General features: G+C 26.3%; 1 protein-coding gene and 1 long non-coding RNA gene across 12 annotated transcripts; both read left to right on the top strand.

The window, feature by feature from the left end:
• The first annotated feature begins 8340 nt into the window (after positions 1 to 8340).
• On the top strand, positions 8341 to 119720 carry ClC-a (chloride channel protein 2). 11 transcript variants are annotated; one of them, XM_075289537.1, is made up of 14 exons: positions 8341 to 8505; positions 14329 to 14694; positions 90275 to 90382; positions 95319 to 95484; positions 96143 to 96271; positions 100377 to 100510; positions 100649 to 100805; positions 100908 to 101118; positions 101190 to 101291; positions 105766 to 106000; positions 106064 to 107188; positions 115652 to 115684; positions 115869 to 116102; positions 118781 to 119720. In XM_075289537.1, exons 2-14 carry the CDS (start codon positions 14524 to 14526, stop codon positions 119189 to 119191), a joined length of 3216 nt encoding a protein of 1071 aa, XP_075145652.1. In that variant the 5' UTR covers positions 8341 to 8505; positions 14329 to 14523; the 3' UTR covers positions 119192 to 119720. The 11 variants fall into 11 exon arrangements, with proteins under 11 accessions (XP_075145652.1, XP_075145655.1, XP_075145654.1 ...); XM_075289540.1 differs by lacking the exon at positions 8341 to 8505 and having other exon boundaries at positions 14555 to 14694; positions 95297 to 95484; XM_075289539.1 differs by lacking the exons at positions 8341 to 8505; positions 14329 to 14694 and adding an exon at positions 39395 to 39430.
• On the top strand, positions 84811 to 85563 carry LOC142220416 (uncharacterized). The gene is made up of 2 exons (XR_012717869.1): positions 84811 to 85263; positions 85428 to 85563. It is a non-coding gene; the product is annotated as an uncharacterized LOC142220416 (long non-coding RNA).
• Positions 119721 to 129543: the final 9823 nt, after the last annotated feature.

Below are 129543 nucleotides of genomic sequence, written 5' to 3'. Positions count from 1 at the left end.
GCTCAAAGACGATCCCTATTGATTTTGGAAAAAAATCGGTTCAGATTTAGATATAGCTGCCATATATATTTTTCACCGATCTGGTCATTATTGGCGTGTATATCAACCGATCTTCCTCAAATTCCGTACATCCGAATATTTTATGAGTCTCGAAAAACTTGCAAAATATCAGCCAAATCGGTTCAGATTTAGATATAGCTCCCATATATAGCTTTCGCCCGATTTACACTCATTTGCCCACAGAGGCCAATTTTTTGCTCCGATTTAGTTGAAATTTTGCACAGGGAGTAGAATTAGCATTGTATCTATGCGTGTCAAATTTGGTTGAAATCGGTTCAGATTTAGATATAGCTCCCATATATAGCTTTCGCCCGATTTACACTCAAATGACCACAGAGGCCAATTTTTTGCTCCGATTTAGTTGAAATTTTGCACAGGGAGTATAATTAGCATTGTAGCTATTCGTGCCAAATTTGGTTGAAATCGGTTCAGATTTAGATATATCTCCCATATATAGCTTTCGCCCGATTTACACTCATATGACCACAGAGGCCAATTTTTAACTCCGATTTAGTTGAAATTTTGCACAGGGAGTAGAATTAGCATTGTAGCTATACGTGCTAAATTTGGCTGAAATCGGTTCAGATTTAGATATATCTCCCATATATAGCATTCGCCCGATTTACACTCATATGACCACAGAGGCCAATTTTTAACTCCGATTTAGTTGAAATTTTGCATAGGGAGTAGAATTAGCATTATAGCTATGCGTGCCAAATTTGGTTGACATCGGTTCAGATTTAGATTTAGCTCCCATATATATGTTTTTCTGATTTCGACCAACATTTTCCTTGTAAAATCGCCACTGCTTAGTCGAAAATTTGAAAATATGACTCTAATTTTCCTAAACTTCTAATACATATATATCGAGCGATAAATCATAAATAAACTTTTGCGAAGTTTCCTTAAAATTGCTTCAGATTTAAATGTTTTCCATATTTTTTTACTAAAATTGTGTTCCACCCTAGTGCATTAGCCAACTTAAATTTTGAGTCTATAGATTTTGTAGAAGTCTATCAAATTCTGTCCAGATCGAGTGCTATTTAAATGTATATATTTGGAACAAACCTTTATATATAGCCCCCAACACATTTGACGGATGTGATATGGTATCGAAAATTTAGATCTACAAAGTGGTGTAGGGTATAATATAGTCGGCCCCGCCCGACTTTAGACTTTCCTTACTTGTTTTTTAATTGGATCAATTAATTTCTTAATAGACTTTCAATTAATTTTTTTAATTGATATTATGATTTCTGTGATTGAAGACATTTCAATTAAAAATCAATTGGATCAATTAATTTTGTGATTGAAGACAAAAAATATTTTTTGTGTAGTACACAATTCTTAATGAAAATTTAGCAAAAGTCTACGCGTTTCTTATGGACAGTGGACATTTTCGCTTGAGGTGCATACCGGGATTAAATGCTTAAAGCTCATTAAGGATTTTTTTAAGTGTTTCTTAAGTGGACGAAGAAAATCCTACTTTTGTAGTGCAGAGATAATAAAGAAAACATATACATTTATAAAAAATATATATTCTTAAGTTTTTCCCAATTGCTGATAAGGATGTGGTCTTCTAATATATGGGGTTTATCAACTTATTGATGGAATAAAACACTACTGTTCTATATTTCCCTATGTAATCAGCCGTTGTTATAGTTATTCCATTTTTTATATAAATTAAATGTATATATACAACGATATATGTATGTATACTTTACATTAGTAATAATTTGCATACATAGTACATGTGTTTGTGCAAGTGTACAAGTGTTTATTAACATTTATTTAATTTTAAATGTGTCTACAAATCGTATTATTAATATTTACACATCATTTTTTTCTTGAAAATTTACCTTAAGCTTCATTTCAGTTTGTACATTCAGTGGTTATATTTGTAGGCAAACTGTTACTGTATACTGCTATTGTTGTTGTTGTTTTAAACCCCAGATGCCCAGATTTGTATATGTCTATTGTTGTTGGTTGGTAGTTAGTATATTTTGTTGGGAGAAAATCTATACACTCAATTTGTCTTTGCTGCGATCAGCTGTTTTTGTTATGAAGAAATAATGTTTCTCTTTTTTTTGCATGTGAGTTTAGCTTTTAATTCCACCTGCAGCCCCTCTTCTAGGTTAAACATACACATTCACATCTATTCACCCATCTAGTAAATTCTTTAAGATACTCTCTGCAGAGACAGCTGAAGCATAGTGTTTTGCTTTAAATTGCCAAATGAAAAGAAAGGCCGGTATGCTATGTGACGTAGACATAGTGATGTATATGGCTTTGTATAGTGATGTGTAGACATGTCTTATGAATTTGATATTGTACGTATTAACTTTATGTTTTTGTATGTGTATGCTTTGAATGGCAAATATTCCACAAACAGGTGTATTTTTTCACTTTTAAAGAGAGATGTTAGAGGGCCAAAGTTGATAATTACTTTTGTTTGCAAAGTAAAATCCAATTAAAATTTGATAGATAAAAAAAGGTGTTGTACACTTGGAAAAATGGGGTGTTTGTGTTTGTTCATAATTACCAGAAGTTATTTAATATTGTAGCGAATACTTTCGCTCGATTGAAATGCAAGGATTTTATGAATTCCTAACCTAATTGCCAGTTCTCTCAATTTTGTAAACACAACTATAGCGACTGTCGGCAGGCGAAGTGGTATTTACCTTATAAAAAATCCCACATTTTGAGAAGGTTAATGTATATGTTTATGTAATCGTAACTGTTTTTTATCTCTTCTATGCGAACACAACCGTAGCGATTGTCGATGCAAGACCACTTATTGTATATAAATATATAGAAATATAAAATAAACAACGCTTTAATATGAAAATTCGATTTGTCTATTTTGGTGAAATTAATTAAGGCCCGATTTCTCGTTAAGCTATCATTAAGAAATCGTACGCGTAAATATTTTCTGAGGATTTTCGAAAAATATAGATAACACAGAATAATTTTCTTAAAAACTGTGCAAAAATTTTTTTCTAGTAAAGATTCATTATTATCGACATTTTTCGTGTCTAGCTAACTATAATAAATGTAGGGCCATTTATGCTATTTAAAAATTCCGTGAAAATTTTATTATCGTAATTGGTAATGTATTATATTTTGTAAAAATTTTTACTACAAAAAGTTAATTATTTAATAAATTCATTAATAAATTAAAAATATTATATTGGATTTTTTAGATTAATTCTAAATCGGGTCTTTAAGGTCTCTAAATATGCAAATAAAAATACTTTATTTCATATTTTTTTCCGACGTTTCGTTGGTAATTTCCAACTTCTTCTGGAATGAATTTTTATTGAAATTTGGCAATAATAGAAAAAAAAAAACAAAGGGGGACAAATTACATCTATGTGGAGTAAATCAATCTCTAAACTTACATTTAGTCTTTCTTCATAATTTCGATATTATTAAAAGGTAAAATGCGACGGCACATGAACACCATAACATTAAACACAAATTTAAAATATTTTCAAAAATAAATAAATAACAAACTAAATTAAAATAGCACAGAGCTTTTTTGTTTTTTTGTTTTTAATATTATAAACTATTACATACTCGCCAGAGGTAACCCAGTCTTAGACAAGTTGTTTGAACTTTCATAAATATAATTATTGGAAAATTCAATTAATTTAATAAATTTATTACATTTTATGAACCTTGTTTTCACTTTTTCTTATATGCGAAATAATAAATCACTTGAATTTAATTCATACAATTCTATACAAAATTCAATAATAAAAACATTAACACAACAATATTGTCATAAAAACATTAAAATATAAAACACAAAAAAATATAGACAAAGCCACATTTAATTAACACTAATTATTCATATAACACACAAGGAAAAACAGCGATACGCTTAAATAATAAACTCTTTGATAACAGAAAAATGTGCTAATCCATTCCATATCATTAGCACAATAAAACCATTTGTTTATTTTTGAAAAAAAAATGAAACAAAAAAAATGTATTGTAATTTGTATTTGTTAACAATTTCCCAAACAAATGTACGCCTTACCCATTCCAAAAAAATAAATCCGAACACTTGAGATTGTAATCTATTGAAAAGATAAAATTATTGTTTAAACATCGCTTTTTGAATTTCGAATTTGTTTTTTTTTTTTGTAAAGATAAGAGCTATGGCAAAATTAAATCTCAGTATGCAATTGTCAACGTAATAATTTTTGTCTCCAAGTTTCTATGAAAGTGGGTAATTAGGTCGAAACAATATCTATACGAGTATATACAAGTTGATAGATAGCAGCGTCACTATTATAGTGGAAAAATTCTCAAGTGTTCAATAGATTAAGCTATTTTCCCTAAATATTGTTCAGAGTTTAAAGTGGACTTTTAGAGGGATGGACTGTGGATGGGAGGCATTTAGAAGCGTCAGGGATAAACAAGCACGGTTACCACAGTTGGTAGAATTCTACAAAAAATGGTAGATTTTTTTACTGTTTGGTAGAATTCTCGTTGGTTTGGTAGATTTTGCAAAATATTCCTCTCCAATCAAGAGGCATTTCAATTTTTTAATAGCAATAAAATTTTGACAAAATCTTCTATAGAAATAGAATTTTGACAAAATTTTCTATAGAAATAAAATTGTGATAAAATGTTCTATAGAAATAAAATTTTGACAAAATTTTCTATAGAAATAAAATTTTGACAAAATTTTCTATAGAAATAAAATTTTGACAAAATTTTCTATAGAAATAAAATTTTGACAAAATTTTCTATAGAAATAAAATTGTAATAACATTTTCTATAGAAATAAAATTTTTCCAAATTTTTCTATAGAAATAGAATATTGACAAAATTTTCTATAGAAATAAAATTTTAACAAAATTTTCTATAGAAGATTTTAGAAATAGAATTATGACACAATTTTGTATAGAAATGATATTTTAATTAAATTTTCTATAGAAATAAAATTTTGCAAAAAATTTTCTATAGAATAAAATTTTGCAAAAATTTTCCATAGAAAAAAGATTTTGAAGAAATTTTCTATAGAAATAGAATTTTGATAAAATTTTCTATAGAAATAGAATTTTCACAAAATTTTCTATAGAAATAAAATTTTGACAAAATTTTCTATAGAAATAAAATTTTGACAAAATTTTCTATAGAAATAGAATTTTGACAATAGAAATATTTTAACAAAATATTCTATAGAAATAAAATTTTTCCAAAATTTTCTATAGAAATAAAATTTTGTCAAAATTTTCTATAGAAATAAAATTTTGTCAAAATTTTGTATAAAAATAAAATTTTGCCAAAATTTTCTATAGAAATACAATTTTGACAAACAAAATCTTCTATAGAAATAAAATTTTGACACAATTTTCTATAAAAGATTTTTTTGTTTGATAGGCTTTTGGTAGAATTTTCTCCAAATTTAGAATAGAAATAGAAATAGAATTTTGATAAAATTTTCTATAGAAATAGAATTTTCACAAAATTTTCTATAGTAATAAAATTTTGACAAAATTTTCTATAGAAATAAAATTTTGACAAAATTTTCTATAGAAATAGAATTTTGACAATAGAAATATTTTAACAAAATATTCTATAGAAATAAAATTTTTCCAAAATTTTCTATAGAAATAAAATTTTGTCAAAATTTTGTATAAAAATAAAATTTTGCCAAAATTTTCTATAGAAATACAATTTTGACAAAATCTTCTATAGAAATAAAATTTTGACACAATTTTCTATAAAAAATTTTTTTGTTTGATAGGTTTTTGGTAGAATTTTCTCCAAATGTTTGGCTCTTGTGGCAACCGTGTATACATGTCCATAGAAAAAAAAATTGCAAAAATTGTCGATAGAAATAAAATGTTGAAAAAATTTTCTATGGAAATAGAATTGTGACAAAATTTTCAATTCTCAATATTTTAACAAAATTTTGTATAGAAATAAAATTTTTCCAAAATTTTCTATAGAAATAAAATTTTGCCAAAATTTTTTATAAAAATAAAATTTTGCCAAAATTTTCTATAGAAATAAAATTTTGACAAAATCTTCTATAGAAATAAAATTTTGACAAAATTTTCTATAAAAGTTTTTTTTGTTTGATAGGTTTTTGGTAGAATTTTCTCCAAATTTTTGGTAGATTATTTTTGGCTCTTGTGGCAATGTGTATACATGTCCATAGAAAAAAAAATTGCAAAAATTGTCGATAGAAATAAAATTTTGACAAAATTTTCTATGGAAATAGAATTATGACAAAATTTTCAATATTTATTTTCAATAATTTCAATATTTTAATAAAATTTTCTATAGAAATAAAAAGTGAAAAAAAATTTTCTATAGAAATAAATTTTGGAAAAAATTTTCTATAGAATAAAATTTTGCAAAAATTTTCCATAGAAAAAAGATTTTGACGAAATTTTCTATAGAAATATAATTTTCACAAAATTTTCTATAAAAAAAAATTTTTGACAAAATTTTCTATAGAAATAGAATTTTGACAAAATTTTCTATAGAAATAATATTTTAACAAAATTTTCTATAGAAATAAAATTTTTCCAAAATTTTCTATAGAAATAAAATCTTGACAAAATTTTCTATAGAAATAAAATTTTAACAAAATTTTCTATAGAAGATTTTTATGTTTGATAGGTTTTTGGTAGAATTTTCTCCAAATTTTTGGTAGATTATTTTTGGCTCTTGTGGCAAACGTGTATACATGTCGAAAACGTTTTTTCGACTTTTGGATTAATGTAATTAACGTTCGCCTAACCAACCACAATCTACTCAGGGTTGATAAAGTTGGTAATTTTGGTATATTTTAAGGACGATAGTAGTCGTTGGTGCTTTTTTCAATCTTGGTACTTGTTCTAAAACTACCATGATCATCTGTATGCAATGATTTATAAATACTTTTTTATATTCCATGAGGGTGTGTTTATAGACACAAAAAATCTTGAACTTTTGCCCCTTATGAAATGCCTTTTTAAGGGTTAATTAATAAGATTTATGATACCATATAATTATTTACCTGTTGTTAAGATTTTGCCAACATATTCTGCGATAACAAAAAATCCAAACAATTGTTCCATTCAGAGGAATTATCTAAGATTTGTAAAAATAATCAGGCAATAGATATAAACATATGCAATTATTCTTATCTATCGTGTACATTTGTATATTTACTTTTTTTTACTCGTAAGTGATTAGACTAATCTTTCTGAAAGAAGAAATTCACCTGAAAAAATCTCATCCATCAAATTTGCTGGTAATAATGCTTATAGTCAAAGATTGATAGCCTTACGCCAAGTACCCAATCTTCTTACTACAAGCGGTAGTTATAACCCAGTAAAACTTTTCATAAGGTAATTTGAATTATTATTTGTACGTGAGGTTTTCGTAATACTTATGTGGTTTTAAGATAGATCTATGAAGACCATGATACAATACAATAAAATAGGTAGCGTTATTTCTACAGCAGACAAAATATTTGTACTCCAAACGTCAGCAATTACAGCTTTCGGTTAATTTAAGTGCAAATAATCGATAATAACATCTTACGAAATTGTCTTTATAAATATGGCAATACCGTTCTTAGGGATAGCGGATAGTTTTCGAGCAATTCCTAACTGCTAAAGAAACTCTGCATGATGGCTTTATCATCTGTTTGTTTGCTGGGTAATTATCAACAAACTGTGTGATTACTGTTTAGCCGCCTACCTTGGTAAATTGATTATCTTAAGTGGAATTTTAAAATCTTATCTTTTCGTGTTGTTGTTTCTTTCTTCGATGAAAAAACCAGCAAATACAAAAATTTCATAAATTCACAAGGAAAAAATGATCAAAACCTCAATGTAAACCCATCGCGTCACAACAATTTACATGGAATAATTCAAACTTTAGTATTAGTGCGAAAATTAGTTGTTTACATGGCTGTAATGTAATGAATATAAATTACATTTGATAAAACCAAGAGAACCGAGAGCAAGTGAGAGTGTAGAGTGAGAGATTAACAAGTTCTTGTTATATTTAACATTTTGCAAAATCCCCCATGCTAACTAAAAGACTTTCTCTGTACACATATCTCTCATTCTGCTTTTCTTTACTAAACAATACAATAATAACAACATCAACAACAATGCAGGGCATCAGCTAACAGTAACAGTTGAAGTAGTTTACAATCTTAAGTACTTATCACTCATTTAACAAGTGTGTGGGGGGGGATCTGTGACTTTAGCGACAACAGTGTTTAGTTGGTGCTTAACATTGACAAACTTCAGTCCATCGTCATAACAGTCAGTCTTTACGGAAACCGTGAACAAACAACAACTTCATCGAATCACTATAATACCATAGAGCACACGAAAGCGATCGTTTTTTTGGGAGGATAATATTGCCCAAAATAAGGAAAATTTCTTAAAACCAAAAATATGAGTTGAAGAAGAAAAAGTAATAAAATTAAAAAAAAACAGAAAATATATATTAATTATAATTAAATGACTTAATATTTATATTTGAAGAAATATTCGAAATTCTTTTCAAAGAAATAAAAAGAAGTACAAAAATAACCCAATCGAGGTGCAAAAAATCCCTAAAAAACAGAATGAACGAAGAGCAGAACAGTTTTTTTGTGATTTTAAGTGTTTTTACAAGTATTTAAAATATTTAACATTTTGCAAAAAAAAAAAAAAACGGACACAACTATAATTATGTGTGAATTTCTGGTGAAAATTGAAATCATTTGAATGCAGATAAGACAGTTAACTCCGATATGAACATTTAGCGAAATTTTTGTTACCCATAAGTGATGCGTAATTGCATTACGAGGTTTTCCTTTTATATTTCGGGATTAGAGAACAAAAACAAATATTAAGATCCCATCTAAGAGATTTTGCCTGCGTTTGAAACAATTGTAACTCTGATTGCCATGCATTCTGAACACATCAACCCCTTCCTCAGGTGTCGAAAACGCTGACCTTCCATTTAATTTTTTTACGTACGAGCATAAATAGAAACCATTCGGTGCCAAGTCAGGACTATACGGCGGAATTTTGCCTTGAGTTATAATGGGTGGGAAAATATGGAAGTCAATACACCCTCAAAAAAAATCGCTTCTTTAACATATGTTCCAAACATATTTTGCAGGAAGCACATATATTATTGCATACTGCCGAAACATTAATATGTTTGTTTTATGTGAACATATTATATGTTTGGAAGCATTAATATAATATAATATGTTTGGCTCAACCAAACATATTATATGCTTGGAGGAATTTTTCCCAAACACGATTGTGCTCATTCCCTAACATACTCGTAATTTTCACTTCCACGAAATTTTTTAGTTATTGGAACCTTTCTCTGTAATACAAATAATGTTGAAGAAATTATTCACTTTTATACATTTTTTAAATTTTACCTTTCGCCTGCACGGAGAATCGAACCGAGGACCATACAGTTTGTAAGCCAACACACTATCCACTGGGCTACGTAGCTGTTATAGTCACCAGTAGATAATTATCGTTTTAAGTTACATTTATATAGCATAGTTTGCAGCGCCCACGAGCCCATGCAAACATAACATTATTTAACAGAAGCATACATTTGTTTGCCACGTGGAGCAGTGGTTAGCATGTCTGCCTTGCATGCAAAGGGTCGTGGGTTCAATCCCTGCTCCGACCGAACATTTTTTTTGTTTTTTTTTTAATTTACACATTTATATTTATACTATATTAATTTTTTTTTAAATGAAACTTCGAAATGTGTGTTATTAAAGATTTATAGTCAGTAACAGTGCTTGATATAAACGAAATTGACTGATTTTTGGATAAAATATTATTTTTTATTGCAAAAATAACAATCTTGTAATAAAAAACTGTTTTTGTACAAAACTTTAAAATTTGGAAGGAATTCAATAACTAACAAAAGAAGAACGTGGAGTCGAGTATAAACATACATACATAATTTTATAATATAAACATAAATTTATTTAGGAGTGAACAGTTTTTTACTAGCATTTAACACCATCGCTCTAAAATTCCTTTTATTTTTCTTTAATAATTCATTTTAAAGAAAATAAACTTTTTAAATTGTTTTAGCTGTAAAACTCGAACTTAATGCCCGCTTTTATATTTGATGGTGTCCGTCAACTCCTCGTGGACTACTTTTTAATAAAGAGGAACTAAAGTTTGTTTTTTTACATTTTACTGTGTAATTTTTCACTATTTCCTCCTTATTTCATTTTACTGTCCCAACTCTAAAAAGAGTATAGTGCCCTTTCGTTATTTTTATGAAGACCCCTGATTTCTTTTAACGAACCAAGAAAAAAATTGTGCCCATAATGCCAAAATGATAAACAAAACACATGTCCACACATACATAAAATGCTGCTCTCAAGGCGAAAACATAAGCTGTTTGTTTTTAAAATGTCTATTCTCTTGGTTCAGAATGTATATTCTCTTTATTCAAATTAAATAATATTTAGACTTAAACATATCAAATTTTTGGCCTTATCATAAAACAGTTTTCCGAAACAACATATAAGCGGTTTCACAGAAATTGTTCTCTTTTGACTCTTTTGCTGTGTTATATTGATATCTTTCGTCAACTCTCCCGGTTTCCATCTCTATTTCTCTCTATACTCTCTCTGTCGCTTTGAATAAAATATCACAACATATGTATGTTTAGTCGAAATTTGTAAATTTATATATGTTTGTATTCACACATATAATTTTTATGAAACATTGATGCCCTAAACATAATATATTCTAACATATTAACATAGATGTCCCAAACATTTAGTGTTAGTTTAGGAACATTACATGTTCGCACTTAAATATATTGTGGTTTAAAATCGTGTCCGAAACACATTTTGTTTATATCGGAACATATGAAAAACATATTTTTCTAACAGTGTAACAACGATTATTGATAGCATAAAAAAATTTCCGTAAAAAAATCCGTGTTATTGGCATGCTACACGAGTTTTCATTGAATCACATGAAAAAAGTGCTTATCGTCATGCAGCCAAAATTTTCCCTTGAGTTACATTAAGTTTCGCAATGGGTGGAAAATATGAACAGTTGATAATGACGATTATTGCTAGAATAGACTGACCGTTTTTTTTGGGTGCATAAATATCCACTGAATCGTATGTTAAATGTGTCTAATTTTAAATGTTTTAACGATTTAGCCTGCACTAACAAGGGACTACTTCTTTGAAAGTGAGAACTTATTTACACAATGAACTCTGAGGGTGAATTTATGGAAATTTTGACAAAACTTTATTTTATTTCCTGTGCCGTTACTTTTTACAATTTAAAATCAATTTTAAAAAATATGACAAAAGACTAAATGTAAGTTTAGAGTTTAGCTTATGATACGCTACATAGAAGTAATTGTATGTTATATTTTTTTCTGTTTACAATATGGTTGCCAGATTTCAATAAAAAATGCATCCCAGAAGAAGTTGGAAATCACCAACGAAACGTCGGATGTAAATATGAAATAAAGTCTTTTTATTTGCATATTGAGAGACCTTGAAAGCCCATTTTAGAACAGATCTAAAAATAACCAAAAATAAAGAATAAGAAGGTCGTACCAAAAAAATTAACAAAATACAGGATTTTGTCAAAATTTTATTTCTATAGAAAATTTTGTCAAAATTTTATTTCTATAGAAAATTTTCTCAAAATTTTATTTCTATAGAAAATTTCTTCAAAATTTTATTTCTATAGAAAATTTTTTCAAAATTTTATTTCTATACAAAATTTTGTCAACATTTTATTTCTATAGAAAATTTTGTCAAATTTTTTTTTCCGTAGAAAATTTTCTCAAAATTTTTTTCTATAGAAAATTTTGTGAAACTTTTATTTCTATAGAAAATTTTACAAAAATTTATTTATACAGAACATTTTCTCAAAATTTTTTTCTATAGCAAATTTTGTCAAACTTTTATTTCTATAGAAAATTTTGCCAAAATTTATTTTTATAGAAAATTTTGTCAACATTTTATTTCGATAGAAAATTTTGTCAAACTTTTATTTTTATAGAAAATTTTGTCAAAATTTTATTTCTATAGAAAATTTTATAAAAATTTATTTATATAGAACATATTCTCAAAATTTTATGTCTATAGAGAATTTTGTCAAACTTTCTATAGAAAAGTTTGTCAAACTTTTATTTTTATAGAAAATTTTGTCAAAATTTCATTTTTATCGAAAATTTTGTCAAAATGTTTTTTCTATAGAAAATTTTATTGCTATAGAAAATTTTAATTTTGTAGAAAATTTTGTCAAAATTTTATTTCTATAGAAAATTTTGTCAAAATCTTATTTCTATAGAGAGTTTTATCAAAATTTGATTTCTATAGAAAATTTTGTCAAAATTTTATTTTTATAGAAAATTTTACGAAAATTTTATTTCTATAGAAAATTTTGTCAAAATTTTATTTCTGTAGAAAATTTTCTCAAAATTTTATTTCTTTAGAAAATTTTGTCAAAATTTTATTTCTGTAGAAAATTTTCTCAAAATTTTATTTCTATCGAAAATTTTGTCAAAATCTCTTTCTATAGAAAATTTTGTGAAACTTTTATTTCTATAGAAAATTTTGCCAAATTTATTTCTATCGAAAACTTTGTCAAAATCTTATTTCTATAGAAAATTTTGTCAAAATTTCATTTTTACCGAAAATTTTGTCAAAATGTTTCTATAGAAAATTTTATTAAAATTTTATTTCTATAGAAATTTTTAATTTTATAGAAAATTTTGTCAAGATTTTATTTCTATAGAAAATTTTGTCAAAATCTTATTTCTATACAGAAGTTTGTTAAAATTTTATTTCTATAGAAAATTTTGTCAAAATCTTATTTCTATAGAGAGTTTTATCAAAATTTGATTTCTATAGAAAATTTTGTCAAAATTTTATTTCTGTAGAAAATTTTTTCAAAATTTTATTTCTATAGAAAATTTTGTCAAAATCTTATTTCTATAGAAAATATTTTCAAAATTTTATTTCTATAGAAAATTGTGTCAAAATTTTATTTCTATAGATAATTTTGTCAAACTTTTATTTCTATAGAGAATTTTGTCAAAATTTTATTTCTATAGAAAAGATTATCAAAATTTTATTTTTATAGAAAATTTTCCCAAAATTTTATTTCTATAGAAAATTTTAATTTTATAGAAAATTTTGTCAAAATGTTATTTCTATAGAGAAGTTTGTTAAAATGTTATTTCTATAGAAAATGTTGTCAAACATTTATTTCTATAGATAATTTTGTCAAAATTTTATTTCTATAGGAAAGATTATCAAAATTTTATTTTTATAGAAAATTTTATCAAAATTTTATTTCTATAGAAAATTTTGTCAAAATTTTATTTCTATAGAAAATTTTAATTTTGTCAAAATTTTATTTCTATAGAGAATTTTGTCAAAATCTTATTTCTGTAGGGAATTTTGTCAAAATTTTATTTCTATAGAAAATTTTATATACATTTTATTTCTATAGGAAAAAATTCCCAAAATTCAGTAAAAAATCTAAAATGTTTGGTAAAATTTTGTCATCTGTGGCAAGCGTACATGCAACACGAATTTTCACTCGAGTTGCATATCGGGCTCAAGGAAACACATCTGGAAAAAAATGTTTATCGACAACCAGCCAAAGTTACATATTCTCCCATAAAAAATGTAAAACTGCGATACCGCATACAACACGAATTTTCATTAGAAATGAAAAAAACGGGCTCAAGAAAATACCTGTTTTCCGTTTAGTTACATTAAGTTCCGTAATGGGAGGAAAAGGTGAACATTCGATACACAGAAAAAAATTTCACGAACATTTTTCCAATTAAAATCTTAATAGAGTTTTAAAAAATATTCAATTAAAAATTTAATTGAATCAACAAATTTTTTAATTGAAATAAAAATCAATTACACAAATTAATAGTATCAATTAATTTTTTAATTGATTGTCAATTAATTTTTTAATTGATACTATCATTTCTGTGATTGAAGACATTTCAATTAAAAAATTAATTGGATCAATTAATTTCGTGATTGAATCAGAAAAAAATTTTGTGTGTAATAACGATAACATAAGACGGGCTGCTATTCTATGCTTAAAAAAACAACAATTTTAGTAAAAAAATCGAAAATAAACAAAAAAGGATGATCAAGTGTAAACTCAGTAAAGTCGTGAAATTAATAAAAATATGTTAAAAAAAAAAAGTAAATAAAAACAAATAAATAACGAAAAATCTTTCTTTTTTCAGAAAAAGTCCAAATATAAAAATAAATAAGAACGAAAATAAAGAAAAAACATCCCAAAACCAAGTGCTGTGCTTCTAATTCTAAATCAACTGTATAATATAAATAGAAAAAAGTGCTTAAATCGAAATTAATGTTTTCGAATTTTTCAAAAGTGTAAAAAATTATAAAATTTAACGAACCATATTTTGCCATACAAAATGAAGTCGTTAAATAACAATGTGGACAAAGATTCTGCAGCCAAAGAAAGTCTGTTGGCTGTACCATCATTTCAACTTCAACCAATGCGAATTCATGCAAATGGAACACCAGCTTCCGACAATCTAATTGACGATGATGCCGAGGAGGGTCTGGGCTATACTCATACTTTGGTAAGTGGAATAATTTTTCTTTAGATTTTTATTCTTTAGTTTGTTATTATGGCGTTTAATGACAGAGTATTTGATATATCTGAGGAGTATTTGAATTCAACTTGTTTTCAAAGAATATTATTTGACCAGGTTTATGTGTACTGGGATACGATTTATTGATGAAATTGCATCCAGGACTAATTAAGTGTTTAATTTTTTGAAATATTAAAACCATTGCAGCTACAAAAATATTTTCATTGCCCGGATCTAATTGTATTTTATTTCCGTTTTATCTGCCAAAATTATAAACCAGTTTGATGATTTATTATTTTTAAACATGTCAAAAATTAACAAATTAATATGAATCACAATTTGATGAAGTTTTGTCACATGAATAGAAAGGTGACAAAACAAATCGAAATGCTTTGAGGCAAAATTAGCAACTTATAACCATTTTAGAATATACGAATTCACGTGCCTCCCCATAAAGTGGGGATTATAAAAACAAAATATAATTAAAACTAAGTAAACTAATTAAAACTAAATAATATAATTAGCAATGAAAAGGGAAGAAAATAAATCCAGAAAAGCATACAACTATAGGGATAGTTTAATCAGAAAATAGAGAGAGCATATACCATTCACGTTAAGAATTTCCAAAAATTTTGTATGTACACCCTCAAAAAAATCGCCTCTCTAACATATGTTCCAAACATATTTTGCAGGAAGCACATATATTATTGGATACTGCCGAAACATTAATATGTTTGTTTTATGTGAACATATAATATGTTTGGAAGCATTTTGAGCCCAAAAATATTATATGCTTGGAAGAATTTTCCCCAAAGAAGATTGTGCTCATTCCCTAACATAATTTTCACTTCCACGAAATTTTTTAGTTCTTGGCATCTTTTTCTGTAATACAAATAATGTTGAAGAAATTATTCAATTTTATATTTTTTTTAAATTTTACCTTTCGCCTGGACGGAGAATCGAACCGAGGACCATACAGTTTGTAAGCCAACACCAGTGGTAGCTACGTAGCTGTTATAGTCACCAGTAGACAATTATCGTTATAAGTTACATTTATATAGCATAGTTTGCAGCGCCCACGAGCCCATGCAAACATAACATTATTTAACAGAAACATACATGTGTTGGCAACGTGGAGCAGTGGTTAGCATGTCTGCCGTACATGCAAAGGGTCGTGGGTTCAATCCCTGCTCCGACCAAACACCAATTTTTTTTTTTAATTTACACATTTATATTTATACTATATTAAATTTTTATAATGAAACTTCGAAATGTGGGTTATTAAAGATTTACAGTCAGAAACAGTGCTTGATATAAACGAAATGGACTGAGCTTTTTGCTAAGATATTATTTTTTTATTGCAACAATAACAATTTTATAATAAAAAACTGGTTTTGGTATAAAAGTTTGAAATTTTGGAAGGAATTCAAAAACTCTAACAAAGGAAGAACGTGGGGTCGAGTATAAACATACATAAATAATTTTATAATATACACAAATTAAATAATAATTAGGCTTAAATTAAATGATATTTAGACTTATGCATATACAATTTTTGGACTTATCATAAAGCAGTTTCCGAAACAACATATAAGCGGTTTCACAGAAATTGCTCTCTTTTGATTCTCTCGCTGTGTTAATTTGATATCTTTCGTCGACCCTCCCGATTTTTATCTCTATTTCTTTCTCTATACTCTCTCTCTCTCTCTCTCTCTGTCGCTCTCTGAATAAAATATCACAACATATATATGTTTACTCGAAATTTGTAAATTTATATATGTTTACATTCACACATATAATTTTTATGAAACATGCATGCCCCAAACATAATATATTCTAACATATTAACATATGTGTTCCAAACATTTAGTGTTAGTTTGAGAACATTACATGTTTGCACTTAAATATATTGTGTTTAAAAATTGTGCCCGAAACACATTTTGTTTATATCGAAACATATGAAAAACATATTTTTCTAACAGTGTATCAACAAAATATTGCCAAAAAAAATATTTTCATTTATAAAATCGCTTTCATTGATTTTGTAAAAATGAAATCAAACATTTGTGGCAAATACTAATTAAATGTTTAGTCGAGTCAATAATGTCAAAGGAATTTTCTATCCAAGACTATTTGCAGTCCAGTTGCACAATAAAATTCCAGTCGATAACGCAGTTAATTAATCTCCCATTGAGCTCCTCCAAAATATACATACGTGTCTTTTTCTTGATAAATAATATAACATTTTACACATATTATCTATATTATGCGTTTTGAAATTTTTTTTTTGCCAAATTATTCACAATTATATACAAACAAGTACTTTCATTTATTAAATACACAAAAATGCTCATTTGCCTTTTATGGGGGTACATTTTTAATTACTACGCTAAACAATTTGTCCCTCATTGAAGGTTAACATAAATTTGTCAATATGATGATTATTAACCGCCAACAATACTAACAAGTTCCAATGCTTACACACCTGTCAATAAGGTGAAGAAAATTGACAGATTCCAGTGATTTCACGGTGACGTTGATTATCACCATAAAATCAACAAAACAGTTCATAATACAAAACAACGTACTAATTTGTGTCTAATTTTTCAATGGTTATCTTTATTAATGGATTACATATTTTATGCTATTAACAATATGAGCGGTCATTTTGCTACTACACATAGGAATTAGAGTATTTGGAAGAAGAGAAAACTCAGTGTATACAGACTCAAAAAAAAAAATCTATAGAAAAAAAATTTCTATAAAACAAATCTAACAAAATTTTCAAAAAAAACTAACAAAATTTTCTATAGAAAAAAAATTCTAACAAAATTTTTAAATTTTCTATATACCAAAAAAATTGACAAAAAATTTTTAATAGAAAAAATTTACATAAATTTTTTTTCTATAAAAAAATTACAACATTTTCTATAGAAGAAAAATGTTGACAAAATTTTCTATAGAAAAAAATATTTAAAAAAAATTTCAACAGAAAAAACAAATTTGGCAAGTTTAGGTAGAAAAAAAATTAGAAAAAAAATTTGGCAAACTTTTCTATAGAAAAAAAGCAGACAAAAATTTTATAGAAAAAAATTTTTGACGAAATTTTCTATAGAAAAAAATTTTGACAAAATTTTCTATAGGAAAAAAATTTTACAAAATTTTCTATAGGAAAAAAAATTTTGATAAAATTTTCTATAGAAAAAAATAGAAACAAATTTGAAAATTTTGATATATAGAAAAAAAATTAGAAAAAAAATGTTTATAGAAACAAAAATGTTGACGAAATTTTCTATAGAAACAAAAATGTTGACGAAATTTTCTATAGAAAAAAATTTTGACGAAATTTTCTATAGAAAAAAAATTTTTGACGAAATTTTCTATAGAAAAAGTTTTTGACAAAATTTGCAAAAGAAAAAAATTTCACAAAATTTTTTATAGAAGAAAAATTAACAAAATTTTCTATAAAAAAATTGATAAAATTTTCTATAGAAAAAAAATTTGACAACATTTTCTATAGGACATAACTGTAACAAACACTTTCTATAGAAAAAAATTAGAAAAAAAAGACAAAAATTGACAAAATTGTCTATAGAATAAAATTTTGACAAAATTTTCTAAAGAATAAAATTTTGACAAAAATTTCTATTGAAAAAACTGTTGACAAAATTTTCTATAAAAATTTTTTTGACGAAATTTTCTATAAAAAAAAATTTTGACGAAATTTTTTATAGAAAAAAAATTTGACAAAATTTTCTATAGAAAAAAATTTTGACAAAATTTGCTAAAGAAAAAAATTTCACAAAAATTTTTATAGAAAAAAAATTGACAAAATTTTCTATAAAAAGGTTTTGACCTTTTTTGGTTTAGTTTAAGATTTCTGCTTCCTCAACATATTTATTCCCAAAGTTACCTCCTATTCTTCTTCCTTCCATATTATATAAATGATGCAGATCAATTAGTTCCTTCGGTTGAATTATTATGGTCCTTCGATTTGATAAAAATACTCTTTCGAGTGGATAGAATTTGTTTTTTGTTTAATCGATTTGATTCGACTTGATCGAAATGGTCCTTCGAATTGGACTCATCAATTTTACTTTTTTTTTGATTTTTTAAATACTTCAATGTGGCTATAAAAGTCTCATGGATTCACCAACTAGTTCTTTTGTATCAACAAACATAGTCCTTCCAATTGATAGAAATGGTCCTACGACTTGATCAAAATGGTCCTTCGAATTGATAGAAATGGTCCATCGACTAAATCTATTTATTATTCAATTTTATCTATTTTTTTTAATTTCTAACTGACAGTCAAAAAGGTAAAAAAAAACATTTCTATAGAAAAAAATTAGAAAAATTTTTCTATAGAAAAGAGTAGAAAAAAATTTGACAAAATTTTCTATAGAAAAAAAATTTGGACAAAATTTTCTATTGAAAAAGCTGTTGGCAAAATTTTCTATAGATAAAAATTTTGACAACATTTTCTATAGAAAAAATTTAAAAAATTTTCTATAGAAAACAAATTTTGGGCAAAATTTTCTATAGAAAAAAGCAGAAACAAAATTGTGACAAAATTTTCTATAGAAAAAAAATTTTGACAAAATTTTCTATAAAACAAAATGTACAAAAATTTTCTATGGAAAAAAAATTGGTAAAATTTTTTATAGAAAAAAATTACTAAGTTTTCTATATATATAGAAAAAGTTTGACAAAATTTTCTATAGAAAAAATGTACAAAAAATTTTCTATGAAAAAAAGATAAAATTTTTTATGGAAAAAAATTGATAAAATTTTCTATAGAAAAAAATGATAAAATTTTTTATAGAAAAAAATTTAACAAAATTTTCTATGGAAAAAAATTTAACAAAATTTTCTATAGTAAAAAATTTTGTCATTTGGAGCGATTTTATTTTCAATCTAAAGATTCAATATGTAAGTTAATTTAAAGACAATTGCTTTAAATCAAAAATGCCTTTCTTAACATTAAGGACATTTTGCCTTTTTTTCATAGACATACGATTTTAGAGAAGTCACCTAAATTGCCAATATTTGTGCCTTAAATTTAACGAATTCTCTTCATTTTTTTCAGTGCACTGAAAAGTATTGAACTAATATGAAAGATTATGCAACCAAAATTTTGGAATACGCAATTCACATAATATTAAGAACAAATTTCTTTAATATAAAAAAAGTTTTGGTAAGGCAAAGTTCAAATTTTTTCTTTAATTTTTTTTTTCTCATCAAGACTATGATACGCATTTTCGAAACTTGCGTCCCTCAGTTAATGTCGTATGTCTTTAAAGTAAGGGAAAATTTCCCTCAAGTAAAGAAGAACATTTTTGATTTAAAGAAATAAACTTCAAATTATTTTTTTATATTTTTTATATTTTTATTTTTGTCTTTTATCTTTTTGTTGATCTTCCATTTAAAGCTTCCAATATAGGACTGAGGATTTTGCATCTTTAGTTTAAAGTCTTTTTTTTTAATTAAGATTTTTTTTTTTACTTTAAAGTATCTGCTATAATTTGGAAATATAAAAAAATTAATGGAATCAGTATCCTGAATAATGTTTTTTATAAAAGAAGCTGCATCTTTGGAATCAATTCAAAAATCCTTAAACGAAGGTCAAAATCTTTGGATCCAAGCAAACTCTTTTTTTTTTTGAGTGTAGACATGATAGCGTGTAGACATGATGAAAATTCCACTCGGTCTTGTCTTCTATATATGTTGTCTGAGGTAAAGGTACCAACGGATATCATTACTCTAAATTAAATCACGAATGAAGAGTAAGTAAAACAAAAAACAACAATAAGAAATTAAATAAAGTATAACAAGACGAAAAGCAAAATAAACAATTTCTTCCATTGGGATAAAAAGAAGAGAATTCCCAAGACATGAATGCATTAGGGGAGATATTAATGATCAGACAAGGAAAATTATGGCGGCTTACACAGTGGAATTATATATAACAAAACAAAGTGGTCATTGTAAAAGAAATTATATATTATTATTAAAAAAATTAAACATTATAAGAAATATATTAGCCATATATTAAATTAAATTAAATTAAATTTAAATTAACATAGACAACTTACAAGAAAGGTTATTATCGATGGATAATATTTTCCACTCATATGTAGAGTCAACTTTTCTATAGAAATTGTGTTTCAATGTCGATAATACAGGTGTGTTTACTTTGGAGGAAATTTAAACAATTGATAGGAAGATTCCAGAAATATTCGATAGCAAAAATAGGCTTGTTATGGAAATAAAAGGTCCGATTAAACAAAAAGATATTTTTCCGCCCAAATAAATTCGATGCTACATTTCATTAATAATTTCCTACCGATTTACTGTACCACTAGTTGAAATTGTGTTTGTATGTCGATAATACAGTGAGGTTGAGTTGTTTTTCGGAAGGAAATTTAAAAAATAGTTAGGAAGACTCCAACAATTTTCGAAAATATGTTTGCTTGCTATCTCTAGAAAGGGGTCAGATTAAACAAATATTTTTGATATTTGTTTTAATCAGAAGAAAGTTTCCAATGGAATACTCCGCCTAAATTAATTCAATACTACGTTTCCTTACAAGAAGCATTATTATCGGTTGATAATATTTTTATCCCAAACGTAAAGTATAATCCCCTTGAAGAAATTGTGTTTGTATGTCGATAAGGCAGTGACTTTGGAATGAAATTTAAACAATCGATAGGAATATTCCAGAAAATTTCGATAGAAAACAAGAGACTTGTTATGAATGCAAAAGGTGATGGGTTCAATCCCTTTGCTCAAACTTTTATTTATATAGTACATTTTGTAAAAATTTTATTTTTATAGAAAATTTTGCTAACATTTTACTTTTGCAGAAAATTTTGTCAAAATTTTATTTCTATAGAAAAATTTGCTAATATTTTACTTTTTCATAAAATTTTATCAAAATTTTATTTCTATAGAAAATTTTGTCAAAATTTTTATTCTATAGCAAATTTTGTCAAAATTTTATTCCTATAGAAAATGTTTGCAAAATTTTATTTCTATAGAAAATTTGTCAAAATTTTATTTCTGGAAGAAAATTTGTCAAAATTTTATTTCTATAGAAAATTTTGTCAAAATTGTATATCTATAGAAAATTTTTTCAAAATTTTATATCTAGAGAAAATTTTATCAAAATTTTATTTCTATAGAATATTTTGTCAAAATTTTATTTCTACAGAAAATTTTGTCAAAATTTTATTTCTATAAAAAATTTTGTCAAAATTTTATTTCTATAAAAAAATTTTGTCAAAATTTTATTTCTATAGAATATTTTGTCAAAATTTTATTTCTATAGAATATTTTGTCAAAATTTTATTTCTATAGAAAATTTTGTCAAAATTTTATTTCTATAGCAAATTTTGTCAAAATTTTATTTCTTAAAAATATTTTTGAGTGTTGTTGACCTATTTTATGTTTATTCTGATTATTAATTTTGTTCGGCTTGAGGTCATAGAAACAATCGATTATTGATTTGTTTTAATATTTATTTCCAATATTTCGGTTAGTGCCACTAACCATCTTCTGGGATTTTGTATGTGAGTTCGTGTGATGCTGTTCGTTCTGCAAGCCACCGTATTTCTATTATTTCTAAAATTTTATATCTATAGAAAATTTTGTCAAAATTTGATATCTATAGAAAATTTTGTCAAAATTTTATATCTATAGAAAATTTTGTCAATATTTTATATCTATAGAAAATTTTGTCAAAATTTTATTTTTGTCAAAATTTTATTTCTATAGAAAATTTTGTCAAAATTTTATTTCTATAGAAAATTTTGTCAAAATTTTATTTCTATAGAAAATTTTGTCAAAATTTTATATCTATAGAAAATTTTTTCAAAATTTTATATCTACAGAAAATGTTGTAAAAATTTTATTTCTATAGAAAATTTTGTCAAAATTTTATTTCTATAGAAAATTTTGTCAAAATTTTATATCTATAGAAAATTTTGTCAAGATTTTATATCTGTAGAACATTTTGTCAAAATTTTATGTCTATAGAAAATTTTGTCAAAATTTTATTTTTGTCAAAATTTTATTTCTATAGAAAATTTTGTCAAAATTTTATTTCTATAGAAAATTTTGTCAAAATTTTAATTTTATAGAAAATTTTGTCAAAATTTTATTTCTATAGAATATTTTGTCAAAATTTTATTTCTATAGAAAATTTTGTCGAAATTTTATTTCTATAGAAAATTTTGTCAAAATTTTATTATATCTATAGAAAATTTTGTCAAAATTTTATTTCTATAGAAAAATGTGTCAAAATTTTATTTCTATAGAAAATTTTGTCAACATTTTATTTCTGTAGAAAATGTTCAAAATTTTATATCTATAGAAAATTTTGTCAAGATTTTATATCTATAGAAAATTGTGTCAAAATATTATTTCTATAGAAAATTTTGTCAAAATTTTATTTCTATAGAAAATTTTGTCAAAATATAATTTCTATAGAAAATTGTGTCAAAATTTTATTTCTATAGAAAATGTTATCAAAATTTTATATCTATAGAACATTTTGTCAAAATTTTATATATAGAAAATTTTGTCAAGATTTTATATCTATAGAAAATTTTGTCAAAATTTTATTTCTATAGACAATTTTGTCAAAATTTTGTTTCTATAGAAAATTTTGTCAAAATTTTATATCCATTGAAAGTGTTGTCAAAATTTTATTTCTGGAAGAAAATTTGTCAAGTTTGTCTAAACTTTGTCAAAATTACATAAAAAATGAACCATTTATGGTAAAATTCTACCAACTGTGGCAACCGTGGTATAACCACCTAGTAGAAGTTGTGTTTGTATGTCGATAATACAGTGACGTTGACTGACGTTTTTGGAAAGAAAATTTAAGCAATCGATAGGAAGATTACAGAAATTTTCAATAGCAAAGATAGGCTTGTTATGGATACAAAAGGTGATGGGTTCAATCCCATGACCTTTATAGATTGCTTAATTTTTCATATGGAAAAACTTCACTTCATGGATACGCGAGTCTTTATGACAGAAAATAAAAAAATTCTAATTTATTTTAACTTAATAGAATTTCCCGTCGGGCTGAACTCTAGGAGCCTGTTTTCCTGGAGAACATGTTTTCTATGCATACGCCATTCTGTTAGAGTCACAACGGTGGTCCGATGAGAACTTATCATCACTGTGTGATACAAGAGTATTCTTATAAACGAAATCAGTCTGTCGGAATTAAAACTTCTGCCTGATCGGATTCGAATTTGTGTTTCTCCGCGTGTATCTGGGGATTGTAGAAAAGTCGCCATGTTTTTTGGTTATTCGATTCTTTTGTTTGAAGGAGCAATTTCTAGTTTGAACGCCCTACATTGCTTAGGAAAAATACAAGTATGCCATATATTCTTTATGAGAGCAAAATGTAAACAATCGATATTAGTGCCTCCCTCAATTGTCAATAGCAACAACATCAAGGCATCTCTTAATATTGGCTTGAGGAGAGAAAATATCTTTTTTTTATCAAACTATCCTTGAGTGAAATAATCTCATACTTTCATTTTATTTGTTTTTAATCTATCCGGACCACAGTACATCCCGATTTATTATGATGAACATGAAGAATTTCTTCGTACTTCTACTGATAATTGAAAATAACAACAAAATCACGTAACAATAATGCGATAATGTCATGGAAATGCAAAAGTAAATGCAGATAATGAATGCCGGCTCACAAACGCATTCTGATGTAAATGGCAATTTATGGATGATGACGATGTGATGATCATGGTGGAGATTTGTTTGTTCTTTTATTTGCTTGATTTCTCATAATGTTCACATGAATTCCACGCCATCACAATCATTACACATTGCTCTATGGTTATTGACCTTTGAAGAGTAGACAATTTACTCTAAAAATTGTGCAATAAAAATTTGTTTAGTAAGAGGATGAGGAATTTTTGTTTTGTAGATTAATTACAAATGATATGCTATGGACATGTTAAACAATGTCCAGATTGAGAAACTATGCGACATTGCTATTATCCATTATTACTATGTGAAAAAGAAAATTGACAAAATTTTCTATAGCAATAAAATTTGGACAAAATTTTCGACAGAAAAAAGAAATTGACAAAATTTTCTCTAGCAATAAAATTTGGACAACATTTTCTATAAAAAATGACAAACTTTTGTATAAAATTTTGACAAAATTTTCTATAGAAATAAAATGTTGACAACATCTTCTATAGAAATAAAATGTTGTAAAAATTTTCTATAGAAATAAAATTTTTGCAAAAATTTTATATAGAAATAAAATTTTGTCAAAATGTCCTATAAAAAAATTTTTTGACAAAATTTTTTATAGAAATAAAATTTTGACAAAATTTTATATAGAAATAAATTTTTGGCAATATTTTCTATAGAAATAAAATTTTGAGAAAATTTTTCTACAGAAATAAAATTTTCACAAAATTTTCAATAGAAATAAAATTTTGGCAAAATTTTCTGTAGAAATAAAATTTCGGCAAAATTTTCTATAGAAATAAACTTTTGCAAAAAATTTTCATAGAAATAAAATTTTGCAAAATTTTCTATAGAAATAAAATTTTGACAAAATTTGCTATAGAAATAAAAATTTTGACAAAATTGTCTGTAGGAATATACTTTTGATAACATTTTCTATAGAAATAAAATTTTGACAGAATTTTCTATAGAAAAAATTTTGACAAAATTTTCTACAGAAATAAAATTTTCACAAAATTTTCAATAGAAATAACATTTTGACAAAATTTTCTATACAAATAAAATTTTGACAAAATTAGCAATAAAATTTTGAAAAAATTTTCTATAGAAATAAAATTTTGTCAAAATTTTCTATAGAAATAAAGTTTTGTCAAAATTTTCTATAGAAATAAAATTTTGCCAAAATTTTGTACAGAAATAATATTTTGCCAAAATTTTCTATAGAAATAAAATTTTGTCAAAATTTCTATAGAAATAAAATTTTGTAAAAATTTTATATAGAAATAAAGTTTTGTCAAAATTGTCTATAGAAATAACATTTTGCCAACATTTTCTATAGAAATAAAATTTTGGCAAAATTTTCTATAGAAATAGCATTTCGACAAACTTTTCTATACAAATAAAAATTTGACAAAATTTTCTATAGCAATAAAATTTTGAAAAAATTTTCTATAGAAATAACATTTTGACAAAATTTTTTATAGAAATAAAATTCTGACAAAATGTTCTATAGAATTAAAATTTTGACAAAATTTTCTATAGAACTAAAATTTTGACAAAATTTTCTATAAAACTAAAATTTTGACAAAATTTTCTATAGAACTAAAATTTTGCAAAATTTTCTATAGAAATAAACTTTTGACAAAATTTTCTATATAAATAAAAGTTTGTCAATATTTTCGATAGAAATAAAATTTTGTCAAAATTTTCCATAGAAATAAAATGTTGTCAAAATTTTTTATAGAAATAAAGTTGTGTCAAAATTTTCTATAGAAATAAAATTTTGCCAAAATTTTCTATAGAAATAATATTGTGCCAAATTTTTCTATAGAAATAAAATGTTGAAAAAAAATTTTATAGAAATAAAATGTTGACAAAATTTTCTATAGAAATACAATTTTGGGAAAACTTTTCTATAGAAATAAAATTTTGACAAAATTTTCTATAGAAATAACATGTTGACAAAATTTCCTATAGAAATAAAATTTTGATAAAATTTTCTATAGAAATAAAATTTTGTCAAAATTTTCTATAGAAATAAAATTTTGTCAAAATTTCTATAGCAATACAATTTTGAAAAAATATTCTATAGAAATAAAATTTTGACAAACTTTTCTATACAAATATTGACAAAATTGTCTATAGGAATATACTTTTGACAAAATTTTCTATAGAAATAAATTTTTGTCAAAATTTTCTATAGAAATAAAATTTTGCCAAAATTTTGTACAGAAATAATATTTTGCCAAAATTTTCTATAGAAATAAAATTTTGTCAAAATTTCTATAGAAATAAAATTTTGTAAAAATTTTCTATAGAAATAAAGTTTTGTCAAAATTGTCTATAGAAATAACATTTTGCCAAAATTTTCTATAGAAATAAAATTTTGGCAAAATTTTCTATAGAAATAAAATTTTGACAAACTTTTGTATACAAATAAAAATTTGACAAACTTTTCTATACAAATAAAAATTTGACAAAATTTTCTATAGAACTAAAATTTTGCAAAATTTTCTATAGAAATAAACTTTTGACAAAATTTTCTATATAAATAAACGTTTGTCAATATTTTCGATAGAAATAAAATTTTGTCAAAATTTTCCATAGAAATAAAATGTTGTCAAAATTTTCTATAGAAATAAAGTTGTGTCAAAATTTTCCATAGAAATAAAATTTTGCCAAAATTTTCTATAGAAATAATATTTTGCCAAAATTTTCTATAGAAATAAAATGTTGAAAAAATTTTTTATAGAAATAAAATGTTGACAAAATTGTCTATAGAAATACAATTTTGGGAAAACTTTTCTATAAAAATAAAATTCTGACAAAATTTTCTATAGAAATAAAATGTTGACAAAATTTCCTATAGAAATAAAATTTTGTCAAAATTTTCTATTGAAATAAAATTTTGTCAAAATTTCTATAGCAATACAATTTTGAAAAAATTTTCTATAGAAATAAAATTTTGACAAACTTTTCTATACAAATATTGACAAAATTGTCTGTAGGAATATACTTTTGACAAAATTTTCTATAAAAATAAAATTTTGACAGAATTTTCTATAGAAAAAATTTTGACAACATTGTCTATAGAAATAAAATTTTGGTATAAATTTTCTATAGAAATAAACTTTTGACAAAACTTTCTTTATAAATAAAAGTTTGTCAATATTTTCTACAGAAATAAAATTTTGTCAAAATTTTCCATAGAAATAAAATTTTGTCAAAATTTTCTATAGAAATAAAGTTTTGTCAAAATTTTCTACAGAAATAATATTTTGCCAAAATTTTCTATAGAAAAAAAATTTTGTCAAAATTTCTATAGAAATAAAATTTTGTAAAAATTTTCTATAGAAATAAAGTTTTGTCAAAATTGTCTATAGAAATAAAGTTTTGTCAAAATTTTCTATAGAAGTAACATTTTGCCAAAATTTTCTATAGAAATAAAGTTTTGTCAAAAATTTCTATAGAAATAAAATTTTGCCAAAATTTTCTACAGAAATAATATTTTGCCAAAATGTTCTATAGAAATAAAATTTTGTAAAAATTTTCTATAGAAATAAAATTTTGTCAAAATTTTCTATAGAAATAATATTTTGCCAAAATTTTCTATAGAAATAAAATTTTGCAAAAATTTTCTATAGAAGTAAAATTTTGACAAAATTTTCTATAGAAATAAAATTTTGACAAAATTTTCTATAGAAATATAATTTTGACTAAATTTTCTATAGGAATATAATTTTGACAAAATTTTCTATAGAAATAAAATTTTGACAAAAATCTCTATAGAAATAAAATTTTGACAAAATTTTCTATAGAAACAAAATTTTGTCAAAATTTTCTATAGAAATAACATTTGGACAAAATTTTCTATAGAAACAAAATTTTGTCAAAATTTTCTATAGAAATAAAATTTTGTCAAAATGCCAAAATATTCTATTGAAATAAAATTTTAACAAAATTTTCTATAGAAACAACATTTTGTCAAAATTTTCTATAGAAAAAAAAATTGCCAAAATTTTCTATAGAAATAAAATTTTCTAAAAAATAAAATTTTGACAACATTTTCTATAGAAATAATATTTTGGTAAAAATTTTTTTGAACGTTTTTCTGCTATCCTTGGACGTATATGCTTCTTCTTCTAACATAAAAACAAAAATATGCATCAATCTGGCAGAAATTTCCATCATCTACGAGTATAAGAGATTCAAATATGCAAGGTCTTTGCATTCTTCACTGACCACTAAAAATCTGGATAAACTTTTGTAGAATTCCTCATATTCAATTTCCCATATTAATCGACCTCTAATTCCCACATACTATAACTTTTCATAATACCAACCATAATATTATGTATTTTTTTTAAACCCCCAAACCCCACTATGGCACGTATTCACAACACTCCTTTTGAATTGCACATACTTATGTCAGCAATATTTTGATTTATGGCCATTCTTTAGCTTTGCTTTTTTATGGTCGTACAATTTTAAATGAGTATCAATATCAATATCAAATGCCTAAAGAGAAGCACTAAATGATGGCGCCGCCGGCGGCGTCATCGTCAAACCTAAGAAACCTTAGGCAACGATCATTGAAAATTTACTATTACCGTTGTTGGTGTTGTTGTTCTAATTTGTGTTGCCACACAAATACAACATGAACTCTAGTTCAACACAATAATGGCTATATCCGAGGAATACCATCGTCATCGTCATAGGAAAATAATGATGGATTAATTTATTCCCATCACATTGCCATAAAATCACACAACCTAATCAGAGTTCGTTTTGTTTTCATAGTTGAAGTGTTTTTGTTTTGGAAGTATCGATTTGGGTGGCCGCCGCCGCCGCCGCCGCGACTACTTGTCAACCGTTAGAGAGTGTTTGTGTTTAACATTCTAATCAATTTTTGTTGAAAGATATGGATATTTTTGCGATATTTGGAAATCAATTGAAGTAATGCAAAATGCTAAAGGAGATTATATCAAATTTAAGAAGAAAATATAAGAAAATAAAATCAATGTCTGCTTGCTTTACGGCGCTATTGCTCGGTTGTTATAATCTAATTCTACGGTATATTATCCTTGGCTTAATGGGCACAGTGTTGCCATCTGGGATTTTAATTTTTCTTAACTCACTCACCACTGTTGTTTCGTCAGATGACAATTCCTTCGCTGATAGACGAGGTTATTCTACGTTTCAAATAAAATCTTATGTACACTCAAAACATTTTTTTTCAGATTCAGTCACAAAATTAATTGATCCAATTAATTTTTTAATTGAAATGTCTGCAATCACAAAAATGATTGTATCAATCAAAAAAAAAATACTTGATTAAAAAATTAATTGATTTCATTAGCAAATTTCAATTAATTTCTTATTTGATTCAATTAAATTTTTAATTGATGTTGATTGCAAAATTCAATAATTTTTTTTTAACTGAAACGGGAGCCACCGTGGTGCGATGGTTAGCATGCCCGCCTTGCATACACAAGGTCGTGGGTTCGATTCCTGCTTCGACCGAACACCAAAAAGTTTTTCAGCGGTGGATTATCCCACCTCAGTAAGCGGGCAGCGCTCAGTGATAAGAGAAAAGTTCAACAATGTGGTATCAGAATGGACTGAATAATCTAAGCGAGCCTGATACTTCGGGTTGTCAACTAAATTTTTCTGTGTAGGAGACGCTGCAACAAATTCAAATATGGGAACGATTGTTATGAGAGTACGGACCGATATGGGTGAATTTGTACTCGTATGTTACATTATATAATTATGCACCGGTATGGACCACGTACCAAACTCCAATGGATTCAGGTGAAAATTGGGACCCCAATCAAATCGGGATTACTCTTTACCCAGGATGACCAGGACATTTTTCTGTATATACGAAAAAAAAAATGTTAGGGGTCCCAGGTCTCTGCCTCCCTCAGCGTACGTCCCTCATGGGGATTATACAGTGTGGCTGATATATATTGTAACGAACTTAAGTTTACCAGATTTATACCAATGACACTTCATGTATTTTTTCCCAACACACACCATTTTATTGTTTATAAGCTTCCAAATCATTTTGATCTATTGCAATTCCATAACGAATAAAGTTATCCCAGAATAATAGTGTGGTTGCTTTATATTTGGCTGGAAAACAGCTAGTGGATATTTTTAGAGTCCTCCACCATTTTAATATGAATAATACGAAAAAAATGTTAGGGGCCCCAGGTCTCTGCCTCCCTCAGCGTACGTCCCTCATGGGGATTATACAGTGTGGCCGATATATATTGTAACGAACTTAAGTTTACCAGATTTATACCAATGACACTTCATGTATTATTTTCCAAACACACACCATTTTATTGTTTATAAGCTTTCAAAGCATTTTGATCTATTGCAATTCCATAACGAATAAAGTTATTCCAGAATAGTGGTGTGGTTGCTTTATATTTGGCTGGAAAACAGCTAATGGATATCTTTAGAGTCAAATCTTTAGAGTCAAAAAAGATTTTTCGCTTGCCGAAAAGAAGCCATTTCAATTGAGCAATTTGTGAACAAACAAAATTATAGCGTTCGCTTAAAGAGGTCAGTTGAAAATTTACACCTTCGATTGACCATCTGAACATAAGCGCCACCTATGGTAATGTTGTGGGCCACTGTAACGGCCGATTGTCGTTCAACCATGGGGTCAAAATAAATACCGAATTTTATCGGGAAAATGTTCTAAAGACGGCATTTAAGCCCTGGGCAATCAAACATTTCGGCTGCATGCCAGAGATATTCGAACAGCACTCAGCACCATCCCACTTGTTTGACCAAGAATGGCTTCAGAAAAACCCCCCGGATCTCAATCCGTTAGTCTTCTGCGTCTTGGGGGGCACAATCTCAAGACGGCGCTTTTTTAGGAATGGGCCAAAATACCGTAGAACTACTTTCGTGCAGCGTGTAATGGATTTGTCGGCCGTTTAAGGGTCATAATTCGTCTCAAAGGTAGCCGTCAATTCGAACAAATCTAAGCTGATTCTAAAGTTTGATGTTATTTCCGACAATTTTTGTTTTGAACAAAAATATTAAAAACAGACATCCTGTATACACAATACGTAGTTAAACGAACGCTAAATTTAGCATATTTTTATTGCAAAAAAAAAATATATATGTGTGTAGTTAAATTTTATTATATTTTTCGAAATTTTCCACAGCCCTATGAAATTTTCCTTTTTATACCCACCACCATAGAATGCTGATATAATATATAATAAGTATAATAAGTTTGTTATTCCGTTTGTAACACATCGAAATATCGATTTCCGACTATATAAAGATAAAGCCATGTCCGTCTGTCTGTCTGTCTGCCTGTCTGCCTGTCTGCCTGTTTGTTGTAATCACGCTACAGTCTTCAATAATAAAGCAATCGTGCTGAAATTTCGCACAAACTCGTCTTTTGTCTGCAGGCTGGTCAAGTTCGAAGATGGGCTATATGGGTTCAAGTTTTGATATAGTCCCCATATAAACCGACCTCCCGATTTGGGGTCTTGGGCTTATAAAAACTTTAGTTTCTATCCAATTTGCCTGAAATTGGAAATCTAGAGGTATTTTAGAACAATAAACAGGTGTGCCGAAAATGGTGAGTATCGGTCCATGTTTTGGTATAGCCCCCATATAGACCGATCTCCAGTTTTTACTTCTGGGCGTCTAAAATATGTAGTTTTTATCTAATTTGCCTGAAATTAGAAATCTAGAGGTATTTTAAACCCCTAAAGAGGTGTGCTGAAAATTATGAGTATCGGACCATGTTTTTATATAGCCACCATATAGACCGATCTCCAGATTTTATTCTTGGGCTTATAGAAACCGTAGTTTTTATCCAACTTGCCTCAAATTGGAAATCTAGAGGTATTTTAGGGCCATAAAAAGGTATGCCGAAAATGGTGAGTATAGGACCATGTTTTGATATAGCCATCAGATAGACCGATCTCCCGATATTACTTTTTGGGCTTCTAGAAACCGTAATTGTTGTTCACTTTGCCTGAAATCGAAAATCTGGATGTTTTTAGGAATACAAATAGGTGTGCAAGAAATGATTTTATTTTTTAGGCTTCTAGAATTCGTAGTTTTTATCCAATTTGCCTTAAATGAGAAATCTACAGGTATTTTAGGACCTTAAATATTAGAGCCGAAAATGGCGTGTATTGGTCCATGTTTTGGTTTATCTCCCAAATAGACCGATCTCCCGATTTTATTTCTTGAGCTTTTAGAAACCATAGTTTTTATCAAATTTGCATGAAATTTTAAATCTAGAAGTATTTTAGGAACATAAAGAGGTGTGCCGAAAATGGTGAATATAGGTCCATGTGCACTGATAATGAAAATTGCTTGAAACTGAATTATAGTTTCCAGATTTTACTTCTGGTAATCATTTAAATAATGGGGGTAAAAATCTACAGATGTTAGATTTTAAATCAAGGCGTTATTTCATTTTCATTTCATTTTCTTGCACACGATGTTTATGATTCCTCTAAAACTCAAACAAATATATATGGTTCTTATAAATCCAGAATCTGATCTAGTCTTCATAGGTAAAATCTTTGAATTTATCTTCGGGTAATGTACTGGTTGAACTGATCTGCCTGTCAACAAATCCCCCTGAAATTTTCACAGGAAACTATAATATTTGATTCATGGTGGTGGGTATTTAAGATTCGGCCCGGCCGAACTTACTGCTTTATATACTTGTTTTTAGTTCATTCTGTGTATAACATAATTATAGTTCGATGTGGACCAATTATTGTATGGTAGTTGTATGGCATACATATATAATTTTTTGACATATATAATTTGCTGTCAAATCCGGGAAATGTGGTCCGATATGGCTCATTTGTGCAAAGTTTTAAGCCATTATCTTGTTTCGTTCGAAAGTAAACGGGCTGGCAGGGCCATATCTATGGAAAAAATGGTTATCATAAAACTATTTTCAAGATACATAAATATTAAAATAAAATCAAGATATATAAATAATATTTTACTTAATATATAATATACTTATCATATATGATTACGAATTGACACTTTATTTATACAAAAAAAAATTATGATTGATATTATCAGCTAATATTTTATAATATGAATGGCATTTTGATAACCAGTGATTTAAAAAAATAAGATTAATTTATTAAAACAAAAAACAAAAAACAAAACGTTTGAAATAATCATTAATAATAATTCCCTGTCAGTTGCTACTTCACAGAGTAAATAAAAAAATATAAATTAGTTTGTTTAAATAATACCCAAAATTTATATGAATTTTTCTGCAATATCAAAAAAAAAACTGATTTATTATACAAATAATAACTAAATAAATCGAGTTATTTATAATGGCCAAATATTTGTTTACTACTTACGGAATACAACAAAAATCTCTTAAATTAATATATTTAAAGGCTCTCTTGAATTATGTTATGAGCAAACAACAAAGAGAATTTTATTTTATTAGGGGTTTGTGTCTCTGCTGCTGATTCACCTTAATCTTTGCAGTCTCACTCTCTTAATTTATTTGCTCTCTTAAATAAACAAAATGATCTATTTTCATCTCTGTATGGGTTTTTCTATTTATGATCTCTTCAATGTTCACCACCCCACAAATTAGTGTGGTGAAGAGTACGTATTTTTGGTTTATTTGCTTTGTTTCGCTTTTGATTGTCTTGTTACCGATAATGTCGCCGCTTTTGCTACCATTATTTGCTTGTTGCTGCTGCCACTTGTGATGTTGAGGCTTTCTTGTGTTTACATTAAATGACAATGCTTTTGTTTATTTTGTTTTTTTTGATACGTTTGCTTATGTTTATTGTTTTTGTTTTTATTTTCTTAACATTAGCGCCATTATCAACAAAATTAGTGTTACATTCAATTTTAATAAAAAAAAATGTTTTTATATTTAATTAGATAATTATTGTAAAATTACTTTTTTTTATTTGTTATTTAAGTAAATCAATAGTTTGTTTGTCGCAAATGATAAGACGCGTGTAAAAAATTAATTTATTTTTATTACACAATATGAGGAATTTTATTCTTGTGTTTGCTGAAGTTTTTTTTTTTATCAAGGCAAGGACTATGTTATCTGATTTTTATAAGAAAAAAAAATCGTTAATGTTGAATTTTAGATTTCTATTTATTTAGTTTTTATGGAGCCTATGAGACAGCTGTTTCAAGCACAAAGGGTTAAAAAGTTTATACTGGACTATCTGACAAATGACAGAAATATCATATTTCTTTAATTAACAGATCATTATATTATTTACAATCGACCAAAAGTAGTTTGCGCCTTAGGATGCCAAATACACAGGGTGTCTGATATGTAAAGCAAGAAAGTAAAATGCTATAACTTTTAATTTTTTTCTCAGTTTAGTTTCAGTTTTCATATTCCTCTTTATTTATTTTAGTTAATATTTTCCAATTTTATTTTCCCAAAGCAAAAATTGTTAGAAAAAAAAACACAAAATTTTATTAAAATTTGGTACGAAAGTGGATCAGTGGAATTTTGAGATGTCTCTTGTCTTGAGATGATCGCACTTTGTTATTTTTTAGTGTCAATCTTATTCTCTATACAGCCCAGGTGCAAAAGTGTAACGGATTAAAATCCGTACATTTTATTGAGATGTTGCTGAGTCCTATTGGTCTGTCCAAGGCTTCAAAACTGTCTTTAGGATATTTTCCCGATAATATTCGGCATTAATTTTGGAATACGAGCGAGCAGCATCGGCCGTTACGGCCTCCCACACCATTACCAGCTATAGAAAATTTCGTCAAAATTTTATTTCTATACAAAATTTTGTCAACCTTTTTTCGGAAGGTTCAAGTGTAGTTCACTTTGGGTTGAGTGAATTACCCGATCTGATCATTGGTTGATAGTTTTGCTGCAAGTAGAGGATGCTGATGAGGAATGTGGTAATTCCGAAACAGCTGTACATCCAACCATCTTGCAGTCTATAGGGCTTTGCCCAAATAAATTTGACAAGCATACTTTTCCTCTGTTGGTTAAGCTACACTTGTAGCTTAGTCAATGCATGGCTTTAAGCTGAGATCAAAAAACAACAAATGTTATTTCTATAGAAAATTTTTGCAAAATTTTATTACTATAGAAAATGTTGTCAAAAATTTTATTTCTATAGGAAATTTGGTCAAAATTTAATTTTTTTAGAAAATTTTGTCAAAAATTTTATTTCTATAAAAAATTTTGTCAAAAAAATTATTTCTGTAGAAAATTGTATCAAAAATTTTATTTCTGTAGAAAATTTCTTAAAAATTTTATTTCTATAGAAAATTTTGGCAAAAGTTTATTTCTATAAAAATTTTTATCGCAATTTTTTTTCTATAGAAAATGTTGTCACTTTTTTTCGTTATAGAAAATTTTGGCAAAATTTTATTGCTATAGAAAATTTTGTGAAAATTTTATTTCTATTGAAAATTTTGTCAAAATTTTTTTTCTATAGAAAATGTTGTAAAAAATTTTATTTCTATAGAAAATTTTGTAAACATTTTATTGCTATAGAACATTTTGTCAAAAATTTTATTTCTATAGAAAATGTTTGCAAAATTTTATTTCTATAGAAAATTTTATCAAAAATTTTATTTCTATAGAAAATTTTGTCAAAATTTTATTTTATTATTTTGTAAAACATTTTATTATACCCACCACCATAGAATGGTGACGGGGGTATAATAAGTTTGTCATTCCGTTTGTAACACATCGAAATATCGATTTCCGACTATATAATGTATATATATTCTTGATCAGGGAGAAATTCTAAGACGATATAACGATGTCCGTCTGTCCGTCTGTCTGTCTGTCTGTCTGTTGTAATCACGCTACAGTCTTCAATAATGAAGCAATCGTGCTAAAATTTTTCACAAACTCGTCTTTTGTCTGCAGGCAGGTCAAGTTCGAAGATGGGCTATATCGGTCCAGGTTTTGATATAGTCCCCATATAAACCGACCTCCCGATTTGGGGTCTTGGGCTTATAGAAACCGCAGTTTTTATTCAATTTACCTGAAATTGGAAATCTAGAGCTATTGTAGGACCACAAATACGTGTGCCAAAAATTGTGAGTATCGATCCATATTTTGGTATAGCCCCCATATAAAACGACCTCCCGATTTGGGGTCTTGGGCTTATAGAAACCGTAGTTTTTATCCAATTTGTCTGAAATTGGAAATCTAGAGGTATTTTCGGGTCATAAAGAGGTGTGCCGAAAACGGTGAGTATCGGTCCATATTTTAGTATAGCCCCATAAGAACGATCTCCCGATTTAACTCCTTGGGTTTCTAGAAACCGTAGTTTTTATATGATTTGCCTGAAATTGTAAATATTCTGGTATTTTAGGCTCACAAAAACGTGTATCGGATTAAGTTTTTATCGATCCATTTGGTAATGCCTCCATATAGACCGACTTCACTTCCAGATTTTACTTCTACAGACTTAAGATTTCAAATCAAGACTTTATTTTATAATTTTCTTGCACACTTACAAGAGATGTTAATGATTCCTTTAAAACTCAAACAAAAATGGTTCTTATTAATCCAGAATCTGATATAGTCCTCATAGGTGAAATATTTAAATTTGTCTTCGGGAATATCCTCAAGTCCTTAAGCCCTCCTGAAATTTCAAAGGAAACCCTAATATTTGGTTTATGGTGGTGGGTATTTAAGATTCGGCCCGGCCGAACTTAGTGCTGTATATACTTGTTTTTATAGAAAATTTTGTCAAAAATTTTATTTCTATAGAAAATTGTGTCAAAATGGTATTTTTATAGAAAATTTTGTCAAAATTTTATTTCTATAGAAAAATTTTGTAAAATTTTATTTCTATAGAAAATTTTATCAAAAACTGTATTTCTTTAGAAAATTTTGTCAAAATTTTAATTCTATAGAAAATTTTATCAAAAATTTTATTTCTATAGAAAAATTTGTCAAAATTTTATTTTTATAGAAAATTTTGTAAAACATTTTATTTCTATAGAAAATTTTGTAAAACATTTTATTGCTATAGAAAATTTTGTCAAGAATTTTATTTCTATAGAAAATTTTATCAAAAATTTTATTTCTATAGAAATTTTTTGCAAAATTTGATTTCTATAGAAAATTTTATCAAAAATTTTATTTCTATAGAAAATTTTATCAAAAATTTTATTTCTATAGAAAATTTTGTCAAAATTTTATTTTATTTTATTATTTTGTAAAACAGTTTATTTCTATAGAAAATTTTGTCAAAAATTTTATTTCTATAGACAATTTTGTCAAAATTTTATTTTTATAGAAAATTTTGTCAAAATTTTATTTCTATAGAAAAATTTTGTAAAATTTTATTTCTATAGAAAATTTTATCAAAAATTTTATTTCTTAAGAAAATTTTGTCAAAATTTTATTTTTATAGAAAATTTTTGTAAAATTTTATTCCTATAGAAAATTGTTGTAAAATTTTATTCCTATAGAAAATTTTTGTATAATTTTATTTCTATAGAAAATTTTATCAAAGTTTTTATTTCTATAGAAAATTTTGTCAAAATTTTAATTCTATAGTAAATGTTGGCAAAATTTTATTTCTATAGAAAATGGTGGCAAAATTTTATTTCTATAGAAAATTTTGTCAAAATTGTATTTATATAGAAAATTTTGGCAAGATTTTAGTTCTATAGAAAATTTTGTCAAAATTTTATTTCTATAAAAATTTTTGTCAAAATTGTATTTATATAGAAAATTTTGGCAAAATTTTATTTCTATAGAAATTTTGTTTCATAATAATCTTCCGATATTTCCAAATCTTCCGAATATTTCCAAGCGAACAATGGATCGTAGATCATAGGCCAATATTTATCTAATTAATTTACCATAATTTGAATTTAAATATATTATTTAAAATTTATTTATTTGCACTTTGGAAAAAATACAAAATGTTTTAAATTATTGCTTAAATAAGCATTTCTTAAATATATGAATTTATTAATATTTATCATACACCACCTAGTAAGTCGCATTAATAGTCATCATACGCCACCTAGTTATTCACATTAATATTTATCATACTTTACATAGTAATTGGTGGCTTATATAAAAGTATAGTTATTTTAACAAATATGTTTATTATCTTATTCTATTAATAATGCATATATGCATTATTTGAGTTCAACTGTTCTATTTTAGTAAAATTAAAAAGAAAATGCTAGAAAAAAAACGCATACAATTTTTGTTTACTGTCGTCATTGTTTGGTCCCCTCAGTGGGTTATAAGTTTTTTTTTGATTTCTTCCTCCTTTATTTACTTTTTTGGTTGTGTTTTTTTTTGCAAATATAAACATTATATTGTCATTGTTTACTTTACGTATTAGCAGTATTGAGCAAATGAGTATAAAAACAAAAATCGCGTATACGCACGTGGTGTTGGGACATTTGTGTTCTTTGCCGCCAATGTCGAAAATTTGTCTCATGGTTTTACTTTTAATTAAATTCTCTATATTTTGCTAACATTTGCATATTCGCGCAGTCGATATTAATTTTAATTCCATTCGTCTGTCTGTATGATTTTCCTTGCGTCCGTCCCAATATTTGTTTATTTTGTTGTGATTATTTGGTTATTGTCGTGCTCTTTTTTTCCCAACTGTTATTGGGCCGAAGATGCTACTGCGATATCGCATCGAATTTAGTTTTTTTCTTTTTGGTTTCTTATTGTCTAGGTAGGTGGTTTAGACCATTTATCTTGGGGACACTTTCACAAATAATTTTGGCAAGCAACCGTAAAGTGCTTCTTAACGCATTTTTGTATCATTTTTCTGTGTTGTTGGCTTGCAGAGAAATATTATTATTATTTTTTAAAACGTATATGTATGTTTTTGTTGTGAAAGATTTTATGCGGTCTATTGTGTTTATGTGTGTCTGAGATAATTGCGAATGTTTATAGTAAAATATCTTCCCAAATATCAACATGTTTGCCATCAAGGAGAAAGTAAGTAATTTTTGAAGAAGAAAAGTGTTTGAAAAGGACTCTGAAAAATCTAAAAAAATAAGAAACACAAAGAGAGGAAAAATCCTGAATACATTTCATTGGTGCGTATGAGTGTTAGAATTTGATTGTGCAATGGATCGTATGATGATTTCTAAAAAGAAAATCTGAAACGTATAATGTTCCATACGGGAAGTTGTTCTGTGAAGATTATATTATAAGCAATTTTACTGGATAATGTGGTATCTACAACTGGAAATGCAAGGATTAAAAATTATCTAGTTTCTAATCTGAAGATGTTCTATTTTTCACACCTTTCTAATTTGAATTTTTGGAAGCTATGCTGTGGAAGTTTTTCGTATCGAAGCATTTGAATTTGTCCTTATTTTAGAAACTTATGCTGTGCAGGGAATTTGAAACAAAACAATTTTTCCATAGAAATAAGATTTTGCAAAAAATTTCTATAGAAATAAAATTTTGCAAAAATTTTCTATAGAAACAAAAATTTTGCAAAAAATTTCTATAGAAATAAAATTTTGACAAAATTTTCTATAGTAATAAAATTTTGACAAAATTTTCTATAGAAATAAAATTTTTACAAAATTTTCTGTAGAAATAAAATTTTTACAAAATTTTCTGTAGAAATAAAATTTTGACAAAATTATCTATAGAAATAAAATTTTGACAAAATTTTCTATATACTCGTAGAAATAAAATTTTGGCAAAATTTTCTATGTAGAAATAAAATTTTGCAAAAATTTTCTATAGAAATAACAAAACACAAACACAAAATTTTCGATAGAAACAAAAATTTTGCAAAAATTTTCTATAGAAATAAAATTTTCACAAAATTTTCTACATACTCGTAGAAATAAAATTTTCACAAAATTTTCTATAGAAATAAAATTTTTACAAAATTTCCTATATACTCTAGAAATAAAATTTTGCAAAAATTTTCTATAGAAACAAAAATTTTCACAAAATTTTTGATAGAAATAAAATTTTGACAAAATTTTCCATAGAAATAAAATTTTGCAAACATTTTCTATAAAAATAAAATTTTGACAAAATTTTCTTTAGAAATAAAATTTTGACAAAATTTTCCATAGAAATAAAATTTTTCAAACATTTTCTATAGAAATAAAATTTTGACAAAATTTTCCATAGAAATAAAATTGTGCAAACATTTTCTATAGAAATAAAATTTTGACAAAATTTTCTATAAAAATACAATTTTGACAAAATTTGGCAAAAATTTTCTATAGAAATAAAATTTTGACAAAATTTTCTATAGAAATATAATTTTGACAAAATTGCTATAGAAATAAAATTTTGACAAAATTTTGCTATAGAAATACAATTTTGACTAAATTTTCTATAGAAATAAAATTTTGACTAAATTTTCTACCGAAATAAAATTTTGACTAAATTTTCTACCGAAATAAAATTTTGCAAAAATTTTCTTTAGAAATAAAATTTTCTATAGTAATAACATTTTGACAAAGTTTTCTTTTGAAATAAAATATTGACAAAATTTTTTATAGAAATATATTTTTGGCCATATTGTCTATATAAATAAAATTTTGACAAAATTTTCTACAGAAACAAAAATTTTGCAAAAATTTTCTATAGAAATAAAATTGTGACAATTTCCTATAAAGAAATAAAATTTTGACAACATTTTCTATAGAAATAAAATTGTGACAAAATTGTCTAATAAAAAAATTTTGACAAAATTTTCTGTAGAAATAAAATTTTGGCAAAATTTTCTATAGAAATAAAATTTTGACAAAATTTTCTACCAAAATAAAATTTTGACAACATTTTCTATAGAAATAAAATTTTGACAAATTTTTCTATAGAAATAAATTTTTGACAAAATTTTCCATAGAAATAAAATTGTGACAAAATTTTCTATAGAAATAAAATTTTGACAAAATTTTCTATAGAAATAAAATTTTGAAAAAAAATTCTATAGTATCAATTCATTCATTCACTCGAAAACATTTTTTTATCTAACCACAAAAATTTAATCAAAAACTTAAAAAAAAAAAACAAATTTAAGTTGATAGATTTGTGGTAAAATTTTCTTCAAATTTTGGTCGTAGCAGGGATCCTGCCTTTGCACATCTAAATACAATTTGTAAAATTTTTCTCGTCCTCGTGTATTAAACTTATGTACATAGAATTTTACTAATCACTCCAAAATTTTGTTTCGCAACCATGTTATTTTCTCGGATATCATGTATCTGATTTCGACAAACAGGTTATATTTGACGAGAAAATAACATTTTAGTGACAAACATGTTACATGGTCATCATACAAAAATAACATTTTGCTCTTGAAACATGTTTGAGGTGATCATATTCCTCTGCGTGTACTTTTATCGGTCTTAAAATCATATTTATTGTAGATTTATTTTAGTATGTACGAATTCAAAATAGTGATAATAGAACATGGCTACAAATGACTTAGACCACCTTAGACCGAACAAAGCTTTTTGCCCTTTTTGGATTGGAAAATTTTAAGACTTTAGTCACAGGCTACGTAAAATATTAACCATAACTTTTGATAGAAGTGTCCAATAAATTCGAACATTTGACAGGATGCAATTCACATCAATCCGAATAAAAAACAACGAACTTCATCAAAAAATGCTAAGACGACCTAGCGTACTTTGGAATGAGGACATCGATATGTTTGAACAATACAAACAATATTTTGTTTGGACCAATCCTGAAAATATATACGCTTGAAGCAGAATATATAGAAGCGAGCCATTGATTTTTTCTTTACTTTTAGTTCATTTGTGCTTTTATGATAAAGAAGAATTTCGTAGATAAAAATCAAAACAATGTCAATAAATTGTCGTTATTTTTATTATTTAACAACGAATTATGAATATCTCAAAATATGGAATTTAGTTAAATTTTCTTATATGGTAGTTAAATAGTTTTTTTTTTCTCTCTATAGATTGTTAAAATTGTAGAGGGGGTGTGTAAACTTTCCGGTCATTTTTTGGATAAAAATGTCGCCTATATAATTCGTTAATATACCATACAAAATTCCAATACGTAAAGTGTGCTATAATATATATTTTTTCCTTTTGAAAGCATAAAATCATTCACACCTTTTTTTATTGGCCCATAATGCTTCTTCATCATGACATTAAATTGGGCCATTAAATATTTTTGATTGATCATTTACAAATTTATTATCGAGCAATTTTAAGTCATAAAATTTATTTTTTTATAAGGTGATAATAAAAATTTTATGATAATAATGAAGAGACATATATTTTACGTCTTCTACCAAAAGAAGAGGGAAACTGTTAGCGTTTCTATTCTAGACCCTATATGGAATATATATTTTTGATTGTTCCGAATGGATCCCTGCATTCACGGTTGCCACTTGAGCCCAAAAACTACCAAATTACCAGATTTTTATTTTGCCGTATTTCGTCAAAATTTTGTGGTTATAATAAAAAACATGTTTATTCGAAAGAAATGTTTTGTCAACAATTTTCTCAAAATTTTATTTGTATAGACAATTTTTGCAAAATTTTATTTTTATAGAAAATTTTTTAAAAATTTTATTTCTATAGAAAATTGTGTAACAATTTTTATTTCTAGCTGAAATTTGTCAAATTTTTTTTTCTATAGAAAATTTTGTGAAAATTTTATTTCTATAGAAAATTTTGTGACAATCTTATTTCTATAGAAAATTTTATAAAATTTTTATTTCTATAGAAAATTTTGGAAAAATTTTATTTCTATAGAAAATTTTTGGAAACATTTTATTTCTATAGAAAATTTCCTAATAAAAATTTTTGTCAAAAATTTATTTCTATAAAAAATTTTTGCAAAATTTTTATTTCGGTAGAAAATTTTGTGAAAAATTTATTTCTATAGAACATTTTTGCAAATTTTTTTTTCAATAGAAACTTTTTGCCAAAATTTTTATTTCTATAGAAAATTTTGTCTAATTTTTATTTCCATAGATAATTTGTGCAAAATTTTATTTCTATTGGAAATTTTGTCAAAATTTTATTTCTATAGGAAATTTTGTCAAAATTTTACTTTTTATAGGAAATGTTGTCAAAATTTTTATTTCTATAGAAACTTTTGCCAAAAATTTTATTTCTATAGACAATTTTGTCAAAATTTTATTTCTATGGGAAATTTTGATAAAATTGTATATCTATAGAAAATTTTTGCAAAATTTTATTTTTAAAGGAAATTTTTGCAAAATTTTATTTTTATAGAAAATTTTTGCAAAATTTTATTTCTATAGAAAATTTTTGCAAAATTTTTATTTCTGTAGAAAATTTTGTGAAAAATTTATTTCTATAGAAAATTTTTGCAAATTTTTTTCAATAGAATCTTTTTGTCAAAATTTTTATTTCTATAGAAATTTTTGTCAAAATTTTATTTCCATAGATAATTTTTGCAAAATTTTATTTCTATTGGAAATTTTGTCAAAATTTTATTTCTATAGGAAATTTTGTCAAAATTTTATTTTTATAGGAAATGTTGTCAAAATTTTTATTTCTATAAAAACTTTTGCCAAAAATTTTAATTCTATAGAAAATTTTGTCAAAATTTTATTTCTATGGAAAATTTTGATAAAATTGTATATCTATAGAACATTTTTGCAAAATTTTATTTTTAAAGGAAATTTTTGCAAAATTTTATTTTTATAGAAAATTTTTGCAAAATTTTATTTCTATAGAAAATTTTTGCAAAATTTTATTTCTATAGAAAATTTTTGCAAAATTATTATTTCTATAGAAACTTTTGCCAAAATTTTATTTCTATAGAAAATTTTTGCAAAATTATTATTTTTATAGAAAATTTTGTCAACACTTTATTTCTATAGAAAATTTTGGAAAATTTTTATTTCTATAGAAAATTTTTGCAAAATTATTATTTTTATAGAAAATTTATTTCCATAGAATTTTATTTCTATAGAAAATTTTGTCAAAATTTTATTTCTATGGAAAATTTTGACAAAATTGTATATCTATAGAAAATTTTCGCAAAATTTTATTTTTAAAGGAAATTTTTGCAAAATTTTATTTTTATAGAAAATTTTTGCAAAATTATTATTTCTATAGAAACTTTTGCTAAAATTTTATTTCTATAGAAAATTTTTGCAAAATTATTATTTTTATAGAAAATTTTGTCAACACTTTATTTCTATAGAAAATTTTGGAAATTTTTTATTTCTATAGAAAAATTGTCAAAATTTTTATTTCTATAGAAAATTTTTGCAAAATTCTTATTTTTATAGAAAATTTATTTCTATAGAATTTTATTTCTATAGAAAATTTTGTCAAAATTTTATTTCTATGGAAAATTTTGACAAAATTGTATATCTATAGAAAATTTTTGCAAAATTTTATTTTTAAAGGAAATTTTTGCAAAATTTTATTTTTATAGAAAATTTTTGCAAAATTTTATTTCTGTAGAAAATTTTTGCAAAATTTTATTTCTATAGAAAATTTTTGCAAAATTATTATTTCTATAGAAACTTTTGCCAAAATTTTATTTCTATAGAAAATTTTTGCAAAATTATTATTTTTATAGAAAATTTTGTCAACACTTTATTTCTATAGAAAATTTTGGAAAATTTTTATTTCTATAGAAAATTTTTGCAAAATTATTATTTTTATAGAAAATTTATTTCCATAGAATTTTATTTCTATAGAAAATTTTGTCAAAATTTTATTTCTATGGAAAATTTTGACAAAATTGTATATCTATAGAAAATTTTCGCAAAATTTTATTTTTAAAGGAAATTTTTGCAAAATTTTATTTTTATAGAAAATTTTTGCAAAATTATTATTTCTATAGAAACTTTTGCTAAAATTTTATTTCTATAGAAAATTTTTGCAAAATTATTATTTTTATAGAAAATTTTGTCAACACTTTATTTCTATAGAAAATTTTGGAAATTTTTTATTTCTATAGAAAAATTGTCAAAATTTTTATTTCTATAGAAAATTTTTGCAAAATTCTTATTTTTATAGAAAATTTATTTCTATAGAATTTTATTTCTATAGAAAATTTTGTCAAAATTTTATTTCTATGGAAAATTTTGACAAAATTGTATATCTATAGAAAATTTTTGCAAAATTTTATTTTTATAGGAAATTTTTGCAAAATTTTATTTTTATAGAAAATTTTTGCAAAATTTTATTTCTGTAGAAAATTTTTGCAAAATTTTATTTCTATAGAAAATTTTTGCAAAATTATTATTTCTATAGAAACTTTTGCCAAAATTTTATTTCTATGGAAAATTTTTTCAAAAGTTTTATTTCTATAGAAAAATTTTGCAAAATTATTATTTTTATAGAAAATTTTGTCAAAATTTTATTTCTATGGAAAATTTTGTCAAAATTTTATTTCTATGGAAAATTTTGTAAAAATTTTATTTTTATAGAATATTTTGTCAAAATTTTATTGCCATACAAAATTTTGGCAAAATATTCTATAGAAATAAAATTTTGTTGTTGTTTTTTATTACGGCTTAAAACCATACATTGACTAAACTACAAGTGTAGCTTAACCAACAGAGGAAAATAATGTTTGTCAAATTTATTTGGGCAAAGCCGTATAGACTGCAAGATGGTTGGATGGACGCACGTTTCGGAATTACCACATTCCTCATCAGCATCCTCTACTTGCAGCAAAACTATCAACCAATTATCAGAATAAATTCAGGCAGTTGGGTTTAATGAACTGCCTGAATTTATTCTGATAATTGGTAGTTTACTTGTAGTTTAGTCAATGTATGGTTTTAAGCTGCAATAAAAAACAACAACAATGCTTAAAGAACAAAACCAACAATAACAAAATAAAAAGAAAATTTTGACAAAATTTTGTCAAAATTTTATTTTTATAGAAAATTTTGTCAAAATTTTATTTCTGCAGAAAATTTTGTCAAAATTTTATTTCTATAGAAAATTTTGACAAAATTGTATTTCTATAGAAAATTTTTGCAAAATTTTATTTTTAAAGAAAATGTTTGTAAAATTGTATGTTTATAGAACATTTCTATAGAAAATTTTCGCAAAATTTTATTTCTAAAGGTAATTGTTTCAAAATTTATTTCTATAGAAAATTTTGTCAAAATTGTATTTCTATAGAAACTTTTGCCAAAATTTTATTTCTATAGGAAATTTTTGCGAAATTTTATTTCTATAGAAAATTTTGTCAAGATTTTATTTCTATAGAAAATGTTTGCAAAATTTTATTTCTATAGAAAATTTTCGAAAAATTTTCTTTCTATAGCAAATTTTCGAAAAATTTTCTTTGTATAGAAAATTTTCGAAAAATTTTCTTTTTATAGAAAATATTGTCAAGATTGTTATTTCTATAGAAAATTCTCGAAAAATTTTATTTCTGTAGAAAATTTTGTCAAAATTTTATTAAGCAATATTTTTTATTTAATTTTTCACTTTTTCCTTGGGTGTACGTTTGCAAGCGTTAAATGAATAAGTTAATAACAAATTCAATAAAATTATACTAAATAATATTTATTATCCACTCATAGAATAAGTCAAATGTCTATCAGTCGTTCTGTCTACATTTACACTTAACCAGGCCGCTTTTGAAAGCAGAGGCGCCTTTTGCTAAGAGGGTTGAGTTAAATAATTTGTAAACGGTCGTATGGCATATCGGACTGACAGACATACAATTGCTTGTATGACCATTGATATTTGTAACATGTGGATATCTATCAAAGTAAATTTAATCCCCCGCCCAACAACACCGTCACCGTCATAATGATCATCATCACAATTCAGTTCATTTGTAAGACAGAGACAATGTTACTGATATTCTTGATGTGTTGATACCCCAATTCCTGTCCAAAACGGCTCTCATCGAAACTTATGATGAATGGGCTAGAAATGAGTGGAATTTTGAGTGTTTTTGCTTGTTCAAAAGAATATTTAAACTATCTGTAAATTTTAAGGAAGTTAAAAAGTCGACTACAAATTTTGAAAAAAAAAATATTCACTTCTAGCCGGTTAGACAAAAAAAAACACTTGCTCTATACTATTAGATTGAGTTTCATAAATTATCCATTATTCAATTTCAAATTACATGAAAGAAAAAATGAACTGCAGGTTTAGCCTGAATACATATTCTCTGATAATTTACACTTCAATAATGCCATAACTCAAAATGTACAAATTTAAAGGTCTCTCTAGGAAAATATTAAAATTTTAATAAAAGATTCTTTTGAAATAATTTTGATATATAAATTTCTTTTTAAAGAAAATAATCAAATTACATATAAAAATATTTATTTTTTTTTTTATTTTTTACTATTCGTTCCAGAGTATTTAATATTCTTTTCTATTGTAATGTAGGTAATTTAATTTTTTTAGTTATATCTCTGTAGTAGCATAGCAAGATAATGTTTTTTTTTTGTGTGAAATTGTATCATAAGACCTACAATGATGATGCTTCTCCAAATGATCTGTAGATTTATTAATCGAAAATGGTGTTTTTTTGTCGTTGCATGTGTGTTTTCATTTTTTTGTGAGGGGTTAAAGATCTTTGGGTTATATGCCGGCTATACATAAGCCGGAAAGGAGGGTGATTCTATAAATTTCGTTAAAAAACTTACGTATACAGAAGAAATTTTGTAAAGTTTCCCTGTAATTTACACTGCTGCCAGAAGTAGAGGAAATTTCCTACATGTAGGTTTTTTTCTAATATTTAGCGTAGGTAATTTTTCCCTCAACACAATTTTTAATAATTTTTACATTTTGGTCGCTCAAGAGCAGAAAATAGAAGCCGGCAAGGCTTGATCTTTAACAATATGTTGTAACCAAGAGTGGTAACTTGCCAAAAATATTCTACCTAAATTTTAAGAAAATTTTATCACACATCTACCAAACAAATATTTCTACCAAAAAATTGTCAAAATTTTATTTCTATAGAAAATTGTTTGTCAAAATTTTATTTCTATAGAAAATTGTTTGTAATAATTTTATTTCTATAGAAAATTGTTTGTCAAAATTTTATATAGAAAAATTTCTCAAAGTTTATTTGTAAAGAAAATTTTGTCTAAATTTTATTTCCATAGAAAATTTTGTCAAAATTGTATTTCTGTAGAAAATGGTGTCACCATTTTATTTATACAGAAAATTTTTCAAAATTTTATTTCTATCGACAATTATTTCCATAGAAAATTTTGTCAAAATTGTATTTCTATAGAAAATGGTGTCACCATTTTATTTATACAGAAAATTTTTCAAAATTTTATTTCTATCGACAATTTTGTCAAAATTTTATTTCTATCGACAATTTTGTCAAAATTTTATTTCTATCGAAAATTTTGTCAAAATTTTATTTCCATGAAAAATTTTGTCAAAATTTTATTTCTATGAAAAATTTTGTCAACATTTTATTTGTATAGAAAATTTTCTCAAAATTTTATTTCAATCGAAAATTTTGTCAAAATTGTATTTCTATTGAACATTTTCTGAAAAAATTTTTCCAGTGGTGAAACTGCGGATCCGAAGTTTTCCAAACTTTACTATTAGTTAGTCTACGAGTCTCAATGGGGGAACTGTAGACCCGAAGGTCTCACAAACTTTACTACTAACTAGACCATCGGATTTTTAAACTGTAAATCGGGCTGCCACTTTAACCTAGTGGTGAAACTGTAGGCCCGAAAGTCTCAGTGGTGAAACTTTAGTATCGAAGATCTGAGTGGGAGAAAGGCCCGAAAGGGTCAATGATGGAACTGTAGGCCTGGAGGTCTCAGTGGAAGATCTGTCGATCCGAAGATCTCAGTGATGGAACTGTAGGCCCGAATGTCTCAGTGATAGAACTGAAGGCCCGAAGGTCTCCGTGGGAAAACTGTAGGCCTGTATGCGTCAGTTGTGGAACTGAAGGTCCGAAGGTCCACTGGGGAAACTATAAGCCCGAAGTTCTCAATGATGGAACTGTAGTCCCGAAGGTCACAGTGATGGAACTGAAGGCTTGAAGGTCTCAGTGGGAAAACTGTAGGCCCGAAGGTCCAGTGGTGAAACCATAGGACCGAATGTCTCAGTGGTGGAACTGTAGGCCCGAAGGTCTATGTGGCTGAACTGCAAGCCACAAACTCTCAGTGTTGGAGCTGCAGATCTGAAGGTCTTAGAGGTAGAACAATAGCCCCGAAGGCATCAGTGGAAAAACTGTAGCCCCAAAAGTCTTAGCTGTGAATTTGTAGGCGTGAAGGGCTAAGTGGTCTGGTAAGAAATTCCTTAGCACGTCGCAAAACTGACAACGGAACTACGAGCAGTACGATGTGAAATGAGCTACCCGTAGAACGATTAGCTTCTCTCCGTAAACTGTAAGAATGTCTCAATCTGAACCAATTCTCTTAATTTGGTGTTTGTATGCCATTTTCTAATGGAAATTGTATCAATATTGCTACAGTTGGTAGAAATCTACCAAAAATGGTAGAATTTTTACTGTTTGGTAGATTGGTAGAATTCGTAATATTTTGGTAGATTTGGTACATCATAAATTTTGTCAAAAATTTTATTTCTTTTCTTTCTTTTATAAAAATAAAATTTTGACAAAAATTTTCTATAGAAATAAAATGTTGACTAAATTTTCTATACAAATAAAATTTTGTTAAAATTTTCTGTAGAAATAAAATTTTGCAAAAATTTTCTATAGAAATAAAATTTTGATAAAATTTTCTATAGAAGTAAAATTTTGAAAAAAAATCTATAGAAATAGCATTTTGACAGAATTTCCTAAAGAATTTTTTTTTAGTTTTTGTTTTTTTATTTCTATAGAAAATTTTGACAGTATTTTCTATAGAAATAAAATTTTGCAAAGATTTTCTATAGAAATAAAATTTTGAAAAAAAAAATGTTCTATAGTAATAAAATTTTGAAAAAAAATTTCTATAGAAGTAAAATTTTGACAAAATTTCCTATAGAATTTTATTTTTAGTTTTTTTTTATATTTCTATAGAAAATTCTATCAATATTTTCTATAGAATTAAAATTTTGACAAAATTTTTTTAGAATTAAAATTTTGACAAAATTTCCTATAGAAATAAAATTTTGTTTAAATTTTCTATAGAAATAAAGTTTTTGCAAAAATTTTCTATAGAAAGAAAATTTTGACAAAATATACTAAAAATTTGACAAAACTTTTATATAGAAATAAAATTTTGCAAAAATTTTCTAAGAAATACAATTTTGCAAAAATTTTCTATAGAAATAAAATTTTCCAAAAAATTTCCTATAGAAATAAAATTTTGACAAAATTTTCTACAGAAATAAAGTTTTGATAAAATTTTGAAAAAAATCTTTACAAATAACATTTTGACAAAAATTTCTTTAGAAATAACATTTTGAAAAAATTTCCTATAGAATTTTATTTTTAATTTTTTTTTATTTCTATAGAAAATTTTGTCAATATTTTCTATAGAAAGAAAATTTTGACAAAATATTCTTAAAATTTGACAAAGTTTTCTATAGAAATAAAATTTTGACAAAATTTCCTATAAAAAAAAATAAATTGTAAAAATTTTCTATGGAAATAAGAAAATAGAAATAAAATTTTGACTAAATTTTCTATAGAAATAAAATTTTGACTAAATTTTCTATACAAACAAAATTTTGTTAAAATTTTCTACAGAAATAAAATTTTGCAAAAATTTTCTATAGAAATAAAATTTTAACAAAATTTTCTATAGAAGTAAATTTTTGAAAAAAAAAATCTATAGAAATAACATTTTGACAAAATTTCCTATAGAATTTTATTTTTAGTTTTCGTTTTTTTATTTCTATAGAAAATTCTGTCAGTATTTTCTATAGAATTAAAATTTTGCAAAGATTTTCTATAGAAATAAAATTTTGAAAAAAAATGTTCTATAGTAATAAAATTTTGAAAAAAATTTTCTATAGAAGTAAAATTTTGACAAAATTTACTATAGAATTTTATTTTTAGTTTTTTTTTTATTTCTAAATTTTGACAAAATTTTCTTTAGAATTAAAATTTTTACAAAATTTCCTATAGAAATAAAATTTTGTAAAAATGTTCTATAGAAATAAAATTTTGTTTAAATTTTCTATAGAAATATAATTTTGCAAAAATTTTCTATAGAAAGAAAATTTTGACAAAATCTTCTTAAAATTTGACAGAATTTTCTATTGAAATACAATTTTGACAAAATTTTTATATAGAAATAAAATTTTGCAAAAATTTTCTATAGAAATACAATTTTGCAAAAATTTTCTATAGAAATAAAATTTTGACAAAATTTTCTACAGAAATAAAGTTTTGATAAAATTTTGAAAAAAAATTCTATACAAATAAAATTTTGGCAAAAATTTCTATAGAAATAACATTTTGACAAAATTTCCTATAGAATTTTATTTTTAATTTTTTTTTTTATTTCTATAGAAAATTTTGACAAAATATTCTTAAAATTTGACAAAATTTCCTATAAAAATAAAATGTTGACAAAATTTCCAATAAAAATAAAATTTTGTAAAAATTTTCTATGGAAATAAAATAGAATTTTGACAACATTTTCTCTAGAAATAAAATTTTGACAAAATTTCTATAAAAATGAAATTTTGCAATATAAGTTTTTTTGTTTGGTAATTTTTTCTTAGAATTTTCTCCAAATTTGGGTAGATTATTTTTATTTAAATTAACCCAAAATTATTATACTACCCTCTAAAACACAACACACATCACATACATCCTCATATGTTATATGAAGATGGAAGATTATTTCTTTGAGTTTAAACTCAAATCAAAAGATATCATCTAGAGAGGGGGTCGGGGGCGATATGGCGAAGCAAATACAATTAGGCTTGATTTAGTTAAAAAATGTTTAAGTAACGCCTCAGTTGAATTTAAAACGCTGAGAAGTTTAAAAGATCTTTTGTGATATTAGCGAAAAAGTGAAAAAACCCGACCAAAAATAAAATAAAAAATAATATAATTTTTTTATTAAAAAAAAAATAATAATAATGAAAATTTCCCCACCATGGAAAATGGCCTACCATAGAGAATTGTTCTTATTTCATGATATTGATGATGGTCATTAAATGACGCAAATTTCAATTAATAGCAAATAAAAACGAAAACGACTATATAGAAAAAAAAACGAAAAAACACAACAATCTAAAATATAACCAATAAATGGTGTTTCACTTGTATGAAAAAAAAAAAAACAAACAAAAATATAAACGCGATTGTTTTGCCATTCAATAAGTCTCCTTTTCGATTAAAACTGTCAAAAATTCTCAATTGACATCATTTTTATTCATTCGAAATCATCTAAATGACAAAGCAGGGCCAAGTGTAAACATATTCCATTCAATTGATGAATTTTATGTTAAAATAATAAAATAACGACAACAACAACAAAAAAGCACTCTACAATTTGTTGATAAATCATCAAAAAGTCATTTATTTTAACTAAAAGACAACAGAGACACGCACTAACAGAAGGAGAGAGAATACAGGAATTGAACTTTCCTAAATTCGAAAAAAATTCGAATCGATAATCGAAAACAACCACAATCAAAACAACAACAAATCAATACAATATGGTCTATTTTCGTGAAAGAGATAGAAATCGGGAACGTGACCGCCAGTGTAATCATCACAACGGGGATGATGACAATTATGGTGAACGCATCATACATGATGAGGAATTCGGTGAAGAAAACGTCGAACAGGTCGATTCGGAATGGGCCGATTTTGAAAAATTTATTCGAGAATTACGCCAACGTCGCACCAGTACCATTTCGATGGAGGAAGAGTTGAGACATGTGCCACGACAATCCCGTGTCAAATCGCAGGCATTTTATCCTTGCCCACCGCCCGCTGAACACAGCCGGGATTCGGATTCATCATCATCTGACGATGATGATCCATTTGGATATATCGATACTCTAGTAAGCATAATATAAGAAAAAAAAACTAAACAAAATAAATTAAGTTATATAGTTGTAAATAAATGTTTGAAAAAGGACAAAATGATTAAGGAAGTTATCCTATGAGTTATTATGTGAAATTGAAAGTGTTTACCAGTGAGTGGAATATTCTAAAAAAAAGAATACCGTGAAAGAGAATAGAGAATGACCATTTTTGCCATAATGATATGAAAAAATTTATATATACAATTAATGAATGAAGTAAAAAAAGCTTCCTCGTGCCAAAAATAATCTACCAAAATTTGGAGAAAATTTTACCAAAAACTACCCAAAAATTTTGTCAAAATTTTATTTCTATAGCAATTTTTTTTTCTATAGAAAATTTTGTCCATTTTTTCTATAGAAAAATTTGTCAAAGTTCTATTTGATTTCTATTTCTATTTGATAGAATGTTTTTTAACTATTATTTCTATATAGGAAATTTTGTCAAAATTTTATTTCTATAAAAAATGTTGTCAACGTTTTATTTATATAGAATTTTTGTCAAAATTTTATTTCGATAGACAACTTTTTCAAAATGTTTTTCTATATAGAAAATTTTGTTAAAATTTTATTTCTATATAAAATTTTGTCAAAATTTTATTTCTATAGAAGAGTTTGTCAAAATTTTATTTTTATAGAAAATTTTGTCGAAATTTTATTTCTGTAGAATATTTTGTCGAAATTTTATTTCTATAGAAAATTTTTTCAAAATTTTATTTCTATCAAAAATGTTGTCAATATTTTATTTACATAGAATTTTTGTAAAAATTTTATTTCTATATAGAAAATTTTGTCAAAATTTTATTTCTTTAGAAGATTTTGTCAAAATTTTATTTCTATAGAAAATTTTGTCAAATTATTATTTCTAACATATATAGAAAATTTTGTCAAAATTTGATTTCAATAGAAAATTTTGTCAAAATTTGATTTCAATAGAAAATTTTGTCAAAATGTTATTTCTATGTAGAAAAATTTTTCAAAATTTTATTTCTATAAAAAATGTTGTCAACATTTTATTTATATAGAATTTTTGTCAAAATTGTATTTCTATAGAAAATTTTGTCTAAATTTTATTTCTATAGAAGATTTTGTCAAAATTTTGTTTCTATAGAAAATTTTGTCAAAATTTTATTTCTATAGAAAATTTTGTCAAAATTTGATTTTTATAGAAAATTTTGTAAAAATTTGATTTTTATAGAAAATTTTGTCAAAATGTTAGTTCTATATAGAAAAATTTGTCAAAATTTTATTTCTATAAAAAATGTCAACATTTTGTTTATATAGAATTTTTGTACAAATTTTATTTCTATATAGAAAATTTTGTCAAAATTTTATTTCTTTAGAAGATTTTGTCAAAATTTTATTTCTATAGAAAATTTTGTCAAGTTATTATTTCTAACATATATAGAAAATTTTGTCAAAATTTGATTTCTATAGAAAATTTTGTCAAAATGTTATTACTATATAGAAAAATTTGTCAAAATTTTATTTCTATAAAAAATGTTGTCAACATTTTATTTATATAGAATTTTTGTCAAAATTGTATTTCTATAGAAAATTTTGTCAAAATTTTATTTCTATAGAAGATTTCGTCAAAATTTAGTTTCTGTAGAAAATGTTGTCAAAAATTTTTTTTTCTATAGAAAATTTTGTCGATACTTTATTTCTATATAGAAAATTTTGCCAAAATTTTATTTCTATAGAAAATTTTGTCGATACTTTATTTCTATATAGAAAATTTTTTTCAAAATGTTATTTCTTTATAGAAAAATTTGTCCAAATTTTATTTCTATAAAAAATGTTGTCAAAATTTTATTTCTTTAGAAGATTTTGTCAAAATTTTATTTCTATAGAAAATTTTGTCAAAATGTTATTACTATATAGAAAAATTTGTCAAAATTTTATTTCTATAAAAAATGTTGTCAACATTTTATTTATATAGAATTTTTGTCAAAATTGTATTTCTATAGAAAATTTTGTCAAAATTTTATTTCTATAGAAGATTTCGTCAAAATTTAGTTTCTGTAGAAAATGTTGTCAAAATTTTTTTTTTCTATAGAAAATTTTGTCGATACTTTATTTCTATATAGAAAATTTTGCCAAAATTTTATTTCTATAGAAAATTTTGTCGATACTTTATTTCTATATAGAAAATTTTTTTCAAAATGTTATTTCTTTATAGAAAAATTTGTCCAAATTTTATTTCTATAAAAAATGTTGTCAAAATTTTATTTCTTTAGAAGATTTTGTCAAAATTTTATTTCTATAGAAAATTTTGTCAAGTTATTATTTCTAACATATATAGAAAATTTTGTCAAAATTTGATTTCTATAGAAAATTTTGTCAAAATGTTATTACTATATAGAAAAATTTGTCAAAATTTTATTTCTATAAAAAATGTTGTCAACATTTTATTTATATAGAATTTTTGTCAAAATTGTATTTCTATAGAAAATTTTGTCTAAATCTTATTTCGATAGAAGATTTTGTCAAAATTTTGTTTCTATAGAAAATTTTGTCAAAAATTTATTTCTATAGAAAATTTTGTCAAAATTTGATTTTTATAGAAAATTTTGTCAAAATGTTATTTCTATATAGAAAAATTTGTCAAAATTTTATTTCTATAAAAAATGTTGTCAACATTTTATTTATATAGAATTTTTGTCAAGATTGTATTTCTATAGAAAATTTTGTCAAAATTTTATTTCTATAGAAGATTTCGTCAAAATTTAGTTTCTGTAGAAAATTTTGTCAAAATTTTTTTTTTCTATAGAAAATTTTGTCGATACTTTATTTCTATATAGAAAATTTTGCCAAAATTTTATTTCTATAGAAAATTTTGTCGATACTTTATTTCTATATAGAAAATTTTGCCAAAATTTTATTTCTATAGAAAATTATGTCAAATTGTTATTTCTATATAGAAAATCTTGTCAAAATTTGATTTCTATAGAAAATTTTGTCAAAATGTTATTTCTATATAGAAAAATTTGTGAAAATTTTATTTCTATAAAAAATGTTGTCAATATTTTATTTATATAGAATTTTTGTCAAAATTTTATTTCTGTATAGAAAATTTTGTCAAAATTTTCTTTCTGTATAGAAAATTTTGTCAAAATTTTATTTCTTTAGAAGGTTTTGTCAAAATTTTATTTCTATAGAAAAATTTGTCAAAATTTGATTTCTATAGACAATTTTGTCAAAATGTTATTCCTATATAGAAAAATTTGTCAAAATTTTATTTCTATAAAAAATGTCAACATTTTATTTATATAAAATGTTTGCCAAAATTGTTTTCTAGAGAAAATTTTGTCTAAATTATATTTCTATAGAAGATTTTGTCAAAATTTTATTTCTATATAGAAAATTTTGTCAAAATTTTATTTCTTTATAGATTTCTTTAGAAAATTTGGTCAACATTTTATTTCTATAGAAATTTTTTGCAAAATTTTAATTCTATAGACGATTTTGTCAAAATTTTATTTCTATAGAAAATTTTGTCAAAATTTTATTTCTATAGAAGACTTTGTCAAATTGTAAATTCTATATAGAAAATTTTGCCAAAATTTGATTTCTATAGAAAATTTTTTTCAAAATGTTATTTCTTTATAGAAAAATTTGTCCAAATTTTATTTCTATAACAAATGTTGTCAAAATTTTATTTCTATAGAAGACTTTGTCAAATTTTTATTTCTATAGAAAATTTTGTCAAAATTTTATTTCTATAGAAAATTTTGTCAAATTGTAAATTCTATATAGAAAATTTTGCCAAAATTTGATTTCTATAGAAAATTTTTTTCAAAATGTTATTTCTTTATAGACAAATTTGTCCAAATTTTATTTCTATAAAAAATGTTGTCAAAATTTTATTTCTATAGAAGATTTTGTCAAAATTTTATTTCTATAGAAAATTTTGTCGATACTTTATTTCTATATAGAAAATTTTGTCAAATTGTAAATTCTATATAGAAAATTTTGTGAAAATTTGATTTCTATAGAAAATTTTTTCAAAATGTTATTTCTTTATAGAAAAATTTGTCCAAATTTTATTTCTATAAAAAAAATTTTTTTCGATAGAAAATTTTTTCAAAATTTTATTTCTATAAACAATTTTATTTCGATAGAAAATTTTTTCAAAATGTTATTTCTTTATAGAAAAATTTGTCCAAATTTTATTTCTATAAAAAATGTTGTCAACATTTTATTTATATAAAATTTTTGTCAAAATTTTATTTCGATAGAAAATTTTTTCAAAATTGTATTTCGATAGAAACTGAAACGACGCAAAGTGAATTATGAGTCTCTATGGCAAACTATGCAAAGATTGGAGATAGATAATAACGCAACTTTGAAAATCTAACGACGCAAAGTGAAATCTAGTACTAATGCAACAGCGACGCAACTTCGAAACAACGCAAAACGACGCAAACCGAGGTCTAGGTGTATCTCATATTTTGCAAAATTTACCAAACCATCAAGAATTCTACCAATCTACAGTAAAAAAACTACCATTTTTAATAGAATTCTACCAACTATGGCAACCGTGTGTGAAATGCAACTAAGTAAAGCGCTATATATATATTTTTTTTAAATTTTTTTCTTAATTTTATTATTCATAAGAAGAAACAACATACAATTTTAGAATCAGTCTAGATTTGTGTGAATTGGTTGCCTTTGGGTAACCAATTAGCCCATTCCTGGCAAATCGCAGTCTTGAGATGATCGCCACTTTTGTATTTTCCACAATTCTCAAAAGTCCAACGCTTTGAAATTCACAGATTTTTCATTGTTATTATGCGATAGAAATGAGGCGAGGAACTTCCTTTTTAAGCCATATTTGGATGACGCTTACATAGAAAAATGTCGGTAGTTAATTAAAATTTATCATAGTTTTTAATTATTTTTATTGCGAAAGAAATGATTTGGTTTTAGTTTATTTTAAATATTTTTGTCAAAATTTTCAACAGCCCAATAGATATTTCAACTATGTCTCAAAAATTTTATAAACAAAACGTGGATATAAAATACCATGACCGTGTAAGTTCAGTATAAACTCAAGCAAGCTAAGCAAAATTCGCATTCGAATTTTAAGGACAAGAAATCTTTGGCCTTACGACAGTATTTTTTTCGGTGTTGATTTATTAATATTCGAGTAGAATATGCTTTCAAATCACTGAAGAAATCTCAACAGATCTCATTCCATTGGGTCAATATAAAAAAATATATAGGTTCCTGAGACTAAGTTGTATTTTTTTTTTCATTAAATCCCGATTTTTGTTTTTTTCTCTTACCTCAATCACATATAACTATTTGTATCGGTTCTATACTTTTAGTCTGTTTATTGCAAATGCAAATGTTAAATTCAATTATTTAAAAAAAAATTGTTTATTTGCGGTTCAATTAGCACCATAAAAAGCCAAAAACCATTGCTCACAGTAAAATATTACTGACTTTGCCATCTTGCTAACAAAACCTATTCTCTTTAGGTTTTCGCCACCTATGAAGTGGTGATAATGAGATTAAATTTTCTTATTTATATGAATAATGATAATCTAAACATTTTATTCTACATTCAATAAAGAATAAATGAATTCAATTTGTATTTTAACCATTGAATAGACAATATGATTGACATACAAGTGAACAGAACAATGATGATGAAGGAATGAATTCTTGTTATAGTCATGTTTTTGTTTATTACAAAATTAAAAATTTTTGCTATTTTTGTATTGGGGAAAAATTTTTTTCTATAGGAAATTTTGTCAAAATTTTATTTATATATAGAAAATTTGGTCAAAATTGTATTTCTATATGGAAAATTTTGTCAAACGTTTATTTCTATATAGAAAATTTTGTCAAAATTTTATTTCTATATTGAAATTTTTTTTTAAATTAGTATTTCTATGGAAAATTTTGTTAAAAATTTTATTTCTATGTAGAAAATTTTGTCATAATTTTATTTCTATAGAAAATTATATCAAAATGTTTTTTTTTTTTATTTCTATAGAAAATATAGAAAATTTTGTAAAATTTTTATTTCTATAGAAAATTTTTTCAAAATTTTATTTCTATAGAAAATTTTGTCAAAAATTTTATTTTTATACGAAATTTTGTCAAAACTGTACTTCTATAGAAAATTTTGTCAAAATTTTATTTCTATAGAAATTTTTTTCAAAATTTTACTTCTATAGAAAATTTTGTAAAATTTTTATTTCTATAGAAAATTTTGTAAAATACAATTTTGACAAAATTTTCTATAGAAATACAATTTTGACAAAATTTTCTATAGAAATAAAATTCTCTATACAGAAAATTTTGTCAAAATTTTATTTCTATACAGAAAATTTTGTCAAAATTTTATTTCTATAGAAAATTTTGTCAAAATTTTATTTCTATAGAAAATTTTGTCAAAATTTTATTTCTGTAGAAAATTTTGTCAAAATTGTATTTCTATAGAAAATTTTGTCAAAATTGTATTTCTATAGAAAATTTTGTCAAAATTGTATTTCTATAGAAAATTTTGTCAAAATTGTATTTCTATAGAAAATTTTGTCAAAATTTTATTTCTATAGAAACTTTTGTCAAAATTTTATTTCTGTGGAAAATTGTGTCAAAACTTTTATCTCTATAGAAAGTTTTGTCAAAATGTTATTTCTATAACAAAAATTTTGTCAACATTTTATTTCTATACAGAAAATTTTGTCAAAATTTTATTTCTATATAGAAAAATTTGTCAAAATTTTATTTCTATAGGAAATTTTGTCAAAATTTTATTTCTATAGAAAATTTTGTCAAAATTGTATTTCTATAAAAAAAATGTCAACATTTTATTTCTATAAAAAAATTTGTCAACATTTTATTTCGATAGAAAATTTTGTCAAAATTTTATTTCTATAAAAAATTTTGTCAAAATTTTATTTCTATAGAAAATTTTGTCAAAATTTTATTTCTATAGAAAATTTTGTCAAAATTTTATTTCTATAGAAAATTTTGTCAAAATTTTATTTCTATAGAAAATTGTGTCAAAACTTTTATCTCTATAGAAAATTTTGTCAAAATTTTATTTCCGTGGAAAATTTTGTCAAAATTTAATTTCTATAGAAAATTTTGTCAAAATTTTATTTCTATAGAAAATTTTGTCAAAATTTAATTTCTATAGAAAATTTTGTCAAAATTTAATTTCTATAGAAAATTTTGTCAAAATTTTATTTCTAAAGAAAATTTTGTAAAAATTTTATTTCTATAGAACATTTTGTCAAGATTTTATTGCTATAAAAAATTTTGTCAAAATGTTATTTCTATAACAAAAATTTTGTCAAAATTTTATTTCTATATAGAAAAATTTGTCAAAATTTTATTTCTATAGGAAATTTTGTCAAAATTTTATTTCTATAGAAAATTTTGTCAAAATTGTATTTCTATAAAAAAAATGTCAACATTTTATTTCTATAGAAAATTTTGTCAAAATTTTATTTATGTAGAAAATTTTGTCAAAATTTTATTTATATAGAAAATTTTGTCAAAATTTTATTTCTATAGAAAATTTTGTCAAAATTTTATTTCTATAGAAAATTTTGTCAAAATTTAATTTCTATAGAAAATTTTGTCAAAATTTAATTTCTATAGAAAATTTTGTCAAAATTTAATTTCTATAGAAAATTTTGTCAAAATTTTATTTCTAAAGAAAATTTTGTAAAAATTTTATTTCTATAGAACATTTTGTCAAGATTTTATTGCTATAAAAAATTTTGTCAAAATGTTATTTCTATAACAAAAATTTTGTCAACATGTTATTTCTATACAGAAAATTTTGTCAAAATTTTATTTCTATATAGAAAAATTTGTCAAAATTTTATTTCTATAGAAAATTTTGTCAAAATTTAATTTCTATAGAAAATTTTGTCAAAATTTAATTTCTATAGAAAATTTTGTCAAAATTTAATTTCTATAGAAAATTTTGTCAAAATTTAATTTCTATAGAAAATTTTGTCAAAATTTTATTTCTAAAGAAAATTTTGTAAAAATTTTATTTCTATAGAACATTTTGTCAAGATTTTATTGCTATAAAAAATTTTGTCAAAATGTTATTTCTATAACAAAAATTTTGTCAACATTTTATTTCTATACAGAAAATTTTGTCAAAATTTTATTTCTATATAGAAAAATTTGTCAAAATTTTATTTCTATAGGAAATTTTGTCAAAATTTTATTTCTATAGAAAATTTTGTCAAAATTGTATTTCTATAAAAAAAATGTCAACATTTTATTTCTATAGAAAATTTTGTCAAAATTTTATTTATGTAGAAAATTTTGTCAAAATTTTATTTATATAGAAAATTTTGTCAAAATTTTATTTCTATAGAAAATTTTGTCAAAATTTTATTTCTATAGAAAATTTTGTCAAAATTTAATTTCTATTGAAAATTTTGTCAAAATTTAATTTCTATAGAAAATTTTGTCAAAATTTAATTTCTATAGAAAATTTTGTCAAAATTTTATTTCTAAAGAAAATTTTGTAAAAATTTTATTTCTATAGAACATTTTGTCAAGATTTTATTGCTATAAAAAATTTTGTCAAAATGTTATTTCTATAACAAAAATTTTGTCAACATGTTATTTCTATACAGAAAATTTTGTCAAAATTTTATTTCTATATAGAAAAATTTGTCAAAATTTTATTTCTATAGGAAATTTTGTCAAAATTTTATTTATATATAGAAAATTTGGTCAAAATTGTATTTCTATATGGAAAATTTTGTCAAACGTTTATTTCTATATAGAAAATTTTGTCAAAATTTTATTTCTATATTGAAATTTTTTTTTAAATTAGTATTTCTATGGAAAATTTTGTTAAAAATTTTATTTCTATGTAGAAAATTTTGTCATAATTTTATTTCTATAGAAAATTATATCAAAATGTTTTTTTTTTTTATTTCTATAGAAAATATAGAAAATTTTGTAAAATTTTTATTTCTATAGAAAATTTTTTCAAAATTTTATTTCTATAGAAAATTTTGTCAAAAATTTTATTTTTATACGAAATTTTGTCAAAACTGTACTTCTATAGAAAATTTTGTCAAAATTTTATTTCTATAGAAATTTTTTTCAAAATTTTACTTCTATAGAAAATTTTGTAAAATTTTTATTTCTATAGAAAATTTTGTAAAATACAATTTTGACAAAATTTTCTATAGAAATACAATTTTGACAAAATTTTCTATAGAAATAAAATTCTCTATACAGAAAATTTTGTCAAAATTTTATTTCTATACAGAAAATTTTGTCAAAATTTTATTTCTATAGAAAATTTTGTCAAAATTTTATTTCTATAGAAAATTTTGTCAAAATTTTATTTCTGTAGAAAATTTTGTCAAAATTGTATTTCTATAGAAAATTTTGTCAAAATTGTATTTCTATAGAAAATTTTGTCAAAATTGTATTTCTATAGAAAATTTTGTCAAAATTGTATTTCTATAGAAAATTTTGTCAAAATTTTATTTCTATAGAAACTTTTGTCAAAATTTTATTTCTGTGGAAAATTGTGTCAAAACTTTTATCTCTATAGAAAGTTTTGTCAAAATGTTATTTCTATAACAAAAATTTTGTCAACATTTTATTTCTATACAGAAAATTTTGTCAAAATTTTATTTCTATATAGAAAAATTTGTCAAAATTTTATTTCTATTGGAAATTTTGTCAAAATTTTATTTCTATAGAAAATTTTGTCAAAATTGTATTTCTATAAAAAAAATGTCAACATTTTATTTCTATAAAAAAATTTGTCAACATTTTATTTCGATAGAAAATTTTGTCAAAATTTTATTTCTATAGAAAATTTTGTCAAAATTTTATTTCTATAGAAAATTTTGTCAAAATTTTATTTCTATAGAAAATTTTGTCAAAATTTTATTTCTATAGAAAATTTTGTCAAAATTTTATTTCTATAGAAAATTGTGTCAAAACTTTTATCTCTATAGAAAATTTTGTCAAAATTTTATTTCCGTGGAAAATTTTGTCAAAATTTAATTTCTATAGAAAATTTTGTCAAAATTTTATTTCTATAGAAAATTTTGTCAAAATTTAATTTCTATAGAAAATTTTGTCAAAATTTAATTTCTATAGAAAATTTTGTCAAAATTTTATTTCTAAAGAAAATTTTGTAAAAATTTTATTTCTATAGAACATTTTGTCAAGATTTTATTGCTATAAAAAATTTTGTCAAAATGTTATTTCTATAACAAAAATTTTGTCAACATTTTATTTCTATACAGAAAATTTTGTCAAAATTTTTATTCTATATAGAAAAATTTGTCAAAATTTTATTTCTATAGGAAATTTTGTCAAAATTTTATTTCTATAGAAAATTTTGTCAAAATTGTATTTCTATAAAAAAAATGTCAACATTTTATTTCTATAGAAAATTTTGTCAAAATTTTATTTATGTAGAAAATTTTGTCAAAATTTTATTTATATAGAAAATTTTGTCAAAATTTTATTTCTATAGAAAATTTTGTCAAAATTTTATTTCTATAGAAAATTTTGTCAAAATTTAATTTCTATAGAAAATTTTGTCAAAATTTAATTTCTATAGAAAATTTTGTCAAAATTTAATTTCTATAGAAAATTTTGTCAAAATTTTATTTCTAAAGAAAATTTTGTAAAAATTTTATTTCTATAGAACATTTTGTCAAGATTTTATTGCTATAAAAAATTTTGTCAAAATGTTATTTCTATAACAAAAATTTTGTCAACATGTTATTTCTATACAGAAAATTTTGTCAAAATTTTATTTCTATATAGAAAAATTTGTCAAAATTTTATTTCTATAGAAAATTTTGTCAAAATTTAATTTCTATAGAAAATTTTGTCAAAATTTAATTTCTATAGAAAATTTTGTCAAAATTTAATTTCTATAGAAAATTTTGTCAAAATTTAATTTCTATAGAAAATTTTGTCAAAATTTTATTTCTAAAGAAAATTTTGTAAAAATTTTATTTCTATAGAACATTTTGTCAAGATTTTATTGCTATAAAAAATTTTGTCAAAATGTTATTTCTATAACAAAAATTTTGTCAACATTTTATTTCTATACAGAAAATTTTGTCAAAATTTTATTTCTATATAGAAAAATTTGTCAAAATTTTATTTCTATAGGAAATTTTGTCAAAATTTTATTTCTATAGAAAATTTTGTCAAAATTGTATTTCTATAAAAAAAATGTCAACATTTTATTTCTATAGAAAATTTTGTCAAAATTTTATTTATGTAGAAAATTTTGTCAAAATTTTATTTATATAGAAAATTTTGTCAAAATTTTATTTCTATAGAAAATTTTGTCAAAATTTTATTTCTATAGAAAATTTTGTCAAAATTTAATTTCTATAGAAAATTTTGTCAAAATTTAATTTCTATAGAAAATTTTGTCAAAATTTAATTTCTATAGAAAATTTTGTCAAAATTTTATTTCTAAAGAAAATTTTGTAAAAATTTTATTTCTATAGAACATTTTGTCAAGATTTTATTGCTATAAAAAATTTTGTCAAAATGTTATTTCTATAACAAAAATTTTGTCAACATGTTATTTCTATACAGAAAATTTTGTCAAAATTTTATTTCTATATAGAAAAATTTGTCAAAATTTTATTTCTATAGGAAATTTTGTCAAAATTTTATTTCTATAGAAAATTTTGTCAAAATTGTATTTCTATAAAAAAAATGTCAACATTTTATTTCTATAGAAAATTTTGTCAAAATTTAATTTCTATAGAAAATTTTGTCAAAATTTAATTTCTATAGAAAATTTTGTCAAAATTTAATTTCTATAGAAAATTTTGTCAAAATTTTATTTCTAAAGAAAATTTTGTAAAAATTTTATTTCTAAAGAAAATTTTGTTAAAAATTTATTTCTATAGGAAATTTTGTAAAAATTTTATTTCTATAGAAAATTTTTGTCAACATTTTATTTCTATAGAAAATTTTGTCAAAATTTTATTTCTATAGAAAATTTTGTCCAAATTTTATTTCTATAGAAAATTTGATCAAAATTTTATTTCTATAGAAAATTTTGTCAACATTTTATTTCTAAGATAATTCAAAATAATAGCAGTATATATTTGTGTCTATATCATATCCATGTCACTATCATACATTTGCATACAATGTCTGTCTCCGTTGGGTTTTCTTATTTCTTCTACTAGATTTCTTTATTCTGTGCTTTGTTATTCTTCATCATATTGTGTTAAGGTATTTGAGCTTTGAGTATACCATTTCAACAGCCTATACAATATTTAGAAAAAAAGGAAAATTATACAAAAAAATTGTTTATAATAAACAAAGAAATTGGATGGTTTTGTTTTTTGAATCGTATTTTCTACATTTTATTCTACCATTACCACAAAATCACCTCTTGTCGGCACTTGTCTTTAGCATTCTCAACTCAAACAATAAAAACAAAATCAATTGAAGGTAAAGGGCATTTATGATGTATAATTGTTTGTAAATAGGCTAGGATGATATATGAAATGGTCTTGAAAATTTACATAGGGGATGGATAAAAAATGGTAAACTTAAGTTTCATATATTAATAGATAAAGATAGAAAATATATGAAAAAAAACTTAGTAATATTAACGAAATTAGACATTGTCATTGGACCAATGAAACATGATCATAAATACAATGAAAATGTACATTATTGTGCACAGATTTGGTTTTGATTCAATCAAGGAAATAATTGATCCAATCACGAAATTTATTTCTTCAGTACACAAAAAATTTCCAATTAAAGTCTTAATTGAGCTGCAAAACAAAAATATTCAATTAAAAATTTAATTGATTCAACAAATTTTTTAATTGAAACAAAAATCAATCACAAAAATTAATAGTATCAATTAATATTGTAATTGATGCTATCATTTCTGTGATTGAAGGCAACTAATTTCGAGTTTATATTTTCTTCTCAATTTTTCAAAAATCTTAAATTATTCTGATTAAAATTTTTATCGAATTTTAAAATATATTCAATTAAAATTTCTATTGATTCAACAAATCTTTTAATTAAAACAAAAATCAATCACAAAATTAATTATACCAATAAAGATTTTAGTTGGACCAAATAATTCTTTAATACTATCATTTCTGTGATTAAAGAAATTTCAATTAAAATTAAATTGGATCAATTAATTTCGTGCACAGAAAACAAAATAATTTTTTTCTTCAATTGCGAAATTAATTGAGTCAATTAATTTTTAATTGAAATTTCTTTAATCACAGAAATGATAGTATTAAAGAATTAATTGGTACAACTAAAAACTTTATTGTTATAATTAATTTTGTGATTGATTTTTGTTTTAATTAAAAGATTTGTTGAATCAATAAAAATTTTAATTGAATATATTTTAAAATTCGATAAAAATTTTAATCAGAATAATTTTGGCAATATTTTTTGGGGTGGTGTGTTTTTTTGTGTTCCAAAAAAAATTTTAATTTTTGAATATAATTAAAAATTTAATTGTATGAGTTAATTTTTTTAATGGAATGGGCACGGGAGACACATAAAGCTGTGGGGACCTATACAATGGTCGAAGGGGCAACAAATATACTATGCGGTAACCCAACCCAGAAAAAGACTAGAGAACTACTCAAGGACAGTAGGACGGCAATCATGAGGACCGTGGAAAGAGTGGGAAGCGAATTTAGAGAACGCAAAGTCATATGAGGCTATGCGGGCCGAGTTGGATGAATGGTCACGCAGATGGTTAAAGTGGCAGCCCGATTTATTTTCAGGCTCACGTAGACTATTCAGTCCATTGGGCACGGCAGATACATAATTTAATTTAATTAAAAAAATAATTTTATCAGTTACATTTTTAATTGATTATGGGCCCGGGAGATACAGAAAACTATTTGGAAGGCAATGGTCACAAGGGCGACGAAAAAACTATGGGGTGACCAAGATAAGAAAACGACTGGAGAACTTCTCCAGGAGAATAGGACAACATTCAGGAGGGCCGTGAAAATAATGACCGGGCACTTCTAATTGAGTTAACCATATCGGGTGAACAGGTGATACGGAACCTGGCTCGGTTTTGAAACAGGGATTAGAAACAAATTCTGCAATTCGTTGGGGAACATGTATTCTTTTTTTAATCTAACCTAGGCATAAAATAAACTCACTGGAGTAAATTCTGTCCGCTTTCCGACGAGCAGCTTAGAAATGATAGCAAACTGCAATTTGTTGCAATACATATCAGCTCCTCTGTATAGTACTTTTTTTTTAGATATTAATTGATAATGTACCTTAGATCGTATAATTTATCATACGCCACATAGGACATATCAAATAAAAATACTTAAAAATACTTATGCAAAATTTTATTTTCATAAAAAACAATGTCAAAATTTTTTTCTATAGAAATTTTTTTGCAAAATTTTATTTCTATAGAAAATTTTGTCAAAATTTTAATTCTATCGAAAATTTTGTCAAAATTTTATTTCTATAGAAAATGTTTGCAAAATTTTATTTCTATAGAAAATTTTTGCAAAATTTTATTTCTATAGAAAATTTTTGCAAAATTCTATTTCTATAGAAAAATTTTGGAAAATTTTAGTTCTCTAGAAATTTTTTTGCAAAATTTTATTTTTATAGAAATTTTTTGTTCCTTAGGTCGTATAACTTATCATACGCCACATAGGACATATCAAATAAAGATACTTATACGACACCAGTTACCAAAAAATAATTATGCGATAGAAAATTTTGTCAAAATTTTATTTCTATAGAAAATTTTGTCTATAGAAAATTTTTGCAAAATTTTATTTCTATAGAAAATTTTTGCAAAATTTTATTTCTATTGAAAATTTTTGCAAAATTTTATTTCTATAGAAAATTTTTGCAAAATTTTATTTCTATAGAACATTTTTGCAAAAATTTATTTCTATAGAACATTTTTGCAAAATGTTATTTCTATAGAACATTTTTGCAAAATGTTATTTCTATAGAAAATTTTTCCAATTTTTTTCTATAGATTTTTTTGCAAAATTTTTATTTTTATAGATTTTTTTTTGCAAAATTTTATTTTTATAGAAATTTTTTGTACCTTAGGTCGTATAATTTTTCATACGCCACATAGGACATATCAAATAAAAATACTTATACGACACCAGTTACCAAAAAATAACTATGCGATAGGAAAATTTTGTCAAAATTTTATTTCTATAGAAAATTTTGTCAAAATTTTATTTCTATAGAAAATTTTCTCAAAATTTTATTTCTATAGAAAATATTCTCAAAATTTTATTTCTATAGAAAATTTTTGCAAAATTTTATTTCTATAGAAAATTTTCTCAAAATTTTATTTCTATAGAAAATTTTCTCAAAATTTTATTTCTATAGAAAATTTTCTCAAAATTTTATTTCTATAGAAAATTTTTGCAAAATTTTATTTCTATAGAAAATTTTTGCAAAATTTTATTTCTATAGAAAATTTTTGCAAAATTTTATTTCTATAGAAAATTTTTGCAAAATTTTATTTCTATAGAACATTTTTGCAAAATTTTATTTCTATAGAAAAATTTTGCAAATTTTTTTTCTATAGATTTTTTTTTGCAAAATTTTATTTTTATAGAAATTTTTTGTACCTTAGGTCGTATAATTTATTATACGCCACATAGGACATATCAAATAAAAATACTTATACGACACCAGTTACCAAAAAATAAATATGCGATAGAAAATTTTGTCAAAATTTTATTTCTATAAAAAATTTTTGCAAAATTGTATTTCTATAGAAAATTTTTGCAAAATTTTATTTCTATAGAAAATTTTGTCAAAATTTTATTTCTATAGAATATTTTGTGAAAATTTTATTTCTATAGAAAATTTTCTCAAACTTTTATTTCTATAGATTTTTTTTGCAAAATTTTATTGTTATAGATTTTTTTTTGCAAAATTTTATTTTTCTAGAAATTTTTTGTACCTTAGGTCGTATAATTTATCATACGCCACATAGGACATATCAAATAAAAATACTTATACGACACCAGTTACCAAAAACTAACTATGCGATAGAAAATTTTGTCAAAATTTTATTTCTATAGAAAATTTTGTCTATAGAAAATTTTTGCAAAATTTTTTTTTCTATGGATTTTTTTTGCAAAATTTTATTTCTATAGACATTTTTTTTTGCAAAATTTTATTTTTATAGAAAATTTTTGTACCTTAGGTCGTATAATTTATCATACGCCAGATAGGAAATCACAATGGACTGAATAGTCTAAGTGGACCTGAAATGTCGGACTACCTAACCTAAAGCGATTGAAGTTCCAAAAAGTGCAAGAGTTCACCGATGCACAAAAAAGTCTCAAAGAGCCACCCTTGTGTAAAAAAAGTAAAAAATGTGGCGCTTTACTTTGTTGCATTTCGTAACAGCCAGTCTGCCATGTGCGTCTTCCTTCCTATTTAATTCAACTTTCTGGGACCACCTTGAGCATGAGAATAAATTTAATTCATAAATTCTTTAATAAAAAGTGGTCATAATTAATAGTACTCGCACTGTAGCCTTTGAAAATATATAATAAAATTAATGTTGCAATTCAAGATCATGCTGTTTAAACGAAGGGGATCTGGGAATGAGATACACATTATTTTAATAAAAAGTAATTTGGGGGCAAAGGGAATTCACGTCATAGAGATACAAATATTTATTTTATATATATTTATATTTTTTGTACTTTTGTTTTTGATTGAGTAGGGGCTGTTTAGAGCTTCTTAAACTGGCAGACAAGCCAAACTAACATTTAATGTTTTCTTATTAGTTTTTTTTTGTTGGCTACTTCTGTTTTTCTTTTAATAATATTGTATTATTATTCCACATTGAGGAAAAAAACACAAACACACATGTAGTATAGGCAAACATTAACACAATCACACACGCACACACACCTACGATTCTCATTTGTTCAAAACAGCTGAAAAATATCGCAAAAAAAAATATTTAAAATATTTTTTTTTGCTTAGCCTCTTGCCATGTTGAAGGAGGCAAAGAAAAGCTCTGCAAATCTTTTCAGTTTCATAAAAGTTTTCGCAAATATTAGACAAAATGTTGTAAGAAACCCCAAGTGAAACGGTGTAACACGGATGGCCATTACAAAAATGTCATAGCAATAAAGAGAAATTATAATAATATCATTTGAAAAATTATTTATATTAAGTGCAAAGAAGAAATGAAGTTGGGGAAAAATTAAATAATAAATAAATTTTTACAAAAGTTTTTTAAAAAATAAATTACAAAGTTTTAATAATCAAATATCTAAGAAAACAAAGGTTTATATAATATGTGTCTACAAAAAAAATCGATAATTGAAGGTCTATTAATTAACCAGTGAATGCAAGATATTAAAAAGTTGATAGATTGAAAAATTTAAAAAAATTAAGTAATTGTTTATAAAATGTGAAATAAAAATATATAAATTTTATATATATTATAAATTTTATATATATTATATTCATATTGAAGCATAGATTGAAATTTTTGAAAAAAAAAATTTATAAATATTTTAGTAAAGTGAAATAAAAATATATAAATTTTATATATATTATTCATATTGAAGGTCTATGAATTAATCCGTGAATTTAAGATATAAAAATGAAAAACTATGAAAAATTGAAAAAATTATTTTACAAAAAATGTGAAACAAAAATATATACATAGATTTATCATAAAAGTATTAAATAAGAAAATTAAAACAAAAATACAAAGATTAAAAAAACAAATAAATTCATTTATGTGATTCATTAAAAAATCTGCTCAAAAATATAAAGATTGATAAAAAAATATTAAATTATAAAAATTAAAATAACAATACTATGAGTGTTAAAATAATTGGAATATGGAAAAATAATAAATTGTAAAATGAAAATATAATTTTTTTTATATAAATAAATTATGAAATAACAAAGCAAATTTTGTGATAAGAAAATTAATAATTTGAAAATATTTTTAGAAAAGTGTTAAAAAAAATTATAAATTCTCTATAAGCGTCAATATAAAATTTGGACTCTTCACCGTGGATCAATCATTAGGATTTGCCGTAGAATTTTTGTTAATAATGTGAAACTAAAACAAATTTTAAAATCTAAACATGTTATTACCCAGCAAAAAACCTGCTGAATTTTCAGCAGCTTTGTAAGGGAAGTCAAAGTCAATCAGCGCTTCAGAATCCAGACTTTGATGTGCTTAAATACAAACAATAACTGACAGAGTTATCACGTGTTTATCAGTGATATGAAAAAGGCTGTATCACCTCATCTTATAGGCCAGAAAAATTGAGCTCCGCTTTTATTATAAGTGAATACTCAATTATGGCCTTCGTTTAGAACAACAAATATTGCCCATGGCCAACTCCTAAGGAAATTTTTTTATTATTGGCATTCTACATATAGATAGGGAGCCACCGTGGTGCAATGGTTAGCATGCCCGCTTTGCATACACAAGGTCGTGGGTTCGATTCCTGCTACGACCGAACACCAAAAAGTTTTTCAGCGGTGGATTATCCCACCTCAGTAATGCTGGTGACATTTCTGAGGGTTTCAAAGCTTCTCTAAGTGGTTTCACTGGAATGTGGAACGCCGTTCGGACTCGGCTATAAAAAGGAGGTCCCTTGTCATTGAGCTTAACATGGAATCGGGCAGCACTCAGTGATAAGAGAGAAGTTCACCACTGTGGTATCACAATGGACTGAATAGTCTAAGTGAGCCTGATACATCGGGCTGCCACATAACCTAACCTAACCTACATATAGATAATATTCGTGGTGCAATAACTAATATTTCCGCCTTATGGATTATACCCCTATCATGGTTTCAGTCCCGAATGGAAAACCATCATTAATATCGTTTTTCGTCTATATAAAATATATTCTTGATGAGGTAGAAATTCATAGACGATATAACGATGTCCGTCTGTCTGGCTTCCTGTTGTAATAAAGCCCTCAATAATGAAGCTATCGTTAATTGATGGGCTATGTTATATTGGTCCATGTTTCGATGTAGCCCCCATATAAATCGATTTATGAAATTGGAAATCTGAAGGAAATTTAAGTTCATAAAAAGCTGTGCTAAATTTGGTACACATCGGTCCTCGTTTTATATATATGTCCCCATATAGACCAATCTCCAGATTTGACTTTTTGAGGGCATTTCTATTTCGCTACTTTCATTTGAATTGAAATCTAAAAGCATTTTGGGTTCGTGGAAAGCTGTGTCAAATTGCGTATATATCGCTCCATGTTTTGGTATATTCCCAAAATAGACTCCGCAATTTTTATCCGATATTCCTAAAAATGAAAATTCACACATATGTATGTGGCAAATTTTATTTCGTAGAAAATTTTTGCAAAATTTTATTTCTATAGAAAATTTTGTCAAAATTTTATTTCTATAGAAAATTTTGTCAACATTTTATTTCTATAGAAAATTTTCTCAAAATTTTATTTCTATAGAAAATTTTGTCAAAATTTTATTTCTATAGAAAATTTTTGGAAAATTTTATTTCTATAGAAAATGTTTGCAAAATTGTATTTCTATAGAAAATTTTTGCAAAATTGTATTTCTATAGAAAATTTTTCACAATATTTTATTTCTTTAGAAAATTTTTGCAAAATTTTATTTCTATAAATTTTTGCAAAATTTTATTTCTATAGAAAATTTTGTCAAAATTTTATTTCTATAGAAAATTTTGTCAAAATTTTATTTCTATAGAAAATTTTTATCAAAATTTAATTTTTATAGAAAATTTGTGAAGTACCCTATTGTTGGAGAAGAATATTTTGCAAAATCTACCAAAATATTACGATTTTTACCAAATAGTAAAAAATCTACCAATTTTGGTAGAATTCTACCAACTGTGGCTACCGTGTTCTAATATGGGCCAATTCACCGATTTGATTTCTTCGGCTTCCGACACCGCATTTTTTATCGGGTTTGCTTGAAAATGGAAATCCAGGGGCATTTTAGGTACACAAATAGGTGTGTTGAATTTGGTTTATATGTTTTGGTCCTCCATATGAAATATATTAGTTTTTAAATTTATGAGCAGGCATTTAGACATCGTAACTTGTAATCAATTGTCATGGAGTTAGAAACCAAAAGGTATTTGAAATAATCCTCATACACGGTTGCAAAAATAATCTTCCAAAATTTACAGAAAATTTTACTAAACAACTACCAAACAAACAAAACTTATATTACAAAACTTATATTAAAATTTTTTTTTCAAAATGTTATTTCTATAGAACATTTTGCCAAAATTTAATTTCTATAGAAAATTTTGTTAAAATTTTCTATAGAAAATTTTTGCAAAATTTTATTTCCTTAAAAAAGATTATCAAAATTTTATTTCTATAGAAAATTTTCTCAAAATTTTATATGTATAGAAAATTATTTCAAAATTTTATTTCTATAGAAATTTTTTGCAAAATTTTATTTCTATAGAAAAGTTTGACAACATTTTATTTCTATAGAAAAATTTGACAAAATTTTATTTCTATAACAAAATTTTATTTCTATAGAAAATTTTCTCAAAATTTTATTTCTATAGAAAATTGTGTTTCTATAGAAAAGTTTGTCAAAATTTTATTTCTATACAAAATTTTGTCAAAATTGTATTTCTCTAGAAAATTTTATCAAAATTTTATTTCTATAGAAAATGTTACCAAAATGTTATTTCTATAGAAAATTTTTGGAAAATTTTATCAAAATTTTATTGCTATAGAAAATTTTGTCAAAATTGTATTTCTCTAGAAAATTTTATCAAAATTTTATTTCTATAGAAAATTTTGTCGAAATTTTATTAAACCCAGCAAACTGCACTCAAATCGATGATTTGAAAGTGGCAAAGGAAAAGAGAAATGTTTGTACAAAGATTTATTTCGGCAAAAGCCGACTGTCATAAACCTTTTTTCGGAAGGTTCAAGTGTGGTTCACTATGGGTTTGGTGAACTACCAGAATTTGTTCTGATAATTGGTTGATAGTATTGCTTCAAGTAGAGGATGCTGATAAGGAATGTGGTAATTCCGAAACGTGCGTTCATCCAACCATCTTGCAGTCTATAAGGCTTTGCCCAAATAAATTTGACAAACATTCTTTTCTTCTGTCAAATTTCTTTGTACGACCTTCTTATTCTTTATTTTTTTTTTTTTTGTTATTTTTAGATCTGTTCTAAATTGGTCTCTCAATATGCAAATAAAAAGACTTTATTTCATATTTACATCCGAAGTTTCGTTGGTGATTTCCAACTTCTTGTGGGATGAATTTTTTATTGAAATCTGGCAACTTCTTCTGTTGGTTAAGCTACTTTTGTAGTTTAGTCAACGCAATGGTTTTTAAGCTGAGATCAAAACAACAAATATGATAAAAAATGTCAAAATTTTTTTTCTATAGAATTTTTTTTTCACATTTTGTTAAATTTTTTTCTATAGAAAATTTTTTCAAATTTTGTTAAATTTTTTTCTATAGAAAATTTTGTCAAAATTTTATTTTTATTCAAAATTTTTTTAAAATTTTATTCCAATTTGAGGAAATTTCCCAAATGGTTTCTCCATAAGGAGTTAGCACAAAGGGCCCAAAATTGAGTTATATCTCCCAGCCAGATCTATACTAAAGGCTGTGGAAAGGTTCATTCGCCCGAACCGAAACATGTACAGTCCAGGCGTGTATAGATTTGAATCTGGCGTTTTCTTTTCAATGGCTCTATTAACCATGTTTCTTAATCTATATCTGTCCATAAAGCTCGAAAAATAATTGTATAATTAGATAAAATTTTATTTCTATAGAAAATTTTGTCAAAATTTTATTTCTATAGAAAATTTGGTCAAAATTTTATTTCCAAAAAAAAGTGTCAAAATTTTATTTCTATAGAAAATTTTGTCAAAAATTTATTTCTATAGAAAATTTTGTCAAAAATTTATTTCTATACAAATTTTTTGCAAAATTTTATTTCTATAAAAAATTATGTCAACATTTTATTTCTATAGAAAATTTTATGCAAAATTTTATGTCTATAGAAAATTTTGTCAAAATTTTATTTCTATAGAAAATTTTGTCAAAATTTTATTACTATTTTATTATTTTATTTTTGCAAAATTTTATTTCTATAGAAAATTTTTGCAATTGTTAGAATTTGTTAGTGCAGCATAACTGACCCTACAATTCTTTATAAAGTAATTAAATTAAAGTAACGATCCATTGTGGAGGATGTCCCAAATTTTATTTAAAAAAAAAATCGAACCGTAAATAATAAATAAAAATTTTTGATTTGCAGAATGTGAAAAAAATTACAATGCAATATTACCAATTGATAATAATTCAAAATTTTTAAAATTACAACAATGTAAAAAAACACAAATGGGTAAAAATATGTAATATGTGAAAGCAACAAAAAAATGTTAATATAAAAAAAACAAGTGAAAAAATGCTACGTGGGCTATTAATACCAAGACCAGCTGCAATTGTGCCTACTATGAGGTGTCAATCTAAAATTAAATCTGAATATGCCATAAATTATATAAGAAGTTTAAGGGCAAAATAGAATGAAAAGAAATCCATAAAAAATAATTATCAAGACCACTATTAAAACAGAAACCCTAAATATCATAACACCACTAGCAAAACAAAACAAACGAAAAACAACAACAATATAGTGTGGAAAAAAAAAACATTATGAAAAAATTCTTAGAAAATAACCCTTAAAACAAAAGAATTTTGAAAAAAAAAACAGAAAAGCTTTTTATTTTCTCTTATTACTGCATCGATATTTACATCCCTTAAAAAGCTTACCACCAAACCTCTGTGATGTGATAGTAATGCGTGCAATTTATGCACGCATTTGTCGATTTCCGGTTCCATGTTTACAAACGAACAGGAAGGTTCCGGTCCCTGTGATGAATATATACGTGAATATGCTTTCGAACCGGAGCTATTGATTACACGTGATGAGTATCTACGTCAGGAACAAGAAAATCTACAGGCTGCCGGTATAGTATCGGCAGCCAGTGCTCTGCGTTTAGACGATGCGAATATTTCATCATTTCAACGTCGTTCGAGCAATGATATTTACAATGAGCTCAAAAGTCAAGTTGATGTTGAGATCGAGGCTTTCTATTATGTAAGTGTGCGAGAGTACGCGTATAGGTGTGTGTGTGTGAGTGCTTTTGTTGGTTTGTGTAATAAGCTTGAATTTATAGATACATATAAATTAATTAACATTGGATAATATGAAAAACTATAATAGGTAAAATAAGTAAGGAAAGTCTAAAGTCGGGCGGGGCCAACTATATTATACCCTGCACCACTTTGTTGATCCACATTTTCGATATCATATCAAATCCATCCAATGTGTTGGGTGCTATATATAAAGGTTTATGTTCCCATAAACATATACTTAAATCTGATCAGATCTGGACAGAGTTCTACAATATTTATAAACTTTAAATTTAACTCGGCTAATGTCCTGGGGTGGAACACAATGTTAGTAAAAAACAAGTAAGGAAAGTCTAAAGTCGGGCGGGGCCGACTATATTATACCCTGCACCACTTTGTAGATCTAAATTTTCAATACCATATCACATCCGTCAAATGTGTTGGGGGCTATATATAAAGGTTTGTCCCAAATACATACATTTAAATATCTCTCGATTTGGACAGAATTTGATAGACTTCTACAAAATCTATAGACTCAAAATTTAAGTTGGCTAATGCACTAGGTTGGAACAAAATGTTAGTAAAAAAATATTTAAATCTGAAGCAATTTTAAGGAAACTTCGCAAAAGTTTATTTATGATTTATCGCTCGATATATATGTATTAGAAGTTAGGAAAATTACAGTCCTTTTTACAAGTTTTCGACTAAGCAGAGGCGATTTTAAAAGGGAAAATGTTGGTATTTTGACCATTTTTGTCGAAATCAGAAAAACATATATATGGGAGCTATATCTAAATCTGAACCGATTTCAATCAAATTTGGCACACATGACTATATTACTAATTGTACTCCTAGTGCAAAATTTCAACCAAATTGGGCCAAAACTCTGGCTTCTGGGGCCATATTAGTCCATATCGGGCGAAAAATATGTATGGAAGCTATATCTAAATCTGAACCGATTTCAATCTAATTTGGCACACATGACTATACTACCAATTGTACTCCTTGTGCAAAATTTCAAGCTAATCGGTATAAAACTCTGGCTTCTGGGTCCATATAAGTGCATATCGGGCGAAAGATATATATGGGAGCTATATCTAAATCTGAATCGATTTCAACCAAATTTGGCACGCATAGCTACAATGCTAAATCTACTCCCTGTGCAAAATTTCAACCAAATTGGGCCAAAACTCTGGCTTGTAGGACCATATTAGTCCATATCGGGCGAAAGATATATATGGGAGCTATATCTAAATCTGAACCGATTTCAATCAAGTTTTGAACACTTGACTATACTATTAATTGTACTCCTAGTGCAAAATTTCAACCAAATTCGGCCAAAAATCTGGCTTCTGGGGCCATATAAGTCCATATCGGGCGAAAGATATATATGGGAGCTATATCTAAATCTGAACCGATTTCAATCAAATTTTCCACACTTGACTATACGACTAAGTGTTATGTTTGTACAAAATTTCAAGCAAATCGGTATAAAACTTTGGCTGCTGGGTCCATATTAGTGCATATCGGGCGAAAGATATATATGGGAGCTATATCTAAATCTGAACCGATTTCTTCCAAAATCAATAGGATTCTATTCTGACCCAAATTAGGAACATGTGCCAAATTTGAAGGCGATTGGACTTAAATTGCGACCTAGACTTTGATCACAAAAATGTGTTCACAGACAGACGGACGGACGGACAGACAGAAGGACATGGTTATAACGACTCAGGGAACCACCCTGAGCATTATTGCCAAAGATGTCTATCTCGTCTCTTTCTGGGTGTTGCAAACATATGCCCTAACTTATAATACTCTGTTCCACAGTGTGGCGCAGGTTATAAATATGGGAAACATTTAAATCTGAACCAATTTTGAGGCAACTTCCCAAAAGTGTATTTATGATTTATCGGTCGATATATATTTATTAGAAGTATAGGAAAATTAGAGTCATTTTTACCAGTTTTCGACTTAGCGATTTTACAAGGAAAATATGGGTATTTTTCCATTTTTACCCAAATCGAAAAAAACGTATATATGGTAGCTATATCCAAATCTGAACTAAATCTGACGTGCATAGTTACTATGTTAATTCTACTCCCTGTGCAAAATTTCAACTAAATCGGATTACAACTTTGACCTCTGTGTAAAACACAGGGAGTAGAATTTCACTTAAATCGGATTACAAATTTGATCTCTGTTGTCGTATGTGTGTAAATCGGACGAAAGATATATATGGGAGCTATATTTAAATCTGAACCGATTTCAACCAAAATTTGCATGTATATCGAAAACGTTAATTGTATTCCCTGCACGAAATTTAAAGCATATCAGGGTAAAACTCTGGCTTCTGGGGTCATATAAGTGTATATCGGGCGAATGATATATATGGGAGCTATATCTAAATCTGAACCGATTTCAACCAAATTCAGCACACTTTACGACTCTATCAATTGCACTCCTTGTGCAAAGTTTAAAGCAGATAAGGTTTCAATTCTGGCTTCTGAGGCCATATAAGTAGATATAGGGCGAAAGATATATATGGGAGCTATATCTAAAACTGAACCGATTTCTATTCTGACCTAAAATACATACTTGTGTCAAATTTGAAGTCGATTGGACTAAAATTGCGATCTAGACTTTGATCACAAAAATGTGTTCACAGACGGACAGGCAGACAGACAGACGGACGGACGGTCACGGTTAGATCGACTCAGGGGCTGGCCCTGAGCAATATAGCCAAATACACCATATGTCTATCTCCTCTCCTTCTGGGTGTTGCAAACATATGCACTAACTTATAATACCCTGTTCTACAGTGTAGCGCAGGGTATAAAAAATAACGAGACAGTATAATTTTTTTAACCGCCAAATCCTCAACGACAATCTGAATATCTTCCAAATACATTGTATATGCATTCACACATACATATGTATACATACACATACATATGTAACATATATATGCATACTACATATCTAGGGGATAGTATATACCATCGTTTACCCCAAATGAGCCAAACCACAGACCGATCACAGACAAATATATGATATTTATATATCGCAATTTTTTTTGTTTTGTCAAATAAATAAGAAAAAAAAATGCATTCATGATTTATTAAAAATGTTGTTATTTTTATAGAATTTTGGCATTGTTCCTGATTTTCTTACAACGTAGACACAAATTTTTATATTGTGGTTCATCCTCGTTCTTGTGGCATTTGCTGTGATTTTTTTTGTCTTGTTTTGTTGTCCCATAGCAAAACAAATTTACCTATGTTGGCTAACAGGGTGGACGGACATCCAGATAGACCACTGTCATTGCATTATAAGACGACAGCAATGGCAGTGACATAGAAAATGTGAAGACAACAAAACAGAATAAAATCAAAACAAACCAAGTGAAATGAAATGAAATGGTGAAAACATTTCAGAAAATGGAGGTCAATATCAATAAATGTCGATAGAATTTTGCATATAGTAATTTGCCTAGCAATATCTATTAAAGTTTTTATTTTGATATATCGTGGTGTTGATCGTTATGTTACTCCAAAATTAATTGTGAATTAACATTTATATGTTATTAACATTTATTATTAAAATACTATGTCGGTCCGTATGTTTCTAAAGGGATCTAAAAAATATTTTGTTGACTACACATAGAAAATATTGTTGTACAATCCACTACAGAATGGCTAATGATGGTTACCACTTTACAGCCTTCAAATTCGATGATGGACCATATCGAGTCAGGATATGATATAGGCTCCATTAAAAAAAATGTTGACAAAATGTTCTATAGAAATAAAATTTTTACAAAATTGTCTATAGAAATGAAACTTTAACAAAATTATCTATAGAAATGAAATTTTACAAAATTTTCTATAGAAATAACATTTTGACAAAAATTTTCTATAGAAATAAAATTTTGACAAAATTTTCCATAGTAATAAAATTTTGACATACATTTTCTATAGAAATAAAATTTTGACAAAATTTTCTATAGAAATAAAATTTGGACAAAATTTTCCATAGAAATAAAATTTTGAGAAATTTTTCTATAGAAATAAAATTTTGACAAAATTTTCTATAGAAATAAAATTTTGACAAAATTTTCTATAGAAATAAAATTTTGACAACATTTTTTAAAGAAATAAAATTTTAACAAAATTTTCTATAAAAATAAAATTTTAACAAAATTTTCTATAGAAATACAATTTTGACAAAATTTTCTATAGAAATAAAATTTTGACAAAATATTCCATAGAAATAAAATTTTGAGAAATTTTTCTATAGAAATAAAATTTTAACAAAATTTTCTATAGAAATAAAATTTTGACAAAAATTTCTAAAGAAATAAAATTTTGACAAAATTTTCTATATAAATAAAATTTTAACAAAATTTTCTATAGAAATAAAATTTTAACACAATTTTCTATAGAAATAAAATTTTGATAAAATTTTGAAAAAATTTTCTATAGAAATGAAATTTTACAAAATTTTCTATAGAAATAAAATTTTGACAAAAACTTTCTATAGGAATAAAATTTTGACAAAATTTTCTGTAGAAATAAAATTTTAACAAAATTTTCTATAGAAATAAAATTTTGACAAACATTTCTAAAGAAATAAAATTTTGACAACATTTTTTAAAGAAATAAAATTTTAACAAAATTTTCTATAAAAATAAAATTTTAACAAAATTTTCTATAAAAATAAAATTTTAACAAAATTTTCTATAGAAATAAAATTTTGACAAAATTTTCTATAGAAATAAAATTTTGACAAAATTTTCCATAGAAATAAAATTTTGAGAAATTTTTCTATAGAAATAAAAATTTGACAAAATTTTCTATAGAAATAAAATTTTGACATTTTTTAAAGAAATAAAATTTTAACAAAAATTTCTATAAAAATAAAATTTTAACAAAATTTTATATAGAAATAAAATTTTGACAAAATTTTCTATAGAAATAAAATTTTGACAAAATTTTCCATAGAAATAAAATTTTAACAAAATTTTCTATAGAAATAAAATTTTAACAAAATTTTCTATAGAAATAAAATTTTGACAAAAATTTCTAAAGAAATAAAATTTTGACAAAATTTTCTATAGAAATAAAATTTTAACAAAATTTTCTATAGAAATAAAATTTTAACAAAATTTTCTATAGAAATAAAATTTTGACAAAATTTTCCATAGAAATAAAATTTTAACAAAATTTTCTATAGGAATAAAATTTTGACAAAATTTTCTGTAGAAATACAATTTTAACAAAATTTTCTATAGAAATAAAATTTTAACAAAATTTTCTAAAGAAATAAAATTTTGACAAAAACTTTCTATCGAAATACAATTTTGACAAAATGTTCTAAAATTTTGACAAAATTTTCCATAGAAATAAAATGTTGACAAAAACTTTCTATAGAAATAGAACTTTGACAAAATTTTCTATAGAAATAAAATTTTAACAAAATTTTCTATAGAAATAAAATTTTAACAAAATTTTCGATAGAAATAAAATTTTAACAAAATTTTCTATAGAAATAAAATTTTAACAAAATTTTCTATAGAAATAAAATTTTGACAAAATTTTCTAAAGAAATAAAATTTTGACAAAATTTTCTAAAGACATAAAATTTTGACAAAATTTTCTAAAGAAATAAAATTTTGACAAAATTTTCTGTGAAATAACATTTTGCAAAAATTTTCTATAGAAATACAATTTTGACAAAAATTTTCTATAGAAATAAAATTTTGACAACATTTTCTTAGAAATAAAATTTTGACAAAATTTTCTATAGAAATAGAATATTAACAAAATTTTTCTATAGCAATAAAATTTTGACAAAATTTTCTAAAGAAATAAAATTTTGACAAAAATTTTTCTATAGAAATGAAATTTTAACAAAATTTTCAATAGAAATAAATTTTGATAAAATTTTACAAAAATTTTCTATAGAAATGAAATTTTACAAAATTTTCTATAGCAATAAAATGTTGACAAAAACTTTCTATAGAAATAAAACTTTGACAAAATTTTCTATAGAAATAAAATTTTAACAAAATTTTCTAAAGAAATAAAATTTTGACAAAAACTTTCTATCGAAATACAATTTTGACAAAATGTTCTAAAATTTTGACAAAATTTTCCATAGAAATAAAATGTTGACAAAAACTTTCTATAGAAATAAAACTTTGACAAAATTTTCTATAGAAATAAAATTTAAAAAAATTTTCTAAAGAAATAAAATTTTGACAAAAACTTTCTTTCGAAATACAATTTTGACAAAATGTTCTAAAATTTTGACAAAATTTTCCATAGAAATAAAATTTTGAGAAATTTTTCTATAGAAATAAAATTTTGACAAAATTTTCTATAGAAATAAAATTTTGACAAAATTTTCCATAGCAATAAAATTTTGAGAAATTTTTCTATAGAAATATTATTTTGACAAAATTTTCTATAGAAATAAAATTTTGACAACATTTTTTAAAGACCCGTGTAAAAATTGGGGGATCCAATCCTATCTAATAATATCAAATTGGATCTAATTGGATCTGTTCAGATATTGGTTCAGACATAATTAGATATGCACAGATATGCTATATATGGTGCTAGATCTGGTTAGATATAATTGCAGATCTCATCATATATATTATAATATCTAATTATATCTGGCATATCTAATAATATATGCTTGGATAGGACCATATATAGCACTATATCTAATAAGATATGGTAGATATAACATCATATCTGACTATATATGGGGTTAAATACGGTCCAAAATATAATAAAAAAAAATCATGAACAAGTTAAAAAGATTTTTGAAATACACGTCTACACCTCAATGTCATTCGTGTCTGTTCTGGTACACACATGTACAAGTTACGTATAGTGTCACACTTAAAAGGTGTTCTGGCCAACACTATACACCGTCATAGACCTGAAAAATGTACACGAACATTTCTTTTGTGTAGGCTTAGTGTACAGCCATCGTATGCAAAGTTAGAAGTTTTTATAACAAATAAATAACAGATTCTGAAACTTTAATATGTTTTTTTATAAATATTTGCAAATTTTATTGGGAAAGTCACTTATATATGTCAGAAACCACGATTTTAAAAATCCATCTAAAATTTGAACCGAAATTTCCTCTGATTGGTGTATAAATTTTGGGGTTGTTTTAATCAGCTGATTTTCAGTGTGTTCGAAAGTATAATGTTGCCACAATTTTTAAAAGTTAACACAAAAAAGTTTTAAGCAAAATTATCTATGATTTTTGTGAATACTATCCGCTTTCCTAAACAAATCAAAGGTCTTTTTGAAAATATAAGGTAATTAAATTATAACTTTTACAAAATCAATGGGCTAAGAATAGTGAATTTTACCAAATTTATTGCATGAAAAATATGGCATCTTCAATTCTGCAAAGTGTTCTTGGTGCACAAATCACTGAGCAAATTAAAAAAAAACTAACGCCGCCAATATCTTTCTGCACATGGAGGCCGACACGATAGAAAATTTGTTTGCAATATTATTGTAAATATTTAAGCAATACAAATGAGAAAAACCTTAACAGAATAGTTAATTATGCCCACTATAATTAAATTTCCTTTAATGTATGGATGTTAAAAACTGTTTGACCAAAACCAAAATAAAAACTTCTCCGCCGTCAAAAACAAAAACGAGACGAAACGTCGATCGTTTGTTCATGAGTAACATTGAGGAGATAGAAAAAAACAAATCAAAACAGATTTGAAGCATCACGCAATTGTCTCCTTTTTCTTGATAAATTGCTCTTGTCCTTACAATATTCACTGCTAACATAAAATCCGGCAGGCATTTTATGGCTTTGAGTTACGCACTTACTTTTAATTTTTTATGTTTATACCGGCAAAATATGTTTTGTTTATAATTTCTGTCTGCAAATAATATGGCTTGCAGAAAAAATCAGCTGTCACATTTTTCGATTAAAAGTCCGAAAAAAGTTTTCACACGTGTGACTCAGAACAACTAACTTTGTGTGTGGTGTGTAGAAAGTGTATAATGTGGTGCACAATGCGGTGTGACCCAGAACAGACATGATTATGTCAAATGTCAACGGGGCATCACTTCTAAACAAATTTAACGCCAGACTAGCTGAGAAAATTAAGAAATTTAATATAATTGTTTTAAATTTGTTCCTTTGATAAAGTGTATATCGTTTCCTTTATTGCGGAGATTATGTAGGTAAGTAGATTGTATTTGTTATTTCCTTAGTAGTCATTTTCATATTGTTTTACTATTTTCTAGATTTGGAAAAAAAGGAAACCTCAGTGGTGTACTGGTTAACATGCCCGCCTTGCATTCAAAATGTCACGGGTTCAGTCCCAGTTCCGACCAACACCAAAAATTATTTCGGCGGTGGGTTATCTCCTCGCAGTAATGTTGGTGACATTTCTGCTTCAAAGATTCTCTAAGTTGTTTCAGCGCAACGTGAAATGCCGATAGGTCTCGATTATAGCAAGGAGGTCCCATGTTATTGAGCTAATTATTGAATCGAGCAGCAGTCAGTGATAAGTGAGATGTTGATCACTGTGATGTCATGATGGTCTGAATAGTATGTATGAGCCTAAAATAACAGCCTATCGCTATACCTAACCTAATCCCGAATACACTTTAAATGTGAGTATTAAAAGCAACATAAAATTATATGGCAATTTTTATTGCAACTTAAAGAAGAATGATCTAAAACAATACTAATACTTGCGTACATAGTTCAATATATTCCCATATTTGTTTATTCCTATATTTGTTTAATAATTGTTTTTTACTTAATTTCATTGCAGATTGCCTTAACGCTGTAATACTTTAGTCGCGTGTCTATGTCCAAAGCAGAAGAAACAAACGAAAAAACCCTTGGACAACACTCTAACTCAACTGTCAATACTCTTAAATAGCTTTGATGGATCAATTTAAATTAAACATATTTATTATGCACATACTTTTTGTCTGTATTATTAAATAAAACTATTGATTTTATATACAAACTAGCGTAACCCGGCCCGCTTCGCTGCGCCTTCCGAAGCATATTTGGAGGAATATTTTGCGTTAACTTAGTCAACTATATCCTTCGTGCTGAAAACAAATTCGAAAAGATTTGAATTCTTTTAAACAAATTGGACTACTTGATTTTTCGTTTATAGGTGCACATACGGCGGGAGAGGGTGTACCTTCTTCTATATTTCTTGTGAATTTTAAGTGTGGTTTGTCAAGGAAAGGTATCCTTCTCCTCAACATATCTGAAAATTATGCTCTATATTATAATAACATACAAAGAATTACTGTTTCCCATCCAATAAATCGGAAAAAGCAAAAATAGTAACAAATTTTACCACATTAACATTTGCTAAAATGTTGGAAAATGATGCACCCTCTACGTTGGCTGCCAATTTCATGTAAATTTAAGTTCTTTACTAAAAAGAAGTCTGGCAGAAGCCTGTGCAAAAATCATAAAATTATGTACCGAGTTCCCATTTACGGACAACCCTCTACTTTCAATTTAAGAAAAAAAAAACGGACAAAAGGGAACCCTCCCCCACATTCGCTCCACTCCGACCTGATATCGGACTACCACGTACCCTATATTAATTTCGCAACTACTCAATGGTCCCTATAAATTCTATCGAAGTAAATCGACAAAGTTTATTTCAATTTTCCCCTTCCCCAACCAGATATCGAAAAATTATATACTAATTTAAAAATCATGTATAAATTTAATCACCTCCTCCCACGTTCCCTGTAAATTTCAAGTAGATCGGCGATGTTTAAATTTTGCTCTATTGTTTTAAAGGGACGTCACTTTCCCCGATACAATATCGACAAACACCGTAGTGAATAGCACTGAAAATGAAAATTCTTGAAACTTTCCTTCAAGTGTGGGGCAAGGAAGGTTGCCTCTTCGTTCATAACCTTCCCCCACTGCCTATGTAAATTTCAAGAAAACTTAAGAATTGTTGTTTTTTTTGCAGTTTTAGAGGAGGACCTCCTCCCCGACAAAATATCGAAAAGTGATGTAGCGTATCTTTTGTAAACGTCCCAGAAAATGTCAAGCAAATTATAAGCCTAAAGGGGCGGCCTCTCTTCCGTCCAAATATCACAAAATCTGGTATCAACTATTAATATCGTAACCTCTCCCCAGTCCTCTGTAAATTTCAAGTAACTCGGTAAAATTTTAATTGTTTCTCTGTATGTACTTAAGAGAAGCGGATGTCTCCCTATGCCCTTTTATTTTTATTAACCCATTTTTTCCGTAAAATTTCAGTCGGGGGAGTTTAGTTTTGTTTGTACTTTCAAACAAAAAAAAATCGGGCAAAGGGTGGTCCCCCTCCCCGACCAAATATCGAAAAATAATGTAGCGGATTTTTGTCTAGATGCCAACCCCAACATTCAATGAAAATTTCAAGCAAATCGCATAATTTTGTTCCAAGTTTCAAAAAGTAGGGCAACGGGGAGGTCCCCCTCCCCATCCACATATGAAATCATCGGGTACCCCATATTAATTCCATAACCTCACCACATGTTCTCTGTAAATCTCTGATAATTTAGAGAATTTTAGTTTTTTCGCTGTACTTAAAAAAAAAGTCGAACAAAGGGGAGGCCCCCCTCCGCCACCAAATATCGAAATAAAAAGTAGCGGATCTTTGTCTAGATGCCAACCCCAATCTTCAATGAAAATTTCAAGCAAATCGGTCAACTTTGGTCTAATTTTCAAAAAGTCGGACATAGGGGAGGTTCCTCTCCGCGACCATATGTCAAAAAATTAGGTACCCTATTTTCAGCACATGAGTGCCCCCCACGATCTCTGAAAGTTTCAAGTAAATCGGTTCAGCCGTTTTCGCGCCAACCCGGAACATACAAATAAACAAACAAACAAATAAACAAATATAATTTGAATTTTATATATATAGATTATGGGCTTTTATGTGTTGAAAGATCTCGAAAGATACAATTGTATCAAATAATATACAATTATATAAAATTAGATCTGATTAGATGTGTCTCATTTTTGAGATCTGATCAGATCCAATTTCATAGTATTTAGATCTGACCAGATATAACCATTTTTCGGATCTGCTCAGATCTGACCATATATTGGCTCAGATCTAACCATATCAAATCAGATCCCCCAATTTTTACACGGGGAAATAAAATTTTAACAAAATTTTCTATAAAAATAAAATTTTAACAAAATTATCTATAGAAATAAAATTTTGACAAAATTTTCTATAGAAATAAAATTTTAACAAAATTTTCTATAGAAATAAAATGTTGATACAATTTTGAAAAAATTTTCTATAGGAATGAAATTTTACAAAATTTTCTATAGAAATAAAATTTTGACAAAAATTTCCAAAGAAATAAATTTTTGAAAAAATTTCCTATAGAAATAAAATTTTGATAAAAATTTCTAAAGAAATAAAATTTTGTCAAAATTTTCTATAGAAATAAAATTTTTACAAAATTTTCTATAGAAATAAAATTTTAACAAAATTTTCTATAGAAATAAAATTTTAACAAAATTTGGCAAAATTTTCTATAGAAATAAAATTTTAACAAAATTTTCTATAGAAATAAAATTTTGACAAAAATTTCTAAAGAAATAAAATTTTGACAAAATTTTCTATAGAAATAAAATTTTAACAAAATTTTCTATAGAAATAAAATTTTAACAAAATTTTCTATAGAAATAAAATTTTGAAAAAATTGTCTATAGAAATGAAATTTTACAAAATTTTCTATAGAAATAAAATTTTGACAAAAACTTTCTATAGAAATAAAATTTTGACAAAATTTTCTGTAGAAATAAAATTTTAACAAAATTTTCTATAAAAATAAAATTTTGACAAAAATTTCTTAAGAAATAAAATTTTCACAAAATTTTCTATAGAAATAAAATTTTAACAAAATATTCGATAGAAATAAAATTTTAACAAAATTTTCTATAGAAATAAAATTTTAACAAAATTTGCTATAGAAATAAAATTTTGATATGAATTTTCTATAGAAATACAATATTAACAAAATTTTCTAAAGAATTAAAATTTTGACAAAATTTTCTATGGAAATAACATCTTGACAAAAATTTTCTATAGAAATTAAATTTTGACAAAAATGTTCTAAAGAAACAAAATTTTGACAAAAATTTTCTATAGAAATAAAATTTTGACAAAAATGTTCTAAAGAAACAAAATTTTGACCAAATTTTCTATAGAAATAAAAGTTTTACAAAAATATTCTATAGAAAATTTTGTCAAAATTTTCTATAGAAGTAAAATGTTGACAGAATTTTCTATATAAACAAAATTTTGACCAAATTTTCTATAGAAATAAAAATTTGGTAAAATTTTCTATAGACATAAAATTTTGGTAAAATTTTCTATAGAAGTGCAATTTTGAGAAAATGTTCTATAAAAACCAAATTTCATACAAAGGATCGTGGGTTTAATCCTAGTTTCGACAAAACACCAACATTTTTTCAGCGGTGGATTGATTATCCTCTCTCAGTTTAACTGGAGACATTTCTAAGGAATCTATACCTGTCTTACTTAATGCCAAAATACTTTTTTAGACAAAGCTCTTTGTTGCCGGATTTTGTTTATTTAAATCGGTTTACCTAACTAATGGACATAACTTCCTTTCAATTTTGTTTTATCTTCTAATTTCCCAATGCATGTACTCTTCGATGCAGTACAAGCAAAATTAGCAATTGAATGAATTTTAATTAGAAAATTGCCATATTTGTCAACAACTGTTATATTTACAGGCTGCAAGATAATTTCTAAAATAGTTGAAAACCATCTCAGACATAAATAATTATTTTAATTTTCACCGGCATAGTAGGTAGACACCTGTATGTATATGTGTGTCAAAATCATACACTGTATATAATTTGCATAGGATTTATAAAAATATAATATTTTAATTTATCTAATGTGATATACAGAGTTTTCCAATATGATGTGTTATTTTGATATTATGAAAATGTAATTTTTGGTCCCGAAAACTATGCAAAATTGGCTCAGAATCTATGAATTTTCTGCTGTATATATTTCCTATTAGTTCTTCAGATGTGATTGTATTTAAGTATTTTAGATTTTATTAAAACAAAATAAGGAAAAATAAAAAATAAATTTTATATATTTTGTTTCTTATCTGTTCATAAGGACGTTTTGAAGACTATAAAATTCTATTTTGTGCGAATCTCGACATTAATAAAATTTTAGTTTTAAATTTAAATAAGTAAAATTATGTCATATTTTGCAAAATATACCTAAATTTACAAAAAAATTTTAATGAACTAAAATAAAATTAAATTGGAAATGTTAAATAGAAATATTCGATTTTTTTCTGAGGATATGTAAATAAGGCAGTCCATAATAATTTTGTATGAAAATAATTATAAGTTATTCTTTTCGGACACTGAAAATGTATTGTCACTAATTGTACACTGTAAATGGCTTCAGTGGTCTGTCTAAAAATAGCTTTGAATAATGGATTTCCTAGTTACAATGGGTGCGTATACGTGATGATAATTAATTAGCATAAATTATACGCACTATTATCCTTCACATTAAACTTTTCGAAATTATATACTAATTCCTTTTTTTTATATTTTCTATTCATTTTCAAATAGATGTATGGTCGTTATACCAAAGATTTAGGAGAATTTGCCAAAGATGAAGCCAGAAAACTCAAACTCCTTCAGAAACGAAGAAAATTGGAGGACAAACAGAGGAATAAGGTAAGTTGAATAGAGAGTACTTTTATTTTTTCAACAAACTTTATTAACTTTTTTCTAAAAACCACAAACTAATACTCCTCTAATAAATTATATAAAATAATTAATTAATTTTATGCACTAACACTATGCATTAAATATCATGAGAAACATATTTTTAAGGTAAACAAAAAATTAATTTTTCCCTTTTGTAGTTCCTAAAATTGCTCTAATTAGAAATCTTGACCAATGATAAATCAAATCATTTGTTTATTTTATCTTTGCTAATTGTTATTTTGATAGTTCTTGAAATTAAATTAAATTGTTAAAAATAACTTTAGCTATAATAAGAATCTATTTTGAGTTTATTTAATGAAAGTAAAGCATTCTTATTGCAATATTTGTTTTAGTTTTTTTTTGTTTGTTTTCTATTGAGCACTGAGATAAATAATCAGTGATTTGAAATAAAAATAAGAGGAGATTAATTTTTTATATCTATCATATAAAGGTGGGTACTATGTAAACTGACAATTAATTTGATGGTTTATCTACCAAAATAACACTATGCGACAAATCATAAAATGTTGAACCAAACCGATTCATCATAGAAACTATTTATAATATATTTTGTATTAAACGTTGGAGTATATCCATACATGTTTGTAAGAGAAATGGACAGAATAGATTCACGTTTATATTAATGTATTTTGTTGTGAAACTGGACATAGTACCACGATTGCACTTGAGCCAACAAAAAAATCTACCAAAATTTTAAGAATTTTGGTAAAATATTTGTTGTTATTATAAAAAATATTTCGTTAAAATTTTTTTCCATAGACAATTTTTTCAAAAATTTCTATAGAAAATTTTGTAAAAATGTTTATTTCTTAGAAAGTTGTGCAAATTTTTATTTCTATAGAAAATTTTATCAAAATTTTATTTTTATAGAAAATTTTGCCAACATTTTATTTCTATAGAAAATTTTATCAACATTTTATTTATTTATTTATTTAAGGTTTTGTATGGGTCCCAACACAGTCTGGTTATATAGACCCTAAAATCTTATTCACTATCAGCAATAGGTATCAACATTTTATTTCTATGTAAAATTTTGTCAAAATTGTATATCTATAGACAATTTTCTAAAAAAATTTTATTTCTATAGAAAATTTTGTCAAAAATTTTATTTCTATAGAATAATTTGTCAAAAATTTTATTTCTATAGAAAATTTTGTCAAAAATGTTATTTCTATAGAAAATTTTGTAAAAAATTTTATTTCTATATAAAATTTCTCAAAATTTTATTTCTATAGAAAATGTTGTTACAATTTTATTTCCATAGAAAATTTTCTCAAAATTTTATTTCTAAAAAAATTTTGTCAAAATTTTGATTTCTATAGAAAGTTGTGCAAATTTTTATTTCTATAGAAAATTTTGTCAACATTTTATTTCTATAGAACATTTTATCAACGTTTTATTTATATAGAAAATTTTATCAACATTTTATTTCTATGGAAAATTTTGTCAACATTTTATTTCTATGGTAAATTTTGTCAAAATTTTATTTCTATAGAAAATTTTCTAAAAATTTTATTTCTATAGAAAATTTTGTGAAAAATTTTATTTCTATAGAAAATTTTGTCAAAACTGTTATTTCTATATAAAATTTCTCACAATTTTATTTCCATAGAAAATTTTCTCAAAATTTTATTCCTATAGAAAATTTTCACAAAATTGTATTTCAATAGAAAATTTATTTCTATTTTAATTGACAAAAAATTTACTTCTCTAGAAAATTTTCTAAAAATTTTATTTCTATAGAAAATTTTGTCAGAAATTTTATTTCTATAGAAAATTTTGTCAAAAATGTTATTTCTATAGAAAAATTTGTCAAAAATTTTATTTCTATAGAAAATTTTGTCAAAAATGTTATTTCTATAGAAAATTTTGTCAAAAATTTTATTTCTATATAAAATTTCTCAAAATTTTATTTCTATAGAAAATGTTGTTACAATTTTATTTCCATAGAAAATTTTCTCAAAATTTTATTTCTAAAAAAATTTTGATTTCTATAGAAAGTTGTGCAAATTTTTATTTCTATAGAAAATTTTGTCAAAATTTTATTTCTATAGAAAATTTTGCCAACATTTTATTTATATAGAAAATTTTATCAACATTTAATTTCTATGGAAAATTTTATCAAAATTTTATTTCTATGGTAAATTTTGTCAAAATTTTATTTCTAAAGAAAATTTTCTAAAAATTTTATTTCTATAGAAAATTTTGTCAAAAATTTTATTTTTATAGAAAATTTTGTCAAAAATGATATTTCTATATAAAATTTCTCACAATTTTATTTCCATAGAAAATTTTCTCAAAATTTTATTTCTATAGGAAATTTTCACAAAATTTATTTCTATTATAATTGACAAAAAAATTACTTCTATAGAAAGTTTTCTCAAAATTTTATTTCTATAGAACATTTTGTCAAACTTTTATTTCTATAGAAAATTTTCTCAAAATGTTATTTCTATGGAAAAATTTGTTAAAATTTTATTTCTATAGAAAAATGAGACAAAAAGTCTTTCTATTTGTCAAAAATTTTATCAAAATCTACGAGTACAAAAATCTACCATTCGGGTAGAATTCTACCATCTGTGGAAACCGTACATAGTATCCGCCTTAGATAGATTTTTTTTTTTTCAAATAAAATGGAAATTTTTCAGTGGCGCTATGAAAATGGGTCCCCCATAACTCAAATGAAACAGTGCCTCAAATGTAGAGCGACGCTTCACAATGCCAAAGGTCCCCATGAAAATGAGCCCCAACCAAATATATCTTAAAATCGACCACAAACTATTATGGGGCCAATTTTAACATCTGTTTTAAGACCCCATGAAAATACACCCCAACTGTTGGGTCGAAGGTTGCCCACTTAAAATTTTCCATTTAATTTTCATGGGGCTCATAAAGGGTGATACGGTCAAAATTTGGTCAATATAAACTTGACGTATTTCTTTCAATTTTGCATTTAAAAAACCTGAACACCCCTCATTTTAAAGGTGTGTGTGTGTATGTAGAATGTTGCTCCTATTTTGATTTTGGAATTCAGTCTTCAGTTGTCAAAATGCCGCCCAAGCAAGAAGAGCAGCGTATCAAAATTTTGGCAAAATCGCTACATATGTAATTAAAGTGTCGACAGCCAGGAAGTCTGGATCGGGGGGAAATCGAAAACCGGAAGCCGCTGAGACGACAAAGAGAGTTGCCGGTAGTTTCAAGCGAAACCCTAACCTCTCTCTCCGAGATGCCGCAAATAAGCTGGGTGTATCGTCTACAACCGTGCATCGAGCCAAAAAACGAGCCGGACTATCGACTTTCAAGAAGGTAGTGACTCCAAATCGCGATGATCAACAAAATACGACGGCCAAAGCGCGATCCCGGGGGCTGTACACGACGATGCTGACGAAGTTTGACTGCGTGGTAATGGACGACGTCAAAGCCGACTACAAGCAGCTTCCGGGACAGGAGTTTTATACGGCAAAAGGAAGGGGAAAGGTAGCAGATATTTTCAAGCAGATAAAACTGTCAAAGTTCGCAAAGAAATATCTGGTTTGGCAAGCCATCTGTACCTGTGGCTTGAAAAGCAGCATTTTCATAGCTTCCGGGACTGTCAACCAAGAAATTTACGTGAAAGAGCGTTTGAATAAACGTCTGCTGCCTTTCCTGAAGAAACACGGTTGTTCCGTACTGTTTTGGCCGGATTTAGCATCTTGCCATTACGGTAAAAAGGCCATGGAGTGGTATGCCGCCAACAACGTGCAGGTGGTTCCCAAGGACAAGAACCCTCCCAACACGCCAGAGCTCCGCCCAATTGAGAAATACTGGGCTATTGTCAAGCGGAACCTAAAGAAGACCAAAAAACTGCTAAGGACGAGCAGCAGTTCAAGGCAAACTGGCTTTCTGCGGCGAAGAAGGTGGACAAGGTGGCTGTACAAAATCTGATGGCAGGCGTCAAGCGTGAGGCCCGGCAATTCGGATTTGGAAAAGCGAAAGCCTAACTGAATATTTTTCCTGAATTTTATACTATTTGAATTTGAAAAAGAAATTTAATTTGATTTTTTACATAAACGATTTCACCGATTTACACGCGTTTTCCCTTGACCAAATTTTGACCGTATCACCCTTTAGTCATAGCGCCTCAGCTTATTCCACTTTGGTATCTTGTTAGCCTATTTTGAACTCTGGTCATAAGACAAAATCTTGAACCCCTACCATGGTCCGTATATAATGAAAATAGAAGTCAAAAATGAAATGCAGTTACTCACTAAAAATCATAAAAATTTTATGTTGTTGTTTCCCTATAATTTTTGGGTTCCATTTCCTATAGATTTTTTTACACGGGACCTAACATATATGGACCTCCAAAAAAATGTAAAAATTTGATGTTATTGTTTTCCATAAAATTTTTGAGGTCAATTTTCATAGGACCCCTATTTATAGCTCCCATATTAGCTCTTCAATAACTATTTTTATTTATTTTTTTTCTGCATAACGTTCTAACAAATATCTTGGATTGTTCATTAATAATAAGTATCTTTGTAAACATTTATATTCTTGGCAAATTAATAATACTAATACGTACCCTAGGTATGCGACCTATGGTGCGTGTACATTATTTGTTTACCTATACTATTAATAAGTATACGCACAATGTTCCCGCCCATTAAATAATGCTATGAATTAATAACGAAAATGTATTTTCTATTTACCAAAAATATATATATTGCAATTTTCCTAATTCCATAAGAATTAAAAAAAGAAATTGTATTTCATGGCTTGCTTTTGTTATTTTGTTCAAGTAGCTTATGTTTTTTCTTTTTTTTTTTTGTGAACATAAAATCATAATCCTATCACAACAAATTGATTATAAAGCAGCAGTGCTGGGAAATATTATTTGCAGGAACTCCTAGGTAAACGTGAATCACGTGCATTTAAAGTCTCATCATGGATATGGAAACACACATTTGCCCGTCTGGGCGAAGATTGGGTATTTTTAGCACTGCTGGGCATTATCATGGCCCTATTATCATATGTCATGGACAAGGGTATATCAATATGTACAAATGGTAAGCACAATACACAGAAAAAAATTTCATCGACATTTATTCAATTAAAAAATTTTAAGAAAAATATTCAATTAAAAATGTAATTGGTCCAACAATTTTATTAATTGAAAAAAAAAAAAATAATCATAAAAATTAATTGTATCAATTAATTTTTTAATTATATCAATTAATTTTTTAATTATATCAATTAATTTTTAATTGTATCAATTAATTTTTTGATTGACTTTGGTGATTGATATTATCATTTCTCTGGTTGAAGACATTTCAATTAAAAATTAATTGGATCAATTAATTTCGTGATTGACCATATTTTTTGTGTGTAGAGTAAAAAAAAGGAGAATATTTCTATTTTTATTTTTATTCAGAAAAAATCACCAATATTTTTCCATTTAAATTGAAATTTAAATTAAAAAAAAAAACAAATACAAATTTAATTGGATCATTTAATTTTTTAATTAGATCAATTATTTTTTAATGGGATTAATTAATTTTTTCAAATTACGTTGATGATGGATATTATTACTTCTATGATTGAATAAATTAAAACTAAAATTAAAAATAAATTGGAACTCAATTTCATAATTGAAGAAATATTTTTAACTGTGTGGAAAATTATTATTTATTTTTACTTTTTATATTTACTTCAAATCTTTTACAGCTCGCGTTTGGCTATATCGAGACCTGACAACTCAACCCATTGCTCAATATTTTGCTTGGGTCTCATTACCCGTCTGTTTAATACTCTTTTCGGCGGGATTTGTTCATCTTATAGCACCGCAGAGTATAGGTAAATATTTTTTGTAAAATTATTTTTCGGAAATAATTTGTTTGTTTAATAATTTCTTATACTAACACTATAAAAAATATATTTTTTTCAAAACCCCAATATTTGAGTAAAGTAAAGCCCACATAACTATAAAGCTTTTTTCACTTAACACCAAATTTCATTTAATTCTTTCCTCATTGTAAATGTTTATTTTTATTTCTATACTAAAACTTGTAAATTTTTTTACTTACTTACTTTACTGTAATGGTTTGTTCACTATATCTACTTATCTATACTAATATTTTCTAATAAGATCGCAATAAAAAAAACTTGCGACAGCCTCTTTCCATTTACAAACCTCTGTAACACAGAGTTGCCATAAATGAATTAATCATAGGCACCTCAATACGAAGGGTATAGTTTTCTTGAGAGAAAACTTTTTGTCATTTCGGAGACCATATTTTTTTTATAAGAAAGTGCACTTTCCTTTTTTTTAAGAAAAGAAAAATAGTGTACTTTTAATAAGAAAACTATCGTTACTTTTTAGTAAAACACTTACGCTCATAAGATTAGAAAGGGAATTCTGGTGAAATTACGAACGGAGATAGTAAAAAAAAAATTGGCAACGTTTTCTATAGAAATAAAATTTTGACACAAATTTCTATAGAACTAAAATTTTGATAAAATTTTCTATAGAAATAAAATTTTGGAAAAATTTTCTATAGAAATAAAATTTTGAAAAATTTTTCTATAGAAATAAAATTTTGACAAAAATTTCTATAGAAATAAAATTTTGATAAAATTTTCTATAGAAATAAAATTTTGGAAACATTTTCTATAGAAATAAAATTTTGACAAAATTTTCTATAGAAATGAAATTTTGACAAAATTTTCTATAGAAATTAAATTTTGACCAAAATTTCTATAGAAATAAAATTTTGACAAAATTTTCTATAGAAATAAAATTTGGCAAAATTTTCTATAGAAATAAAATTTTCACAAAATTTTCTATAGAAATAAAATTTTGCAAAAATTTTATATAGAAATAAATTTTGGCAAAAATTTCTATAGAAATAAAATTTTGGCAAAATGTTTATAGAAATAAAATTTTGACAAAATTTGCTGTTGAAATAAAATTTGGACAAAATTTTTTATAAATATAAAATTTTGACAAAATTTTCTAAAGAAATAACATTTCTATAGAAATAAAATTTTGACAAAATTTTCTATGGAAATAAAATTTTGACAAAATTTCTATAGAAATAAAATGTTGACAAAATTTTCTATAGAAATAAAATTATTAACAAAATTTTCTATAGAAATAAAATTTTGACAAAATTTTCTATAGAAATAAAATTTTGACAATTTTTTTTATAAAAACAAAATTTTGACAAAAATAGTATAACATTATGTGAAAATTTTCTATAAAAAAATTGACAAATTTTTCTGTAGAATTTTCTTTCTATGTTATTATGTTTGGACCTATTTTATTATGTTTGGACCTGTCCACTTAGACCACTATAGGGGCATTGTGATTCCTCGATGTAATCTTTCCGGCTTCTTCCTTCCGATGAACTTCCACTTGTACGCGAAGGCAAGTATGTTCCTTAAGCTGCAGATCAGAGAGAGAGCCTGAAAGAAAAAAGAAGCCCAGTATCTCGTTTCTTCTAAAGGATAATGCTGAACACTGACACAGGAAGTGGTACGAGTCTTCCGTAAATTCCAGGTCCAGAGAGAGAGAGGTAACTACCCAACTACCTGTATATACCGGTTTTAGCTGACATATCATTTCTTTGGTCCACGATTTTACAATGGTTGCCGACAATTTAGGAGCAGAACAATTCACATTCATGCTGACAATGAAATCCCTAATTGCAGGGTGATAGTCATTAATGACCACCTTAATTCCATGTCTGTCTCTATCTAATGTAACTATGGAACAAAATATTACGTCCGCATAGGATATCAGATGAACATCTGGTGGTGGAAGGGGAACTCCTACCTCGTAAAAGCTAAAAAGGAGGAGGACATTACACTGCCTTGAGGTATGCTTTATTAGTTCCTTGTGTGAAAATTGTTACCGAGGATTTAGGAGAAGAATGCTTGACATTCCTGCTGACAAAAAATCCCTAATTGCAGGCAGATCAATACAATCATCACCTCAAGCTCATTGACGTCTCTGCCTTATCTAATTACGGATCAACAAATTACGTCCGCATAGGATATCAGATGAACATCTGGTGGTGGAACAGGAGCACCTGCTTCGTAAAAGATAAAAATGGGATAGTACACAGCCTAGATATATGCTTTATTTATTCCTTCTGTGAAAAAGGTTGCCGACGATTTAGGAGCTGAATGTTTGACATTCCTGCTGATTGCAGGGAAATTGTCTTTAATCATCACCTCAAGCTCTTTGATGTCTCTATCTAATCCAACTGCGGAACAAAATATTACGTCCACTAAAAAGGAGGAGGACACTGCCTTGAGGTTTACATTCTTTATTCCTCCTACGCGAAGACGCTATAGAGGAATTCGACCGCATAGAATATCAGATGAACATCTGGTGGTAGAAGAAGAACTCCGGCCTCGTAAAAGCTAAAAAGGAGAAGAACAGTACACTGCCTCGGGACAGTGTATTATGTGGAATTCCTCTACAGCGAAGACGCCCGCCATATAGTTCGGCAGCCATCTCTTAAGATTATTAGGGATGGAGGTTTCCATAACGTTTTCCCTCTAAATTCCACATAGAACTGCCCCGCAATATAGTTCGCCAACCAACTCTTAGGATTATTAGGGAGGAAGGTTTCCATAAAGTTTTTCCTCTAAATTCAACATAGAACTGTCTGCCAGCCATATACTTCGCCAACCATCTCTTAGGACTAGGAAGGTTTCCATAAGAACTCTTAAAAGGAGGTGTGGTTCACTGTATCAAACTCTTTAGACAGGTTATTTGCTACGAGAATCCAACGTTTTTGCAGTTTCTTACAATTCAATCCCTCTGTAATGTTGGATATTAATTCATATAACGAAGTGGTCGCACTCCTGCCCGAGTCTAAACCATGCTGATGTTCGGCCAACATTTGGAGTTCTAAGAAGTAGGGCATTATAATAGTTTCAAGAGTAATGGGCCGATACGAGTCTCCAAGATGTGTCTGTTTTTCTGGTTTCAGAACCGAAACGTATTTTTTTTTTTTGAATTTCGAGGGTGTTGAGGGAAACATTGAAGGTATGGTCCAGAAACCTAGCCCCATTCTCTTCAATGTGCTTCAGCATCCTCGCAGCTAAACCATCTGAGCCAAATGCGGTGAAACTTTTGGCGGTCTTTATCGCCTGGAGTAGACACTCTTTGCTTATGACCATATGGGTGAGGAAGGACTTCCGGCAGACTCGCCCCAGGAAGGAAAAATGGATGGGATAGTGCTTGGGAATTACGATGGGGAGAGGGCTAGTGTAGTCATACATAGTTGAATTCCCGTGGTGTTGTTCCAGTCCTTGGACATAGAAGAATTACTTGTCTAGACCCCAGTGTGTAGGACCGACTGCAATGACGGTCGTTGGAGCTGAAGTTACCGTGGCTGCTGGCACCAGAATTGCCCTCCAAACTTGTGGATAAAAAGTTGATAATGCGACTTCTTCCGGCTGACTCGGTCCAGGAAGGTAAAATGTATGGGATAGGGATTGGAATTAGGGATGGGGAGTGGGAGTGGGCTAGGGTAGTCATACATAGTTGTATTCCCGTGGGGTTGTTGCAGTCCTTTAACAAAGAAGAATTTCTTGTCTAGACCCCAGTGTATAGGACCGACTGCAATGAGGATAATTGGACCTGAAGTTATCGCGACTGCTGGCACCAGAATTGTCTTCCAAACTTGTGAATAAAAAGTTGATTATGCGATACTGAATCTAATGTCAGATCCGCCAAACTACAATAGATAGTGAAATAAACCATTCACCAGAGATTTGGATTGCGTGTTTCTAAACTTGCAACACATGCAGTTATTATTATTAACAATTTCAAATAACATTAAATATATAACATAAGTGCATGATTATACTAACCGAAGATAATTGATTGATATATAATACCAAGAAAACATCTTTCGATTCCTCTCAAATTATTCATCCTTAGGTTCTGGTATACCCGAAATGAAAACAATTCTACGTGGGGTGGCCCTTAAAGAGTATTTAACATTTAAAACCTTAGTGGCCAAGATTGTTGGTTTAACGGCAACTTTGGGCAGTGGTATGCCATTAGGAAAGGAAGTAAGTATTAAAATTGTCAAAGTCTTTCATTAACATCCAATGGTCCTCCAAAGGAGAGATTTCGAAAAAAGGACCTCCAAAATTTTCCTTGCCATATTTTAATATTTTGTTCTTTTTCCGTTCATCTATTCCATTAAGGGTCCATTCGTACATATAGCAAGTATTGTAGCACAATTATTAAGTAAGCTAGTGACATCATTCCAAGGTATCTATGAAAATGAATCTCGCAATTCGGAAATGTTGGCCGCTGCCTGTGCAGTGGGTGTGGGTGCATGTTTTGCAGCTCCAGTAGGCGGTAAGTTATCCACCACCACATGATTAATACATTTATAAAATTGAGTAAGATGAGGTGAGTTAATATTTTCTTGTTTTGGTCCATTTAATCCCAAATCACCAGGTGTATTATTTAGTATAGAGGTAACCACAACATATTTCGCTGTTCGCAATTATTGGCGTGGTTTTTTTGCTGCTGTTTGTGGTGCTACTGTCTTCCGTCTATTGGCCGTATGGTTTCAAAATGCCGATACTGTGCGTGCCGTATTTTTAACAAATTTCACCACAGAATTTCCCTTTGATCCTCAGGAATTATTTGTGTTTGCTTTAATGGGGTGAGTTGTATTGGAATTGTTTTATAAATCTCTCGAATTTCTAATCCTTACATATATATTTCATTTCACAGAGTTGTTTGTGGCTTAGGAGGAGCAGCCTATGTTTGGGTACATCGACGATATGTTCTATTCATGCGTTCCAATAAGAAAATGAATAAATTTCTACAGAAAAAGTAAGTATCGCGGGACATTCGTTTAGAATATACCGATTTGTTTAAAGAAATTGCAAAAAAAAATGAATCTCTTAATTCGGAAATGTTGGCCACAGTAGATGTGAGTCCATGGGTACCAAAATGTTCTACAAAAATTGATTATGGATTTTAATTACGTTTTGAAAGCAGATGGCTCAGATAGGACAGGGTTTCGTAAATTTGGTCAATATTTATTTATAACAACATTGAAGTATGACTCCCTTAGTTATCGTACACCAGATATGGGGTGTGCGACTGAAGTTAATCTGGCGTTAGAATTTCTGGGTATCTTCGCAATCGGTGAAATTCTAACATTGAAAATTCGCCTTCGCACGCAGTTTGAGCTTAACTAAGTCATCTCGTCGAGAGATTTACAGCTGTCTATGGTCGCACTTGTGTTAACAACATAGAGTCCAAAGATTTTATTGTAGGTTAGGTTAGGTGGCAGTGTTACCACAATGGTGAACTTCTTTCTTATCACTGAGTGCTGCCCGATTCCAAGTTAAACACAATGACAAGGGACCTCATTTTTATAGCCGAATCCGAACGGCGTTCCACATTGCAGTGAAACCACTTAGAGAAGCTTTGAAACACTCAGAAATGTCACCAGCATTACTAAGGTGGGATAATCCACCGCTGCAAAACTTTTTGGTGTTCGACCTTATGTATGCAAGGCGGGCATGCTAACCATTGCAACACGGGGTGGCTCCCAAAGATTTTATTGTTGATCGACTGTCTGAGTATATACCCTACGGGAAGTTGGTGCAAATTTCCATTAATGGACGTATTACAGGACTGATATCACTGCTGATTTCTATACTCTCTTGATATTAAAATTTTGTTGGATCTTCACTTGTATTGAATTACAAAAGTCATATCATCATATTCCTTTCTGGTGCGATTCGGATGCTCACAATAAAACTGGTTCCTAAGGAATTTTCCCAGACTGGTTCATTAGGACCTGTCTATGGGTTGGTCCTACTAAATTGTCACAGGACCTGTGATTCGCATTCTCAAAATGAAACTGGTTTCCAAAAGTTTTTCCCCGACTGGTTCATTAGGACCTGTCTATAGATTGGTCCTACTAAATTGTCTCAGGTCGTGTCCTTTGGAATGAGTCCAAGTCATATCCTAAAGTGTAAAATTTAACCCGTCAATGACAAACCCATGTTTAAGCTACTGGCCCCTTCCATAGGTTTTAACAAGAACTAGGAATGGTCCCCACACACCAGAGTCTGTTTCAGTAACGGCCACGATGTTGATCCATTTCCCGTAGGGTACTTTCTTATGTTGGAACATTCCCTACGGGAAATTGGTGCAAATTGCCACTGACGGACCCATCACAGAAATGGTGCTGATGCTCCAGTTAGTTGCAATTTTTAAATAGTCGTGATTTATTGATTTCCGTATTCGCCGTGTTCGACATATTTCAAATGTTCGAATGCGATTCAAAAGCCCAAACTGAAACAGTTTTCTAAGAGTTTGTCCGAGTGTGGGTCCTGAGGACCTGTCCTTTGGAATGAGTCCAAGACGTGTCCTAAAGTGTAAATTAACCCCGTCAATGACAAACCCATGTTAAAGTGACCGGTCCCTTCCATACATTTGACCAGAACTGGGACTGGTCCATACACACCAGGGACTAGTCCTGTACCGATCCTGTGGGTGTTCCATTTCCCGTAGGGTTATATCTTAGCCAATTTGTCCCATCTTTTATTGCTCATATTTCTGTGAACCCACTTAGAGAAGCTCGGAAATGTAATCAACATTGTTAAAAGCGGATAATCTACCGTTGAAAAACTTGTTGGCGTTTGTTCAATGCCTTGGGATTGAACCCTAGCTATGGCGTAGTAAGTCGGGCATGTTTATCATTGCACCACAGTGGCTCCCAATAACCATTGTAACACCGATATATTTTCCATGACCACCAAAAAGGATGAACTTAAATGTGGAAATCTTGCGTCGCTTCAAGAGAATAATCAGTTCTGTCTATGCGGGTTATACGCATAGAGCTTTCTGCCTCGCCCATTTCCCTTACATTCGGTGTAATATCTTTAGGTTAGGTACGAGTATAGTGGCAGCCCACTATTTCGGCATCATTTAGACTATTCAGTCCATTGTGAAACCACAGATGGTGATGATCGAGATAGCAGAGGTCTTAAAGATATCAAAGGAACGTGTTGGTCATATCATTCATCAATATTTGGATATGCGGAAGTTCTGTGCAAAATGGGTGCCGCGCGAACTCACATTTGACCAAAACGAACAACGTGTTGATGAATCTGAGAGGTGTTTGCAGCTGTTAACTCGTAATACACCCTAGTTTTTCCGTCGATATGTGACAATGGATGAAACATGGCTCCATCACTACACTCCTGGGTCCAATCGACAGTCGGCTGAGTGGACAGCGACCGGTGAACCGTCTCCGAAGCATGGAAAGACTCAAAAGTCCGCTGGCTTTTGATATGTGACAATGAATGGAAATAATGGCCTCTGTTTTTTGGGATGCGCATGGAATATTTTTTATCGATTATCTTGAGAAGGGAAAAACCATCAACAGTGACTATTACATGGCGTTATTGGAGCGTTTGAAGATCGAAATCGCGGTAAAACGGCCCCATATGAAGAAGAAAAAAGTGTTGTTCCACCAATACAATACAAGTCATTGAAAACAATGGCAAAAATTCATGAATTGGGCTTCGAATTGCTTCCCCACCCACCGTATTCTCCAGATCTGGCCCCCAGCGACTTTTTCTTGTTCTCAGACCTCAAAAGGATGCTCGCAGGGAAAAAATTTGGCTGCAATGAAGAGGTGATCGTCGAAACTGAGGCCTATTTTGAGGCAAAACCGAAGGAGTACTACCAAAATGGTATCAAAAAATTGGAAGGTCGTTATAATCGTTGTATCGCTCTTGAAGGGAACTATGTTGAATAATAAAAACGTATTTTGAAAAAAAAAAGTGTTTTTCTTTGTTAGACCGGGGACTTATCAGCCAACTGTTAATCCAACACTGAAAAACTTTTTGGTGTTTGGTCGATACTTGGGTGGAACCCATGACCCTTTATATTCAAGGCAGGTATGCTAACAATTGCACCACGTTGGCAGGTATTCTGTCTATCGCTTTCCATCTCTCGTTTTCTACGGAGAGCAGAAGACCATTTATAGCAACATTCCAAAGTAAAGGTGATAGAACTTCTTCTTGAGTAGTTACCCAATTGTCATACCTATAATCCATCTTTTTGTTAGGAATTCGCCCATAAGCCTCCTGTATTCCTTGATGAAACTTTAACGTTTATAATGGATTTAAGAAGCCGTGTATTCATTGACGGATAGTGATCATTCTATAAAGGCGACTAGTTGGTGCCATGCGTTGTTTGCAGACCTGCCCTTAAACTGAGTCTGTTAAGGAAACTAAGCCATTTGGAAGCAACCTTAGTTCCAATAGCGATATACATCTGTCCCTCCATAGTATTAAGAAGGAATTGGAGCAGGCTTATCGTATGGCAATCCTTTGCAGCTGAATGAGACATTTTTCCCTGCCTAAGGGACACGATATTCCTATGAGGCTGTTCTACTGGAATATACGATACGAATTCAATACTCGCTTTGGATATCCCTGACTATCACGGAATAATTCTGTCAGGTCCTGATGTACAATATTCTGAATTTCTTCCCAATACCACGAATTGGGAGCCACCGTAGTGCAATGGTGTATGCATGCTCGCCTTGCATACACAAGGTCGTGGGTTCGATTCCTGCTTCGACCGAACACCAAAAAGTTTTTCACCGGTGGATTATCCCACCTCAGTAATGCTGGTGACATTTCTGAGGGTTTCAAAGCTTCTCTAAGTGGTTTCACTGCAATGTGGAACGCCGTTCGGACTCGGCTATAAAAAGGAGGTCCCTTGTCATTGAGCTTAACATGGAATCGGGCATCACTCAGTGATAAGAGAGAAGTTCATCTATGTGGTATCAAAATGGACTGAATAGTCTAAGTGGGCCTGATACATCGGGCTGCCACCTAACCTAACCTAATACCACGAATTGGTAGTTAAGCTGATTCGGATCTCTCTTCGTTAGTCTTCCCAATATTATCCATTAGGTCACCTTGTATCGGAATCTATTAAGGTTCGATTCCTAACTAGGTATCGCAAACCTTACATGAACCTATTTGGAATTCTTTCTAACCCACCCCAGGTACTTAATCTCCTCTTTTTATGGATTATTCCCAAAGGTTTATTCGAAGCTTCTTAACTTGAGATTTTTCATACAAGTTCTCTTGGGGCCCACAACATTAAATTTAATTACACTTGGCGACATTACCACGCATATACAGATCGTATTCCTTTAATCTTCACTGTGTTGTTCCTTCAACACTCTGCTGTTCCTTGGCGACATCTCTTTGCATTACACTGATTAATTTTCCACACAAACTCATTTTTCAATCTTTTCTTACAGCCGTTTCCTATATCCCGGTTTTCTGGCCCTTTTGGTATCAACCATCTCATTTCCTCTGGGCACTGGACAATTCATAGCTGGCGAATTGGGTACACATGAACAGGTATCGCAACTCTTTAGTAATTTCACATGGTCCCGAGAAGATCTGACGGTGGAACAGGCAGCCATTGTTACACATTGGGTAACGCCTTACACAAATGTCTTCATCAATCTGACATGTTATGTTGTGTTTACAGTAAGTAAGACCAAACGGCAAACGAGGATCCTATTTTAATGGTATTCTTCTTCTTTTACACAGTTTGTGTTCTCTATCATTGCCTCAACCATACCCGTGCCATCGGGTATTTTTATACCAGTATTCAAAATAGGTGCGGGTCTGGGACGTTTAATTGGTGAAAGCATGCATTTATGGTTTCCCAATGGTGTGCGCTATGGCGGCCGTTTGTCACCCATTAATCCCGGAGGCTATGCCGTTGTGGGCGCTGCTGCATTTTCGGGGGCTGTCACTCATACGGTGTCGGTGGCAGTGATTGTCTTCGAAATGACCGGTCAAATAACCCATGTGGTACCGGTGATGATAGCTGTGCTCATAGCCAATGCTATAGCCGCACTCTTACAACCCTCCATGTACGACAGTATTATATTGATTAAAAAGTTGCCATATCTGCCCGATTTGCTGCCCTCCAGCTCAGGCATGTATAGTATCTATGTCGAGGACTTTATGGTGCGCGATGTCAAATACATATGGCAGGGCATTACCTATCAGCGCCTCAAGGAGGTCTTGAAGAGTAATAAAACCTTACGTTCGCTGCCGTTAGTAGACAGTCCGGAGAATATGATTCTTTTGGGTTCGGTCCAACGCTACGAACTCATCAAAATGATTGAGAAACACATAGGCCGTGAGAAACGTATGGAAGTGGCACAGAAATGGAAAAAAGAAGCCGAAGAGAAGATGCGTGAAGAAGAACGTAAAAAACAAGAGGCCGAACAACGTATGAGAAGACCCTCTCGATTTGAGGTTCTACCGGCACCTGATATCCTAAGTCTACGACAAATAGCCAATGATGAAATGCTACCGCCCAAAAAGAAGCAAGAATCAATGAATAATACACTGCAACCTCGTAAATCCATTTTGAAAAAGACAAACTCATTTAATCTTAAAGCTTTTACCTCACCTACCTCATTGAATAGTCCTAATATAACGCCATATACCACAATAACCGGTACTACGGAATATCGCATACGTAATGCCTTCGAGGCAATCTTTAAAAAATCCACCACCTTGCAAGATGTTCAGCCCACCGATGGCCAGGAAGCGGGTTCAATATCGGCAGCAGCCAGTACGGGTGATATGATGACACCGGGTACGCCAACTGTGCAAAGGGCACCCAGCACACCGGGTATATCGAAAAAAGTTCAATTGGTAAGTTCGAATCTAATATTTTGGTTTGTTTGTAGTTTTGCTTTTTTTTGTAACCAGTGAGCTTTGAGATAACTTGCACTCGCTGTTTGTAAACGACAGAGAAGGGCCTTTTTTATTATACTAACATACAGAGAGGGAGAGATATATCAACTCCTGGTATTTTATTTGCGTTTTTTTTTTGCTTGTGTTTGTGTTAGTTTTATGTTTTGTGTGTATGTATGTGTGTTTTGTTGGGAATATTTAATATGTGTTTCCTTTTTATAATCTAATCGAAGCATGCACAAATTAGCCCTCAAGAAGAGGAAGATGAAAATATGGTAATCCATTTTATTTTCTAGAAATTAATTTAATCTTCATATCAATTCATTCATGTACTCTACGTAAAGATCTCTCTCATAAAATCCCCACCATAAAATTTCAATTCGTCATGTTCTCTTGATGTTCATTGGGAGACTCTCTCTACACTCAAATAAGCTTCCAAGAGAGTAATATACACACCAAAAAATTTCTGATTCAATCATGAAATTAATTGATCCAATTATGAAATGATAATATCAATTAAAAATTAATTGAATGTCAATTAAATAATTAATTGATACTATTACATTTTGTGATTGATTTTTGTTTCATTAAAAAAATTGTTGAATCAATACAATTTTTAATGAATATTTTTTAAAACTCAATTAAGACTTTCATTAGAAAAATGTTCCAGATTTTTTTTCTGTGTAGAGAAGTTGCCAAGTGTTTTTGCAAAAAAACGTCCAATATTTTTGAAGAACTGTAAATGGACACAGATTGATTTTCTAATTTTACTATTCCAAAAAAAAATCTGTAGTGCACCCAAAGAGGAAATATGATCACCTCAAATATGTTTGAAGAGCATAATGTTACCTTTTCACGGGGAATATGTAATATGTTTGTATGGCATAACTTAAAACAAACGAAATTACAAACTGCTACAGCACTAAACCCCGATAGAATTAACTGCAGTTGCATTTTATACCAGGCTCTTCTATTTGTCCTTGACAGAATATGACAAGTGAGTCAAATCCGATATTTTAAAAATATCCCATTTCCTACCAGTGGGCCAAAATATGTAGGGAATTTTCTGATGTCGGGAAAACATATATAGAGATACTGAGAAAAAATCGGGTATGTAGTCAAGAAACGGTCTCCTTCCGAGCAAAATACTAGCCATGAGCATAGATTCACCATAAAACATAGTACAATAATACCTTCACATGCCCTTACTGCATATGTTAATCGAGAACCTAATCAGTCGTTACGAATTATAGCCACGGTTGCCACTCGAGCCAAAAATGATCTACCAAAATTTGGAGAAAAATTTTACTAAAAAAACTATCAAATAAAAAATCTTATATTGAAAATTTTATTTCTATAGAAAATTTTTGCAAAATTTTATTTCTATAGAAAATTTTTGCAAAATTTTATTTCTATAGAAAATTTTTGCAAAATTTTATTTCTTTAGAAAATTTTGTCAAAATTTTATTTCTATAGAAAATTTTAATTCTATAGAATATTTTATTTATTTCTGTAGAATAACTTCTGAAAACTTTATTTTTATATAAAATTTTATGAAAATTTTATTTCTATAGAATATTTTCTGAAATTGTATCTCTATGGAAAATTTATTTTATAAAAAAATTGATGAAAACTTTATTTTTATAGAAAATTTGATTTCTGTAGAAAATTTCATGAATTTTTTTTCCTATAGAAAATTGTATGAATATTTTATTTCTAAAGAAAATTTTGTCAAAATTTTATTTCTATAGAAAATGTTGTCAATTTTTTTTTCTATAGAAAATTTTGTCAAAATTTTATTTTTATAGAGAATTTTGTCAAAAATTTATTTTTATAGAGAATTTTGTCAAAGTTTTTATCACAATTTTAGTTCTACAGAAAATTTTGTCTAAATATTATTTCTATAGAAAATTTTGTCTAAATTTTATTTCTATAGAAATGGTGCAATGGTTAGCATGCCCGCCTTGCATACACAAGGTCGTGGGTTCGATTCCTGCTACGACCGAACACCAAAAAGTTTTTTCAGCGGTGGATTATCCCACCTCAGTAATGCTGGTGACATTTCTGAGGGTTTCAAAGCTTCTCTAAGTGGTTTCACTGGAATGTGGAACGCCGTTCGGACTCGGCTATAAAAAGGAGGTCCCTTTGTCATTGAGTTTAACATGGAATCGGGCAGCACTCAGTGATAAGAGAGAAGTTCACCACTGTGGTATCACAATGGACTGAATAGTCTAAGTGAGCCCGATACATCGGGCTGCCACATAACCTAACCTAACCTAACCTAGCAAAATCCACCAAAACATCAAGAATTCTACCAATCTACCAAACAATTAAAAATATACCATTTTAAAATTTTACCAATTGTGGCAATCGTGGTAATAGCACGGCCTTGGTAGTGTTGGACTATACGCGACCACTATATGTAGGCCTACTCGCTTCGACAACATCTCCGGTTCGAGCGTAACTCCAAAAAAAAAAAATAAAATTTTGACAAAAATTTTTATAGAAATAAAATTTTGACAAAATTTTCTACAGAAATAAAATTTTGACAAAATTTCTATAGAAATAAAATGTTGACAAAATTTTCTATAGAAATATAATTCTGACAAAATTTTCTAAATATATAACATTTTGATATAATTTTCTATAGAAAAAAAAAATTGACAAAATTTTCTATAGAAATAAAATTCTGACAAAATTTTCTAAAGAAATAAAATTTTGACACAATTTTCTATAGAAATAAAATTTTGACAAAATTTTCTTTAGGAATAAAATTTTCTGTAAAAATAGAATTTTAACAAAATGTCCCATAGAAATAAAATTTTGACAAAATTTCCTATAGAAATAAAATTTTGACAAAATTTTCTTACAATAAAATTTTGACAAAATTTTCTATAGAACTAAAATTTTGAGAAAATTTTCTATAGAAATAAAATTTTGCAAAATAAGATTTTTTTGTTTAGTAAAATTTTCTCCAAATTTTGGTAGATTATTTTTGACTCCAGTGGCAATCGTTATTCAGAATCGATCGCTACTTTTAGTCTTCCACTCAAGGCACTGCTACTTTGGATAGGTCCATTGATAACTTCAGAGAACATCAGGGATATTTGCCGTGCGGCGTTATTTTTTCTGAAAATTTTATTTCCATAGAAAAATTTATGAAAATTTTATTTTTTTAGAAAATTTTAAGAAAATTCTATTTCTATAAAAAATTTGTGAAGAGGAATATTTAGCAAAATCCACAAAAACATCAAGAATTCAAGTAATCTACTAGCAGTAAAAAATCTACCATTTTTGGTAAAATGTAAACAATTGTAGCAATCGTGGTTATAGCACGGCCTTGGTAGTGTTGGACTATTCGAGAGCATTCTATGTAGGCCTACTCGCTTCTACGGTTCGGAGCGTAGCTAAAAAAAAAATAAAATTTTGATAAAATTTTCTATAGAAATAAAATTTTGACAAAATTTTCTGTAGAAATAAAATTTTGACAAAATTTTCTGTAGAAATAAAATTTTGACAAAATTTTCTATAGAAATAAAATTTTGTAAAATAAAATTTTTTTGTTTGGTAAAAATTTCTCCAAATTTTGGTAGATTATTTTTAGCTTTTTAGGACTTTAGTTTGGTTGTCCAAGAAAAAAATTATAATTTTACTCAGCTTAGCTAAGACATTTTTCTACAAAATTGTGAAATCATTTCGTGAGGACTCGGGCCCAAAAGATGTCCACTCATTAATGTTCTTCACTGATTTGGACAATTATCTATCCCATAGATATAGAAATAATGAATATGGTTCACCTCAATAGTGGTCTACCGCCCAATTTTATTACTTATATTTTTATTTAGAAGAAGAATTTTTATTTTTAAATTGAGGCTTTTTAGGCACTAAAGCATCCCAAAAGAGCCAGAAAACTACTCGCAACACCATATCTCATCCCAATTCCCTTCATTCTCCTTAAATTAGCTTCATTCACATGCAATGGAACTCTTTGCAAAAACACAACAAGTTTAATCATAACATTTTTGCATCGTAATTAAAAATTATTTGCAAGCAAGTACAACATGATAACTTACCAAAAGCGAAAAAACCTCGGCCAACATTCATGACCCTCGTTAATGAGGTATGCTCGAAAAAGAAATCCATAGAAATACATCTGAAAATTTTATTTCCATAGAAAAATTTATGAAAATTTTATTTTTTTAGAAAATTTTAAGAAAATTCTATTTCTATAAAAAATTTGTGAAGAGGAATATTTAGCAAAATCCACAAAAACATCAAGAATTCAAGTAATCTACTAGCAGTAAAAAATCTACCATTTTTGGTAAAATGTAAACAATTGTAGCAATCGTGGTTATAGCACGGCCTTGGTAGTGTTGGACTATTCGAGAGCATTCTATGTAGGCCTACTCGCTTCTACGGTTCGGAGCGTAGCTAAAAAAAAAATAAAATTTTGATAAAATTTTCTATAGAAATAAAATTTTGACAAAATTTTCTGTAGAAATAAAATTTTGACAAAATTTTCTGTAGAAATAAAATTTTGACAAAATTTTCTATAGAAATAAAATTTTGTAAAATAAAATTTTTTTGTTTGGTAAAAATTTCTCCAAATTTTGGTAGATTATTTTTAGCTTTTTAGGACTTTAGTTTGGTTGTCCAAGAAAAAAATTATAATTTTACTCAGCTTAGCTAAGACATTTTTCTACAAAATTGTGAAATCATTTCGTGAGGACTCGGGCCCAAAAGATGTCCACTCATTAATGTTCTTCACTGATTTGGACAATTATCTACCCCATAGATATAGAAATAATGAATATGGTTCACCTCAATAGTGGTCTACCGCCCAATTTTATTACTTATATTTTTATTTAGAAGAAGAATTTTTATTTTTAAATTGAGGCTTTTTAGGCACTAAAGCATCCCAAAAGAGCCAGAAAACTACTCGCAACACCATATCTCATCCCAATTCCCTTCATTCTCCTTAAATTAGCTTCATTCACATGCAATGGAACTCTTTGCAAAAACACAACAAGTTTAATCATAACATTTTTGCATCGTAATTAAAAATTATTTGCAAGCAAGTACAACATGATAACTTACCAAAAGCGAAAAAACCTCGGCCAACATTCATGACCCTCGTTAATGAGGTATGCTCGAAAAAGAAATCCATAGAAATACATCAACCCGATGCGGTACCATTACCATCGATTTTAAAAAATTCTGCAAAATGTAAAGATCTCTATTATCACACACTAAATGAGGCCGATTTCGATGCTATTACTTTGGAAAATACTAAGCAAAATAAAATCAATAAGCCTACGATTAAATCGATTCTTAAGAAACATGACAATTTCAAATTATTACTGAAAAAATCTGCCGAATTAAAGGCTAAAGAGGAAAACAGTGGAAATTCTGAATCTGACACAAAAAATGAAAGTAATCCTAACGTTAGAAATGAGAATGAACAAAATAAGAAAAATTCTATGGAAAATGTAAGTGGTTCCAGGGAAAAGGATTTAGGTCATGAGGTAAGTTTTGTTTTTGGTTTTTGTGTATTTTCTACCAAGAATCGTGGTCAGAATGAAAATGAAGTTTTTGGAATTTTCAATTTAATTAATATGACATGCTTCGATGGTCTTTAACCAAAGATCTCTCTTTCACACCAACCTGTTTTCCAATGGGAGAATCTCACAGATGATAATCAGAGACCCCTAGTGCCTCCTGCGGCAATAATGGGTGAGGAAGCAATGGATGACATTGTGTGCACACTCTTCCCAAAATTCCAAAAGACCTGACGACCCAGAACGGACAGTCATATTTACACCCCCCTATCCACGAGGAGGAATTGAAACTGAGGAGGACTCTACAGAAATAAAATTTTAACAAAATTTTCTATAGAAATAAAATTTTAGCACAATTTTCTTTAAAAATAAAATTTTAGCAAAATTTTCTATAGACAAAATTTTGACAAAATTTTCTATAGAATTTTGAGAAAATTTCCTATAGAAAAAAACTTTTGAAAAATTTTGTCTATAGAAATTTTGTATAGAAATAAAATCTTGACAAAATTTTCTATAGTAATAAAATTTGTCAAAATTTTTCTATAGTAATAAAATTTTTAGATATTTTCTATAGAAATAAAATTTTGACAAATTTTTCTATAGACATAAAATTTTGATAAAATTTTCTATAAAAATAAAATTTTGAAAAAATTGTATAAAGATAAAATTTTGACAAATTTTTCTATAGAAATAAAATTTTCTATAAAAATAAAATTTTGACAAATTTCTATAGAATTTTGAGAAAAAATCCTATAAAAAAAAACTTTTGACAAATTTAATCTGTAGAAATAAAATTTTGTCAAAATTCTTTTAAAAATAAACATTTAACAAAATTTTCTATTGAAATACAATTTTGAGAAATTTCTATAGAAATAAACTTTTAACAAAATTTTGTATGCAAATAAAATTTTGAAAAAATTTTCTATAGAAACAAAATTTTTTATAGAAATAAAATTTTGACAAATTTTCCTAAAGAAATAAAATTTTGACAAAATTTTCTATAGAAATAAAATTTTGACAAAACTTTCTATAGAAACAAAATTTTCCATTAAAAAAAAATTGACAAAATTTTCTATAGAAAAAAATTTTAACAAAATTTTCTATAGAAAAAGAAATAATATTTTGACAAAATTTTCTATAGAAATAAAATTTTTACAAAATTTTCTATAGAAATAAAATTTTGACAAAATTTTCTATAGAAATAAAATTTTGACAAAATTTTCTATAGAAATAAAATTTTGACAAAATTTTCTATAGAAATAAAATTTTGACAAAATTTTCTATAGAAATAAAATTTTGACAAAACTTTCTATAGAAGCAAAATTTTCCATTAAAAAAAAATTGACAAAACTTTCTATGGAAAAAATTTTGACAAATTTTTCTATAGAAAAACATTTGACATTTTCTACAGAAATAATATTTTGACAACATTTTCTATAGAAGTAAAATTTTGACAAAATTTTCTATAGAAATAAAGTTTTGAAAAAATTTTCTAAAGTAATAAAATTTGTCGAAATTTTTCTATAGTAATAAAATGTTTAGATATTTTCTATAGAAATAAAATTTTGACAAAATTTTCTATAGAAATAAAATTTTAGCAAAATTTGACAAAACTTTCTATAGAAAAAAATTTTGACAAAATTTTCTATAGAAATAAAATTTTGACAAAATTTTCTATAGAAATTAAATTTTGACAACATTTTCTATAGAAATAAAATTTTGACAAAATTTTCTATAGAAATAAAATTTTGACAAAATTTTCTATAGAAATAAAATTTTGACAAAATTTTCTATAGAAATAAAATTTTGACAAAATTTTCTATAGAAATAAAATATTGACAAAATATTCCCTAGGAAAAAAAATTTGACAAAATTTTCTATAGAAATAAAATTTTGACAAAATTTTCTATAGAAATGAAATTTTTTCTATAGAAAAAAATTTCGACCAAATTTTCTATAGTAATAAAATGTTTAGAAATTTCTATAGACATAAAATAAGAAAGGACAACTGTTCGCATTCTCTTAATACCCAATGGATGTAATTTAGAGAATCGGTACCAGCCCGGTGATGGGCACGTCGGTGGCGATTTGCACCGATTTCCCGTAGGGTACATCAAGTCATCTCGTCTAATAGTTTGAGATGAGGATCAATGTTTACTTCAATGTCGTAAGAACTGCTTTGTCGACTCGAAAACTCTTACCCCGCTCCTCCGAGAACACTATAGTGTTCTTGGACGTTTCGTATATTCGTAAAATGTTCTCCGAAAAATGTTCGAAAATTAATGAAAATTTGGTTGTTTTAATGAAGAATTCACGAAGAGTAGTTAATGAAGAATTCTTTGTAAAATTAACGAAGAGAATTCTTTCGGTGTAACCATTTTTTTCTGGATGTCTGACCACGTTTCCTTAATATTCTTGGTTTGAAATTACACACTATTTTGCAAATCATTACAAAAATATTTTTAAATTTATTTGAATGCATGCAGAAGGTTGAGAAAGAAAAGAAATTTAATTTATCCGAATCCTCACAAGAAAATGACATGGTAGGTATATCCTTAAAGTTTATATGGAATGCTTATTTAAATGATTTTTTTTTTGTTAATTCTATTTAATTATTATACTAATACATGGTTTTCTTGGAATACTTAATAAATATCTAATTGTGAAATTGTTTCTTTCTTTTTTCTTCCTACACTTCATTTCACACAATTTTCTCATTTTCACAAAAACAAAAACACATTTTTGTAAATACACAAAAAAATCACAAATATGTAATTATTCGTCGTCTTTAATATGCTGGTGTTTGGTGTTGTGGCCAAAAAAAAACATAAACCTAAAAATCAAATATGAAAAACTCATATAGTCCTATAGAGGAAGTTCGAAAAAGGTTCAATTGGTATGTGGTGAATTTCTAAAGAAAAGGAAAATTTCAAAACTGTTTTTTGTCTTTAAATTTTAAATTTATTTGATAATTTGAATTTTGTAAATATTTTTTGAAAAAAAAAAGTTTTTACAACAAAGACTTTTTTAATATTTTATTTAATTATTTTTTTAATCTTTTTTTCAAACCCTTATTTTAGCCTAGAGAACGTGTTATCGATATGTCACCCGAAGATCAGAAGAAATGGGAAATGGAAGAAATGCAAAAACCCATAGATTTGGATAAGGCTAAGGTCAATATAGATCCAAGTCCATTCCAGCTGGTGGAAAGAACCTCTATACTCAAAGTACATTCATTATTCTCCATGGTGGGGATAAATCATGCATATGTTACAAAAATTGGAAGACTTGTCGGTGTGGTGGGTTTAAAAGAGGTGAGCAGAACTTCAGATTTATATTTAGTCGAATCCATAGGTATTTTATAGGGTCCCCCGTCTACTTGCATGTCGTTCAGCGTTTTTTTCAAAATTTTCTATAGAACATTTTATTTCTATACAAAATTTTGTCAAAATTTTATTTCTATAGAAAATTTTGTCTAAATTTTATTTCTATAGAAAATTTTAGCAAAATTTTATTTCTATAGAAAATTTTGTCAAAATTTTATTTCTATATTTTTATAGAAAATTTTGGAAAAATTTTATTTTTATAGAAAATTTTGTCAAAGTTTTGTTTCCATAGAAAAAATTTTATTTCTATAGAACATTTTGTCAAAATTGTATTTCGATAGAAAATTTTGTCAAAATCGTTTTTCTATAGAAAATTTTGTCAAAATGTTATTTCTATAGAAAATTTTGTCAAAATTTTATTTCTATAGAAAATGTTGTCAAAATTTTATTTCTATAGAAAATGTTGTCAAAATTTTATTTCTATAGAAAATGTTGTCAAAATTGTATTTCTATAGAAAATTTTGTCAACGTTTTGTTTCTATAGAAAATTTTGTCAAAAGTTTATAGAAAATTTTGTTAAAATTTTAATTCTATAGAAATTTTTGTCAAAATTGTATTTCGATAGAAAATTTTGTCAAAATTGTATTTCGATAGAAAATTTTGTCAAAATTTTATTTCTATAGAAAATTTTGTCTAAAGTTTATTTCTATAGAAAATTTTGACAAAATTTTATTTCTATAGAAAATGTTGACACAATTTTATTTCTATAGAAAATTTTGTCGAAATTAAATTCCATTTGTTTGTTATTGTTGACTTCTCTTCAATCGTTATTGTTGTTTTTGATCTCAGCTTAAAGCCATGCATTGACTAAACTACAAGTGTAGCTTAACCATAGATATGAAATTAAATTTCTATAGAAAATTTTGTTAAAATTTTATTTCTATAAAAACTGTTGTCAACATTTTATTTTCACTTGTAGTTTAGTCAATGTATGGTTTTAAGCTGAAATCAAAAAAACAACAACAAAATTTTATTTCTAAAGAAAATTTTGCCGAAATTTTGTCAAAATTGTATTTCGATATAAAATTTTGTCAAAATTGTATTTCGATAGAAAATTTTGTCAAAATTGTATTTCGATAGAAAATTTTGTCAAAATCGTTTTCTATAGAAAATTTTGTCAAAATTGTATTTCGATAGAAAATTTTGTCAAAATCGTTTTCTATAGAAAAATTTGTCAAAATTTTATTTCTATAGAAAATTTTGTCAAAGTTTTGTTTGTATAGAAAATTTTGTCAAAATTTTATTTCTAAAGAAAATTTTGTCAAAATTTTATTTCTATAGAAAATTTTGTCAAAATTTTATTTCTATAAAAAATGTTGTCAAAATTGTATTTCTATAGAAAATTTTATTAAAATTTTATTTGTATAGAAGATTTTGTCAAAATTTTATTTCTATAGAAAAATTTTGTCAAAATTTTATTTCTATAGAAAATTTTGTCAAAATTTTATTTGTATAGAAAATTTTATCAAAATTGTATTTCTACAGAAAAAAATTTTGGTTCAATAAAAAGTTTTGACAAAGGTTTATTACTGTAGAAAATTTTTTTCCTAAAGAAACCTTTGTCAAAATTTTATTTTTATAGAAAATTTTATTTTTATATAAAATTTTGCCAAAATTTTATTTCTATACAAAATTTTATTTCTATGGAAAATGTTGTCAAAATTTTATTTCTATGGAAAAATTTCTCAAAATTTTATTTCTATAGAAAAATTTCTCAAAATTTTATTTCTATAGAAAATTTTGTCAAAATTTTATTTCTATAGAAAGTTTTTCCAAAATTTTATTTCTATAGAAAATTTTGTCAAAATTTTATTTCTATAGAAAGTTTTTCCAAAATTTTATTGCAGTAGAAAATTTTGCCAAAATTTTATTTCTATAGAAAATTTTTGTTAAAAATTTTATTTCTATAGAAAATTTTGTCAAAATTTTATTTCTATAGAAAAATTTTGTCAAAATTTTATTTCTATAGAAAAATTTTGTCAAAATTTTATTTCTATAGAAAATTTTGTCAAAATTTTATTTCAATAGAAAAATTTTGTCAAAATTTTATTTTTATAGAAAATTTTGTGAAAATTTTATTTGTATAGAAAATTTTATCAAAATTGTATTTCTACAGAAAATTTTGTCAAAAATTTGGTTCAATAAAAAGTTTTGTCAAAATTTTATTACTGTAGAAAATTTTTTCCTAAAGAAACTTTTGTCAAAATTTTATTTTTATATAAAATTTTGCCAAAATTTTTCTTTTTTCTATTTCTATAGAAAATTTTGTTAAAAATTTTATTTCTATAGAAAATTTTGTCAAAATTTTATTTCTATAGGAAAATTTTGTCAAAATTTTATTTCTATAGAAAATTTTGTCAAAATTTTATTTCAATAGAAAAATTTTGCCAAAATTTTATTTCTAAAGAAAATTTTGTCAAAATTTTATTTTATAGACAGTTTTTCAAAATTTTATTTCTGTAGAAAATGTTATCAACATTTTATTTCTATAGAAAATTTTGTCAACATTTTATTTCTATAGAAAATTTTGTTAAAATTTTATTTCTATAAAAATAAAATTTTTATAAGAAAATGCTAATATTTTTTTGTGTTCTATTTTCTTTCAGTTACGCAAAGCCATCGAGGATATCAATAGCAACAGTTTTGTGATACAAAATCAATTAAAAGACACTGATCCCACAGATGTGGAAAATAGCTCGGCCCAAAAGCCTTTGCTAACACCTCAAGACAGTAGTGATAAACAAGTAAATGTCACAGTAACATCTATGGATTCGGCATTATCCAATTCGGATAATTGTTCGGATATTGAATTGGAAAATATTCACAAGACATCAGTCTCATCATCATTGTCAGCATCGGTCTCACCATCACCGACCATAGATTCATCCAATAATAGTAGTACTAAGCCTATATCACCATTAGCTAAAGAGCATACAATAAGAAGGAAATCTCCCCCGCCTCCAGAAAATCCCAAAACCACAACAGAATCGCCTAGTCGAGAAACGACCAAAGAGTGAAATAGTGACAGTGAAAACAAAAAAAAAAACTAAAATTAGTTTATATGAGAGGAGCATGAAAACAAAGCCATGTATAGCATAATAGAACATGCAAAACAAAAATATATTTCGTTTCTCTGAAATGAAATTTTGTAAAAAATGATAAAGTTTTTTTGGTATTGGAAATCTTTCGTTCACATCTTTAAAGAGGATGTAGTGTGAAGGTAGACCAAATATTCTTTTCTCGCTAAAGAACGCCCAGAGAAGCAATATAATCACCTCCTAGAGCAAAAGGTTTTTTCTCTTTTTTTTAACATGTTTGTCGCAACCTTATTATTTTCTAGGACATTATTTAGCTGACTTCGACAACCATTTAATGTTTGGCGAAAAAAAAACATTTTTGTAGCAAAAATGTTCCATGTTCCCCATTTAAAATTAATATTTTGCTCTAGGTCATATTCCTTCTCTGCATGAATTTCCGTAAAAAAAGAACAACAACAAAAAAAAAACTTTGTAATCACAGAGATTTAAAATTTTGTAATCTCCCCAAGATATGAAAAAATATATTTTAAATTATGATCACTGGAGTCTTCGAGATTTTTTTAAAATATATTTAATATATTTAAATATATTTCGTTGGTTACTAAGGAATTCTGCTTTAAAAATTGATATTGACTACCAATTAAATTTTATTTTATTTATCCAAAAATTTAATTTCAGAGGAAAATAATATATGTATTTTTTTGTGTGTTCTTACACCTCAGTTATTAAGACAGAAAAAATCCCATTTTTTTAAATATTTTTAGTTCAATTTATATTACAAAGTAATTATTTTTGTTAATTACTTTGCAAAAAACATTGTTAATTATTTCAATTAAAAATCGTAAAAATGTATCATAAAACCTATATTTAATAATATGTTTAGCTTAAATGTAATTTATTATAAAAATTATTATTTTGTTTTATTTTTTATTTTTTGAATTTATTTTAACAAGAAAGTTTAAGGCAAAAAAGTTTTAAATGTATTTGAATTCAAACCATTTTCCAATATAAAATTCTTTGAAATTGACTTGAATTCAAATATTTTTCCAAGCTGTAGATTTGTCTAATAGATTTACTCTATATCAATTTTAATATCAAAATTTTTGGTTTTTAAAACATAATTTTCTTACTTCCTCAATCTAATTACTATTAATATAAATAATTATTTTTAATAAAAATTAGACATTGTTTTTTGTTTCTAGGAGAATATAAGTTTTTATGTATAAACTATTATAATAATAATGAAAAACCAAATGAAAAAGAAATATTATGTATACTACTGTTATTACTCTATATATTTGATTTATGTGTTTGTAATTAGTTAGGTAAATATTTAAAGAAAATTTAACCAAAAAATTATACAAAAAAACAATATAGTTCTCATTAAGTAAACAGAAGAAAACTGAACATTTATTGTATACCAAATAAAGAAAAAGCAATTTTAATTTACGAAAAAATATCTAAATTATTTGTTTATTTTTTCTTAACACACCAACCCAGGAATGGGGTATAGTGAAAGGTGAAATTCTAATAAAGTCTTAACCAAATTCCAAGGATTTTTCAATGCATTTCAAATGATATACAAATAAAGTTCAAATCGATTGAATAAGAAAAATTAAAAAAAATGAAAGAAATTTAAATTAATTGAAGAAAATTCTATTGATTGATATTGAAAATTCAAATAATATACAAAGTGAATTCAAATGAATTTCAAAGGTACAATACCAATGAAATTCAAATAATATTCATATCGATCGAAAAAGAAATTAAAACGATCATTAAAAGAAATTTAAATTAATTTGAAAGAAAATTCTATTGGTTTTCAAATGAAATTAAAAAATAAAATACAAAAGGAATTCAAGTAAATTGCAAATATACAATACAAATAAAATTCAAATATCAGAACACAGAAAATTAAAAGAAATTTAAACTAATTTGAAAGAATATTGATTTTAAAATGAAATCCGAATAATATTCAAAAGGAATTCAAGTGAATTTCAAAGTTACAATACTAATGAAAATCAAATAAGTTTCAAATCGATTGAAAAAACAAAAAAATTAAAACAATTTAAATAAATTGAAATTTAAATGTATGAAAGAAAATTCTAATGATTCTTAAATGGAATTCAAATAATATTCAAGGGGAATTCAAGTCCATTTAAAATAAAATTCAAATGAATGAAATGAAACATCAAGGCCCACGGAAAGGATTGCCAGTGTATTTGAAATAATCTTAAAAAGTATATCAACTAAAATTCTAATCATTTTCAATTCGAATTCCAATAGTCCCCAAAAGTAATTCAAGAGAATTTAGAAATAAATTCCAAACAATTTTAAATTTAATAATAATACATACCGAAATGATTGCCTGTGAATTACAAATAATGTTCTAACGAATATTAAATGAAATACTAATTATTTTAAAATAAAATTTTAACGAAGTTTAAAGAATATACAAATTCCATTTAAATTGAATTCCAATAATTCTCAAATGGAATATCAATAGATTTCAAAATAGATTAATTTTCTGGTAGAATTCTAATGTACTTCAAATGAATGAAATCAAGACCCACCCAAAGGTCCGTCAGTATATTTTAAATAATGTTAAAACGTATATCAAATGAAATTTTAATAATTTTCAAATCAAATTCCAATAATATTCAAAAGCAATTCAAGAGAATTCAAAAATTAATTTCAAACATTTTTACATTTAATACCATAATATACCAAAAGGACTGCCAATGAGTTATAGATAATATTCTAAAGAATATCAAGTGGAATACCAATTATTTCAAAATAGAATTTAAACGAATTCAAAAGGATATTCTAAATTTATTCATATTAAATTCCAATAATGGAATACCAATAAATTTCAAAAGTAATTACACTGGATTTCTTGTGAAATTTTAACTAGATTTTAACTGTAATTTGCTTTATAAAAAAGGTATTTCAAATCAATTTTTCAATTTTTAGTAGATTTGAAGCCTAATGTGTAGGATCTATTAGACTCCAAAGAATTTCAAATTATATTGAAATCCAATCACAAATTACCAATGAAATGTAAATGAATTTTAAGTGAAATTCAAACGAATACCAAATGAAATTCCAAGAAATTCTGAAAGATATTCCAAATGAATTTAAAATTCTAAAAAAAAAACCTTAAATTGAATTTTATCGAAAAAAATTTAAATGAAATTTCAATGAAGTTCAAAGGAAATTAAAATGCATTTCAAAAAATTCGAATTTCAAAAGAGACTTAAATTAATATTATAATAAATGCAAATAAAAATCAATAAGAATTCCAAATGAAACACCAACAAATTTCAATTGGAACTCTAGTTAAGTTCAAATGGATTTTTTAAGAATATAAAATAAGGCTAAAACAGGATTACTTTCAAATAAATTTTCAAGGAAATTCAAATGGTATATTAACTTTGTCGTTCCGTTTGTAACACATCGAAATATTGCTCTAAGACCCCATAAAGTATATTTATTCTGGGTCGTGGTGAAATTCTGAGTCGATCTGAGCATGTCCGTCCGTCCGTCTGTAGAAATCACGCTAACTTCCGAACGAAACAAGCTATCGACTTTAAACTTGGCACAAGTAGTTTTTATTGATGTAGGTCGGATGGTATTGCAAATGGGCCATATCGGTCCATTTTTACGTATAGCCCCCATATAAACCGATCCCCCGATTTGGCTTGCGGAGCCTCTAAGAGAAGCAAATTTCATCAGATCGGGCTGAAATTTGGTACATGGTGTTAGTATATGGCCTCAAACATCCATGCAAAAATTGGTCGAAACCGCTCCATAATTATATATAGGCTCCATATAAACCGATCCCCAGATTTGACCTCCGGAGCCCCTTGGAAGAGCAAAATTCATCCGATTCGGTTGAAATTTGGTACGTGATGATGGTATCCAACAACCATGCAGGAATTGGTTCATATCAGTCCATAATTATATATAGCTCCCATATAAACCGATCCCCAGATTTGACCTCCGGTGTCTTGTGGAGAAGCAAAATTCATCAGATCTGCTTGAAATTTGGTACGTGTTGGTAGTATATGATATTTAACAACCATGCCAAAAGTGGTCCATATCAACCCATAATCAAATATAGCCCCCAAATAAACCGATCCCGAGATTTGGTTTTGGAGCCTCTTGGAGGAGCAAATTTCATCTGAGTCAGTTTAAATTTGGTACATTGTGCTAGTATATGGCCACATCGGTCTATAGTTATATATAGCCCTAAGATAAATCGATCCCCAATCACACAAAAATTGGTCCATATCAAGTTCATAATTGTATATAGCCCCCATATAAGCGACCCCCATATATTAATTCTGGCTCTCTACGTATCGTGTAAAAGTCCATATCGATTCGTAATTATTTGTAGACTTACTTATACATAACTTTTTTGTCTAATATATACCACGTATGGACTAACTCACAATTTAGAAAACGATGTTAAGAAGTTTTAAGATACCACAACCCAAGTAATTCGATTGTGGATGACAGTCCATCATAAGATTCGGCCTGGCCGTATATACCTGTTTTTAAATTATGCTTAAAATAACACCTTTACAACACCATACGGAATGATTGATAGCACTGGAAATAGACGAAAATCTAATGGCAAAATAACAGAAAATCCAGAAAGAATTTTATATTAAAAAAAAATGAAGGTTCTTCTAAAGGCACTTCCAAAAATGTCCTCCCAAAGATGTTCTTTGTTTTAAGTACACACCAAAAAATTTTTTTTTTCTGATTCAATCACGAAATGAATTGATCCAATTAATTTTTTAATTGAAATGTCTTCAATGACAGAAATGATAGTATTAATTAACAAGTATATACAGCAGTAAGTTCGGCCGGGCCGAATCTTAAATACCCACCACCATGAACCAATTATTAGGGTTTCCTTTGAAATTTCAGGAGGGCTTGAGGACTTGAGGACACTTCCCGATGATAAATTTAAAGATTTCACCTATGAGGACTATATCAGATTCTGGATTTAGTTCTAAATTTCAGGCAAATTGGATAAAAACTACGAATTCTATAAGCCCAAAAAGAAAAATCGGGAGATCGGTTTATATGGGGACTATACCAAAACATGGACCGCTACTCACCATTTTTGGCACACCTCTTTATGGTTCTAAAATACCTCTAGAATTTGAAATTGAGGCAAATTGAATAAAAACTACGGATTCTATAAGCCCAAGAAGTAAAGTCGGGAGATCGGTCTATATGGGGGCTATACCAAAACATGCACTGACACTCACCATTTTTGGCACACCTCTTCAAGGTTCCAAAATACCTCTAGATTTTCAATTTCGCGCAAATTGGATGAAAACTACGGTTTCTATAAGCGAAAGACCCCAAATCGGGAGGTCGGTTTATATGGGGGCTATACCAAAACATGGACCGACACTCACCATTTTTGGCACACCTCTTCAAGGTCCCAAAATATCTCTAGATTTTCAATTTCGCGCAAATTGGATGAAAACTACGGTTTCTATAAGCGAAAGACCCCAAATCGGGAGGTCGGTTTATATGGGGGCTATACCAAACCATGGACCGACACTCACCATTTTTGGCACACCTCTTCAAGGTCCCAAAATACCTCTAGATTTTCAATTTCGCGCAAATTGGATGAAAACTACGGTTTCTATAAGCGAAAGACCCCAAATCGGGAGGTCGGTTTATATGGGGGCTATACCAAAACATGGACCGACACTCACCATTTTTGGCACACCTCTTCAAGGTCCCAAAATATCTCTAGATTTTCAATTTCGCGCAAATTGGATGAAAACTACGGTTTCTATAAGCGAAAGACCCCAAATCGGGAGGTCGGTTTATATGGGGGCTATACCAAAACATGGCCCGATATAGCCCATCTTCGAACTTGACCTGCGCGCAGACAAAAGACGATTCTGTGCCAAATTTCAGGACGATAGCTCCATTATTGAATGCTGTAGCGTGATTACAACAGACAGCCAGACAGACAGACAGACAGACGGACAGACGGACATGCTTATATCGTCTTAGAATTTCTCCCTGATCAAGAATATATATACTTTATATAGTCGGAAATCGATATTTCGATGCGTTACAAGCGGAATGACAAACTTATTATACCCCGTCACCATTCTATGGTGGTGGGTATAAAAATTAATTTAAAGTCAATTAAAAAATTAATTGATCCAATTAAAAAATTAATTAATACTATTAATTTTTGTGATTGATTTTTGTTTCAATTAAAAAAAAAAATTCGAATCAAATTTTTAATAGAATATTTTTTAAAACTCAATTAAGACTTTAATTGGAAAAATTATAGTGCGATTTTTTTATGTGTACCAAACTTTTGCTTATATAAAATATTTTATTGTAAATCGTTTTTCCCCACAAAATTCAAACAAGTTTACAAATTTGTTTTCTAACATTATTATATTTTTATTTCGCTTTTTATACTACGTTTTCCGATATCCTATTTCAGTTTTTCAATTTTTAAAAATAAATCACTTATAATTTTATTACAATAGTAAATCAAATATCGATTTTTATTCATTCATATTTTTTTCAGATTTCATACATAATTTTTTGTTTGTTTTTATTTTTTGTATTTTTGATTTCTAAAATCATAGGCTAAATATTTCTTGAAATAAATATTAAGTTTGAACAAAAAAAATCATATTATAGATATGGGACATAGCCAAGGATTTCGTTTTCGGAAGAAAGGGAATTGAATTCGATTAAAATTTCAATTGAAATTAAATGTTGATGATACGAGTATTTCTAATGTGTAGCTACATCCCTGCCAGAGAGCATTAAAATTATTTTTTAAAACTTTAAAAGTCAAATGTCATAATTGAAAATTACCATATACACATAAATATATGTTTCATTAAAAAAATGATGATTGTACGAACAATATAATAATTTTACACAAAAACAAAATATTTTTCTTTTTTTTTCAGTTTCAAATAATTTTTTTTTTTTTTTGTATTGAGTCCATACTTTTTTTGGTAATATTTATCAGAATTGTTTCGTTTATTCTTGAGAATAATTATTTTCGTACTAAATGTATGATAGGTAATGTATGCTGCATATGATTTATGGTTTTGAGTTTCCTAATGCACGATTTTCTTTTTTTTTATCTATTGATTGGAAAAATTATTTTTTTTTTTTTAAGATTAATGATTTGTGATTTATTTTAGTTTTTTTTTTATGTATTTTGTTTAACACAATTAGATAGATGTATATGGGGGGGAATTTTTATTTTTTGTATGTTTATGCTCTATATAAATATTTAGATTATTAATGACTCGAAATTTGTATCTTAAGGTATTTTTTTTGTGGGCGGGGTAGTTGGTTTGGTTGGCTTTTTATGTTCGATTTGATTTTGGGAGAAGATTTGCTGGGGTGATTATGGGGATAATTCTCTTTTAAATTTTTCTTTAAAAAAATCCCTTCCTTTTGTTATGTATAAATGAGGAAAGGATTGGTAATAATTTTGATTTGTGAATTCTAAATTTAAGGTTTATATTTTTCTTTTTCTTTTTTTGTTTATAACATTTTCTTTTTGGGGATCTTGTAATAAAGTTATTTTCCATTTTTTTAATTATTGTTATTTAGATTTTTGTTAATCATTAAACAATTTTTTTGTGGATTTTCGTTAACTACTTAACAAAATTATTATATTATTTCATACATATTTAAATTTATTTTTTTTATAATTTTTTTCTTTTATATTTAAAATATTTTGTTTTTTTGGTTATTTAAGGTTTACAGTTTATTTACTGCTCTATAATTAAGAATTTAGAACAGCCTTTTATTTTTTTCATTTAGAATTTTTTTTTATTAGAAATTAAGGAAATAAAAATAAATAATGAAAAATTAGTAAAAAAAATTATTAATATAAATATATCTATATAGAAATTTATGGAATATATGACAAATTTTTATAAGTCGGTGTTAACATTTTTTAATAAGGAGAAGCAATTAGCTTATGGAAGTGCCTGTGACGAGTCAAACAAAATCAATATATGTAGAAATTTTCTATTATTTTATAAATGTAAAAAAAATATTCAATAAAACTCAATGTCACAATACATCAAGTTCTTGAATCTTTTCTGAGTCATAAATTTCGAATAATAATTAATTGTAAACAAAAAATCATGCATTTGGACGATAGCAGACTGGCATGAAAAATAAAAATCCTATATTCAAGATGCAATGTAGAAATGTTGGAAATAAATTGCAATTCTCTATGAAATTCTATATTTGTAGAAATTTTTGGAAGTCATGGAATAACAAATATTCTAATATTGGATATTTTCTGTTAAGCCCAGGACTTTTGTAAAAACTCATAAACAAAATTTGGTTATAGATTTTTTTTATATAAACCGATCCCCAGATTTGGCCTGCGGAGACTCTTGGAGGAGCAAAATTCATCCGATCCGGTTGAAACTTAGTACGTGGTGTCAACTTTGGCTTGATCTTAACTTTGCACTTGAATTCAATTTGGAATTTGGTTTGTTCTTTAGCCTGGCCTGTTGTTTACAATTTGAATTCGATTTGAAATTGAATTGGTTTTGAATTTTAAATTAATTGAATTTCATTTTTATTTTGATTTGAAATGTAATCAGAATCTTTGTAATAAATTTTAGATATTTTCTGTACGATATCAATTGAGTTGATTAGAATTTCTTTGGAGGGTCATGGAATAGCAAATATTCTTAAATTGGATATTTTATGTCAAGCCCAAGACTTCTGTAAAAACTCATAAATAAAATTTGGTTATAGATTTTTTTTTATTTTGGTTTGTTCTTAATTTTGCACTTGAATTAGATTTGAATTCAATTTGGAATTTGGTTTGTTCTTTAGCCTGGCCTGTTGTTTACAATTTGAATTCGATTTGAAATTGAATTGGTTTTGAATTCTAAATTAATTGAATTTCATTTTTATTTTGTTTTAAATTGAATCAGAATCTTTGTAATAAATTGTAGATATTTTCTGTACGATATCAATTGAGTTGATTAGAATTTCTTTGGAGGGTCATGGAATAGCAAATATTCTTAAATTGGATATTTTATGTCAAGCCCAAGACTTCTGTAAAAACTCATAAATAAAATTTGGTTATAGTTTTTTTTTTATTTTGGCTTGTTCTTAATTTTGCACTTGAATTAGATTTGAATTCAATTTGTAATTTGGTTTGTTCTTTAGCCTGACCTGTTGTTTACAATTTGAATTCGATTTGAAATTGAATTAGTTTTGAATTTTAAATTAATTGAATTTCATTTTGATTTGAAATGTAATCAGAATCTTTGTAATAAATTTTAGATATTTTCTGTACGATATCAATTGAGTTGATTAGAATTTCTTTGGGAGTCATGGAATAACAAATATTCTAAAATTAGATATTTTATGTCAAGCCCAAGACTTCTGTAAAAACTCATAAACAAAATTTCGTTATAATTTTTTTTATTTTGGTTTGTTCTTAATTTTGCACTTGAATTAGATTTGAATTCAATTTGGAATTTGGTTTGTTCTTTAGCTTGGCCTGTTGTTTACAATTTGAATTCGATTTGAAATTGAATTGGTTTTGAATTCTAAATTAATTGAATTTCATTTTTATTTTGATTTGAAATGTAATCAGAATCTTTGTAATAAATTGTAGATATTTTCTGTACGATATCAATTCAGTTGATAAGAATTTCTTTGGGAGTCATGGAATAACAAATATTCTAAAATTAGATATTTTATGTCAAGCCCAGGACTTCTGTAAAAACTCATAAATAAAATTTGGTTATAGTTTTTTTTTTTATTTTGGCTTGTTCTTAATTTTGCACTTGAATTAGATTTGAATTCAATTTGGAATTTGGTTTGTTCTTTAGCCTGACCTGTTGTTTACAATTTGAATTCGATTTGAAATTGAATTGGTTTTGAATTTTAAATTAATAGAATTTCATTTTTATTTTGATTTGAAATGTAATCAGAATCTTCGTAATAAATTTTAGATATTTTCTGTACGATATCAATTGAGTTGATTAGAATTTCTTTGGAGGGTCATGGAATAGCAAATATTCTTAAATTGGATATTTTATGTCAAGCCCAAGACATCTGTAAAAACTCATAAACAAAATTTGGTTATAGATTTTTTTTATTTTGGCTTGTTCTTAATTTTGCACTTTAATTCTATTTGAATTCTATTTGGGAGTTGGTTTGTTCTTTAGCCTGGCCTGTTGTTTACAATTCGAATTCGATTTGAAATTGAATTAGATTTTAATTTTAAATTAATTGAATTTCATCTTTATTTTGATTTGAAA

Source organism: Haematobia irritans, chromosome 1, assembly GCF_050003625.1.
Source record: "Haematobia irritans isolate KBUSLIRL chromosome 1, ASM5000362v1, whole genome shotgun sequence".
NCBI lineage: Eukaryota > Metazoa > Arthropoda > Insecta > Diptera > Muscidae > Haematobia > Haematobia irritans.
Note: the sequence above shows the minus strand (reverse complement) of the source record. Positions and strands in the feature narration are given on the sequence as shown.

What these genes read in the sequence shown, in the direction of transcription:
- ClC-a (XM_075289533.1), top strand. Translation starts at nt 53,020, where the DNA reads ATGGTCTATTTTCGTGAAAGAGATAGAAATCGGGAACGTGACCGCCAG. An exon ending in AATAAATTTCTACAGAAAAA is followed by an intron (nt 101,292 to 105,765) that starts GTAAGTATCGCG and finishes CTTTTCTTACAG; the next exon opens with CCGTTTCCTATATCCCGGTT. An exon ending in CATGTTATGTTGTGTTTACA is followed by an intron (nt 106,001 to 106,063) that starts GTAAGTAAGACC and finishes TCTTTTACACAG; the next exon opens with TTTGTGTTCTCTATCATTGC.